Source organism: Salvelinus fontinalis, chromosome 40, assembly GCF_029448725.1.
Source record: "Salvelinus fontinalis isolate EN_2023a chromosome 40, ASM2944872v1, whole genome shotgun sequence".
NCBI lineage: Eukaryota > Metazoa > Chordata > Actinopteri > Salmoniformes > Salmonidae > Salvelinus > Salvelinus fontinalis.
Window position 1 is genome coordinate 1,075,283 of NC_074704.1, and position 143,757 is coordinate 1,219,039.

Here is a 143,757-nt window from a genome sequence, read left to right on the forward strand (position 1 = left end):
TATTCCTCTCAGTCACTGACCACATCAATTCATTAATGATGTATTAATGGGCCTCCCGGGTGGCGCAGTGGTCTAGGGCACTGCACCGCAGTGCTAACTGTGCCACCAGAGTCTCTGGGTTCGCGCCCAGGCTCTGTCGCAGCCGGCCGCGACCGGGAGGTCCGTGGAGCGACGCACAATTGGCATAGCGTCGTCCGGGGTAGGGAGGGTTTGGCCGGTAGGGATATCCTTGTCTCATCGCGCTCCAGCGACTCCTGTGACGGGCCGGGCGCAGTGCGCGCCAGCCAAGGGGGGCCAGGTACACGGTGTTTTCTCCGACACATTGGTGCGGCTGGCTTCTGGGTTGGAGGCGCGCTGTGTTAAGAAGCAGTACGGCTGGTTGGGTTGTGCTTCGGAGGACGCATGGCTTTCGACCTTCGTCTCTCCCGAGGCCGTACGGGAGTTGTAGCGATGAGACAAGGTAGTAATTACTAGCGATTGGATACCACGAAAATTGGGGAGAAAATGGGATAAAAAAAAAAAATGATGTCTGGTACCATATTCCTCTCAGTCACTGACCACATCAATTCATTTATATGTGTCTAATCAGTGGAAAGTGGTAATCGCTAAGCAAGCAGCGTGACGTTCTTTACTCGGATACATTCACTCTGACATAGCCTGCTTCATATTCAGTTATGGTTTTGAAATAAAAAAAACATAATGTATTTTTTGGTCCTTTTTATACAACTTGATTTCATGTGGCATAAACAAAAGCGCAACATTTTGTTTTACAATTTATGAGACAAGTGTTGGAGCATTATTTGTGTTTTCTCATGAACTTAAAAGTATATTTGATGTGATATATTCATTTCTACACTGGAACAGTGGCAAGGCATTTTCACTGTATGTATTAACTCATGGTATTTCAGGTGCCCTAACTGGTTAAAACTAACTGGTTAAAACTGACTGGTTAAAACTAACTGGTTTAAAAAATATATAATTTCACACTAGGAGCATTGCTAACGTTTCTCTATGGTGTGGATTCTTTCATGTTCTTTCAATTGCCTTAATGAGGTAAAACTCTTTACGCACAGGGAGCATTGGTAGGGCTTCTCTCCTGTGTGTATTCTCTCATGCATTTTCAGGTTCCCTAACTTGGTAAAACTCTTTCCGCACTGAGAACAGTGATGAGGCTTCTCACCTGTGTGTATTCTCTTATGCATTTTTAGACTCCCTAACTCTGTAAATCTCTTTCCACACAGGGAGCAGTGGAAAGGCTTATCTCCTGTGTGTGTCCGCTCATGTTTTTTCAGGTTGCTTAACTCTGTAAAACTCTTTCCACAAAGGGAGCAGCGGAAAGGCTTCTCCCCGGTGTGTATTCTCGTATGTATTTTCAGGCTCCCTAACTCGGTAAAAGTCTTTCCACATTGAGAGCAGTGATGAGGCTTCTCACCTGTGTGTGTCCGCTCATGCCTTTTCATGTTGCCTAACTCCGTAAAACTCTTTCCGCACAGTGAGCAGTGGAAAGGCTTCTCTCCTGTGTGTGTTCTCTCATGTGATTTCAGGTACCCTAACTTGGTAAAACACATTCCACACTGAGAGCATTCGTAAGGCTTCTCTCCTGTGTGTATTCTCTCATGTATTTTTAGGTTCCCTAACTGAGTAAAACTCTTCCCACACTGGGAGCAGTGATGAGGCTTTGCTCCAGTGTGCGTTCTCTCATGTCTTTTCAGGTTCCCTAACTTGGTAAAACTCTTCCCGCAGTGGGAGCAGTCGTGTCGTTTTGCTGGTTTGGACGTCTCTGGTTCCTCTGAGTCTGATTTTTCTCCTGCTAAAGACAAACAGAGGTTTTATTTAAACAGAGAGACCTGAATAAACACTAATTGAAAACACTATTGAACTTCACTGTTGTTATGCAAATCATTTGTGGCATAAGCAAACATTTCTGGTCAAACAGTCTTATAAAACATCTGAATTAGTCTGAAAGGGGATTAGAAATAGGCCTGCATCAAAACACTTATAAAATATCTACCAGAATTAGTCTGAAAAGGGGATTGGAAACAGTCTGAAAAGGGGATTGGAAACAGCCTGAAAAGGGGATTGGAAACAGTCTGAAAAGGGATCGGAAACAGCCTGAAAAGGGGATTGGAAACAGTCTGAAAAGGGGATTGGAAACAGTCTGAAAGGGGGATTGGAAACAGCCTGAAAGGGGGATTGGAAACAGACTGAAAAGGGGATTGGAAACAGTCTGAAAAGGGGATTGGAAACAGCCTGAAAAGGGGATTGGAAACAGCCTGAAAAGGGATTGGAAACAGCCTGAAAAGGGGATTTGAAACAGCCTGAAAGGGGGATTGGAAACAGCCTGAAAGGGGGATTGGAAACAGTCTGAAAAGGGGATTGGAAACAGCCTGAAAAGGGGATTGGAAACAGCCTGAAAAGGGGATTTGAAACAGCCTGAAAAGGGATTGGAAACATTCTGAAAAAGGGATTGAAAACATTCTGAAAAAGGGATTGAAAACATTCTGAAAAAGGGATCGAAAACATTCTGAAAAAGGGATCGAAAACAGTCTGAAAAGGGGATCGGAAACAGTCTGAAAAGGGGATCGGAAACAGTCTGAAAAGGGGATCGGAAACAGACTGAAAAGGGGATCGGAAACAGTCTGAAAAAGGGATCGAAAACAGTCTGAAAAGGGGATCGAAAACAGTCTGAAAAGGGGATCGAAAACAGTCTGAAAAGGGGATCGAAAACAGTCTGAAAAGGGGATCGAAAACAGTCTGAAAAGGGGATCGGAAACAGTCTGAAAAGGGGATCGGAAACAGTCTGAAAAGGGGATCGGAAACAGTCTGAAAAGGGGATCGGAAACAGCCTGAAAGGGATCGGAAACAGCCTGAAAGGGATCGGAAACAGCCTGAAAGGGATCGGAAACAGCCTGAAAGGGATCGGAAACAGCCTGAAAGGGATCGGAAACAGCCTGAAAAGGGATTGGAAACAGTCTGAAAAGGGGATTGGAAACAGCCTGAAAAGGGGATTGGAAACAGCCTGAAAAGGGGATTTGAAACAGCCTGAAAAGGGATTGGAAACATTCTGAAAAGGGGATCGGAAACAGTCTGAAAAAGGGATCGAAAACAGTCTGAAAAGGGGATCGAAAACAGTCTGAAAAGGGGATCGAAAACAGTCTGAAAAGGGGATCGGAAACAGACTGAAAAGGGGATCGGAACCAGTCTGAAAAGGGGATCGGAAACAGTCTGAAAAGGGATCGGAAACAGTCTGAAAAGGGATCGGAAACAGTCTGAAAAGGGGATCGGAAACAGCCTGAAAAGGGGATCGGAAACAGCCTGAAAAGGGGATCGGAAACAGCCTGAAAAGGGGATCGGAAACAGCCTGAAAAGGGGATCGGAAACAGCCTGAAAAGGGGATTGGAAACAGCCTGAAAAGGGGATTGGAAACAGCCTGAAAAGGGGATTGGAAACAGCCTGAAAATGGATTGGAAACAGCCTGAAAAGGGATTGGAAACAGCCTGAAAAGGGGATCGAAAACAGTCTGAAAAGGGGATCGGAACCAGTCTGAAAAGGGGATCGGAACCAGTCTGAAAAGGATATTGGAAACAGCCTGAAAAGGGATTGGAAACAGCCTGAAAAGGGATTGGAAACAGCCTGAAAAGGGATTGGAAACAGCCTGAAAAGGGATTGGAAACAGCCTGAAAATGGATTGGAAACAGCCTGAAAAGGGATTGGAAACAGCCTGAAAAGGGATTGGAAACAGCCTGAAAAGGGATTGGAAACAGCCTGAAAAGGGATTGGAAACAGCCTGAAAAGGGATTGGAAACAGCCTGAAAGGGGATCGGAAACAGCCTGAAAAGGGATCGGAAACAGCCTGAAAAGGGATCGGAAACAGCCTGAAAAGGGATCGGAAACAGCCTGAAAAGGGATCGGAAACAGCCTGAAAAGGGATCGGAAACAGCCTGAAAAGGGATTGGAAACAGACTGCATCAAAACAATCATGTTGAAGTAAATTCCCCTGACAACTATTATACACTAAAAACAAACATATTATATCATAAACATATCACTAACAAACATATCATTAACATATCAAAACATTAACATATCATTAACATATCATTAACATATTTTGAGGAGGGAGGATAATATAAGTTGACATAAGTAACAAGTAAAAGTAGACCAAACAATAACATATAGTGTTTCAACTGATATTCAAATTGTGTTTATGAATTATTAAGTGATTAAAAGTTATCATTCTGTTACCCAAATAAAAGCCTTTTATTTCCATTTACTGTAACCAGCCCTCTCACCCACTGAGCACCGACAGACACCAGGCATTCATGGACGTTGAAATACAGTATAGCAGGCAGAGCACACTAGAGTACCTGTTTAATTTACTGTATTTGACTACTACTCTACTCTACTGAACTCTACTGAGCTCTACTCTACTGAACTCTATGGAGCTCTACGGAGCTCTACTCTACTGAACTCTACTGAGCTCTACTCTACTGAGCTCTACTGAGCTCTACTCTACTGAGCTCTACTGAGCTCTACTCTACTGAACTCTACGGAGCTCTACTCTAATGAACTCTATGGAGCTCTACTCTACTGAACTCTATGGAGCTCTACTCTACTGAACTCTACTGAACTCTACTCTACTGAACTCTACTGAGCTCTACTCTACTGAACTCTATGGAGCTCTACTCTACTGAACTCTACGGAGCTCTACGGAGCTCTACTCTACTGAACTCTACTGAGCTCTACTGAGCTCTACTCTACTGAACTCTACGGAGCTCTACTCTACTGAACTCTATGGAGCTCTACTCTACTGAGCTCTACTCTACTGAACTCTATGGAGCTCTACTCTACGGAACTCTACGGAGCTCTACGGAGCTCTACTCTACTGAGCTCTACTCTACTGAACTTTACTGAGCTCTACTCTACTGAACTCTACTGAGCTCTACTCTACTGAACTCTACTGAGCTCTACTCTACTGAACTCTACGGAGCTCTACGGAGCTCTACTCTACTGAACTCTACTGAGCTCTACTGAGCTCTACTCTACTGAACTCTACTGAGCTCTACTCTACTGAGCTCTACTCAACTCTAAGGAGCTCTACTCAACTCTACGGAGCTCTACTCAACTCAACTCTACTGAGCTCTACTCTACTGAACTCTACTGAACTCTACTGAACTCAACTCTACTGAGCTCTACTCTACTCAACTCTACTGAACTCTACTGAGCTCTACTGAGCTCTACTCTACTGAACTCTATGGAGCTCTACGGAGCTCTACTCTACTGAACTCTACTGAGCTCTACTCTACTGAGCTCTACTGAGCTCTACTCTACTGAGCTCTACTGAGCTCTACTCTACTGAACTCTACGGAGCTCTACTCTAATGAACTCTATGGAGCTCTACTCTACTGAACTCTATGGAGCTCTACTCTACTGAACTCTACTGAACTCTACTCTACTGAACTCTACTGAGCTCTACTCTACTGAACTCTATGGAGCTCTACTCTACTGAACTCTACGGAGCTCTACGGAGCTCTACTCTACTGAACTCTACTGAGCTCTACTGAGCTCTACTCTACTGAACTCTACGGAGCTCTACTCTACTGAACTCTATGGAGCTCTACTCTACTGAGCTCTACTCTACTGAACTCTATGGAGCTCTACTCTACGGAACTCTACGGAGCTCTACGGAGCTCTACTCTACTGAGCTCTACTCTACTGAACTTTACTGAGCTCTACTCTACTGAACTCTACTGAGCTCTACTCTACTGAACTCTACTGAGCTCTACTCTACTGAACTCTACGGAGCTCTACGGAGCTCTACTCTACTGAACTCTACTGAGCTCTACTGAGCTCTACTCTACTGAACTCTACTGAGCTCTACTCTACTGAGCTCTACTCAACTCTAAGGAGCTCTACTCAACTCTACGGAGCTCTACTCAACTCAACTCTACTGAGCTCTACTCTACTGAACTCTACTGAACTCTACTGAACTCAACTCTACTGAGCTCTACTCTACTCAACTCTACTGAACTCTACTGAGCTCTACTGAGCTCTACTCTACTGAACTCTACTCTACTGTACTCTACTGAACTCTACTGAACGCTATTGTACTGAACTCTACTGAACTGAGCTCTACTCTACTGAACTCTACTCTACTGAGCTCTACTCTACTGAGCTCTACTGAGCTCTACTCTACTGAGCTCTACTCTACTGAACTACTGAGCTCTACTCTACTGAGCTCTACTCTACTGAACTCTACTCTACTGAACTCTACTGAACTCTACTCTACTATACTCTACTATACTCTACTGTACTCTACTGTACTCTACTCTACTGTACTCTACTGTACTCTACTGTACTCTACTGTACTGTACTCTACTGAACTCTACTGAACTCTACTCTACTATACTCTACTATACTCTACTGTACTCTACTCTACTGTACTCTACTCTACTCTACTGTACTCTACTGTACTCTACTCTACTCTACTGTACTCTACTGTACTCTACTCTACTGTACTATACTCTACTGTACTCTACTGTACTCTACTCTACTCTACTGTACTCTACTGTACTCTACTGTACTCTACTGTACTCTACTCTACTGAACGCTATTGTACTGTACTCTACTGAACTGAGCTCTACTCTACTGAACTCTACTGAACTCTACTCTACTGAACTCTACTCTACTGAAGAGTAGAAGATTTGGTTGTTTAGCTATCTGTAAGAGGCTCCAAGAGAATCTGGAAACGCAGCCACAACATATTCAAGTGTAGGATTTCAGTTGAATAACTCTTCAAAATGACACATTAGTTCAACAACTGCAGTGTTTGTTCCCCTGTTTTAAAGACAGTTCTCACTGTAGCTGCTTTTAGCAATGCTGGTGTAGTTACACTAGCGCTGCTCGCAATTGCGTTGCACAAAAAAACTGAACAGTCAGAAGCCAGAGGTGATATAAAATTACATTTTAACTTACTGAGTTGGTGAGCTGGACTATTGGTCTTTCAAACGGGAAGAATTTGAGACAAAATAGCTAAAGGACCGTATTATTAAAACAGACTTTCCAAACGTTCCAGACACACTTTCTCTCTGCTTTCAAAATAAAAGTTATTACTTTTTTTTGTGCACATATGGCACAAGTGCAGGACTTTTATTTTGATAAAAGCCGATATACTCACTGGTGATCGTCAGATCTTGTTCAGTCTCCTCCTCCTCTCTTTCCTCATCCTCTTTCACTCTAGAAGGCTCTTCCTCTTTTTTCAAGACAATATCCTCCTTCTCTTCTTCCTTTTTGATCCCGTTAGCTTCTTCCTCCTCTTCTTCTTTCACTCCAAACGGTTCTTTCAATGTGATATCCTCCTCTTCCTCCTTTTTAATTCTGAAAGCTTCTACCTCCTCCTCCTCTTCCTCAATAACAGTCTCTATCCACTCTTCCTCTTTCATTCCAAACGTTTCTTTCTCCTCTTTCACTGTAACATCCTCCTCCTCTTCCTCTTTTACCATTTTGAAAGCCCCTTCCTCTCCTTTCACTGTAATATCCCCCTCTTCCTCTTTTACGATAATGTTCAGCCTCAGAGCTTCTTTCTCCGTCCAACAGACCACCTCTTCTTTAGCAGAGGAGTAGCTTACTGAGCTCATGGTCGGGGATGTTAGCTAGCTAGTTAGCATTAGCGACTATCTTATTGCTAGTTTGACTATCAATTTCAACAAATTGTCAATTACGTTTAAGTTAACTAATGTTACTAGCTACGTAAACAGAATTGTGTTTAAAACACAGAGTAATATATCCAAAATGGGCTTAAGAGTTTCAGTGTTTCCGCTTTTCTGTTGGCTAGCAAGATACCGAAGTGGTTAATTAAATAAGCAGCTTTGTTGTTGAAGTGAGCCGTCCCGTCCACTAGATTATGCGTCACGCAAGAAGCATTCACCTGAAACTCACAACGCCGTCTGCTGATTGGAGTGGGTAGCGCAGTTTAGAAAAATATTCACTACATTGTTTATTCTGGCCAACAATGTCATAAAAAAACATTTTCTCCTTTGCCAAGATAATCCACCGGACAGGTGAAATACAGTGAAAACAGAGAACTCAAGCACAGAGAGACAGATATTTGATTATGCTTTGTGTCTTATTTTGTCTCTATAAAGTGTGTTGTGACTAAATGCACTTTAAATAAATTGTGATTTGATCTAGATTCAAGCACAGAGAGACAGATATTTGATTATGCTTTGTGTCTTATTTTGTCTCTATAAAGTGTGTTGTGACTAAATGCACTTTAAATAAATTGTGATTTGATCTAGATGGGGAAAAGAACAAACATATATTTTTTAAACAATTACTATTCTAGCATTAATTCATAATGTACATCCTCATATTCAGGTCTCAGTCCGCACAGAGGAAAGTATTGGCTCGAAGAAATCAGACATAACATTGTGATAATTTTGAAAATATTTTTTATGACATTGTTGGTCAGAATAACTAATTATCTTTTTTACAATCAGCACCTGTGTTTCCTCTGACATGTTGGAGTAATACTGATGGTAACAATCATGACGTAGTTTATTGTTTATTCTGAATGTTTTTCATGTCAACAAAATGTTCTCGGAACACGGAACCTCAACACATTTTCACACATCTTTATCTTGCCAACTAGTACACAAATGAACTAAATTAAATAAAACAACTAAATTCAAGAGGCTAAGGGTAAAATAAAATTCACATTATTATTATTCTTTTCTATTTCGTGATATCCAATTGCGATCTTGTCTCATCGCCATGATTTATAAAGCCTTTATTAAGTGGTGCTTATGCCGACATTTACAAAGCACTGGTTTAAGTTATATTTCACATAGTGGGTTATATCACATTTGACATGGGTAGTTATGTCACACAGTTATGCCACATTTATGAACCCTTTATAAAGCATGACATAAGGTTCTAGATGATTTGTGACACATTCACGTAGTGTTTATGAAGGCTTTATGAACCCTTTATAAGCTGTAGGTCATTTAAAGCGGGACCCATTTATCTTTGTTTCATAATACAGTTTCTTCTTCTTTAGTTTAGTTTTAGTCACATGACGTCTCAATTTACAGGCTGTTTGCCGATTGGCTGTGCAGCCAGACTTAATTGGCATTCCTTTTGCATCATCCCTCTCAACCATACCATTTTTCAATTCATCAATTCACAAGGTTTGGACAGTTTTTACAGCCGTTTTCTTAATGGGTTTCTGCTTATTAATAACTGGGATATGAAACCTCATAAATGTGTCAAGGGCAGCGTCTGGCTGCTCGTCATTACACACCACAGACCAGCAAATATTCTTTACATAAACAACATAGGAATCACTACAAAACCTCTTGTATTACCTCTTATACACTATGTTTGGCCCAGCCTCTAGTTTTCCTACACATGGCTACTATATTGTGATCACTACATCCGATGGATGTGGATACTGCTTTAAAGCAGATTTCTGCAGCATTAGTAAAGATGTGATCAATACATGTGGATGATTTCATTCCTGTGCAGTTTGTAACAACGCTGGTAGGTTGACTGATAACCTGAACCAGGATGTAGGCACTAGTTACAGTTGGAAGTGTTTTTTTGAGTGAACAGCTTGATGAAAACCAGTTAAATATTTGGTCACTCAGAAAATATACCTCTGTTGACATCACATACATTACCAAGCATTTCATACATGTTACCCAGATACTGACTGTTAGTACTTGGTGGTCTATAGCAACTTCCCACCAGAATGGGATTTAGGTGAGGCAGGTGAACCTGTAGCCATAAGACCTCCCGGGTGGCGCAGTGGTCTAGGTCTCTGGGTTCGCGCCCAGGCTCTGTCGACGCATAATAATCTGGGGCGACGCATAATTGGCATAGCGTCGTCCGGGTTTGGCCGGTAGGGATATCCTTGTCTCAGCATGTAAAATGTAATATGTAAAAATGTAAAAAAATGTAATAAAATGTATGCACTCTACTGTAAGACGCTCTGGATAAGAGCGTCTGCTAAATGACTCAAATGTAAATAAGACTTCAACAGCCTTTGACCTCCGATCCTCTCCGAGTTTAACAGGAATTTGACTGAGTATAAACAGAGACACCACCCCCATTGGCATTTCTGTCTCTTCTATAGAGGTCGTAACCATGTATTGCTACCATTGGTTCATCAAAAGGTATTCTCCAAGTTAGTTTCAGAGATAGCATATGAATGTTATCTGTGACTAGCGACTTACTGATATCATGAACCTTGTTGCTAAGGTTACACGTGGACTATTTTGTAGCACTTTTCTCAGATTCGAATTGTTACAAGCATTTCGCTACACCCGCAATAACATCAGCTAAACACGTGTATGTGACCAATACCATCAGCTAAACACGTGTATGTGACCAATAACATTTGATTTGGGAAGTAGACATGCTCATATTATTAATGTTAGTGCAGGGTGATATGCACACAGTGGAGACTTCTTACGAGGGCAAACCGTCTCAGTGTTAACAGGATAATTCTGGTTCATAGGCACATGATTACCGCATATAATAGCTGTTGAATTGACAGAGGCACTCGGGAGTTGGAGGAACATAAATTGCATAAGGGAATAGAGACTGATTTATTATAAACAATATGATTTAATGTGGCATAACCAAAAACACAAATTCTCAGTCAAAAACATAAGTCAGAACACAGCCTCTCTATTCTCTCATGTGACTTCTGGTCCTCTGACTGGGAAAATATCTTTCCACAATGAGAGCAGTGGTATGTCTGTCCTCCAGAGTGTCTTCTCTTATGCATTTTCAGGCTCCCTAACAGAGTAAAACTATTTCCACAGTGGGATCAGTGGGAGGGCTTTTCTCATTTGTGTTTCCTCTTATGTCTTTTCAGGCTCCGTAACTGAGTAAAACTCTTTCCACAGTGGGAGCAGTGGAAAGACTTTTCCTCTGTGTGTGTCATCTCATGTGATTTTAGGTACTGTGATCGCATAAATCTCTTTCCACACTTGGAGCATTGGTAGGGCTTTTCTCCTGTGTGTATTCCTTCATGCCTATTCAGGTTTCCTATCTGGGTAAAACTCTGATCACACTGGGAACATTGGAAAGGCTTCTCTCCTGTGTGTATTGTCTTGTGTGTTTTCAGGCTCCCTAACTGAGTAAATCTCTTTCCACACTGAGAGCAGTGGTAGGTCTTCCTCCCTTCTTTATGTATTCCTTCATGCCTTTTCAGGCTCCCTATCTGGGTAAAACTCTTATCACACTGGGAACATTGGAAAGGCTTCTCTCCTGTGTGTGCCATCTCATGACGTTTTAGATTCCCTAACGTAGAAAAACGGTTTCCACATTGAGAGCAGTGGTGTGGTCTTGCTGGTTTGGGCGTCTCTGGGTCTGGTTCCCCTGAAGGACTCTTCTCGTTGTCAGAGTGAGATTCTGGTCTCTCTCCTGCTAAAGACAGAGTATTTGTTTAAACAGAAAGACCTGAATGAAACCTCCATTAAATAAAACTGTCTTCCTATTAGATTTAAATCTGGACTACATCCCTCAATAACCTCAGGCCAGTTTTTGCAACATTTCATAACATTCAGTCATGTTATAGGCTGCATTTTGATCCCTTGCTGTTGTTTTGCTGGTGGCCCACTTTACAGTGCCTTATAGAAAATCTACACCCCTTTGAATTTCTTTATTCACAAATTGTCTTGCGCTACAAAGTGGGATTGAAATAGATGTCATTGCAATTTTAGTTTTGTCATTGATCTACACAGATACTCCATAATGTCCAAGTGAAAAGAACATTCTAGAAATAGTTGTTGCATAAGTATTCAGTCCCTTTGTTTATAAGTACAATGTGGCTTAACAAATCACATAATAATGTTACATGGACTCTGTGTGAAATAATAGGGGTTGACATGATTGTTGAATGACTAACCCTTTCCTCTGTCCCCCATATAACATCTGTACGGTCCCTCAGTCAACTGTTACATTTCAAGCACAAAATTCAACTACAAAGACCAGGGAGCTTTTCAAAAGCCTCAAAGAAGCACAGTGATTGGTAGATGGGTAACAATAACCAATCAGACGTTGAATATATATATTTAAGCACAGTGATTGGTAGATGGTTAACAATAACCAATCAGACGTTGGATATATACTTAAGCACAGTGATTGGTAGATGGGTAACAATAACCAATCAGACGTTGAATATATACTTAAGCACAGTGATTGGTAGATGGGTAACAATAACCAATCAGACGTTGAATACGGTCAAGTTAATAAGGAAGCTGTGGATGATGAATTAAACCCCCCCAGACACATCAAAGATGCAGTCGGCCTTCTGAACTGAGCTGCAGGACAGGATGGAAACTGCTTAGGGACCCTGAGGCCACTGGTCAGGTGAGCATGTGGTCTCAATTAAATAGAGTAGACTATATGCACGGGTGGAGAAGCACGGGGCAGATATTTTTAAAAGGAAATTAGCATCTATAGGGATGTCACCATGAGGCCACTGGTGATTTTTAAAACAGCTCTGGAGTTCACTGCCTGTGATGGGAGAAGACTGAGGATGGATCAACAACAATGTAGTGATTTAAATGACAGAGTGAAAAGAAGAATACAAATATACAGAATGCAAATATTCCAGAATATCCGTCATGTATGCAACAAGGCACTGAACTAATACTGGGGGGAAAAAACAGCAAAGGAATACACTTTTTGGCCTAAAGCCTTATGTTTGGGTAAAATCCAACACAACCCATCACTGAGTAACTGCCTCATTATTTTCAAGTGTGGTGGTGGCTGCATAATGCTATGTGTATGTCTGACTCCTGGCAAAGACTAGGGAGTTTTTCTGGATTTTTCAGGATGAAAATAAATGGGGATGGAGCTAAGCAGAGACAGGGAGAGGAATTCACCTTTCAGCAGGACAATAAAGCCCAAATCTTCACTGGAGTTGCTAAACCAAGAAGACAGTGAATGTTCCATGCTTACAGTTTTGACTTAAATCTGCTAGAAAATCTCAACAGTATAACAGGGCCACATCCTCTTGAACCTTTTTAACATGTTGTTGATTGAAGATTAAATAAATAAAAACATTCTAATATCACAATTGGATATTATTCTCCACCCCCCTGAGTTAATACTTGGTAGATAGATCTTTGGCCATTACAGCTGTGAATCATTTGGAATAAGATTCTACCAACTTCTCACAACTCTTAGGGCAACAATCACTGAGTGTACAAAACATTAAGAACACCTTCCTAATATTGAGTTGCACCAACTTTCCCCCTCAGAACAGCTTCAAATAGTGGGGGCATGGGACTCTACAAGGTGTCAAAAAGCGTTCCACTGGGATGCTGGCCCATGTTGACTCCAATGCTTCCCACAGTTGTGTCAAGTTGGCTGGATGTCCTTTGGGTGGTGGACCATTCTTGATAAACACTGGAAACTGGCACTTGGCATTTTTTCCTATTTTGTTGCCTTACAACCTGGAATTGAGATGGATTTTGTGGGGGTTTGTATCATTTGATTTACACAACATGCCCACCACCATGAAGATGCAACACTTTTTTTGTCGAACATAACGAACAAACAACCGTTCATGATTCCACTCATTGGCTAAGAGGCAGATGCGATTAGAACTCAGATCAAGAATATAAACGTTCTGAGCTCTGATCAACTCCGGGAACGCAATAAGTGGGTAAACGCCAGTTAACAAAATAAAAAAGGTAAGTAAAACACAATTTCTCAAATATAAAGTTGTTGAAACAGTGTTTAAGGTCCGCTACATCCCTGGTTTTAATGTCTGAATTCCATGGTTCCATCTGCGGATTTTTATAAAAAACACACATTATTTGAACAAGTGTTGAGTTTTTGCCCCCTGTTTTTACACCAGTACTCACTGATGTTAATCAGATCTTCTGTCTCCTCTTCCTCCACCCCCAATACGTCTTCCTCCTCTTTTATTGAGATAGCCTCCTCTTCCTCTTTCATTGCAAAATGTTCTTTCTCTTCTTTCACTGTAACATCCTCCTCTTCTTTTAATGTGATAGCATCCTCTTCCTCCTGTTTTATTCTGAAATCTTCCTCCTCTTCTTTCATTGTAATATTCTCCTCTTCTTTTACGATGATGTTCAGCCCCAGAGCTTCTTTCTCCGACCAGCAGACCTCCTCTTCTTTAGCAGGAGGGGAGTAGCTTAGTGAGCTCATGGTCGGGGATGTTAGCTAGTTAGCATTAGCGACAAGCCTAGTGCTAGGCTCAGTATCAAACTTAACACGTTTTTTGCAAAGTTAACAAGCAAATTACTTTCAAGTGAACCAGTAGATACGTAAACATAATTGTGTTTAAAACTCCGAGAATAATATACGAACAAATTGCCAAAGAAACGTCAATATTTCGGTTTTATGTTGGCTAGCGAGGTGGATGAATCAATAGCCTTGTCGCTGTTAAAGAAGAGTCCCGTCCACTAGATTATACGTCACACAAGAGGCATCAACTGAAAGACTTAAGTCGCCATCTGCTGACTGGAGTGAGTAACGAAGTTTAGACAAATATTCACGACGTTGTTTATTCTGTCGTAAGTCATTGCAAAAACAACCAGATCTCATGTTTTCTCTTACCAGCACTTTTCTCTATGCAATGACATATTTTTTTATTTGATTTGTAATATAATATTATCTGATGTTGTTGTTGTTGTCTGTAACAGTTGTGTAAACTGTCATGTATTTATTTGTTTTATGTGTATCCCAGGATGAGTTGCTGCTGCAATAGCTAATGGGGATCCTAATAAAGTAAACACACTTATACCTGAGGCATACAGAAGAAAGCAGGGTCAATGAGTTAGCCAGCTTACTTGACTAAATATTCTGAGGGGGAAAAAAATTCAAATACAAGCTTGAAATTGACCCAACAACCAAAACACGTTTAGTAATGAACCAGAAAATCAGTAGATATTTTTGGGTTCTTTATCAAAGTTAGCCGTCTTATTGATACCCCTTTGAAAAAGCCACATTATGTAAGATAACATATGCAAATGTAAACAACAGAGCAAATGCAAATAGCACTTGATTAACACACACACACACACACACACACACACACACACACACACACACACACACACACACACACACACACACACACACACACACACACACACAGAGAGAGAAAATGCACACCGCCAGAGTTTGATACATTCATCTCCATGTGTATTTAGACAGGGAAGCTAAATGACAGAATGGCACCTTTTATTTAAAGAATGTTTTCATCTGTTCTACCGTTTAAAACAAAACGAGGGCATTCTATGGATCTAGTCCATGTGAAGTCATGAGGACAAATTAATTTATGAGGTATTAATGTCTGGTACCATATTCCTCTCAGTTACATTTACATTTAAGTCATTTAGCAGACGCTCTTATCCAGAGTGACTTACAAATTGGTGCATTCACCTTATGATATCCAGTGGAACAACCACTTTACAATAGTGCATCTAAATCTTTTAAGGGGGGGGGGTGGGGGTTAGAAGGATTACTTTATCCTATCCTAGGTAATCCTTAAAGAGGTGGGGTTTCAGGTGTCTCCGGAAGGTGGTGATTGACTCCGCTGACCTGGCGTCGTGAGGGAGTTTGTTCCACCATTGGGGTGCCAGAGCAGCGAACAGTCTCAGTCACTGAAGACATCAAGGTTTCGAGTCAAAAAAAACGTGTTGGTTGTATTTGCAGTTTGTTTTGGTTGTGTTTTGGATTACATTTTTCCACGAAAAAATGCCTTAAATGGTGAATGACATATTGGAGTCACTTTTATTGTAATTTCATTGTGAGAATAGAAGATGTTTCTGAACACTTTTATACCGGACAAAAATAAACGAAACATGCAACAATTTCAAAGATTTTACTGAGTTACAGTTCATATAAGGAAATCAGTCAATGCAAATAAATTCATTGGGACCTAATCTATGAATTTCACATGACTGGGCAGGGGTGCAGCCATGGGTGGGCCTGGGAGGGCATAGGCCCAACCACTTGGGAGCCAGGCCCAGCCAATCAGAATGAGTTTTTCCCCACAAAAGGGATTCATTACGGACAGAAATACTCCTCAGTTTCATCAGTTGAAGATACCGGATGTGGAGGTCCTGGGCTGCCGTGGTTACACGTGGTCTGCGGTTATGAGGCCGATTGGACGTACTGCCATTTTATTTAAAATGAGAAATGGTAGAGAAATTAACATTCAATTATTTGGCAACAGCTCCAGTGGACATTCCTGCAGTCAGCATGCCAATTGCACACTCCCTCAACTTGAGACACCTGTGGCATTGTGTTGTGTGGCAAAACTGCACATTTTAGAGTGGCCTTTTATTGTCCTCAGCACAAGCTGCTGATCATCCTTGAGATGTTTCTACAAATTGGTTGGAGTCCACCTGTGGTAAATTCAATTGATTGGACATGATTTGGAAAAGCACACACCTGTCTATAAGGTCCCACAGTTGACAGTGCATGTCAGAGCAAAAACCAAGCCATGAGGTCGAGGGAATTGTCCGTAGAGCCCAGAGACAGGATTATGTCGAGGTACATATCTGGGGAAGGTACAAAAACCTTTCTACAGCATTGAATGTCCCCAAGAACACTGTGGCTTCCATCCCTCTTAAATGGAAGAAGTTTGGAACCACCAAATCTTCCTAGAGCTGGCTGCACGGCCAAACTGAGCAATCGGGGGAGAAGGGCCTTGGTCAGGGAGGTGGCCAAAAACCTGATGGTCCCTCTGACAGAGCTCCAGAGTTCATTTGTGGAGATGGGAGAACCTTCCAGAAGGACAACCATCTCTGCAGCACTCCAATAATCAGGCCTTTATGGTAGAGTGGCCAGACGGAAGCCATTCCTCAGTAAAAGGCACATGACAGCCTGCTTGGAGTTTGCCAAAAGGCTCCTAAAGGACTCTCAGACCATGAGAAACCAGATTCTCTCGTCTGATGAAACCAAGATTGAACTCTGTGGCCTGAATGCCAAGTGTCACGTCTGGAGAAAACCAGGCACCGCTCATCACCTGGCCAATACGATCCCTACAGTGAAGCGTGGTGGTGGCAGCATCATGCTGTGGGGATGTTTTTCAGCGGTAGGGACTGGGGGACTAGTCAGGATCGAGGGAAAGATGAACGGAGCAAAGTACAGAGAGATCCTTGATGAAAACCTGCTCCAGAGCTCTCAGACTAAGGTTCACCATCCAACAGGACAACGACCCTAAGCACAGCCAAGGGAACGCAGGAGTGGCTTCGGGAGAAGTCTGAATGTCCTTGAGTGGCCCAGCCAGAGCCTGGGCTTGAACTCAAGATCAAACATCTCTGGAGAGTCCTGAAAATAGCTGTGCAGCGATGCTCCCCATCCAACCTGACAGAGCTTGAGAGTATCTGCAGAGAAGAATGTGAGAAACTCCCCAAATACAGGTGTGCCAAGCTTGTAGCGTCATTACCAAGAAGACTCAATGCTGTAATCGCTGCCAAAGGTGCTTCAAAAAAGTGCTGAGTAAAGGGTCTGAATACTTATGTAAATGTCATATTTCAGTTTTTCTGTGTACACATTTTCAACAAAAAAATTCTAAAAACCTGTTTTTGCTTTGTCATTATGGGTTAGTTATTGTGTGTAGATTGATGAGGGGGAAAACACTATTTAATCCATTTTAGAGTAAGGCTGTGGGCCTCCTGAGTATCGCAGCGGTCTATGGCACTGCATCACAGTGCTTGAGGCGTCACTACAGACCCGGGTTCGTTCCCAGGCTGTGTCACAACTGGCCGTGACAGGGAGTAACATAGGGCGGCACACAATTGTCTCATCGTCGTCCTGGTTAGGGGAGGGTTTGGTTGGGGGTGCTTTACTTGGCTCATCACTCTAGCGACTCAGCCTCGAGTCTTCTTAATAACTTAAGACTAGCATCCTGTCCAGGAAGTACTTGTACATCAAGCTGCCTCACTACAGAAACAGGAGATAGGCTCCTGTTACTATAAGCTGTTCTGGATCAGACAAGCCAAGGCTCCTGTTACTATACTGTGTACTGTATAGACTAGAGTCCTGTTACTATACTGTGGTACTGTATAGACTAGAGTCCTGTCCAGGGGAAGTACTTGTACATCAAGCTGCCTCACACTACAGAAACAGGAGATTGGCTCATAGGAGCAGAAGCCTTTCTGGATCAGACAAGCCAGGGCATTACTGAGGATAATAGCGGACGATATTGCCACTCCTATTTGCCATATCTTCAGTCTAAGCCTACTAGAAAGTGTGTTCCCTCAGGCTTGGAGGGAAGCAAACGTTATTACCGTACCTAAGAATAGTAAAGCCCCCTTAACTGGCTGGAATAGCCGACCAATCAGCCTGTTACCAAAACCTTAGTAAAGTTTTGGAAAAAATAGTGTTTGACCAGATACAATGCTATTTTACAGTAAACAAATAGACAACAGACTTTCAGCACATTTATAGGGAAGGATATGCAACAAGCACAGCACTTACACAAATGACTGATGATTGGCTGAGATAAATTGATGATGAAAAGATTGGGGGGGGGGGGGGGGGGGCTGTTTTGTTAGACTTCAGTACAGATTTTGACATTATCGATCATAGTCTGTTGCTGGAAAAACATATGTGTTATGGCTTTGAGTAAAGTCAGTGTGTCTAGGTATGAGGATGACTCAACACTGTACACGTCAGCTACTACAGCGACTGAAATGACAGCAACACTTAACAAAGAGCTGCAGTTAGTTTCAGAATGGGTGGCAAGGAATAGTTAGTTAGTCCTAAATATTTCAAAAACTAAAAGCATTTTATTTGGGACAAATCATTCACTAATCCCTAAACCTCAACTAAACCTTGTAATGAATATTGTGGAAATTGAGCAGGTTGAGGTGACTAAACTGCTTGGAGTAACACTAGATTAACCCTGGACTGTAAACGGTCATGGTCAAAACATGTTGATAAAACAGTAGCTAAGATGGGGAGAAGTCTGTCCATAATAAAGTGTTTCTCTGCCTTCTTAACAACACTGTCAACAAGGCAGGTCCTACAGGCCCCAGCTTCTACCTTCTTAACAACACTGTCAACAAGGCAGGTCCTACAGGCCCTAGTTTCTACCTTCTTAACAGCACTATCGACAAGGCAGGTCCTACAGGCCCTAGTTTCTACCTTCTTAACAACACTATCAACAAGGCAGGTCCTACAGGCCCTAGTTTCTACCTTCTTAACAGCACTATCAACAAGGCAGGTCCTACAGGCCCTAGTTTCTACCTTCTTAACAACACTATCAAGGCAGGTCCTACAGGCCCTAGTTTCTACCTTCTTAACGCCATCAACAAGGCAGGTCCTACAGGCCCTAGTTTCTACCTTCTTAACACCATCAATAAGGCAGGTCCTACAGGCCCTAGTTTCTACCTTCTTAACACCATCAACAAGGCAGGTCCTACAGGCCCTAGGTTTGATGCACCTGGACGACTGTTCAGTCGTGTGGTCAGGTGCCACAAAGAAAGACTTAGGAAATTACAGTTGGCTCAGAACAGGGCAACACGGCTGGCACTTGGCTGTACAAAGAGAACTCACATTAATAATATGCATGTCAATCTCTCCTGGCTCAAAGTGGAGGAGAGATTGACTTCATCACTACTTGTATTTATGAAAGGTATTGACTTGTTGAATGCACCGAGCTGTCTGTCTAAACTACTGGCACACAGCTCAGACACCAATGCACAAGACATGCCACCAGAAGTCTCTTCACAGTCCACAAGTCCAGAACAGACTATGGGAGGCACACAGTACTACATAGAGCCATGACTACATGGAACTCTATTCCACATCAAGTAACTGATGCAATCTGTAAAATTAGATTAAAAAAACGCTTTATGGAACAGCAGGGACTGTGAAGCAACTCAAACACAGACACATACATACACAAAATAACATACACACTATACACACATGTACACATGGATTTTGTGTTATAGATATGTGGTAGTGGAGTAGGGGCCTGAGGGCACACACTTAATATGTTGTGAAATCTGTTATGAATGTAATGTAATGTTTTAAAAATCTATAACTGCCTTCATTTTGCTGGACCCCAGGAAGATTTGCGGTGATCCATAATAAATACAAAGGCTTGTGCAAGGCTACTATGACGGAGTAGTCCGTCACTGGCCGCGGGCAGCGTTTAGAACACTAACACACACATTCATCGCGCCCCCTACTCCGTATCCAGCTACGTTAATAATGTGGGTCGACGCACAAGTTAACGTCCCGATCTTAGTGCATACATTTCACACTTACCTCCCGTCAGTAACCGGTTATGGTAAAAAGAGTATACAGATAAGCATTCATGTTTAATGTAAGCAATGTTTATTATACTTATTAATGTTATGGATGAGCACGTTATTCGTTCTGTTCCTCTCTCTCCATCGCTGTAGCTTCCGGGTATGCTGGGATAAGGACCCGAGCTAAGGCAATCGGGCTGACTTTGTAGTGCCTGTCCCGAATCGCTCGTTTATGTAAATGGACCAAAATATTGATGTCAGTAGGGATGTGATTTTGTAAATGTTATATTGGGATATTGTTTCATAAAAAAAAGGTGTTGCAATGTATCTACTTTAGTATGTTTGGTTGAATGGAAAATGTAAGTTTGAATAGGTAAATGCTTAATTAATTTGTGTTAAATGTTCTGATGGGAGGGGCTACCGAAGGAGCCTCTCTTTCAGTTCATGGAGAGGCAGTTTGGATTGACCTGTGGATGTGGCAGCATTGTTTTTAGGCTGTGGATGGGGCAGCATTGTTTTAAGCTGTGGATGGGGCAGCACTGTTTTAAGCTGTGGATGGGGCAGCATTGTTTTTAAGCTGTGGATGGGGCAGCACTGTTTTGTCCCCATCAGGTACTTTTAATGGCAGTACTGTTGTTTTTCTTCCGGAATCACTATGTAAATAAACACCCAGAAGCACAGAAGAACTTTTGCGGCTCCGCCATCTTTTTAATTTTGACAGAGGTTTTCCAGTTTAGCCTTCTGGCCTACTCTACGTGACAGAGGTTAGGTTTTCCAGTTTAGCCTTCTGGCCTACTCTACGTGACAGAGGTTAGGTTTTCCAGTTTAGCCTTCTGGCCTACTCTACGTGACAGAGGTTAGGTTTTCCAGTTTAGCCTTCTGGCCTACTCTACGTGACAGAGGTTAGGTTTTCCAGTTTAGCCTTCTGGCCTACTCTACGTGACAGAGGTTAGGTTTTCCAGTTTAGCCTTCTGGCCTACTCTACGTGACAGAGGTTAGGTTTTCCAGTTTAGCCTTCTGGCCTACTCTACGTGACAGAGGTTAGGTTTTCCAGTTTAGCCTTCTGGCCTACTCTACGTGACAGAGGTTAGGTTTTCCAGTTTAGCCTTCTGGCCTACTCTACGTGACAGCTACTTACTTACTTATATAATTATGTACATTTTGCAGTATGAAAAGCATATGATGAACAATCAAAACCAAATAGACATTTAAAAATATTTCATCCGATATTAGACATGATCATGTCTCGAAATTAAAAAACAACAAAAGCAAAATGAGTTTGATTTCATATATACAATTGCATTTCATGAGGATTAAACAAAAACACAAATTATCAGTCAAAAACTCAAGTCAGAACACAGCCTCTCTATTCTCTCATGTGATTTCAGGTCCTCTAACTGGGAAAATGCCTTTCCACAATGAGAGCAGTGGTATGTCTTCTCCTCCTGTGTATGTATTCTTTCATGCTTATTCAGCTGCCTTAACCAGTTAAATCTCTTTCCACACTGGGAGCAGTGGTAGGGCTTATCCTCTCGTGTGTGTGTCCTGTCATGCCTATTCAAGGCTTCTAACTGGGTAAAACTCATTCCACACAATGAACATTGGTAGAGCTTTTCCTTTTTTTGTGTGTGTATTCGTTCATGTGTTTTCAGGGTCCCTAACCACCTAAAACTCTTTCCACACTGGGAACAGGGGTAAGACTTCTCTCGTGTGTGTGCTTTCTCATGCAGTTTCAGAATCCCTAACAACCTAAAACTCTTTCCACAGTGGGAACAGTGGTAAGGCCTCTCTCCTGTGTGTGTCCTCTCGTGCATTTTCAGGCCCACTAACCATGTAAATTTCTTTCCACATTTTGAGCAGTGGTAAGGCTTCTCTCCAGAGTGTATTCGCTTATGACTTTTCAAGCTCCCTAACTGACTAAAACTCTTTCCACACTGGGAACAGTGGTACGGCTTTTCTCCTGTGTGTGTTCTCTTATGACCTTTCAGGCTCCCTAACTGACTAAAACTCTTTCCACACTGGGAACAGTGGTAAGGCTTTTCTCCTGTGTGTGTTCTCTCATGTAATTTCAGGTGTTGTGATCGGTTGAAACTTTTTCCACACTGGGAGCAGTGGTGTCGTCTCGCTGGTTTGGACGTCTCTGGGTCTGGTTCCCCTGAATGACTCTCCCCGCTGTCAGAGTGAGAGTCTGGTCGCTCTCCTGCTAAAGACAAAGTATTTAGTTAAATACTAAACAGAGGCCTGAATGAAACCTTCCTATGTGGTTTAATGGGCGGTAGGTAGCCTAGAGGCTAAGATCGAGTTAAAATACAATTCAATCAATTTCAGAATAAGGCAGTAACATTAAACAACATTTTGAAAAAGTGAAGGGGTCTGAATACTTTATGAATGCACTGTATATCTGGCCTTGTGTATTGGGTTATTGTCCTGCTGAAAGGCGAATGTCTCCCAATTTTCCTCCAGGATTTTGCCTGTACTTAACGCTATTCGTTTTTTTTTTTAATCCCTAGTCCTTGCAGGTGACAAGCATACCCATAACATGATGCAGCCACCACCATGCTTGAACATATGAAGAGTGGTACTCAGTGATGTGTTGGATTTGCCCCAAACATAAAGTTAACTTCTTTCTTTACTTTAGTTCCTTATTGCAAACAGGATGCATGTTTTGGACTATTTTGATTATGTACAGGCTTCCTTTTCACTCTGTCATTTAGGTTAGTATTGTGGAGTGACTACAATGTTTCTGTTCCCACCCTCGGTTACATGGCTGGGCGAAATCACAACCTTTCTGATTGTGCCTTGTCCGTTCTCATATTGACAAATCTATACGCATATAAACAGAACCAAGCAAGACATTATTTCACTCCAAAAGACCATTTTTTTCATATGGGATAGCAAACTGCTTCATTCACTCCTGAAGTCTTATTCCTATCCAACCCCTGTCTGTCTGTGGGGAGCTTCTGTAAAGCTTACAGGGAGAGGAGCTTCTGTAAAGCTTACAGGGAGAGGAGCTTCTGTAAAGCTTACAGGGAGAGGAGCTTCTGTAAAGCTTACAGGGAGAGGAGCTTCTGTAAAGCTTACAGGGAGAGGAGCTTCTGTAAAGCTTACAGGGAGAGGAGCTTCTGTAAAGCTTACAGGGAGAGGAGCTTCTGTAAAGCTTACAGGGAGGGGAGCTTCTGTAAAGCTTACAGGGAGAGGAGCTTCTGTAAAGCTTACAGGGAGGTGAGCTTCTGTAAAGCTTACAGGGAGAGGAGCTTCTGTAAAGCTTACAGGGAGAGGAGCTTCTGTAAAGCTTACAGGGAGGGGAGCTTCTGTAAAGCTTACAGGGAGAGGAGCTTCTGTCTATGTCCCTATCAAACAGCGACTGGACAAACATTATTAGGTTTTACATGTATTCATTTGTATTTCATCATAATTGGTTTTGTTTGTCCATTATCCTTCTTTTCTAGTCCAGTAGAATTTATTTGATATTTAGATTATGGGCCATTAGAATACAGGGAGCCCTGTGGATGGGCCATTAGAATAGAGGGAGCCCTGTGGATGGGCCATTAGAATACAGGGAGCCCCGTGGATGGGCCATTAGAATACAGGGAGCCCTTTGGATGGGCCATTAGAATACAGGGAGCCCTGTGGATGGGCCATTAGAATACAGGGAGCCCTGTGGATGGGCCATTAGAATACAGGGAGCCCTGTGGATGGGCCATTAGAATAGAGGGAGCCCTGTGGATGGGCCATTAGAATACAGGGAGCCCTGTGGTTTGGCCATAAGAATAGAGGGAGCCCTGTGGATGGGCCATAAGAATAGAGGGAGCCCTGTGGATGGGCCATAAGAATAGAGGGAGCCCTGTGGATGGGCCATAAGAATAGAGGGAGCCCTGTGGATGGGCCATAAGAATAGAGGGAGCCCTGTGGACAGGGAGCCCTGTGGATGGGCCATTAGAATACAGGGAGCCCTTATTTGTACATATTCTATGCTGATGTTGACTACATCTATTTACTTTAAAATGGGATTGTACTACATAGTAATACCTACTATTACATGTGTACTATATAGTAATACCTACGTGTACTATATAGTAATACCTACTATTACATGTGTGCTATATAGTAATACCTACTATTACATGTGTACTATATAGTAATACCTACTATTACATGTGTGCTATATAGTAATACCTACTATTACACGTGTACTATATAGTAATACTTACTATTACACGTGTACTATATAGTAATACCTACTATTACACGTGTACTATATAGTAATACCTACTATTACACATGTGTTATATAGTAATACCTACTATTACACGTGTGCTATATAGTACTACCTACTATTACACATGTACTATATAGTAATACCTACTATTACGCGTGTACTATATAGTAATACCTACTATTACAAGTGTACTATATAGTAATACCTACTATTACACGTGTACTATATAGTAATACCTACTATTACACATGTACTATATAGTACTACCCACTATTACACATGTACTATATAGTACTACCCACTATTACATGTGTACTATATAGTAATACCTACTATTACACGTGTACTATATAGTATTACCTACTATTACGCGTGTGCTATATAGTAATACCTACTATTACACGTGTACTATATAGTAATACCTACTATTACACGTGTACTATATAGTAATACCTACTATTACACGCGTACTATATAGTAATACCTACTATTACACGTGTACTATATAGTACTACCCACTATTACATGTGTACTATATAGTAATACCTACTATTACACGTGTACTATATAGTATTACATACTATTACGCGTGTGCTATATAGTAATACCTACTATTACACGTGTACTATATAGTATTACATACTATTACGCGTGTGCTATATAGTAATACCTACTATTACACGTGTACTATATAGTAATAGCTACTATTACACGTGTTCTATATAGTATTACCTACTATTACACGTGTGCTATATAGTACTACCTACTATTACACGTTAGTGTAATTAGTGGATTCAGCTATTTCAGGCACACCCGTTGCTGGCAGGTGTATAAAATCGAGCACACGGTCATGCAATCTCCATAGACAAACAATGGCAGTAGAATGGCCTTACTGAAGAGCTCAGTGACTTTCAACATCATAGGATACCACCTTTACAACAAGTCAGTTCTTCAAATTTCTGCTTCAGTCAACTGTAAGTGCTGTTATTGTGAAGTGAAAACGTCTAGGAGCAACAACGGCTCAGCCGCGAAGTGGTAGGCCACACAAGCTCACAGAACGAGACCGCCGAGTGCTGAAGCGCGTAGCGTGTAAAAATCATCTGTCCTCAGTTTCAACACTCACTACTGAGTTACAAACTGCCTCTGGAAGCAACATCAGCACAAGAACTGTTAGTTGGAAGCTTCATGAAATGGGTTTCCTTGGCCGAGCAGCTGCACACAAGCCTAAAATCAACATGCGCAATGCCAAGTGTCGGCTGGAGTGGTGTAAAGCTCGCCACCATTGGATTCTGGAGCAGTGGAAATTAGTTCTCTGGAGGGATGAATCATGCTTCACCATCTGTCAGTCCAACGGACAAATCTGAGTTTGGCAGATGCCAGGAGCACGCTACCTGCCCCAAAGCATAGTGCCAACTGTAAGGTTTGATGAAGAAGGCATAATGGTCTGTTTTTCATGGTTCGGGCTCCTTGAAGGGAAATCGTATTTAAAAAAAAAAATGACTCTCTTTTCTCCTGTATTTTGTGATTACCAATTGGTTGTTACAGTCTTGTCCCATCGCTGCAACTCCCGTACGGACTCAGGAGAGGCGAAGGTCGAGAGCCGTGCGTCCCCCGAAACATAACCCTGCCAAGCCGCACTGCTTCTTGACACACTGCTCGCTTAACCCGGAAGCCAGCAGCACCCAATGTGTCTGAGGAAACACGGTACAACTGGCGACGGCATCAGCGTGCATTGCGCCATGCCCGCCACAAGGAGTCGCTAGAGCGCGATGGGACAAGGACATCCCGGCCGGCCAAACCATCCCCTAACCCAGACGACGCTGGGCCAATTGTGCGCCGCCTCATGGGTAACCTCGTCGTGGCCTGCTGCGACACAGTTTGGGATCGAACCCGGGTCTGTAGTGACTGCAATACAGTGCCTTAGACGCTACAGCCTACAACAACATTCTAGACGATTCTGTGCTTCCAACTTCGTGGCAACAGTTTTATGAAGGCTCTTTCCTTGTTTCAGAATGACAAAGCCCCCGGTGAACAAAGCGATGTCCAGCCTGAAAGAGACAGCAGCATGGACGTATTATACATATATTATACAAGTATTGTATAGTATTATATTATATATTATAGTAGTATAGTATACGATTATAGTACATATTATATTATAGTACTATAGGTCCAGGCTGAAAGAGACAGCAGCATGGACGTATTATATATATATATTATAGTATTATAGTATACTATAGCATTATATGTTATAGTACTATAGTATAGTATTACAGTATAGTATTATATTATAGTACTATAGGTCCAGGCTGAAAGATACAGCAGCATGGAAGTATTATACATATATTATAGTATTATAGTATACTATAGTATTATATGTTATAGTACTATAGTATAGTATTACAGTATAGTATTATATTATATATTATAGTACTATAGGTCCAGGCTGAAAGAGACAGCAGCATGGACGTATTATACATATATTATAGTATTATAGTATACTATAGCATTATATGTTATAGTACTATAGTATAGTATTACAGTATAGTATTATATTATAGTACTATAGGTCCAGGCTGAAAGATACAGCAGCATGGAAGTATTATACATATATTATAGTATTATAGTATACTATTAAGGTATAGTATTATATTATAGTACTATTGGTCCAGGCTGAAAGAGACAGCAGCATGGAAGTATTATACATATATTATAGTATAGTATTATATTATAGTACTTTAGGTCCAGGCTGAAAGAGACAGCAGCATGGACGTATTATACATATATTATAGTATTATAGTATACTATAGCATTATATGTTATAGTACTATATTATAGTATTACAGTATAGTATTATATTATAGTACTATAGGTCCAGGCTGAAAGATACAGCAGCATGGAAGTATTATACATATATTATAGTATTATAGTATACTATAGTATTATATGTTATAGTACTATAGTATAGTATTATAGTATAGTATTATATTATAGTACTATAGATCCAGGCTGAAAGAGACAGCAGCATGGAAGTATTATACATATATTATAGTATTATAGTATACTATAGTATTATATGTTATAGTATTATAGTATAGTATTACAGTATAGTATTATATTATAGTACTATTGGTCCAGGCTGAAAGAGACAGCAGCATGGAAGTATTATACATATATTATAGTATAGTATTATATTATAGTACTATTGGTCCAGGCTGAAAGAGACAGCAGCATGGAAGTATTATACATATTTTACAGTATTATAGTATAGTATTATAGTATAGTATTATATTATAGTACTATTGGTCCAGGCTGAAAGCAGCATGGAAGTATTATACATATTTTACAGTATTATAGTATAGTATTATAGTATAGTATTATAGTATAGTATTATATTGTAGTACTATTGGTCCAGGCTGAAAGCAGCATGGAAGTATTATATATATATTATAGTATTATATTATATATTATAGTACTTTAGGTCCAGGCTGAAAGCAGCATGAAGTATTATACATCCTCCCTTGTGGACATGTAACAATTCAAAACACTTCAAGTTTTCAAGTTGATAGAGAGAAGAGAAGTTATTACAGTTTAACTGAAGACAATTATTTTTATTTTTAACAAAGATAGCATTTTATTTCATCTTTTGAGATATTGTTTATTTGTTGTTTATCTTTACTCAAACGTACGAGAGACAGACATGATTTGAGTTAATGGTTAATGGACTTTGAGTTTGGCGTCGATCAGATGTTTGGTTCATGAGAAGACATGGCGGAGGTCATAGGTTCATGAGGCAAATACGTTCACTATGATGAGAAACACTTGTACCAATGGACTAGGTTGTACGTCAAACTCAGGGTGGCGGGCTGAACCTTGAAGTCTTCTTACAGTGCCACCTAGGGGCCAATCTGTGACGTTTTTGGTGTCTGAGTAGTGTTGACATACAGTACTTCAATATTGTTGAAGTATAATTTTTTTCAAACATTTGGGCATTGAGATATTTGCAACAAGTGCAAAAGAAAAATAAAGAAAAAATATTTAGTTTGTTTTATTTCACCTTTATTTTAGTGTGGAGTCCCATTGAGTTACAGATCTATTACAAGGGAGCCCTGCTTCACTGCTACATATCACCACCAACAGTAAAGCTTCACATCTAATCTATTACAAGGGAGCCCTGCTTCACTGCTACTTATCACCACTAACAGTAGAGCTTCACATCTAATCTATTACAAGGGAGCCCTGCTTCACTGCTACATCTCACCACTAACAGTAGAGCTTCACATCTAATCTATTACAAGGGAGCCCTGCTTCACTGCTACATCTCACCACTAACAGTAGAGCTTCACATCTAATCTATTACAAGGGAGCCCTGCTTCACTGCTACATCTCACCACTAACAGTAGAACTTCACATCTAATCTATTACAAGGGAGCCCTGCTTCACTGCTACATATCACCACTAACAGTAGAGCTTCACATCTAATCTATTACAAGGGAGCCCTGCTTCACTGCTACATATCACCACTAACAGTAAAGCTTCACATCTAATCTATTACAAGGGAGCCCTGCTTCACTGCTACATATCACCACTAACAGTAAAGCTTCACATCTAATCTATTACAAGGGAGCCCTGCTTCACTGCTACATATCACCACTAACAGTAGAGCTTCACATCTAATCTTGTTTCATGGAATGTCATGTTTATGGTTACAAGCTGAACAGAGCTCTATAATAGATAATGTCATGGTTACAGGCTGAACAGGGCTCTATAATAATAGATAATGTCATGGTTACAGGCTGAGCAGAGATCTATGATAATAGATAATGTCAAGTCTTCAGGCTGAGCAGAGCTCTATAATAATAGATAATGCCATGGTTACAGGCTGAACAGGGCTCTATAATAGATAATGTCATGGTTACAGGCTGAACAGGGCTTTATAATAATAGATAATGTCATGGTTACAGGCTGAACAGGGCTCTATAATAATAGATAATGTCATGGTTACAGGCTGAGCAGAGATCTATGATAATAGATAATGTCAAGTCTTCAGGCTGAGCAGAGCTCTATAATAATAGATAATGCCATGGTTACAGGCTGAGCAGAGCTCTATAATAGATAATGTCATGGTTACAGGCTGAGCAGAGCTCTATAATAATAGATCATGTCATGGTTACAGGCTGAGCAGAGCTCTATAATAATAGATAATGTCATGTTTATAGGCTGAACAGAGCTCTATAATAATAGATAATGTCATGTTTACAGGCTGAGCAGAGCTCTATAATAATAGATAATGTCATGTTTTAGGCTGAGCAGAGCTCTATAATAATAGATAATGTCATGTTTATAGGCTGAACAGAGCTCTATAATAATAGATAATGTCATGTTTACAGGCTGAGCAGAGCTCTATAATAATAGATAATGTCATGTTTATAGGCTGAGCAGAGCTCTATAATAATAGATAATGTCATGTTTATAGGCTGAACAGAGCTCTATAATAATAGATAATGTCATGTTTATAGGCTGAGCAGAGCTCTATAATAATAGATCATGTCATGGTTACAGGCTGAACAGAGCTCTATAATAATAGATAATGTCATGTTTATAGGCTGAGCAGAGCTCTATAATAATAGATCATGTCATGGTTACAGGTCTCTTTGCTGATGCTGCGTTTGACTTTGAATGTGAGTTTTGGTGCCCATCTCGGTAGGGGGGCCGGCCCATCTTGGTAGGGGGGCGGGCCCATCTTGGTAGGGGGCCGGCTATTGCCCAATGAAGGCTCATTATAGATTCAGTAACCCAATACATCACCAAACTGTACTGGTCTCTATCAGAGATTCAGTAACCCAATACATCATCAGACTGTACTAGTCTCTATCAGAGATTCAGTAACCCAATACATCATCAAACTGTACTGGTCTCTATCAGATTCAGTAACCCAATACATCATCAGACTGTACTAGTCTCTATCAGAGATTCAGTAACCCAATACATCACCAAACTGTACTGGTCTCTATCAGAGATTCAGTAACCCAATACATCATCAGACTGTACTGGTCTCTATCAGAGATTCAGTAACCCAATACATCACCAAACTGTACTGGTCTCTATCAGAGATTCAGTAACCCAATACATCACCAAACTGTACTGGTCTCTATCAGAGATTCAGTAACCCAATACATCATCAAACTGTACTGGTCTCTATCAGAGATTCAGTAACCCAATACATCACCAAACTGTACTGGTCTCTATCAGAGATTCAGTAACCCAATACATCACCAAACTGTACTGGTCCAGTGTTGCACATTATTTTTATTTATATAAAATGTTTAACAAATCACCTAATTTCAATAGCTCATTCACAATGTGACGGAAAAACCTAAAACCAATTTAGGATTGTTCACAGGGTAGGTTTTCCCATAGGATTGTTCACCCTATGGTTTTCCAATAAAGCACTTACACGTTTTTAAATAAATATTTGAAACCTTTAAATTTCAATAGCCGGTTTTCAAACATGTGACCTAGCAATATTCAAGGACTAAAGAGTTTGTGCCCCAGTTTTAAGACCGTACTTACTGGTTTTACTCAGATCTCGCGTCTCCTCTTCCTCTCCTTCCTCCTCTTTCAACGTGAAGGTAATCTGTCCCTCCTCTTCCTCTCCTTCCTCTTCTTTCAACGTGAAAGTAATCTGCCCCTCTTCCTCTCCTGCCTCCTCCTCCTCTTCTTTCAACGTGAAAGTAATCTGCCCCTCTTCCTCTCCTGCCTCCTCCTCCTCTTCTTTCAACGTGAAAGTAATCTGCCCCTCCTCTTCCTCCTCTTTCAACGTGAAAGTAATCTGCCCCTCTTCCTCCTCCTCTTTCAACGTGACAGTAATCTCCCCCTCCTCCTTCACTCCGAAAACTCCTCCCCCTTCTTGTTTAACAGTAAAATCCTCCTCCCATTCTGTCACGATAACTTCTTTCTCTTCTTCTTTTACTGTAACAGCCTCATCCTCTACTTCTTGTTTAACTGTAACAGCCTCTTCTTCTTTCTCCGTCCAGCAGACCTCTTCTTCAGCAGGAGTGGAGTAGCTTAGTGAACTCATGGTCGGGGATGTTAGCTAGCTAGCTACTTAGCATTAGCGATTAGCCTAGTGCAAAGCTAACTTAGCAAGCCAGCTACCTGACAAACAACGTAAATAGTACATTAAATGGACCAACAAGTAGACACAACAGAAATATGTTTAAAACGCAGTGACTAATGTACATCAAAACAGCCTAAAACATTGAATATTTTCGGCTACGGAGGAGGCCGACTAACTGTTGTTACAGTTGACGAAGTGTTCCGTCCACTACATTAGACGTCACACTAGCAGTATTGCCTGAAATATGCACATCGCCATCTGCTGATTGCAGTGGGTAACGCAGTTGATACTTTTTGGGGGGGTGGGGCACACGTTTGTTTAATCTAAGTGTAATATTATATGTAAACGTACAAAGTGAAGCGTGTAGAAAGAGGAAGAAGGGAAACGCTACTAAGGTACACTATAGTATATTTTGGTAGATAGAAGGTGCTCTTTGGTAAAAGGTGTAAATTGGTCATCAAAAAGAAAGGAGGACCAAGGCACTCTTCATATAATTAATTTAAATGCCTTTATAAGTATGGCATGTTCAATAGAAACAAAGTTGTTTAAAAGTGAAGCGTGTGTTGATGGATTAGTGCAGATGTTTAATGAGAAAATGTATTAAATACTGTACTACACAACAGTAGTAGGTCTGACTACCAACAATGACGAGACATCTACAGCAGGGGATGGCAACCCCAGTCCTCGGGGCCTGATTGATGTCACACTTTTTCTCCATCCCTAGCAAACACAGGTGATTAATCAAATGTCACTCTGAACTGAAGATCATGATTAGCTGTATATTGGAGCCAGGTGTGTTAGCTGGGGATGGGGCAAAACTCTGACACCAATCAGGCGCCCGAGGACTGGAAATGCCCCCCCCCCCCCCCCCCCGGCCTACAGGGAGGAGGTGAGGGTCCTGGCGGAGTGGTGCCAGGAAAATAATTTCTCCCTCAACATCAACAAAATGAAAGAGCTGATCATGGACTTCAGGAGACAGCACAGAGAGGGAGCACGCCCCCTACCCACATCGACGGGACCGCAGTGAAGAAGGTGAAAAGCTTCAAGTTCCTTGGCGTACACATCACTGACAATCTGAAATGGTCCAGACAGTGTGGTGAAGAAAGCGCAACCCTCCAGGACACCTAACGTACCCGATGTCACAGGAAGGCCATCAAGGACATCAACGACCCGGGCCATGGCCTGTTCACCCCGCTATCATCCAGAAGGCGAGGTCAGTACAGGTGCATCAAAGCCTGTTCACCCCGCTATCATCCAGAAGGAGAGGTCAGTACAGGTGCATCAAAGCCTGTTCCTCCCGCTATCATCCAGAAGGCGAGGTCAGTACAGGTGCATCAAAGCCTGTTCAGCCTAAACAGCTTCTATCTCAAGGCCATCAGACTGTTAAATAGCCATCACTAGCTGACTACCACCCAGTTACTCAACCCTGCACCTTAGAGGCTGCTGCCCTATAGACATAGACATGGAATCACTGGTCACTTAAAAAAAAATGGGAAACTAGTCACTTCAATAATGTTTACATACTGTTGTACCCACTTCATATGTATATACTGTATTCTACTGTATTTTAGTCAATGCCACTCCGACATTTCTCATCCTAATATTTATATATTTCTTAATTCCACTCGTTCACTTTTAGATGTGTGTGTATTGTTGTGAATCGTTAGATACTACTGCGCTGTTGGAGCTAGGAACACAATCATATCGCTACACCCGCAATATCATCTGCTAAATATGTGTTTGTGACCAATACAATTACATTTTATTTTACAGCACATCCACATGAGAATTTAAGCCCTGGTTCATGCAGCGCTCTATCGCCGTACCAAACAACAAAAAAATGTAACTTTCTCTTTGGAAGATTGGCGACAGAGTGGCCTGACGATTCAAGCTGAATTATTCCACTGTTCTGTCGTTCGCTACATACTTCAGTCTGAGACTGACGTCATTGAAGTCGATTGTGGTGACGTCAAAATGAGGGGTGTTGCAGAAAAAAAAGTAATCAGCGATTGGCTCATCTCCAACCAGTCAGAGTAGCAACTTCAATGACGATTTTTCAAACCTCACATCTGACCCAACCCATCGGTGTCTGGGACCAATCAGAACAGTGTTTTGACAAAGTGTTTTTGTTCTAGAAGTCGTCATGGAGGTACTCTGATCCAGACTCATTGCGGAGAACAAACTCATGTCTGTGGCGTAGCGTTTGTCCGGAGCAAGGAGATTGGTTATCCGTCTGAAACAGTGGAGTGTGCGCCTTGTTGTACTGTTGACGATTGTTCGGCAGCTTCTGCTGCTCTTTCGGCGTGGTGCGGGTGAACTACGACTCTGTTTCATGAAGCGTGCCAGAGCAGATCTTCCATTATCGGGAGAAATGATCATGCATATTAATATATGTTCATTGCATCCAAATAAAAGTTTATTTTCTACCACACCCACAATAATGGCCACGGATTCGCAGGTGGAGGACTTCTGTGAGAGGTCGTCATTAAACCTAATTTCGACCCTAGACCAACGGAGGGAGTCTGATGCAGTGTTGAGAGCGGTTGTATAAATCCAATCGTTACGTCAAGCAAAGCTCTTAACCGTTCCAAGCTGCTCTTAATTTTCCCCTTGGATGGAATTTGGGGACGTGACTGTGGAACGGTCTTATTCCGTTAATACTTTAGTATGTTAGTAAGTTCGTACCATAGTCACGTGCGATATCTCAGACAGCACTGGTCTGATTTTGACTCAACGTGGGTGAATGATGCGTCTGGCCATAGAGATCTGGCATTTACAAAATGACACTGATTAGCCAGATGGTGGCGCTGAAAATGTAAACTTTTGAAAGGTCACGCCTTTTCCACCCGTTTGACCTAAAGTCAGTACATAGGTTCCTTTCCTCACAAGGAACCAATTTGCCTCAGGGACCCATGGTCGTCAATAGTTACCACAGCCACAAAGTCAGAAGGACCGCCTACTCGACCAATCAGATGGGTGTGTATGCTGAGCGGCTTCATAAGTGCCATGGGATCTTTAGTGACCACAGAGTCAGAAGGCCCGCCTCCTCGACCAATCAGATGACCGGCTTCATAAGTGCCATTGGATCTTTAGAGACCACAGAGTTGGGACACCCGTTTAAAGTCCCATCTTCTTCCATTTTGTTGAGGAACATTCCATTGTTAGTTAATAATTCAACATTATTATAACTAAATTAATGTTGTTAAAATGTATTTTATACATTTCAATGACCTGTCTTCGCAATTAATGCCTTGTTAATTTCAGCCTCATATTTCCTTTGGCTTTTGTTTGTCTGTCTTTCCTCTTGGTGACATTCATACGTCTTTGTGCCAACAACTTGAAATGGAACCCCATTTAAATTGGAGCCTGTTCCTCTCCCACCTGTAGTTTTCCTGTTAAAGGCATCTGGTGAAGGTCAACAACTTGATATATTACTATCAGAATGAATGTTAGTGACATTGCCAATTCTTGTTCCCGAATGTCATCAATATACACACAATACCCCATAATGACAAGGAAAAAACTGGTTGTTTGAAATGTTATCAAATTTATAAAATAAAAATACATATGACGTTTACATACATATTCAGAAGCACCTTGGGCAGCAGTTACAGTCTCGAGTCTTCTTGGGTATGACGCTACAAGCTTGGCACACCTGTATTTGTGAAGTTTCAGTCATTCCTCTCTGCAGATCCTCTCAAGCTCTGTCAGGTTGGATGGGGAGCATCACTGCACCGCTATCTTCAGGTCTCTCCAGAGATGTTCGATCGAGTTCCAAGTCCGGGCTCTGGCTGGGCCACTCAATGACATGCAGAGACTTGTCCCGAAGCCACTCCTGCGTTGTCTTGGCTGGGTCATTGTCCTGTTGGAAGGTGAACTCTTGCCCCAGTCTGAGGTCCTGGGTGCTCTGGAGCAGGTTTTCATCAAGAATCTCTCTGTACTTTTCTCCGTTCCTCTTTCCCTCGATCCTGACAAGTCTCCCAGACCCTGCCGCTGAAAAACATCCCCACAGCATGATGCTGCCACCACCATGCTTCACTGTAGGGATGGTGCCAGGTTTCCTCCAGATGTGACACTTGGCATTCAGGCCAAAGAGTTTTAAATCTTGTTTTCATCAGACCAGAGAATCTTGTTTTTCATGGTCTGAGAGTCATTTAGGTGCCTTTTGGCAAACTCCAAGTGGGCTGTCATGTGCCTTTTACTAAGGAGTGGCTTCTGTCTGTTCACTCTATTCTAAAAGCTAGATTGGTGGAATGCTGCAGAGATGGTTGTCCTTCTGGAAGGTTCTCCCATCTCCACAGAGGAACTCTGGAGCTCTGCCAGGAGTTCTTGGTCACCTCCCTGACCAAGGTCCTTCTCCCTTGTTTGCTCAGTTCGGCCGGGTGGTCAGGTCTAGGAAGAGTCTTGGTGGTTCCAAATGTCTTCAATTTTTAAGAATGATGGATGCAACTGTGTTCAATGCTGCAGACATTTTTTGGTATCCTTCCCCAGATCTGTGCCTCAACACGATCCTGTCTCGGAGCGCTACGGACAATTCCTACGACCTCATTGCTTGGTTTTTGCTCTGACACACTGTCAACTGTTCAACCTTATATAGACAGGTGTGTGCCTTTCCAAATCATGTCCAATTAATTGAAACAGGATGCACCTGAGATCAATTTCGAGTCTTATAGCAAAGGGTCTGAATACTTATGTAAATAAGGTATGTCTTTTTTATTTTTAATACATTTGCAAACATTTCTAAAAACCTGTTTTCACTTTGTCATCATGGGGTATTGTGATGTCATTATGGGGTATTGTGATGTCATGATGGGGTACTGTTTGTATATTGAGGATTTTATTTAATCCATTTTAGAACGTAACAAAATGTGGAAAAAGTCAAGGGGTCTGTATACTTTCCAAATGTCATTTAAACAAATGTTTTCCCGCAAATCGGAATACACTCCCTCATCTGATTGGTCAAGTAGGCGGGCCTTCTGACTTTGTGACTGTGGTAACTTTTGAATTTTGTGAAAAACACTTAAAACGTTACTCTTCTGGCACCGAATGATCGATCTGCACCAAACTTGATATGTGGAATCTATGGCTAAAGGTCTCTAAACACCCATGTGGACTGTCACATAAAGGCATATAAATCAGTCAAGGATATTCGTATTGCAACAACATTTGCAGACACTGTCAAGACTCAATATATTAAAGAACATTCCTATCAACCACATGGTGGTGCTATAATGGGCACATGTTTATATCTCTTGATCTGTTTGACTCCAAGTGCTGAAATTTGGCACACATGCTCAGGGATATGAGTCTAGCTAACCCCAAAAATATCTCAGACACAACTGGCCTAACTTTGACGAAACTTGGGTGAATGATGCGTCTTTCCATAGTTCCGGCATTTGCTAAATTACACTGATTGGCCAAAGGGAGCGCTGCATCATTAGTGGGGGTCAATATGTTTACTGTTATTTTTCTATTCAGTTCAAATCGCCATAAATTCAGCGTCCGTCAGTAAGGCAATTTCATATTAATTCAAGTAGACTAACAGATAATATTAAAATGAACAGACTAGGTCTTTACTTCTCCTGCATGGTGTAACAATACATAGATGTATATAATGAACAGACTAGGTCTTTACTTCTCCTGCATGGTGTAACAATACATTGATGTATATATAATGAACGTCCACTAGTTGCCAACACAGTTAAAAGATATGAATATTTTAGTCCAGAAAAGTCTGTTGAAATGAATCAAATCCCTGTTTTCTCCGACATGGTGGAATAATGGCTTTTAAGACAACTGGGAAAGTCGGAGCTTTGGGCACACACGTACACATGGATTTAGTGTTGTAGATATGTGGTAGTAGAGGCCTGAGGACACATGTACACATGAATTTAGTGTCGTAGATATGTGGTAGTAGAGGCCTGAGGACACACACGGACATGGATTTAGTGTTCTAGACATGTGGTAGTAGAGGCCTGAGGACATGGATTTAGTGTTCTAGACATGTGGTAGTAGAGGCCTGAGGACCTGGATTTAGTGTTCTAGACATGTGGTAGTAGAGGCCTGAGGACCTGGATTTAGTGTTCTAGACATGTGGTAGTAGAGGCCTGAGGACACACACGGACATGGATTTAGTGTTGTAGATATGTGGTAGTAGAGGCCTGAGGACACACACGTACACATGGATTTAGTGTTCTAGATATGTGGTAGTAGAGGCCTGAGGACACACAGGTACACATGGATTTAGATATGTGGTAGTAGATATGGATTTAGATATGTGGTAGTCTAGGCCTGAGGGCACACACTTAATATGTGGTAGTAGAGGCCTGAGGACACACAGGTACACATGGATTTAGATATGTGGTAGTAGATATGGATTTAGATATGTGGTAGTCTAGGCCTGAGGGCACACACTTAATATGTGGTAGTAGAGGCCTGAGGACACACACTTAATATGTTGTGAATGTTTTGTAATGTTTTAAAAATGTAGAACTACCTTAATTTTGCTGGACCCCAGGAAGAGTAGCGTGGATCCATAATAAACACAAATACAAAGGCTTGTATAATTATGTACATTCTGCAATATGAAAAGCATATGATGAACAACATCAGAGGGTTTATACTTGTATCAAATCAATCAATCAAAGCTCATAATCAAAACCCAATAGACATTTTTAAATATTTAATCTGATATTAGACATGCTCATGTCTCGAAATGAAATAACAAAAGTAAAACCGTATTCTGGTTTCATACAATTTGATTTCATGAGGATGAAACAAAAACACAAATGATCAGTCAAAAACTCAAGTCAGAACACAGCCTCTCTATTTTCTCGTGTGATTTCAGGTCCTCTAACTGGGAAAATGTCTTTCCACAATGAGAGCAGTGGTATGTCTTCTCCTCCTGTGTATGTATTCTTTCATGCTTATTCAGCTGCCTTAACCAGTTAAATCTCTTTCCACACTGGGAGCAGTGGTACGTCTTATCCCCTCCTGTGTGTGTCCTGTCATGCATAATCAGGGCTTCTAACTGGGTAAACCGCTTTCCACACAAGGAACATTGGTATAGCTTTTTTTGTGTGTGTATTCGCTCATGCGATCTCAGAGTCCCTAACCACCTAATACTTTTTCCACAATAGGAACAGGAGTAAGGCTTCTCTCCAGAGTGTATTTGCTTATGACTTTTCAGGTAATCTAACCGAGTAAAACACTTTCCACACTGGGAACAGTGGTAAGGCTTTTCTCCTGTGTGTGTTCTCTTGTGTGATTTCAGGTGTTGTGATAGGTTAAAACTTTTTCCACACTCGGAACAGTGGTGTCGTCTCGCTGGTTTGGACGTCTCTGGGTCTGGTTCCCCTGAATGACTCTCCCCGCTGTCAGAGTGAGAGTCTGGTCGCTCTCCTGCTAAAGACAAACAAATAATTTAGTTAAATACTAAACAGAGCCCTGAATGAAACCGCCATGTGATAAAACTATCTTCCTAAGTTGTTTAATGGGCTGTGTCTGTGCGCCGGGTTCAGACTCACTAACAGAATATCCCAGGGAACTGAACAGTAATGACCATATCATGATCTGTTGAATAATTTATACTATGTCCCTATCAAACAGCGACTGGACAAACATTATTAGGTTTTACATGTATTTATTTGTATTTCATCATAATTGGTTTTGTTTGGTCCATTATCCTCCTTTTCTAGTCCAGTAGAATTTATTTGATATTTAGATTATGGGCCATTAGAATAGAGGGAGCCCTGTGGATGGGCCATTAGAATAAAGGGAGCCCTGTGGATGGGCCATTAGAATAGAGGGAGCCCTGTGGATGGGCCATTAGAATAGAGGGAGCCCTGTGGATGGGCCATTAGAATAGAGGGAGCCCTGTGGATGGGCCATTAGAATAGAGGGAGCCCTGTGGATGGGCCATTAGAATAGAGGGAGCCCTGTGGATGGGCCATTAGAATAGAGGGAGCCCTGTGGATGGCCCATTAGAATAGAGGGAGCCCTGTGGATGGCCCATTAGAATACAGGGAGCCCTGTGGATGGGCCATTAGAATAGAGGGAGCCCTGTGGATGGGCCATTAGAATAGAGGGAGCCCTGTGGATGGGCCATTAGAATAGAGGGAGCCCTGTGGATGGGCCATTAGAATAGAGGGAGCCCTGTGGATGGGCCATTAGAATAGAGGGAGCCCTGTGGATGGGCCATTAGAATAGAGGGAGCCGTGTGGATGGGCCATTAGAATACAGGGAGCCCTGTGGATGGGCCATTAGAATAGAGGGAGCCCTGTGAATGGGCCATTAGAATACAGGGAGCCCTGTGGATGGGCCATTAGAATACAGGGAGCCCTGTGGATGGGCCATTAGAATACAGGGAGCCCTGTGGATGGGCCATTAGAATACAGGGAGCCCTGTGGATGGGCCATTAGAATACAGGGAGCCCTGTGGATGGGTTTATATCAGCTGCGACCTGGGGAGGGCTCTTGGGAAATGTAGTTGATTTTTACATATTCTATGCTGATATTGACTACATCTATTTACTTTAAAATGGGATTGAACTACATAGTAATCTACTATTACACATGTGTTACATAGTAATGCCTACTATTACGCGTGTACTATATAGTAATACCTACTATTACGCGTGTACTATATAGTAATACCTACTATTACGCGTGTACTATATAGTAATGCCTACTATTACGCGTGTGCTATATAGTAATAGCTACTATTACACGTGTACTATATAGTAATACCTACTATTACGCGTGTACTATATAGTAATGCCTACTATTACGCGTGTGCTATATAGTAATAGCTACTATTACACGTGTACTATATAGTAATGCCTACTATTACGCGGCACTACCTACTATTACACGTGTACTATATAGTAATACCTACTATTACACATGTACTATATAGTATTACCTACTATTACACGTGTATGCTGATATTACTATATAGTACTACTTACTACATGTGTACTTATTCCCTCCTGATTCCGAGAATCTTCTGAGCCCAGGTTTTCTGGAAAACCAGGGAATTTATGGAAAGTTACCAGATTTATGCAATCCTACTTCCTATGAGTTTTAAGCCAGACTAGATCCCTCATTAACCTGAGTTTAAGAACATTTGAGGTCAGGTTTTCAAAACATTTCCAATATTTAAAAAACACTTGTGTTCATCATAATAATAAATATACACCCTGGCACACAGCCATGCAATCTCCATAGACAAACATTGGCAGTAGAATGGCCTTACTGAAGCACTCTGTGATTTTCAACGTGGCACCGTCATAGGATGTCACCTTTCCAACAAGTCAGTTCGTCAAATTTCTGTGTTATAACAGGTGGGATATCTAACAACACTATAGGTAGGTGTTATAACAGGTAGGATATCTAACAACACTATAGGTAGGTGTTATAACAGGTGGGCTATCTAACACTATAGGTAGGTGTTATAACAGGTAGGATATCTAACACTATAGGTAGGTGTTATAACAGGTGGGATATCTAACAACACTATAGGTAGGTGTTATAACAGGTGGGATATCTAACAACACTATAGGTAGGTGTTATAACAGGTAGGATATCTAACAACACTATAGGTAGGTGTTATAACAGGTGGGATATCTAACACTATAGGTAGGTGTTATAACAGGTAGGATATCTAACAACACTATAGGTAGGTGTTATAACAGGTAGGATATCTAACAACACTATAGGTAGGTGTTATAACAGGTGGGATATCTAACAACACTATAGGTAGGTGTTATAACAGGTAGGATACCTAACAACACTATAGGTAGGTGTTATAACAGGTGGGATATCTAACAACACTATAGGTAGGTGTTATAACAGGTAGGATATCTAACAACACTATAGGTAGGTGTTATAACAGGTAGGATATCTAACAACACTATAGGTAGGTGTTATAACAGGTAGGATATCTAACAACACTATAGGTAGGTGTTATAACAGGTGGGATATCTAACAACACTATAGGTAGGTGTTATAACAGGTGGGCTATCTAACAACACTATAGGTGGGTGTTATAACAGGTAGGATATCTAACACTATAGGTAGGTGTTATAACAGGTAGGATATCTAACACTATAGGTAGGTGTTATAACAGGTGGGATATCTAACAACACTATAGGTAGGTGTTATAACAGGTAGGATATCTAACAACACTATAGGTAGGTGTTATAACAGGTAGGATATCTAACAACACTATAGGTAGGTGTTATAACAGGTGGGATATCTAACAACACTATAGGTAGGTGTTATAACAGGTGGGATATCTAACAACACTATTGGTAGGTGTTATAACAGGTGGGATATCTAACAACACTATAGGTAGGTGTTATAACAGGTAGGATATCTAACAACACTATAGGTAGGTGTTATAACAGGTGGGATATCTAACACTATAGGTAGGTGTTATAACAGGTGGGATACCTAACAACACTATAGGTGGGTGTTATAACAGGTAGGATATCTAACACTATAGGTAGGTGTTATAACAGGTAGGATATCTAACAACACTATAGGTAGGTGTTATAACAGGTGGAATGTCAAAATGGGGGGATATCCTTCTTTAAGTGGCAGTGTTGCTCTTTGCTGAAACACAAACTCCAGATTGTGGCTTTATGTTAATTCAATGGGGTTTATACACCCATATTTATTGACAACCCCTACTGCTTTCACCTATACAATAGGTGGTCCTAGTAAATAATGAAAGTTACCAGCACAACACACCCACTGACGATACATTAGAATTAGCTTTTTATCATTACCGAAATGAAGGTTCTCATTACCGAAACGGGCGTAAAAATTATGAGGTAATGAGAAATGTGTGTTTTTGGTAATGAGAGGCCCTTAGCTTCATCTGGAAGTAATAGGAGACAGACATTATGAGTCAGCAAACTACTGACCACATCACTAAAGCCCATTCATGCCTCCATGTTGGTAAGGAAATGGTTCTCTCAGTGTTTACCACATCACTAAAGCCCATTCATGTCTCCATGTTGGTAAGGTAATGGTTCTCTAAGTGTTTACGACATCACTAAAGCCCATTCATGTCTCCATGTTGGTAAGGAAATGGTTCTCTAAGTGTTTACCACATCACTAAAGCCCATTCATGTCTCCATGTTGGTAAGGTAATGGGTCTCGAGGTGTTTACCACATCACTAAAGCCCATTCATGTCTCCATGTTGGTAAGGTAATGGTTCTCTCAGTGTTTACCACATCACTGAAGCCCATTCATGTCTCCATGTTGGTAAGGTAATGGTTCTCTAAGTGTTTACAACATCACTAAAGCCCATTCATGCCTTCATGTTGATAAGGTAATGGTTCTCTTAAGTTTTTCTCAATTTTATTTTTTTCGTCATTTCGGTAATGTCAAGGTCAAGTATCGTAAAGGGGGTGTTTGAGAATAAGATCCTCATTCTGAATGAATATGTGAAAAATGTTAACGAACTTGGGCTCATCTAAGGGCTACTCCACTAGATGATGCATCATGGGTGGAATAAAACTTTATTATAAACAAATATTGGAGTTTTTACAGCAACTTAAACAAGTGTCACGGTAATGAGAAATATGTCCACAGACACTTTTCATGAGAATCACCTCTTTCACCACATGATTCTGAAACCTAATTCCAATGGTCCATTATTCCTGTCATGAGAATCACCTCTTTCACCACATGATTCTGAAAACTATTCCAACGGTCCATTATTCCTGCCATGGAAAGGCATGTTTAACACTCTTTAGATTAAAATGTAGATTTTTAACAAATCACTGCAATAGTTCATTCACAATGTGACCGAGAAACCTAAAACCAACTTAGGATCGTTCACAGGGTAGGTTTTCCCATAGGTTTGTTCAGTCTATGGTTTACCTAAAAAGCACTTACGTTTTTTATATACACTGCTCAAAAAAATAAAGGGAACACTAAAATAACACATCCTAGATCTGAATGAATGAAATATTCTTATTAAATACTTTTTTCGTTACATAGTTGAATGTGCTGACAACAAAATCACACAAAAATGATCAATGGAAATCAAATTTATCAACCCATGGAGGTCTGGATTTGGAGTCACACTCAAAATTAAAGTGGAAAACCACACTACAGGCTGATCCAACTTTGTTGTAATGTCCTTAAAACAAGTCAAAATGAGGCTCATTAGTGTGTATGGACTCCACGTGCCTGTATGACCTCCCTACAACGCCTGGGCATGCTCCTGATGAGGTGGCAGATGTTCTCCTAAGGGATCTCCTCCCAGACCTGGACTAAAGCATCCGCCAACTCCTGGACAGCCTGTGGTGCAATGTGGCGTTGGTGGATGGAGCGAGACATGATGTCCCAGATGTGCTCAATTGGATTCAGGTCTGGGGAACGGGCGGGCCAGTCCATAGCATCAATGCCTTCCTCTTGCAGGAACTCCTGACACACTCCAGCCACATGAGGTCTAGCATTGTCTTGCATTAGGAGGAACCCAGGGCCAACCGCACCAGCATATGGTCTCACAAGGGGTCTGAGGATCTCATCTCGGTACCTAATGGTAGTCAGGCTACCTCTGGCGAGCACATGGAGGGCTGTGCGGCCCCCCAAAGAAATGCCACCCCACACCATGACTGACCCACCGCCAAACCGGTCATGCTGGAGGATGTTGCAGGCAGCAGAACGTTCTCCACGGCGTCTCCAGACTCTGTCACGTGCTCAGTGTGAACCTGCTTTCATTTGTGAAGAGCACAGGGCGCCAGTGGCGAATTTGCCAATCTTGGTGTTCTCTGGCAAATGCCAAACGTCCTGCACGGTGTTGGGCTGTAAGCACAACCCCCACCTGTGGACGTCGAGCCCTCATACCACCCTCATGGAGTCTGTTTCTGACCGTTTGAGCAGACACATGCACATTTGTGGCCTGCTGGAGGTCATTTTGCAGGGCTCTGGCAGTGCTCCACCTGCTCCTCCTTGCACAAAGGCAGAGGTAGCGGTCCTGCTGCTGGGTTGTTGCCCTCCTACGGCCTCCTCCACGTCTCCTGATGTACTGACCTGTCTCCTGGTAGCACCGCCATGCTCTGGACACTACGCTGACAGACATAGCAAACCTTCTTGCCACAGCTCGCATTGATGTGCCATCCTGGATGAGCTGCACTACCTGAGCCACTTGTGTGGGTTGTAGACTCCGTCTCATGCTACCACTAGAGTGAAAGCACCGCCAGCATTAAAAAGTGACCAAAACATCAGCCAGGAAGCATAGGAACTGAGAAGTGGTCTGTGGTCACCACCTGCAGAACCACTCCTTTAATGGGGGTGTCTTGCTAATTGCCTATAATTTCCACCTGTTGTCTATTCCATTTCCACAACAGCATGTAAAATTTATTGTCAATCAGTGTTGCTTTCTAAGTGGACAGTTTGATTTCACAGAAGTGTGATTGAATTGGAGTTACATTGTTTTGTTTAAGTGTTCCCTTTATTTTTTTGAGCAGTGTATATATATTATATATATTGTAACGACCCTGGATTTATAAGCACGGAAATCGACTCTGCCGCACGAGCATCCTTTTGCGGCACATTCGATAGAGCGCTGGACTTCGGGCTAGAAGGTCGAGGGTTCGAGACCTGCTCCCTGCTGTTTCATTACAATATATTAGTAACTTTTACATTTCAATACCTCGTCTTCAAGCATGTGACCTAGCAATCTTCAAGGACTTAAGAGTTTGTGCCCCCGTTTAAGACACTACTTACTGGTGTTACTCAGATCTCCTGTCTCCTCTTCCGCCTCATCCTCCTCTTTCAACGTGCCAGTAATCTGCCCCTCCATCTTCACTCCGAAAACTCCTTCCTCCTCCTCTTTCACTCTGAAAGCGTCTTTCTCTGTCACGGTAACTTCTTTCTCTTCTTCTTTCACAGCAACAGCTTCATCCTCTACTTCTTGTTTAACTGTAACAGCATCGTCTTCTTCCTCCGTCCAGCAGACCTCTTCTTCAGCAGGAGTGGAGTAGTTTAGTGAACTCATGGTCGGGGATGTTAACTAGCTAGCTACTTAGCATTAGCGATTAGCCTAGTGCAAAGCTAACTTAGCAAGCCAGCTACCTGACAAACAACGTAAATATTAACGTTACATTAAATGGGCCAACAACTAGACACGACAGAAGTATGTTTAAAACACAGTGACTGATGTTTTCGGCAATGTTGGCTACGGATGTGGCTGACTAACTGTTTTACTGTTGTTTTACTGACTAACTGTTTTACTGTTGTCTGCTAAAAATGACTTAAATGTAAAAATGATGTGGTGTCCCGTCCACTACATTAGACGTCACACTAGCAGTATCGCTTGAAATATGCACATCGCCTTCTGCTGATTGGAGTGGGTAACGCAGTTGTATTTATTTTATTTGGGGGGGGGGGGGGGGGGGGGGGGGGCAAACATTTGTTTCTTAGAAGTGTAATATTTTATGTAAACGTACAAAGAGACGCATGTATTGCTGGATTAGTGCGGATTTTGTAAAGAGAGAATATAAATACTATTAAGACACAACAGTAGTAGGCCTGATTACCAGCAATTACGAGACATCTACAAAGCTCATCCTAATATTTAGATATTTCTTAGTTCCATTATTTTACTTTTAGATGTGTGTGTATTGTTGTGAATCGTTAGATACTACTGCGCTGTTGGATCTAGGAACACAAGCATATCGCTACACCCGCAATATCATCTGCTAAATATGTGTATGTGACCAATACAATTGGATTTGATTTTACAGCGCATCTACATGAGAATTTAAGCCCTGGTTCATGCATCGCTCTATCGCCGCATCAAACAAAAAAATACGTCAATTTCTCTTTGGAAGATTGGCGACAGAGTGGCCTGACGACTCAGACTGAATTATTCCACTGTTCTGTCGTTCGCTACATACTTCAGTCTGAGACTGACGTCATTGAAGTCTATTGTGGTGACGTCGAAATGAGAGGTGTTGTACAAAACAAAGTAATCAACGATTGGCTCATCTGCAACCAATCAGAGTAGCAACGCCAGACGAACCGTCACTCACAAACTAGCGGACCAATGGAGACTCATTGTTTACGCCCCTCTAAAAACCCCGCCACTGGCATTGCAAGAAAAGATACGAGCAGCGTAACCCGAAGTTAGTACATGCAGGCAAGAGGGTAGGCAACATCTATTCAATAGGATTGGTTGCTGGGAAAGTTTAACTGAAAACGATTTTTGCATTCGATTTCAAATATTGATTTTTTTCATTTGTCATTGAGTTTTGCTCTCGCCTTAATTATTTATTTACAAGTTTTGGGGTTTTGCTTTTGATGTCTTTTTACATTATTTATTTTTTCTTCATTTTGAAATATGTTTACATTCACAACTTTATTTTTCATTTTTACGATTTGAATTCAATACATATGGCGTGAGTTTGACCCCATAGGAGTCTGCTGCAGTGTTGAGAGCGTTACATGAAACCAATCAGTACATCAAGCAGAGCTCTCAACCGTTCCAAGCTGCTCTTAATTGTTCCCTTTGATGACATTTGGGGACGTGACTGTGGAACGGTCTTATTCCGTTTGTACTTTAGTATGTTAGTAAGTTCGTACCTTAGTCACGTGCGATATCTCAGACAGCACTGGCCTGATTTTGACTCAACTTGGGTGAATGATGCGTCTTGAAATTGAGATCTGGCATTTACAAAATTACACTGATTGGCCAGATGATGGCGCTGTAACAAGATTGAAAATGTACACTTTGAAAGGTCATGCTCCCCCTACCACAGCAACTAAGTCAGAAGGCCCGCCTCCTCAACCAATCAGATGACCAGCTTCATAAGTGTCATGGGATCTTTAGTGACCACAGAGTTGAGACACCTGTTTAAAGTCCCATTTCTTCCATTTTGTTGAGGAACATTCCATTGTTAGTCAGTAATTCAACACAATTCAAATTAAATTCATGTTGTAAATATGTATGGTATAAATTACAGTGATCTGTCTTCGCAAATTACAGTATTCTTGTTAATTTCAGCCTCATATTTCTCTTTGGCTTTTGTTTGTCTGTCTTTCCTCTTGGTGACATTCATACGTCTTTGTCTCAACAACTTGAAATGCAACCCCGTTTAAATAGGAGCCTGTTCCTCTCCCAGCTGTAGTTTTCCTGTTAAAGGCATCTGGTGAAGGTCAACAACATGATATATTACTATTAGAATGAAAGGCTTGTATGGAAACTAACAACGTTTCTCTGTCCAATAGAATATCTCCTCTGTGGTTGGAATGGAATCCCTTGTGCCAGCTAGCGAGCTCATTTTAGATGAGGGTATTAACATCTCTGGAGACCTGAAAATAGCTGTGTAAATAGATGTTCGATCGAGTTCAAGTCCGGGCTCTGGCTGGGCCACTCAATGGCATTCAGAGACTTGTCCCGAAGCCACTCCTGCGTTGTCTTGGCTGTGTGCTTAGGGTCATTGTCCTGTTGGAAGGTGAACCTTCGCCCCAGTCTGAGGTCCCGAGTGCTCTGGAGCAGGTTTTCATCAAGAATCTCTGTACTTTTCTCCGTTCATCTTTCCCCCTGATCCTGGTACTATATAGTAATACCTACTATTATACGTGTACTATACAGTAATGCATACTATTACACGTGTACTATACAGTAATACCTACTATTACACGTGTACTATACAGTAATACCTACTATTACACGTGTACTATATAGTAATGCCTACTATTACACGTGTACTATATAGTAATACCTACTATTACGTGTACTATACAGTAATACCTACTATTACACGTGTACTATACAGTAATACCTACTATTACACGTGTACTATATAGTAATGCCTACTATTACACGTGTACTGTATAGTAATACCTACTATTACACGTGTACTATATAGTAATGCCTACTATTACACGTGTACTATATAGTAATACCTACTATTACACGTGTACCATATAGTAATACCTACTATTACACGTGTACTATACATTAATACCTACTATTACACGTGTACTATACAGTAATACCTACTATTACACGTGTACTATACAGTAATACCTACTATTACACGTGTACTATACAGTAATACCTACTATTACACGTGTACTATATAGTAATACCTACTATTACGTGTACTATATAGTAATACCTACTATTACACGTGTACTATACAGTAATACCTACTATTACACGTGTACTATACAGTAATACCTATAATACAATGTCTGTTTAGTCCAAGTCAAAAAAACAAAACAGAAATGGAGTTCACTCTATTCTTACTAACTCGTCAACATCAAAACAGTTTCTCTGATGAGAAGGAGAGAAACTGATCAATAATCAAATCTGAGTTAAATTCATTACTCAGACAGAGAGCAGAATTTCTAATTCATAGTGTTGGAATGGGCTAAACTTTGAACATTGAGATATTAAATGAATGATAGGAAATGAAAGAGACTGGGTTTTATGTTAGAAGTTAATGGTTCTCAGAAGAAAGAAGATGGCTTTGGAGTGTGTTTGATGGAGGAGAGGAGAGTGATGTGTTGATATAGGGAAGACAGATTGGCATCTGTGGATTAGGTGAAGAAATGGGCTTTGGAATGTGTTTGATGGAGGAGAGGAGAGCGACGTGTTGATACAGGGAAGACAGATGGACATCTGTGGATTAGATGAAGGAGGGGTTGAGGTCAGGAGATGAGGACAGATTCTCATCAGGGAGTAATAAGGGTTTGGTATCCTGTTACTCTCTTTCTGTTGAACCATAAGATGTAAGGATTGGAGAGAAGGAGGAGTGTCTTAAGTAGGATGTATTTAACTGTGATGATCAGAGGGGTGTATTATGACATCATATAGAACTACTCAGACATTCCAAATATCACTTGATTATCAGAGGGGTGTATTATGACATCAGATAGAACTAGTCAGACATTCCAAATATCACTTGATTATCAGAGGGGTGTATTATGACATCAGATAGAACTACTAGGATGTACACTGCTCAAAAAAATAAAGGGAACACTTAAACAACACAATGTAACTCCAAGTCAATCACACTTCTGTGAAATCAAACTGTCCACTTAGGAAGCCACACTGATTGACAATAAATTCCACATGCTGTTGTGCAAATGGAATAGACAAAAGGTGGAAATTATAGGCAATTAGCAAGACACCCCCCAAAGAGGAGTGATTCTGCAGGTGGTGATCACAGACCACTTCTCAGTTCCTGCTTCCTGGCTGATGTTTTTATCACTTTTGAATGCTGGCGGTGCTCTCACTCTAGTGGTAGCATGAGACGGAGTCTACAACCCACACAAGTGGCTCAGATAGTGCAGTTCATCCAGGATGGCACATCAATGCGAGCTGTGGCAAAAAAGTTTGCTGTGTCTGTCAGCGTAGTGTCCAGAGTATGGAGGCGCTACCAGGAGACAGGCCAGTACATCAGGAGACGTGGAGGAGGCCGTAGGAGGGCAACAACCCAGCAGCAGGACCGCTACCTCCACCTTTGTGCAAGGAGGTGCACTGCCAGCGCCCTGCAAAATGACCTCAAGCAGGCCACAAATGTGCATGGTCTTGCAGTCAGCCACCATCTTCTGGTAGACACACCGCTCACTTTGAACAAGCAGGAGATGCTGCTCTTGCTTCTACAGCTTGTCTGACTTAACAGCTTCTGGCAGATTGGCAGATTCGAAGACCTGATAGTTGTTGTTCCTGTGGCACTGGCAGCACAGGTCTGTCCTGGACTTAGTGCTGGAGATGTGGAGCAGAAATGTTCTCCACAGATTCCTGAAGGAAGACAACCTGACTGCACATAGCTCTGGGAAAATACACACCTATTGTGAGATCAATAAAAGTCAATCATGCTGGAAGTAGATTAAAATATCCCAAAACGTGTTGTTTATGCTTTTACTAGATTTCAACTAGATTCAGATACTAGATACTAGCTTTCAACTAGATTCAGCCGATAGGACAGGGACCATCAACTATATTCAGCCCATAGGACAGGGACCATCAACTAGATTCAGCCCATAGGACAGGGACCATCAACTATATTCAGCCCATAGGACAGGGACCATCAACTATAAGACAGGGACCATCAACTAGATTCAGCCCATAGGACAGGGACCATCAACTATATTCAGCCCATAGGACAGGGACCATCAACTATATTCAGCCCATAGGACAGGGACCATCAACTATAAGACAGGGACCATCAACTAGATTCAGCCCATAGGACAGGGACCATCAACTATAGGACAGGGGCCATCAACTAGATTCAGCCCATAGGACAGGGACCATCAACTATAGGACAGGGACCATCAACTAGATTCAACCCATAGGACAGGGACCATCAACTAGATTCAGCCCATAGGACAGGGACCATCAACTATAGGACAGGGACCATCAACTATATTCAGCCCATAGGACAGGGACCATCAACTAGATTCAGCCCATAGGACAGGGACCATCAACTATAGGACAGGGACCATCAACTATATTCAGCCCATAGGACAGGGACCATCAACTAGATTCAGCCCATAGGACAGGGACCATCAACTATAGGACAGGGACCATCAACTAGATTCAGCCCATAGGACAGGGACCATCAACTATAGGACAGGGACCATCAACTAGATTCAGCCCATAGGACAGGGACCATCAACTAGATTCAGCCCATAGGACAGGGACCATCAACTATAGGACAGGGACCATCAACTAGATTCAGCCCACAGGACAGGGACCATCAACTATAGGACAGGGACCATCAACTATAGGACAAGGACCATCAACTATAGGACAGGGACCATCAACTATAGGACAGGGTCCATCAACTAGATTCAGCCCACAGGACAGGGACCATCAACTAGATTCAGCCCATAGGACAAGAACCATCAACCATAGGACAGGGACCATCAACTAGATTCAGCCCATAGGACAGGGACCATCAACTAGATTCAGCCCATAGGACAGGGACCATCAACTATAGGACAGGGACCATCAACTAGATTCAGCCCATAGGACAAGGACCATCAACTATAGGACAGGGACCATCAACTATATTCAGCCCATAGGACAGGGACCATCAACTAGATTCAGCCCATAGGACAGGGACCATCAACTATAGGACAGGGACCATCAACTAGATTCAGCCCATAGGACAGGGACCATCAACTAGATTCAGCCCATAGGACAGGGACCATCAACTATAGGACAGGGACCATCAACTATAGGACAGGGACCATCAACTAGATTCAGCCCATAGGACAGGGACCATCAACTAGATTCAGCCCATAGGACAGGGACCATCAACTAGATTCAGCCCATAGGACAGGGACCATCAACTATAGGACAGGGACCATCAACTATAGGACAGGGACCATCAACTAGATTCAGCCCATAGGACAGGGACCATCAACTAGATTCAGCCCATAGGACAGGGACCATCAACTAGATTCAGCCCCATAACGATTTGTTCTTTTCTTGAGCGGAGTGTCAGGGGGCCGGAACAGAAATACAAATAATTTCTAGACTGTAAATTGACCGCCTTGCTTAAATGTTTATACGGTCACGTGTCTCTCTATTATGCATGGGAATACTTGGGAACAGATTTCTTGAATTAAAATCACTTGGAGCTGGTGTTTTTATGGTCTTTATGGTCTTTTATGCCCCCAGTTGGGGAACCCTGCCACAGGAAGTCTCACCCAGTTGATGACCTGGATGGAATCATGTGATACTTCCTTAAAACCTCTACAGAGTACCTAACCCGGATCCGGGAGCACCCCCCACCCCCCCCACACTGATTAGCATCGCTAGCATAGCGTCACAATTAAATAGTAGCATCTAAATATCATTAAATCACAAGTCCAAGACACCCAATGAAAGACACAGATCTTGTGAATAAAACCACCATTTCAGATTTTTTAAATGTTTTACAGGGAAGACACAATATGTAAATCTATTAGCTAAACACGTTAGCAAAAGACACCATTTTCTTACTCCAACAGTTTCTTACTCCATCAGGTGCTATCACCAATTCGGCTAAACTAAGATATTGATAGCCACTAACCAACAAACAAATTCATAAGATGACAGTCTGATAACATATTTATGGTATAGCATAGTTTTTTTTTTTTTTAATGTGCATTTTTCAGGTATAAATCACAGTTCTACATTGCAGCTGCAATCTGATATAGTGCTGATGCAGCTAGAACAATTACAGAGACCAACGTTATATAACTAATTACTTGTCTTAAAACATTTCAGAAAAAATACACAGCGTACAGATATTGAAAGCCCAACATCTGGTGAATCCAAACAATATTTCAGATTTATTAAATGTTTTATAGCGAAAACAAAATGTAGCGCTAAATTAGCATAACCAGGCCAGCCAGAACCAGCTGGGCGCGCCCGACCAGTTCACATGCACGACAGATATATGAAATAACATCGTAAATTGGGTCTTACTATTGCTGATCTTTCATCAGAATGTTGATCAAGGTGTCCTTAGTCCTGATGAGTCGTTCAATCCATTCACAATGGCAACTTTCCCTCTTCATTTAGCCTGGGTACTGGTCGACTGGCACGGTCCCTGTCCAAAGTTAAAAAACTCACAGAACGGAACACGGCAAAACTCCCGAAAAAATTCAAATAATCTGATTAAACTATATTGAAAAAACATACATTACGATGATATGGTCACATGTATCAAACAAACTTCGAGACGGAGATAGTTTTCATCCGTAACGTCAGCATAACAAAAGACAATTGCACCTCTAAAACGCGCGTTTCAGAAAACCGGAAGTTGTCGGTCACGCTAAAGAAATAGGTCTTATTTCACGTCAGTACAAGATAAACAAAAAATTTCTCCTCTGACGTCTTCCTGACACCCAGAGGAAGTCGAATGAAGTGTGTTTCGGGTCATAGGTGGCGTGACCATATATAGGCAGAGCGTTGAAGCGAGCATACACATCTTGCAATCTTCTTCTGGCTCAGGGAAAGTGCTGTCAAATGACCTGTGTTTCACTCAGAGACAAAATTGAAACGGATTTAGAAACCATAGCTTGTTTTCTATCCAATGGTATATGGTTATATGCATATAGTAACAGCAATAATTGAATAAGAGGCAGTTTAATCTGTAGAGGCAATTATGCTAATGCGAAAACAGCACCCCCTGTATTCTCGAGAAGTTCCTTAACCAATAGCAAAGTCCCACCCAGTTGACTGCTTTATAATGGTGGAAACCCCATGACAAAATGTGTTCCATCCATCTAGAGTCCTACATCTCACTCTGTTTCTCATCTCTCCTCCCCCCATTTAGACCAAATAGTCCTCTGTGTTTAGTTCACATAATATCATTTAAAAGTATGCATGAAGGTGTGTCTGTAATAGAATACAACAAATGTAGACATTAATAAATAGATTTCTATAGCTTCCTAAATAGTTTTTAGAATGGTGGTGGAGTACCAAAATGGAGGCGCAGTGTCTTCAAAACAGCACCCCATTCCTCTCATCTAGTATATATATATATATATATATATATATATATATATATATATATATATATATATATATATATATATATATATATATATATATATATATATATATATAAATCTTTGGTACCAACCCCCCGCCCCCTAACACACATTTCTCAACTAACCCGAGCCACCCCCCCACCCCCACCCCGTCGTTCCACACTCTGTGTTCTACTACCCAGGTCTGGTGCTGGAGGTCATTCCGCGCTCTGTGTTCTACTACCCAGGTCTGGTGTTGGAGGTCGTTCCACACTCTGTGTTCTACTACCCAGATCTGGTGTTGGACATTCCACTCTCTGTGTTCTACTACCCAGGTCTGGTGTTGGACATTCCACTCTCTGTGTTCTACTACCCAGGTCTGGTGTTGGACATTCCACTCTCTGTGTTCTACTACCCAGGTCTGGTGTTGGACATTCCACTCTCTGTGTTCTACTACCCAGGTCTGGTGTTGGACATTCCACTCTCTGTGTTCTACTACCCAGGTCTGGTGTTGGACATTCCACTCTCTGTGTTCTACTACCCAGGTCTGGTGTTGGACATTCCACTCTCTGTGGATCTACTGTGTGCATTTTCTGATGTTTAATCAGATCTCTTAAATCAGAGTATCTCTTCTCACATTGATCACAGCTATAAGGCTTCTCTCCAGTGTGAGTTCTCTGGTGGGATTTAAGGTTGGTTGACTGAGTAAAACTCTTCTCACACTGATCACAGCTATAGGGCTTCTGTCCCGTGTGAGTTCTCTGGTGTGATATCAGATTATTTGACTGAGCAAAACTCTTCCCACATTGATAACAGCTATAAGGCTGCTCTCCTGTGTGAGTTCTCTGGTGTGATATCAGGTTATTTGACTGAGCAAAACTCTTCCCACAATGATAACAGCTATAAGGTTGCTCTCCTGTGTGTGTTCTCTGGTGTAGTAGTAGTCCCCTTGATGTGGTTAAGCTTATTCCACAGTCAGAGCAGTGGTAATGCTTCTCTCCAGTGTGTATTCTCTGGTGTGCAGTCAGGTTAGCTGAGGTAGCAAAACTCTTCCCACATTGATCACAACCATAAGTTCTCTCTCCTGTGTGAATTCTCAGGTGTGATTTCAATGAATGTGATCTGGAGAAAGTCATGCCACACTGTGAGCAGCGATACGGTTTCTCTCCTGTATGGATTCTCTGGTGTATTTTAAGTTCCGACGAAGACGTGCATCTCTTCCCACATTGATCGCAGTTGAAAAGCTTCTCACCTGTGTGAATTCTCAGGTGTAATTTTAGTGAATCTGATCTTGAATAAGTCTTCCCACATTCAGAGCAGCAGACCGGTTTCTTCCCTGTAAGTGTCCGTCGGTGTTTATTGAGGCGTTCTGATGTGGAGAGACGCTTCTCTGACTCGTCAGCATCAGGATGTTGTTGAGGCTCCCCAGAGGATCCACCATAGTCATATCTCTCTCCTGTGTGAACGACAAAGTCAGACGGTCAATGGAGTGAATGATTAAATTATTTTTTACAAACTTTGACAATTGTCTTCTAAGTATTTTTTTGGTTCGTTTTTGGTCCACCAGTCACCGTGGCAGGCAGATTGAAAAAAAACTACCATCCCAAAATATTTTTTCGCTATGATCACAAAATAATAAATAAAAATGAATAAGCATGCTTTGTCATTGTTGTAAAACAAGAAATGTAAGTATGAAGTAATGTGGTATGTTGCTCAATGTAATTTCATTTTTGTGATACGAGTCTTTTAACCAATGTGTGTTAAAATAATTAATTTGAACACAATAGTAATGATGAACAGTTGTGCAAGTGAACATCAACAAAGTGCCTCCATAACACATCACTACACACCACACTGTCCAGACAGATAGAATTCTGATATCAATAATCAACAAAGTGCCTCCATAACACATCACTACACACCACACTGTCCAGACAGATAAAACGCTGATTGATACAGTTTACTTACTATAGTTCTACGCTACACATTTATTACAAGGAGTACATGTGATCTTAAGTTTATAGTTAGGAGCACACAAATATTTTTTGTAGTACAACTAAAGTATGAGTCTTTTAATGATACGTTTTTTGTTGGGGTGATCCATTTTCAGTGAAGCACAATTTACCCTTAAATAGGTGTCATTAGGATAGACCAACATGTTCGGCTGTCCCTTTAAGGCGTGGTCCGATACCGTGGTAACAGGGTACTGGGTATCTTTAAGTGATAGATGAGGATGGTGATCTATGATCTCTCTTCAGTAGCAACAGACAGTGGGAGCAAACTAACTGACATTGAATGGTAATCTCTGTTGTCTCTTCAGTGGGAGCAGACAGTGGGAGCAAACTAACTGACATTGAAAAACAACCTAGTGAGTAAACAAAACGATGAATGTCCCCCCGTATTGTAAGATGTTATAAGTGTTTGTTACTACATTGGCATCGTTGGTCTGAGGTTTTAAGCTGGGTATCTGTAGAAGCACTTTGTGACACCTGCTGATGTAAAAAAAAGAAGGGCTTTTTAAAAGACATTTGATTGATTGATGTCTTTAGAAAATGTTACTTCGTGTATTAAAGTAGTCAAAGCTTTGCTTGTGACTCTTTAAACTTGTTGCATGCACTGGCACTTTGTTTTGGTTATGTTTCGGTTTTACGTTTTTTTGCTTATAGGGACTGAATGGTAAATAATGTTGTGTCATTTTGGAGTCACTTTTTATTGGAAGTAAACATTGAAACAGTACTGAACAGAAATCTAATCACAACATGTTTCATGAGCTATAGTAAGATCCCGGGAAATTTTTCATACCCACAAAAAAAAGAGGCTTTTCTCTCAAATTTTGTTCACAAATGTTATTATATCCCTGTTAGTGAGCATTCCTCCTTTGTCAAGATAATCCATCCACCTGACAGGTGTGTCATATCAAGAAGCTGATTTAATAGCATGATCATTACACAGTTGCACCTTGTGCTGGGGTACAATAAAAGGCCACTCTAAAATGTGCAGTTTTTGTCAAACAACCCAATGCCACAGATGTCTCAAGTTTTGAGGGAGCGTGCAATTGGCATGCTGACGGCAGGAATGTCCACCAGAGCCGTTACCAGAGAATTTAATGTTAAGTTCTCTATGATAAGCCACCTTCAATGTTGTTTTAGAGAATTTGGCCTCACAACCTCAAACCACATCTTTGGCGTCAGGTGGGCGAGTGGTCTGCTGATGTCAGCATTGTGAACAGAGTTCCCCATGGTGGCGGTGGGGTTATGGTATGGGGCAGGTGGGCGAGTGGTCTGCTGATGTCAACGTTGTGAACAGAGTTCCCCATGGTGGCGGTGGGATTCTGGTATGGGGTAGGTGGGGTTATGGTATGGGGCAGGTGGGGTTATGGTATGGGGCAGGTGGGGTTCTGGTATGGGGCAGGTGGGCGAGTGGTTTGTTGATGTCAACGTTGTGAACAGAGTTCCCATGGTGGCGGTGGGGTTCTGGTATGGGGCAGGTGGGGTTATGGTATGGGGCGGGGGGGGTTATGGTATGGGGCAGGTGGGGTTCTGGTAAGGGGCAGGTGGGGTTCTGGTATGGGGCAGGTGGGGTTCTGGTATGGGGCAGGTGGGGTTCTGGTATGGGGCAGGTGGGGTTCTGGTATGGGGCAGGTGGGGTTATGGTATGGGACAGGTGGGGTTCTGGTATGGGGCAGGTGGGGTTCTGGTATGGGGCAGGTGGGGTTCTGGTATGGGGCAGGTGGGGTTATGGTATGGGGCAGGTGGGGTTATGGTATGGGGCAGGTGGGGTTATGGTATGGGGCAGGTGGGGTTCTGGTATGGGGCAGGTGGGGTTATGGTATGGGGCAGGTGGGGTTCTGGTATGGGGCAGGTGGGCGAGTGGTATGGGGCAGGTGGGCGAGTGGTATGGGGCAGGTGGGGTTCTGGTATGGGGCAGGTGGGGTTCTGGTATGGGGCAGGTGGGGTTCTGGTATGGGGCAGGTGGGGTTATGGTATGGGGCAGGTGGGGTTCTGGTATGGGGCAGGTGGGGTTATGGTATGGGGCAGGTGGGGTTATGGTATGGGGCAGGTGGGGTTCTGGTATGGGGCAGGTGGGGTTCTGGTATGGGGCAGGTGGGGTTCTGGTATGGGGCAGGTGGGGTTCTGGTATGGGGCAGGTGGGCGAGTGGTATGGGGCAGGTGGGGTTCTGGTATGGGGCAGGTGGGGTTCTGGTATGGGGCAGGTGGGGTTCTGGTATGGGGCAGGTGGGGTTCTGGTATGGGGCAGGTGGGGTTCTGGTATGGGGCAGGTGGGGTTCTGGTATGGGGCAGGTGGGGTTTTGGTATGGGGCAGGTGGGGTTCTGGTATGGGGCAGGTGGGGTTCTGGTATGGGGCAGGTGGGGTTCTGGTATGGGGCAGGTGGGGTTCTGGTATGGGGCAGGTGGGGTTCTGGTATGGGGCAGGTGGGCGAGTGGTATGGGGCAGGTGGGGTTCTGGTATGGGGCAGGTGGGCGAGTGGTATGGGGCAGGTGGGGTTCTGGTATGGGGCAGGTGGGGTTCTGGTATGGGGCAGGTGGGGTTCTGGTATGGGGCAGGTGGGGTTCTGGTATGGGGCAGGTGGGGTTCTGGTATGGGGCAGGTGGGGTTCTGGTATGGGGCAGGTGGGGTTCTGGTATGGGGCAGGTGGGGTTCTGGTATGGGGCAGGTGGGCGAGTGGTATGGGGCAGGCAGACGCTGCGGACAACTGACACAATTGCATTTTATCGATGGCAATTTAAATGCACAAAAATACCGTAACGAGATCATGAGGCCCATTGTTAGGCTTTTTTTTTGTTGGTATCTGTGACCAACAGATGCATATCTGTATTCCCAAGTCATGTGAAATCCATAGATTTGGACCTAATTCATTTATTTCAATTGACTGAAACTGTTGCATTTTGCGTTTATATTTTTGTTCAGTATAAATATTGTTCACTTCGAGCTAGGTACATTTTGAGTACAGTAGCTAGCTACTAACTGTTACGTTCCCCAGCAAGAAAACCAAGTAACGCTGCTCAAACAGAAGGGGAAACTAACAAAGAGTCACAGACAACTACCAAAACGAAAAATCAAAACCCGAAGCTACGTTTTTTAGTTATTTGGAATTATTAAATACTTTTTGATTAGGGTTACGGGGCATATTATGCACATCTGCAAGCATTGCAGCAAAGGCTGGACAGATATTATTTATCTCTTCTGTTTTAATATGTTAAAAATGCTATATACATGCTATATACAATGCTATATGGTTTTCTGTTATAACAAACATAATAGGCTATGACTGGCAAATTAGTTGTTTTATTAATATCAGTCTGCTATGACTGGCAAATGAGTTGTTTTATTAATATCAGTCTGCTATGACTGACAAATGAGTTGTTTTATTAATATGGTCTGTCTGCTATGACTGGCAAATGAGTTGTTTTATTAATATGGTCTGTCTGCTATGACTGGCAAATGAATTGTTTTATTAATATCAGTCTGCTATGACTGGCAAATTAGTTGTTTTATTAATATCAGTCTGCTATGACTGGCAAATTAGTTGTTTTATTAATATCAGTCTGCTATGACTGGCAAATTAGTTGTTTTATTAATATCAGTCTGCTATGACTGGCTAATTAGTTGTTTTATTAATATCAGTCTGCTATGACTGGCTAATTAGTTGTTTTATTAATATCAGTCTGCTATGACTGGCAAATTAGTTGTTTTATTAATATCAGTCTGCTATGACTGGCAAATTAGTTGTTTTATCAATATGGCTCGTTTGCAGATTGAGTCTGACACCGTTGCCTTAAAGCCACACTCTGTAAGATACAAATCTTCAGAGTGGGCCAACAATGCAAATGTCAACAATGGAGCAAATTCATCACATCCAAATATCACTTGATTATCTGTAGTGCTGGAGGAAAGACACCCAGATAAACACACACACAGTCAGAGTTTAAAAAAGGACCATTTAAACACATGGAAACTGATCTACTCTATATTCAAATTGACATACTCCATATTCAATTCATGTTTTCTAGTAAAAACATACAAATATATGTTTGAGTATACTTTGTACCATTTAATTTCATATGGTATAAACAGGTAAACACATTCTCAGTCAACAATATAAGACAATGGGAGCACTTTGTATGTTCTCTGATGAATTTTAAGTCAATGTGATGCGAAATATCAATTTACACACTAGGAGAAGAAATTAAGTCAATGTGATGTAAAATATAACAATTTACAAACTAGGGGAATGCTTCTTCCCTCCTGCGTGGATTCTCACATGACTTTTAAGTGACCGTGATGAGGAATATGTCTTTCCACAGTCTGAGCATTGGTAAGGCTTTTCTCCCGTGTGGATTCTCTCATGCACTTTCAGGTGTGCTAACTGGGTAAAACTTTTTCCACACTGAGAGCAGCGATGAGGCTTATCTCCTGTGTGTGTCCTCTCATGTCTTTTCAGGTTCCCTAACTCTGTAAAACCCTTTCCACACTGGGAGCAGTGGAAAGGTTTTTCCCCTGAGTGTATTCTTTTATGTTTTTTCAGGTTCCCTAACCGTGTGAAGCTCCTCTCACACTGGGAGCAGTGGAAAGTCTTATCACCTGTATGTATCCTCTCATGTCTTTTCAAGCTTGCTAACAAGGAAAAACAATTTTCACACTGGGAGCATTGGAAAAGCGGATCTCTTGTGTGGATCCTCTCATGTCTTTTCAGGCTTGCTAACAAGGAAAAACTCTTTCCACACAGAGAGCCTTGGTAAGGCTTCTCCCCTGTGTGCTTTCTCTCATGTGCTTTCAGGTGCCCTAACTCTGCAAAACTCTTTCCACACTGAGAACATTGAAAAGGCTTCTCTCCTGTGTGCAATCTCCTATGCACTTTCAGGGACCCTAACTGGGTAAAACTCTTTCCACAGTGGGAGCAGTGGTGTCGTCTTGCTGATTTGTACATCTCTGGCTCTGGTTCCTCTGAGTCTGGTCTCTCTCCTGCCAAAGACAGAGTATTTATTTAAGTAGAGAGACCTGAATGAAACCTCCACGTGACAAAACTGACTTCCTTTGAAATTTAATCCAAATCAGAGCCAGTTTCCAATCATTTAATAATTTAAACAATTATTTGTTTTTAAAAACAACTGTAGAGCTCCTTGTGGTTCAGTTGGTAGAACATGGTGCTTGCAATGCCAAAGGTACTGAGTTCGATTCCCATTGGAGCCACCCATATGTTATAATGTATGCACGCACGACTAAGTTGCTTTAGATAAAAGTGTCATAGCAGATGTTACATAGCTCCAACTCTAATCGGGCTCTCATGGAATGTCATGTTTTTTAGGCTGAACAGAGCTCAATAATGATATATAATGCCATGTTTATAGGCTGAACAGAGCTCTATAATAATATATAATGTCATGTTTTTAGGCTGAGCAGAGCTCTATAATAATAGATATTGAGGACTGCAGTATTTAAATCAATGTCATAGGCTGCATTTGATCCATTGGTAATAATGTTTTGTTGGTGGCCCCACTCTTTGATGGTAAACATCTTACACTGTGGCTTTAAAGGGATACTGTGAGATTCTGGTACCTCGTGTAGCACATTGACTCACCTGTGTGGAAATCAGTCAATTGAAATGAATTCATTAGGCCCTAATCTATGGATTTCACATGACTGGGCAGGGGCGCAGCCATGGGTGGGCCTGGGAGGGCATAGGCCCACCCACTGGGGAGCCAGGAAACATAGGAACCAAGCTGGAGTTATCAGTGTAGTCCTGTTATCGCCGGGGGAAACAACCTCTAGTGAGGCTCGACCGGACCAGGTTATATGTTGTTAAGCTAGCCACAATAAGGCACAATAGTGGAATTTGCGGTTTGCCTTAGCAAGCTAACTATATAGCTACTGAAACAGATTGTCGTTTTACTATGTTTTTGGGGAAGAACATCGTTTGCATCCATGAGCTAGCTAGCTTTTTTATGACCAGCACTATGTGCGCGAGACAACTTTCCCAGTGTAACCGATGTGAAATGGCTAGCTAGTTAGCGGTGGTGCGCGCTAATAGCGTTTCAATCGGTGATGTCACTAGCTCTGAGACCTTGAAGTAGTTGTCTTGCTCTGCAAGGGCCGTGGCTTTCGTGGAGCGATGGGTAACGATGCTTCGAGGGTGGCTGTTGTCGATGTGTGCAGAGGGTCCCTGGTTCAAGCCCAGGTAGGGGCGAGGAGAGGGAAGGAAGCTAAACTGTTACACCAGCATCATAGCGTACGTATCGATGAATCGTTGTGACATATGAAATACGAGTGATAGTGTAATCAATGTGTAATAACTACGTAAAAAATTTATGAACGCGTTAAATTATTACGTGACGTGCAGTCATATTCAGGTCATGATTGGTCTACAAGCTTATTTGACACATCAAATAGTGCTATTTGACATGCAAAAACCCAAACAGCGTTGCATAGTATGAGAAATCCTTGTTGAGAATGAAACGACTGAACAAATGAACAACGAAACAGAACATCAAGTAAGTGAAAGAAATAGGTTTTGATTATGTTTTACTGGTAACGGGGACATACGTAAATGCCAACAAAATAACATTTTGGTCAGTGTGGTGTGTGTGTGAGTGTGTGTGTGTGTGTGTGTGTGTGTGTGTGTGTGTGTGTGTGTGTGTGTGTGTGTGTGTGTGTGTAACCTTTATATAACTAGGCAAGTCAGTTAAGAACAACCTCTTTCAGCTAGGGGGCAGAATTTTTATGTTTGGAAAAATAACGTTCCCAAGGTAAACAGACTATTTCTCAGGCCCAGATATTAGAATATGCATATAATTGACAGATTAGGATAGAAAACACTCTAAAGTTTCCAAAACGGTCAAAATATTGTCTGTGAGTATAACAGAACTGATTTTGCAGGTGAAAACCTGAGGAACTCCAACCCAGAAGTGCCTTTTATTTTGAAAAATTCCTGTTCCATTCCTGTTCCATTCCTGCCCCTCCTCCATTTAAAGGGGTATCAACCAGATTCCTTTTCCAATGGCTTCCTCAGGCTGTGACCAGGCTTTAGACATAGTTTCAAGCTTTTATTTTGAAAATTGAGCGAGATTTATCAAAACGCTTCAGGTGTCCTTTGATTAGTTCCTGCGCGGGAGAGATGTAGCTCGACATTTTCTTTCTCTGTAGTATTGAATAGTTTACCGTCCGGTTGAAATATTATCGATTATGTATGTTAAAAACAACCTGAGGATTGATTATAAAAAGCCTTTGACATGTTTCTACGAACATTACGGATACTTTTTGGAATTTTCGTCTGCCTTTCAGGACCGGAACAAGCCTGTGGTTTTCTGAATCTTCGGATGTTTGCACTCACGAGACTCCCAGTTACACAATAAATTACTTTTTTAAATGTTATTTTTGTTCGATAAAGATTAGTTTTATAACCAAAAACCACCATCTGGTTTGCGCGTGGTTTGCAGGCGCAAACGATTAATTTTAAAGCGATTAATTTTATTGCTTTTCTGACTTTCGTGACCAAGCTAATTTAAGGCTAGCTGTTCTTACTGTTTTGTCTAGTGATTGATAAACTCAAACGCTTCGATTGCTTTCGCTGTAAAGCATATTTTCAAAATCTGAAACGATAGGTGGATTAACAACAAGCTAAGCTGCGTTTTGGTATATTTCACTTGTGATTTCATGATTATAAATATTTTTTGTATTTTTTATTTATTTGGCGCTCTGCAATTCAGTGGTTGTTTACGAAAATGATCCCGCTAAAGGGATCCGTGCGGCAAGAAGTTAAGAACAAATTCTTATTCACAATGACCGCCTACCTACAAACTCGGACGACACTGGGCAAATTGTGCATCACCCTATGGGACTCCCAATCACGGCCGGATGTGATACAGCCTGGATTCGAACCAGGGACTGTAGTGATGCCTATTGCACTGAGATGCAGTGTCTTAGACCATCCGCACTGAGCTAAAGGCTAGAGCTGCCGCTTTCAATGAGCGTGACACTAATCCGGAAGCTTATGAGAAATCCTGCTATGCCCTCACACAAATCAGCAAACAGGCAAAGCGTCAATACAAGACTAAGATTGTATCCTACTACACCAGCTCTGATGCTCGTCGGATGTAGCAGGGCTTGCAAACTATTACAGACTACAAAGGGAAACCCAGACGCGAGCTGCCCAGTGACGTGAGCCTACCAGATGAGCTAAATGCCTTTTATGCTCGCTTTGAGGCAAGCAACACTGCATGAGAGCACCAACTGTTCCTGGATGACTGTGTGATCATGCTCTCCGTAGCCGATGTGAGCAAGACCTATAAATAGGTCAACATTCACAAGGCTGCTGGGCCAGACGGATTACCAGGAAGTGTACTCAGCGCATGCGTGGAGAAACTGGCAAGTGTCTTCACCGCTCCCTGACAGAGTCTGTAATAGCTACATGTTTCAAGCAGACCACCATGGTCCCTGTGCCCAAGAAAGCGAAGGTAACCTGCCTAAATGACAACCACTCCGTAGTACTCACGTCGGTAACCATGAAGTGCTTTGAAAGGCTGTTCATGACTCACATCAACAGCATCCTCCCGGTTACCCTAGACCCACTCCAATTCGCATACCGGCCCAACAAATCCAGATTACGCAATCTCAATTGCATTCCACACTGCCCTTTTCCCTCCTGGACAAAAGGAACACCTATGTGAGAATGCTGTTCATTGACAACAGCTCAGCGTTCAACACCATAGTGCCCACAAAGCTCATCACTAAGCAAAGGACCATGGGACTAAACACCTCCCTGTGCAACTGGATCCTGGACTTCCTAATAGGCCCGCCCCCACGTGGTAAGGGTAGGCAACAACACATCTGCCAAGCTGATCCTCAACACGGGGGCCTCTCAGGGGTGTGTGCTTAGTCCCCTCCTGTACTCCCTGTTCACCCACGACTGCATGGCCAGGCATGACTCCAACACCATCATTAAGTTTGCTGACGATACAACAGTGGTAGGCCTGATCACCGACAACGATGAGACGGCCTATGGGGAGGAGGTCAGACATCTGGCTGTGTGGTCCCAGGACAACAACCTCTCCCTCAATGTGAGCAAGACAAAGGAGCTGATGTACTACAGGAAAAGGAGGCCAGGACAGGCCCCCATTAACATCGACGAGGCTGTAGTGGAGCGGGTTGAGAGCTTCAAGTTCCTTAGTGTCCACATCACCAACAAACTATCATGGTACAAACACACCAAGACAGTGGTGAAGAGGGCACGACAACACCTATTCCCCCTCAGGAGACTGAAAAGATTTGGCATGGGTCCCCCAGGTCGTCAAAAAGTTTTACAGCTGCACCATCGAGAGCATCCTGACTGGTTGCATCACCGGCCTGGTATGGCAACTGCTCGGTATCCGACCGTAAGGCGCTACACAAGGTAGTGTGTAGGGCCCAGTACATCACTGGCGCCAAGCTTCCTGCCATCCAGGACCTATATACTAGGCGGTATCAGAGGAAGGCCCAAAACATTCTCAAAGACTCCAGTGACCCAAGTCATAGACTGTTCTCTCTGCTACCGTATGGCAAGCGGTTCTGAAATGCCAGGTCAATGTCCGAGGGGCTCCTTGGCAGCTTCTACCCCCAGGCCATAAGACTGCTGAACAATTCATCAAACGTAAAACCAGACTATTTACATTGACACCCCCCCACTTTGTTTTTACACTGCTGGTGCTCACTGTTTGTCTATGCATGGTCACTTTACCCCTACCCACATGTACAAATTGCCTGGACTAGTCTCTGCCCCCGCACATTGACTCGATGCCGGTAGCCCCTGTATATAGCCTCGTTATTGTTCTTTTTTTTTTACCCCGTTTACTCCCAAATCTAGTGGTATCCATTTGGTAGCTACAGTGTTGTCTCATCGCTGCAACTCCCGTACGGACTCGGGAGAGGCGAAGGTCGAGAGCCGTGCGTCCTCCAAAACACAACCCAAACAAGCCGCACTGCTTCTTGACACAACGCCCACTTAACCCGGAAGCACCAATGTGTCGGAGGAAACACTGTGCACCTGGCTACCGTGTCAGCGTGCACTGCGCCCGGACTGCCACGGGAGTCGCTAGTGCGCCATAGGACAAGGACGTCCCTGCCAGCTAAACCCTCCCCTAACCCGGACGACACTGGGGCAATTGTGCGCCGCCCCATGGGTCTCCCGGTCGCGGCCGGCTGCAACAAAGCCTGGACTCGAACCCAGAATCTCTATCGTTATTTTATTGTGTTCCTTTTAATTTAATTTTTTTACTTTAGTTTATTTAGTAAATATTTCCTTAACTCTTTTTCTTTCACTGCATTGTTGGTTAAGGGCTTGTAAGGAAGCATTTCACGGTGAGGTCTACACGTGTTGGATTCGGTGACAAATAATATTTGATTTGATTCCGTCTGCGTTGTTCGCTGCTAAAGCATAGAAAATAAACAGCGAGTAGCAGCAGTGTAAAAACAAGGGGGATTCAACATTTGGTGTAAGTTTGTGTTAGGCAATATACAATTCATTTAAAAGTAAAAAATGCATGTACGAATCGCAGATTGCCCCTTTAACAATTCCTACAGTACTGAACAATATATTCATGTGTAGAACTTCAGTAGAATGCTCCTTTAAAACCACACACAGGCATTAGTTTAACAAGGGTAGTTTATGCCCCTGTTTTTAAGCCAATACTCACTGGTGTTAATCAGATCTGTCTCCTCCTCCTCTCCTGCCTCCTTCTCTTTTATTGAGAGAGCCTCCTCTTCTCTAAAAGGTTCTTCCTCTTCTTTTACTGTCACATCCTCCTCTTCTTCTTTCAATGAGATAGCCTCCTCTTCCTCCTTTTCAATTCTTAAAGGTTCTACCTCCTCTTCCTCCTTTTTGATTCTGAAATATTCTACCTCCTCCTCTTCCACTGTGACAGCCTCTATCCCCTCTTCCTCTCCTAAAGTGTCTTTCTCTTCTTTAACTGTAACATGCTCCTCTTTCAATGTGAGAACCTCCTCTTCCACTGTGACAGCCTCTATCCCCTCTTCCTCTCCTAAAGTGTCTTTCTCTTCTTTAACTGTAACATGCTCCTCTTTCAATGTGAGACCCTCCTCTTCCCGTTTCACTCCACACGGTTCTTTCTCTTTTTTCAACGTTATAGCGTTCTCTTCCTCCTGTTTAATTCTAAAAACGTCTTCCTCTCCTTTCATTGTAATATGCTCATGTTCTTCTTTCACGACAAAGTTCAACCCCAGAGGCTCTTTCTCCGTGGAACAGACCTCTTCTTCTTTAGCAGGGGCGGAGTAGCTAAGTGAGCTCATGGTCAGGGGATGTCAAGCTAGCGACTAGCCTAGTGCTAGGTTCAGAAATAACCTGAACACATGTGCAAATGTAACAAGTAAATTATGTTAATTTTAACTAGTAGATACTCAAACAGAATTGTGTTTAAAACACTGAGATGAATATACACAAAAATAGCAAAAGATTCAATATTAGGTTTTATGTTGACTAGCGAGATGGTTGAATCGGTAACCGTGTTGTTATTGAAGAAGTGTCCTTTCCCGTCCACTAGATTATACGTCACGCAAGAGGCGTCAACTGAACGACTTAAGTCGCCATCTGCTGCCTGGAGTGAGTAACGAAGTTTAGACAAATATTCACGACGTTGTTTATTCTGTCGTAAATCATTGCAAAACAACCAGATCTCATGTTTTCTCTTACTTCTTACCAGTACTTTTCTCGATGCAATGATATCATTTTTTATTTGATTTGTAATATTATCTGATGTTGTTGTTGACTAACATTTTTATAAACTTATGTATTTTTATGTTTTGTGCATTTAAAAAACACATTTACCAACAATGCATGTACCAATGCATGTACCAATCACAGATTGCCCTTTTAAAAATTCCTACAGTACTGAACAACACATTAGTTCAACAAGTGCAGAGTTTGTGCCCCTGTTTTTATGACGCAAGTCACTGGTGTTAATCTTCCTCTCCTCCTCTTTCACTCCCAAAATGTCTTCCCCCTTCTCTTTTATTGAGATGTCCTCCTCTTCCTACGTTGTAATTATCTGATCAATACATGGAGTTTTTGCCACCAAGGATTGTGACACGTCTTCAACGGTCACATACGACAGGAATGATGGAATGGCAATTTTCACAAAGTAATTGACAGACTCTAGTATGTTACATTCCAAGAGCAATTGGATTCTCAACGTGCACCACTTGGGGACCCGAGGACCGAGTTTGGGAAACGCTGGGCTGAAAATCAAATACCAACAGGGAGCCACTATGACGTGCTCACACGTTGGCAGTACCCGCGTTCAACCACTAGATGACCTCCGTGCTCCACGGTAAAGTTTTCCCCTCTGCATGAGTCTCTCAGCAGCACTGCAATACGGGACTTACAAAGCCAGTTGGCATGCAATGTTTTTCTTCGCTACATAGTGACACTTCTCCATGCCAACACTATTATTGGGACTCTTTTCCCTATATCACTGCTATCACTCATTACTGCTAGTGTATTTTCCCCTCCTTTGTAAAACCTTTGTTCTACTATAGGCCTACTAATATACATCTAATCACATTCTAGTGGTCACATCCTTCTCTTTAGCAGATAATATTGAAGCTAGAATTCCGCCAAGTAAAAAGTGCAATAACCGCAGCTATTATTTCTACATGACCTTTATTTAACTAGTCTAGTTAAGAACCAACTCTTATTTACATTCACAGCCAGTTGTGATACAGCCTGGAATCGAACCACGGTCTGTAGTGACTCGAGAGCAGGGAACACGACGTGTTCGTCAACAACATACATGGTGGGAAATGTAGAGGGACGTGTAGAAATGGAACAATTGTGCCTTTTTGACGGAAATGTGGGAGGTGGCTCTTAAGAGCCTTTGGGGGATTTGGAGATCAGGTCATAGTTTAAGCGCGCTCTCCGCGAATACGGCGGGCAAGCTGGATGTCCTTGGGCATGATGGTCACTCTCTTGGCGTGGATGGCGCACAGGTTGGTGTCCTCGAACAGGCCGACCAGGTAGGCCTCGCTCACCTCCTGCAGGACTATCACGGCAGAACTCTGGAAGCGCAGGTCAGTCTTAAAGTCCTGGGCAATTTCTCTCATCAGGCGCTGGAGCCACGGTGCCGGGCCTGTAACGGTGAGGCTTCTTCACGCCGCCGGTGACCGGGGCGCTCTTGCGCGTAGCCTTGGTGGCGAGCTGCTTCCTGGGTGATTTGCCACTGGTGGATTTGCGAGCGGTTTACTTGGTTCTGGCCATGGCGCTTCCTTCTTTCACAGTCGAAGTATAGCCTCCAAATGCCTATGTGAAGTTTATAAAGCCAGCAGCGGCGTCTGCTGATTGGACACCATTTCTGCACCACCCAGATTGGCCCGTTGCGGAGGCCATTGGACGGGAGGCCCGGCCTCTCCGTGCCGCCCCAAAATGCAAACCCCAACTTTGCAATAAAGGGCTCTGGAGTCTGATGCCCAAATCCCAACGGCAAAAAACAGGTTCACAAAAGGTTCACATCATAAAATACTTTAAATTGTTAAATCATTTAACAGTGCGTTTGACAATGGGTCAAATACTTTAACCATCAAATAAATATTTATAAATACATGAATGAAAAGTTATGTTTAAAATTGTGAGCTAGTCATTCGTGCTCGCCAAAATGTAAGTCTATGAAGCTTGGTTGAATAACGGAACTTAAAAGATGAAGTGTTACCTAATATTCGCCTGATATTAAAATGGGGTCGCTAGAGAATTTCCAAAATCCGGAGAAAAATAAATAAAAATAATAATATATATATATATCTTATTATTTTTTTTATCTCAAAATCATTGTAATGTGGTTAACCCTAATCTAAATCAAATTGATTCAAATCTAAAAGATCCAACTAGAGAGCCCTTAGATCAAAGGGAAAAGGCCTGACCGGTGCACTTGAATCATTCCCACCGTGAATGACTAGAAACTACCCACTACTGAATCATTCTCACTGTGAATGACTAGAAACCGCACACTATTGAATCATTCTCACTGTGAATGACTAGGCCTACTACACTATGAAACCACATACTATTGAATCATTCTCACTGTGAATGACTAGGCCTACTAAAATGTGAAAGCACACATTCTCACTGTGAATGACTAGGCCTACTACAATGTGAAACCACACATTCTCACTGTGAATGACTAGAAACCACACACTACTGAATCATTCTCACTGTGAATGACTAGAAATCACACACTACTGAATCATTCTCAATGTGAATGACTGGAAACTACACACTATTGAATCATTCTCACTGTGAATGACTAGAAACCACACACTACTGAATCATTCTCACTGTGAATGACTGGAAACTACACACTATTGAATCATTCTCACTGTGAATGACTAGAAACTACACACTACTGAATCATTCTCACTGTGAATGACTAGGCCCACTACCCTATGAAACCACACACTATTGAATCATTCTCACTGTGAATGACTAGGCCCTACTAGACTATTGAATCATTCTCACCGTGAATGACTAGGCCCTACTAGACTATTGAATCATTCTCACCGTGAATGACTAGGCCTACTACAATGTGAAACCACACATTCTCACCGTGAATGACTAGGCCTACTACAATGTGAAACCACACATTCTCACTGTGAATGACTAGGCCTATTACAATGTGAAACCACACATTCTCACTGTGAATGACTAGGCCTACTACAATGTGAAACCACACATTCTCACTGTGAATGACTAGAACCCACACACTACTGAATCATTCTCACTGTGAATGACTAGAAATCACACACTACTGAATCATTCTCACAGTGAATGACTAGGCCCACTAGACTATGAAACCACACACTATTGCAAACTTTGATATTACCGGCCGCAATTAATATGGTGCTAACAATGTGTGGGGAGACAGAGGCACAGAAACTCACATCAATACTTTTATCAGAGAACACTGGTAAACAAATAATTGAGGTTATCGTGAGCAATCAAGAGGAAACTGACTGAACGAGTCAGAAACTCCCCAGGTTACGCTCTCCAAATGGACGTTAGCTGTCAAGAGGAAACTGACTGAACGAGTCAGAAACTCCCCAGGTTACGCTCTCCAAATGGACGTTAGCTGTCAAGAGGAAACTGACTGAACGAGTCAGAAACTCCCCAGGTTACGCTCTCCAAATGGACGTTAGCTGTCAAGAGGAAACTGACTGAACGAGTCAGAAACTCCCCAGGTTACGCTCTCCAAATGGACGTTAGCTGTCAAGAGGAAACTGACTGAACGAGTCAGAAACTCCCCAGGTTACGCTCTCCAAATGGACGTTAGCTGTCAAGAGGAAACTGACTGAACGAGTCAGAAACTCCCCAGGTTACGCTCTCCAAATGGACGTTAGCTGTCAAGAGGAAACTGACTGAACGAGTCAGAAACTCCCCAGGTTACGCTCTCCAAATGGACGTCAGCTGTCAAGAGGAAACTGACTGAACGAGTCAGAAACTCCCCAGGTTACGCTCTCCAAATGGACGTCAGCTGTCAAGAGGAAACTGACTGAACGAGTCAGAAACTCCCCAGGTTACGCTCTCCAAATGGACGTCAGCTGTCAAGAGGAAACTGACTGAACGAGTCAGAAACTCCCCAGGTTACGCTCTCCAAATGGACGTTAGCTGTCAAGAGGAAACTGACTGAACGAGTCAGAAACTCCCCAGGTTACGCTCTCCAAATGGACGTTAGCTGTCAAGAGGAAACTGACTGAACGAGTCAGAAACTCCCCAGTTTACGGTCTCCAAATGGACGTTAGCTGTCAAGAGGAAACTGACTGAACGAGTCAGAAACTCCCCAGGTTACGCTCTCCAAATGGACGTTAGCTGTCAAGAGGAAACTGACTGAACGAGTCAGAAACTCCCCAGGTTACGCTCTCCAAATGGACGTTAGCTGTCAAGAGGAAACTGACTGAACGAGTCAGAAACTCCCCAGGTTACGCTCTCCAAATGGACGTTAGCTGTCAAGAGGAAACTGACTGAACGAGTCAGAAACTCCCCAGGTTACGCTCTCCAAATGGACGTTAGCTGTCAAGAGGAAACTGACTGAACGAGTCAGAAACTCCCCAGGTTACGCTCTCCAAATGGACGTTAGATGTCAAGAGGAAACTGACTGAACGAGTCAGAAACTCCCCAGGTTACGCTCTCCAAATGGACGTTAGCTGTCAAGAGGAAACTGACTGAACGAGTCAGAAACTCCCCAGGTTACGCTCTCCAAATGGACGTTAGCTGTCAAGAGGAAACTGACTGAACGAGTCAGAAACTCCCCAGGTTACGCTCTCCAAATGGACGTTAGCTGTCAAGAGGAAACTGACTGAACGAGTCAGAAACTCCCCAGGTTACGCTCTCCAAATGGACGTTAGCTGTCAAGAGGAAACTGACTGAACGAGTCAGAAACTCCCCAGGTTACGCTCTCCAAATGGACGTTAGCTGTCAAGAGGAAACTGACTGAACGAGTCAGAAACTCCCCAGGTTACGCTCTCCAAATGGACGTTAGCTGTCAAGAGGAAACTGACTGAACGAGTCAGAAACTCCCCAGGTTACGCTCTCCAAATGGACGTTAGATGTCAAGAGGAAACTGACTGAACGAGTCAGAAACTCCCCAGGTTACGCTCTCCAAATGGACGTTAGCTGTCAAGAGGAAACTGACTGAACGAGTCAGAAACTCCCCAGGTTACGCTCTCCAAATGGACGTTAGCTGTCAAGAGGAAACTGACTGAACGAGTCAGAAACTCCCCAGGTTACGCTCTCCAAATGGACGTTAGATGTCAAGAGGAAACTGACTGAACGAGTCAGAAACTCCCCAGGTTACGCTCTCCAAATGGACGTTAGATGTCAAGAGGAAACTGACTGAACGAGTCAGAAACTCCCCAGGTTACGCTCTCCAAATGGACGTTAGATGTCAAGAGGAAACTGACTGAACGAGTCAGAAACTCCCCAGGTTACGCTCTCCAAATGGACGTTAGCTGTCAAGAGGAAACTGACTGAACGAGTCAGAAACTCCCCAGGTTACGCTCTCCAAATGGACGTTAGCTGTCAAGAGGAAACTGACTGAACGAGTCAGAAACTCCCCAGGTTACGCTCTCCAAATGGACGTTAGCTGTCAAGAGGAAACTGACTGAACGAGTCAGAAACTCCCCAGGTTACGCTCTCCAAATGGACGTTAGCTGTCAAGAGGAAACTGACTGAACGAGTCAGAAACTCCCCAGGTTACGCTCTCCAAATGGACGTTAGCTGTCAAGAGGAAACTGACTGAACGAGTCAGAAACTCCCCAGGTTACGCTCTCCAAATGGACGTTAGCTGTCAAGAGGAAACTGACTGAACGAGTCAGAAACTCCCCAGGTTACGCTCTCCAAATGGACGTTAGCTGTCAAGAGGAAACTGACTGAACGAGTCAGAAACTCCCCAGGTTACGCTCTCCAAATGGACGTTAGCTGTCAAGAGGAAACTGACTGAACGAGTCAGAAACTCCCCAGGTTACGCTCTCCAAATGGACGTTAGCTGTCAAGAGGAAACTGACTGAACGAGTCAGAAACTCCCCAGGTTACGCTCTCCAAATGGACGTTAGCTGTCAAGAGGAAACTGACTGAACGAGTCAGAAACTCCCCAGGTTACGCTCTCCAAATGGACGTTAGCTGTCAAGAGGAAACTGACTGAACGAGTCAGAAACTCCCCAGGTTACGCTCTCCAAATGGACGTTAGCTGTCAAGAGGAAACTGACTGAACGAGTCAGAAACTCCCCAGGTTACGCTCTCCAAATGGACGTTAGCTGTCAAGAGGAAACTGACTGAACGAGTCAGAAACTCCCCAGGTTACGCTCTCCAAATGGACGTTAGCTGTCAAGAGGAAACTGACTGAACGAGTCAGAAACTCCCCAGGTTACGCTCTCCAAATGGACGTTAGCTGTCAAGAGGAAACTGACTGAACGAGTCAGAAACTCCCCAGGTTACGCTCTCCAAATGGACGTTAGCTGTCAAGAGGAAACTGACTGAACGAGTCAGAAACTCCCCAGGTTACGCTCTCCAAATGGACGTTAGCTGTCAAGAGGAAACTGACTGAACGAGTCAGAAACTCCCCAGGTTACGCTCTCCAAATGGACGTTAGCTGTCAAGAGGAAACTGACTGAACGAGTCAGAAACTCCCCAGGTTACGCTCTCCAAATGGACGTCAGCTGTCAAGAGGAAACTGACTGAACGAGTCAGAAACTCCCCAGGTTACGCTCTCCAAATGGACGTCAGCTGTCAAGAGGAAACTGACTGAACGAGTCAGAAACTCCCCAGGTTACGCTCTCCAAATGGACGTCAGCTGTCAAGAGGAAACTGACTGAACGAGTCAGAAACTCCCCAGGTTACGCTCTCCAAATGGACGTTAGCTGTCAAGAGGAAACTGACTGAACGAGTCAGAAACTCCCCAGGTTACGCTCTCCAAATGGACGTTAGCTGTCAAGAGGAAACTGACTGAACGAGTCAGAAACTCCCCAGTTTACGGTCTCCAAATGGACGTTAGCTGTCAAGAGGAAACTGACTGAACGAGTCAGAAACTCCCCAGGTTACGCTCTCCAAATGGACGTTAGCTGTCAAGAGGAAACTGACTGAACGAGTCAGAAACTCCCCAGGTTACGCTCTCCAAATGGACGTTAGCTGTCAAGAGGAAACTGACTGAACGAGTCAGAAACTCCCCAGGTTACGCTCTCCAAATGGACGTTAGCTGTCAAGAGGAAACTGACTGAACGAGTCAGAAACTCCCCAGGTTACGCTCTCCAAATGGACGTTAGCTGTCAAGAGGAAACTGACTGAACGAGTCAGAAACTCCCCAGGTTACGCTCTCCAAATGGACGTTAGATGTCAAGAGGAAACTGACTGAACGAGTCAGAAACTCCCCAGGTTACGCTCTCCAAATGGACGTTAGCTGTCAAGAGGAAACTGACTGAACGAGTCAGAAACTCCCCAGGTTACGCTCTCCAAATGGACGTTAGCTGTCAAGAGGAAACTGACTGAACGAGTCAGAAACTCCCCAGGTTACGCTCTCCAAATGGACGTTAGCTGTCAAGAGGAAACTGACTGAACGAGTCAGAAACTCCCCAGGTTACGCTCTCCAAATGGACGTTAGCTGTCAAGAGGAAACTGACTGAACGAGTCAGAAACTCCCCAGGTTACGCTCTCCAAATGGACGTTAGCTGTCAAGAGGAAACTGACTGAACGAGTCAGAAACTCCCCAGGTTACGCTCTCCAAATGGACGTTAGCTGTCAAGAGGAAACTGACTGAACGAGTCAGAAACTCCCCAGGTTACGCTCTCCAAATGGACGTTAGATGTCAAGAGGAAACTGACTGAACGAGTCAGAAACTCCCCAGGTTACGCTCTCCAAATGGACGTTAGCTGTCAAGAGGAAACTGACTGAACGAGTCAGAAACTCCCCAGGTTACGCTCTCCAAATGGACGTTAGCTGTCAAGAGGAAACTGACTGAACGAGTCAGAAACTCCCCAGGTTACGCTCTCCAAATGGACGTTAGATGTCAAGAGGAAACTGACTGAACGAGTCAGAAACTCCCCAGGTTACGCTCTCCAAATGGACGTTAGATGTCAAGAGGAAACTGACTGAACGAGTCAGAAACTCCCCAGGTTACGCTCTCCAAATGGACGTTAGATGTCAAGAGGAAACTGACTGAACGAGTCAGAAACTCCCCAGGTTACGCTCTCCAAATGGACGTTAGCTGTCAAGAGGAAACTGACTGAACGAGTCAGAAACTCCCCAGGTTACGCTCTCCAAATGGACGTTAGCTGTCAAGAGGAAACTGACTGAACGAGTCAGAAACTCCCCAGGTTACGCTCTCCAAATGGACGTTAGCTGTCAAGAGGAAACTGACTGAACGAGTCAGAAACTCCCCAGGTTACGCTCTCCAAATGGACGTTAGCTGTCAAGAGGAAACTGACTGAACGAGTCAGAAACTCCCCAGGTTACGCTCTCCAAATGGACGTTAGCTGTCAAGAGGAAACTGACTGAACGAGTCAGAAACTCCCCAGGTTACGCTCTCCAAATGGACGTTAGCTGTCAAGAGGAAACTGACTGAACGAGTCAGAAACTCCCCAGGTTACGCTCTCCAAATGGACGTTAGCTGTCAAGAGGAAACTGACTGAACGAGTCAGAAACTCCCCAGGTTACGCTCTCCAAATGGACGTTAGCTGTCAAGAGGAAACTGACTGAACGAGTCAGAAACTCCCCAGGTTACGCTCTCCAAATGGACGTTAGCTGTCAAGAGGAAACTGACTGAACGAGTCAGAAACTCCCCAGGTTACGCTCTCCAAATGGACGTTAGCTGTCAAGAGGAAACTGACTGAACGAGTCAGAAACTCCCCAGGTTACGCTCTCCAAATGGACGTTAGCTGTCAAGAGGAAACTGACTGAACGAGTCAGAAACTCCCCAGGTTACGCTCTCCAAATGGACGTTAGCTGTCAAGAGGAAACTGACTGAACGAGTCAGAAACTCCCCAGGTTACGCTCTCCAAATGGACGTTAGCTGTCAAGAGGAAACTGACTGAACGAGTCAGAAACTCCCCAGGTTACGCTCTCCAAATGGACGTTAGCTGTCAAGAGGAAACTGACTGAACGAGTCAGAAACTCCCCAGGTTACGCTCTCCAAATGGACGTTAGCTGTCAAGAGGAAACTGACTGAACGAGTCAGAAACTCCCCAGGTTACGCTCTCCAAATGGACGTTAGCTGTCAAGAGGAAACTGACTGAACGAGTCAGAAACTCCCCAGGTTACGCTCTCCAAATGGACGTTAGCTGTCAAGAGGAAACTGACTGAACGAGTCAGAAACTCCCCAGGTTACGCTCTCCAAATGGACGTTAGCTGTCAAGAGGAAACTGACTGAACGAGTCAGAAACTCCCCAGGTTACGCTCTCCAAATGGACGTCAGCTGTCAAAGCCGAGATGCCAATGCGTTGACTTTTCTGTTCCCTGTACATGTCGGGGGTTCTATTCTATTCGTTCCTAACTCCATCAGTGATATATAACATGCTTTGTGTTCCTAGCTCCATCAGTGATATATAACATGCTTTGTGTTCCTAACTCCAACAGTGATATCTAACATGTTTTGTGTTCCTAGCTCCAACAGTGATATCTATCATGTTTTGTATTCCTAGCTCCATCAGTGATATCTATTATGTTTGTATTCCTAGCTCCAACAGTGATATCTATCATGTTTGTGTTCCTAGCTCCAACAGTGATATCTAACATGTTTTGTGTTCCTAGCTCCATCAGTGATATCTAACATGCTTTGTGTTCCTAGCTCCAACAGTGATATATATCATGTTTGTGTTCCTAGCTCCAACAGTGATATCTAACATGTTTTGTGTTCCTAGCTCCATCAGTGATATCTAACATGTTTTGTGTTCCTAGCTCCAACAGTGATATCTAACATGTTTTGTGTTCCTAGCTCCAACAGTGATATCTAACATGTTTGTATTCCTATCTCCATCAGTGATATCTAACATGTTTGTATTCCTAGCTCCAACAGTGATATCTAACATGATTTGTATTCCTAGCTCCAACAGTGATATCTATCATGTTTGTGTTCCTAGCTCCAACAGTGATATCTAACATGTTTTGTGTTCCTAGCTCCAACAGTGATATCTAACATGTTTGTATTCCTATCTCCATCAGTGATATCTATCATTATTGTGTTCCTAGCTCCAACAGTGATATCTATCATGTTTGTGTTCCTAGCTCCATCAGTGATATCTTTACATTTACATTTAAGTCATTTAGCAGACGCTCTTATCCAGAGCGACTTACAAGTAAATACATTCATACTTTTTTTTATACTGGCCCCCCGTGGGAATCGAACCCACAACCCTGGCGTTGCAAGCGCCATGCTCTACCAACTGAGCTACACGGGACCACATATCTAACATGCTTTGTGTTCCTAGCTCCAACAGTGATATCTAACATGTTTGTATTCCAAGCTCCAACAGTGATATCTAACATGCTTGTGTTCCTAGCTCCAACAGTGATATCTAACATGCTTTGTGTTCCTAACTCCATCAGTGATATCTAACATGCTTGTGTTCCTAGCTCCAACAGTGATATCTAACATGCTTTGTGTTCCTAGCTCCAACAGTGATATATAACATGCTTTGTATTCCTAGCTCCAACAGTGATATCTAACATGATTTGTGTTCCTAGCTCCAACAGTGATATCTAACATGCTTGTGTTCCTAGCTCCATCAGTGATATCTAACATGCTTGTGTTCCTAGCTCCAACAGTGATATCTAACATGCTTTGTGTTCCTAGCTTCAACAGTGATATCTAACATGCTTTGTGTTCCTAGCTCCATCAGTGATATTAAACATGCTTTGTGTTCCTAGCTCCATCAGTGATATTAAACATGCTTTGTGTTCCTAAGAAGTCAGATCCACTCCATATACTATTAGGACCTGGCCTGGAGCAGCCAGGTTGACGTCATGACCAGGGTCCCTTTAACCAAAGCAGACCTACTGGGCAGCTACATCGGCTACGTATCAAATCCCATTTTATTGGTCAAATACAATTTTTTTAGCAGATGTTATTGGTCCATACACATTTTAAGCAGATGTTATTGGTCCATAAACATTTTGTAGCAGATGTTATTGTGGGTGTAGTGAAATGCTAGTGTTCCTAGCTCCAAACAGTAGTATCTAATAATTCACAACAATATACACACATCTAACAGTAAAAAACAATGGAATTAAGAAATATATAAATATTAGTACGAGTAATGTCAGAGTGGCATTGTCTAAAATACAGTGGAATAAAATACAGAATATATACATATGAGATGAGTAAAGCAGTATGTAAACATTATTCAAGAGACCAGTTGTAAGACAAGTTCTGGAGTATGCTGTCACTGCCTGTCACCCTGGCATATCATGGTCACATCCTGACCTCACTCAAACCCTGACCGTTCAGTTGGAGAGTATCCAGAAGAGAGCCCTGCAGCAGAATCATTCTAGGCCGGTCGTAACTGTACACCAGCTACCAGGAAGCCCTCATGTCAGAACAGGAGCAGATCTGCCTGACATTTGTTAAATCCCCAAAGAACTCCCAGTTTACAGACTGGCTCCCTCCAACCAGAGAACAAACTGAACACCCTCTCTCTCTCCGTGACACCAAACAGGCTGCTATCAGAACTCCTAGTTTACAGACTGGCTCCCTCCAACCAGAGAACAAACTGAACCCTCTCTCTCCGTGACACCAAACAGGCCGCTATCAGAACTCCTAGTTTACAGACTGACTCCCTCCAACCAGAGAACAAACTGAACCCTCTCTCTCCGTGACACCAAACAGGCCGCTATCAGAACTCCTAGTTTACAGACTGACTCCCTCCAACCAGAGAACAAACTGAACACTCTCTCTCTCCGTGACAACAAACAGGCCGCTATCAGAACTCCTAGTTTACAGACTGACTCCCTCCAACCAGAGAACAAACTGAACACCCTCTCTCTCTCCGTGACACCAAACAGGCTGCTATCAGAACTCCTAGTTTACAGACTGGCTCCCTCCAACCAGAGAACAAACTGAACACCCTCTCTCTCTCCGTGACACCAAACAGGCTGCTATCAGAACTCCTAGTTTACAGACTGACTCCCTCCAACCAGAGAACAAACTGAACCCTCTCTCTCCGTGACACCAAACAGGCTGCTATCAGAACTCCTAGTTTACAGACTGACTCCCTCCAACCAGAGAACAAACTGAACCCTCTCTCTCCGTGACAACAAACAGGCCGCTATCAGACTCTCCCGTTCCATACTTCACTAAAAACCGGATCGATTAAAATGGCGTGTACAATTCAGTCTATGACTGAGAAAGAAAGGAAAAACTACTACTACTTCCACTACTACTACTACTACTACTACAGCTACTACCACTGCTACTACTACTACTACTACTACTACCGCTACTACTACCGCTACTACTACTACTACTACCACTACTGCTACTACTACTACCACTACTGCTACTACTACTACCACTACTACTGCTACTACCACTACACCTGCTACTACCACTGCTACTACTACTACTACTACAGCTACTACCACTACTACTACAGCTACTGCTACTACATCTACTACCACTACTATTGCCACTACTACTACTACTACTACCACTACTATTGCCACTACTACCGCTACTACTTCCACTACTACTACTACTACTACTACTACTACAGCTACTGCTACTACATCTACTACCACTACTACTGCTACTACCACTACTACTGCTACTACCGCTACTACTTCCACCACTACTACTACTTCCACCACTACTACTACTACTACTACAGCATCTACTACCACTACAACTGCTACTACCACTACTACTGCTACCACAGTTACTGCTACCACAGTTACTGCTACTACTACAGCTACTGCTACAGTTACTACTACTACTACTACTACTACTACAGGTACTGCTACTGCTACTACCACAGTTACTGCTACTACTGCTACTACTACTACAGCTACTACTACTACTACTACAGCTACTGCTACTGCTACTACCACAGTTACTGCTACTACAGCTACTCCTACTACAATTCAGTCTCTGACTGTGAGAAAGAAAGGAAAAACTACTACTACACAACATAAGTGGTTTTATCCACATTTCAGCCTCATGGCGTCAATTAATCAATATTCAGACTATAGGCCTATAAAACAAAGTCTGTAATGGTAATTTAAAAAACTGCACTTTGTCATATATTACCGTAAAATGTAGTCTGAAGATGGGGGAAACGTGGTGGAAGAACCTTGATCATTTTAAATTCAAGAAAGCCATTTTGTGTGACTACTACTGTATACACCACCTGGGAAAAACACATACATTTCAAATGTAACTGAATATTACCATACGTTGTTCCAAGTTTGAGATCAGGTCCTCATTTAACAACGCTTAACTATGTATAAAAAAGGCCATTGAAGCATACCTAAAGTAATGTATATGATATTTTCTAGATCAGTAAAAATACTATGCAAAATGCCATTCTAAATGTGCCACTGTAGGTATGACCCTCTTGACGTCTCAACCGCCTGGTTGAGCTCTGTAACTTGATTGGAAAAATATTATTGGAAGTTCTTATTTCAGTTGGTAGTAATAGGAATGTAAGGTTAAATCATTGTTTTAATATGTTTTTTAAAAGAAGAAACAGAGGGTAACATTTTTTTGTTGTTGTTGAGTTTACTTTCTACAATTTGATTTAATGTGGCATAAACAAAAACACATTTTCAGTCAAAAATATGAGACAAGGGCGGGAGCACTGTGTGTGTTCTCTCATGAAGACTAAGTGCATGTGACGTGAAATATGTCTTTCCACACTGGGAGCAGTGGTAAGGCATCTTTCCTGTGTGTGTTACCTCGTGGTCTGTCAGGTGCCTAAACTGGGTAAATATCATTCCGCACTGGGAGCAGCGAAAAAGTTTCCCCCCTGTATGGCATTTCTCATGCACTTTCAGGTTCCCTAAATTCTTAAAAGTCTTTTCACAATGAGAACAGTGGAAAAGCCTCTTTACTTCTGTGTGAGTTCTCTCATGTGATTCCAGGTTCCCTAACTGGATAAATCTCTTTCCGCACTGAGAGCAGTGATAAGGCTTCTCCCCTGTGTGTATTTTCGTATGTGCTTTCAAGCTCCCTGAATGGGTGAATCTCTTTCCACACAGGGAGCAGTGGTACGGCTTCTCTCCTGTATGTGTCCTCCCGTGCGTTTTCAGGTTCCCTAAATGGTTAAAACTTTTTCCACACTGGGAGCAGTGGTGTAGTCCAGCTGGTTTGGACGTCGCTGGGTCTGGATCCCCTGAAGGACTCTTACCGCTGTCAACGTGAGAGTCTGGTCTCTCTCCTGCCAAAGACAGTGTTTAGTTAGACAGACATGTACGAAGTCCACATGATGAAACTTCCGATTAAGTCTTTGTATGAGGTTTAATATAGATCCCTCAGAGCAGAGTGGCTGTAGAGAACTGTAGGCTAATAAAAATCCTATTGAACTTTACAAGACTTTCATATTTCAGATAGACATCCTTATTAATCAAAATGACATCCAAATCTGATCTACTTTTTAGGGGTTGTATGGGAATTTATCCAAATCTGATCTAGCTCTATAACATCCTTATTGATCTCCACATCCACATCTGATATAGGGTTAGCAGGGCATCGATGGAATGTGGATGTCAGACTAAATTAAGTTGGTTTCAATTATTGACTTTGGAAGTAAATCCAAATTCACTATTATGACATCAAAATTGGTAAATAAACAGAAAGTTTAAATAGAATATTGATTTATTATTTTTTATATTCTTTTGCTTTTAACTCAGCTAGGTGAACCGGACGAGTGTGCTCGCACATGCCCTTAGGGGTAGGCCCCCTTTTTTCTCCACTTCCTGCCTGAATAACGTGCCCAAAGTAAACTGACTATAGCTCAGGTCCTGAAGCCAGGATATGCATATAATTGGTACCATTGGAAAGAAAACACTTTGAAGTTTGTAGAAATGTTTTTTTGGGGGGGGGGGGGGAGACCATCCTCTTACACGGAACTCAAACCGGCTGCACGCGTGCGCTATCGTGCATAAATGTATTTTGTCCCCCTACACCAAACGCGATCACGACACGCAGGTTAAAATATCAAAACAAACTCTGAACCAATGACATTAAATTTGGGGACAGGTCGAAAAGCATTAAACATGTATGACGATTTAGCTAGTTAGCTTGCAAGCTAATTTGTCCTATTTAGCTATCTTGCTGTTGCTAGCTAATTTGACCTGGGATATAAACATTGAGTTGTTATTTTACCTGAAATGCACAAGGTCCTCTACTCTGACAATTAATCCACACAAACGGCCAACCGAATCGTTTCTAGTCATCTCTCCTCCTTCCAGGCTTTTTCATCTTTGAACTTATATGGGGATTGGCATCTACTCTTTCATAGTATTACCACGACAACTGGCAAAACATTTCATCTTTCAATCACCCACGTGGGTAAAACCAATGAGGAGTTGGCACGTGGGTACCTGCTTCTATAAACCAATGAGGAGATGGGAGAGGCAGGACTTGCAGCGTGATCAGCATCAGAAATAGGAACGACTTCTATTTTAGCCCTTGGCAATGCAAACGCTCGTTGGCGCGCGTGAGCAGTGTGGGTGCAACAATAGAATAACATGGATTTCTACATTTATTTTGCAACGCTCGCGCACGCGACGTGTCCGGTCTGGTCAGCATGTTAGAAATGCAAGAGAAAGGTCATATTGTAAAATAGCTCCCTGATGCAATTCCTATGGCTTCCACAGGATGTCAGCAGTACATCCGGTACAAAAACAAACTCACTTCCTTGACAACAGCTCTGCACTGCTCCACGGAGCGCAACAAGTATGAATTCCCTGACTTCTGCAGAGGCCGCATCACCGTAAATGCTGCATGGTCAATGCAGACGTCGGATTAACTATGCAGCGCCCAGACGCACAATTCACCTCTCTCCCGCCAATTTGACAGTATTTCTGATTGGCTTAACGCACCCCCACTATTGACCTGTGGAGCTTCTCAATGTAATGTTTTCTTCGCCTAAAACCGCAAGCAAACAAAGTCTGTTTTAACATCCATTGAGAATGACAATAGTTCCTCAATGTATATGAAAAATCTTTCCAGCTCTCTCTCCCTTTCGATGAACCACTCAGCGTGAAAGGGAAAAATGTCTCTGATCCAGTGGAAACGTCCTAAAATAGGCCTACCTGATTACTTCTTATCAGTGTTTGACTTGGACTGAAATAGGTTCCGGTATTCATTTTATATCAATGAATGTTGCTCTTGCTGCGGGCGATTCCCTGATCCACCTCTACGCAGACGACACCATTCTGTATACTTCTGGCCCTTCCTTGGACACTGTGCTATCTAACCTCCAAACGAGCTTCAATGCCATACAACACTCCTTCCGTGGCCTCCAACTGCTCTTAAACGCTAGTAAAACCAAATGCATGCTTTTCAACCGTTCGCTGCCTGCACCCGCACGCCCGACTAGCATCACCACCCTGGACGGTTCCGACCTAGAATATGTGGACATCTATAAGTACCTAGGTGTCTGGCTAGACTGCAAACTCTCCTTCCAGACTCATATTAAGCATCTCCAATCCAAAATCAAATCTAGGGTCGGCTTTCTATTTCGCAACAAAGCCTCCTTCACTCACGCCGCCAAACTTACCCTAGTACAACTGACTATCCTACCGATCCTCGACTTCGGCGATGTCATCTACAAAATAGCTTCCAATACTCTACTCAGCAAACTGGATGCAGTTTATCACAGTGCCATCCGTTTTGTTACTAAAGCACCTTATACGACCCACCACTGCGACCTGTATGCCCTAGTCGGCTGGCCCTCGCTACATGTTCGTCGTCAGACCCACTGGTTCCAGGTCATCTACAAGGCTATGCTAGGTAAAGTGCCGCCTTATCTCAGTTCACTGGTCACGATGGCTACACCCACCCGTAGCACGCGCTCCAGCAGGTGTATCTCACTGATCATCCCTAAAGCCAAAACCTCATTTAGCCGCCTTTCCTTCCAGTTCTCTGCTGCCTGCGACTGGCTCGAATTGCAAAAATCTCTGAAGTTGGAGACCTTTATCTCCCTCAACAACTTTAAACATCTGCTATCTGAGCAGCTAACCGATCGCTGCAGCTGTACATAGTCCATCGGTATATAGCCCACCCAATTTACCTACCTCACCCCCCATACTGCTTTTATTTATTAACTTTTCTGCTCTTTTGCACACCAGTATCTCTACTTGCACATGATCATCTGATGATTTATCACTCCAGTGTTAATCTGCTAAATTGTAATTATTCAATTTATTGCCTACCTCCTCATGCCTTTTGCACACATTGTATATAGATTCTCTTTTTTTCTACCATGTTATTGACTTGTTTATTGTTTACTCCATGTGTAACTCTGTGTTGTTGTCTGTTCATACTGCTATGCTTTATCTTGGCCAGGTCGCAGTTGCAAATGAGAACTTGTTCTCAACTAGCCTACCTGGTTAAATAAAGGTGAAATAAAAAATAAAAATAAAAAATAAAAATTTGGGTGCTGGTACTGTTTATATTTAGGTGCAGGAGCTCCACTATACTTCTGATATTTTATTTTGAGGAACATTTGAGGTGTCGCTCCTCAGCTCCTGCCCAAGTCAAGCACTGCTTCTTATCCCTTGCGCAAATAGCCTACAGCTGTGTCGGTCCTGAGCTCACTGGTGCGGGGAAACTGAGGATCCAGAATATTTTACAAGTTTAAGTTAGCTAGCACAAGCTTCGGGCCAGACCCATGTTAATAGCTGATACAATGTTTCAAGTTGGTTGCAGACAGGCCATAGTCAATGTGATTTATAGGATTTTTTTATTTATTTTTAAAATCAGGATATTTTCTACCTGCAGGCTGCAATGTTTTTATTTGTTGGCTTTATGTAGGTTATTTTTACACAGCTGGAAACAGAAGATACTTTTTAGGTTTTTATAATTTTCATTTTAGAGTGAATTTTGATTAACCACATGATAATGATTTTGAGATATGAAGACGTTTATTATAAATGAAATTAAAATGTTACATGTGAATGTGCATATGAAAACCATAACTGGCACGCAGATCAGTAGAAATAGTCAGATAAATTGGCATTTCACATGAGGAAGGCAGAATGATGTCTATATATGGAAAAATACACGTAAAAAAAAAATGTGCGACCAAGATTTGTATTAGTCAGGGACAGCCCTACCGGGAACAGATACCAGTGGGCAGATCTATTTATTTGTTACAACTAAACTACAGCACTTACTTTGATGAGTCAAATCTGATCCTTTCTTCTCTTCTCCTCCGCTCACAGTTCCACTCAGCCCCGTTGTTTTCCTGCAGTCCACCAGCAGCACAGACAACCTCTTCATACCCAGCAGTAAGGTGCTACCAGGAGAGGCACGACACGGGGACTCCAGGAGGGAGGAAGGGCTAGCGTTGTCCTGGTAACCATAAAGAGGGGACATAGACACATATCATTATGGATGCTGATGTCACTGTTGTCATAAAGTGCTTTACAGAAACCCAGCCTAGACCCCGATAGAGCAAGCTGTACCATCTGGTGTTCTGATCTGGAGAGAATCTTCACTGCCTCGTCACCATCAGGATGTTGTTGAGGCTCCCCAGAGGATCCAGGGTAGTCACATCTCTCTCCTGCGTGAACGAGAACATCAAACAGATGGTAAACGTATTACTTTTTATTGCAATCATAGATGGTAGGGAAATTCGATTTGATTGGTCCTCAACTCACAGCTCAGACACAACACTTGAGTCAGGATAAAGTGGGGTTAGCCTGCCCCCTGATTGGTCCTCAACTAGCCTCCCCCGGAGCAGGTTAGAGATGAAGGATTTGTTGCCATATAAACTTCCATGGTTAAGAGGTAAGAGACCTTCCACAGTTATCTTGAGTTGAATTCAGTGAGTTGAATTCAGAATTGACCAAAGTGAGCTCACTAACTCCTCTATCCCACTACATAGTATACACCTCAGAGTTAAACAGGCTGTTGGGTTCTGATGGGAAATGAAAGTTGAGCAGGTGTTCATAATGTTTTGTACACTCAGTATATATTGGGTTCAGATGGGGTATGACCGTTGAACTAAGGTCGTTGGGCATTTAGAAGTTATATTCTTCCAGAATCAATGGCTACAACTCTCTCTTATGTGCCGTCAGTTTCTTGGACTTCTCCTCTGCTTTTAAACGTGAAGTTGTGGACTGGTTCCAGGTGACATTTGTGGTGTACAAAGCGCTGGGTGAATTTCATAAGTTCCCGTACCTTATTATGTCAGAAAGCCCCATTTCTCTGCTCTCTGTTTCCACTCTCTCAGCGGAGCAGACTTCAACTGGCAGGTTTCACACCCCACGTTTACATAGGGAGTAACATGTCACATTTTCTGGCCTATCCAGAAAAATGATAAATGTTCTCTTCCTCTGAGAGAGTAAGCCCAGCTTGGGAGACAGCATCCAGTGTGGAAAGATGTTTACCCGCTGACTAAACAAAATTAATTTAGATGTAAATGGACAATAAAGTATCAATAATTTAAAAGTTAAAAAATGCATGTACCAATCAGTCACAATCCCCTTTAACATTTCCTCCAGTACTGAACAACATATTCGAGTGTAGAACTACAGTAGAATGCCCCTTTAAAACCACATTAGTTCAACAACTGCAGAGTTGTTTTTAGACAATACTCACTGGTGTTAATCAGATCTTCTGTCTCCTCCTCTTTCACTCCCAGAACGTCTTCTACCTTTTCTTTTCTTGAGACAGCCTCGTCTTCCTCCCAAAACGGTTCGTCTTTCACTCTAACAGCCGCCTCTTCCTCCTTTTTCATTCTGAAAGCTTCTACCTCCTCCTCTTCTACTGTGACAGCCTGTATCCCCTCTTCCTCTTTCACTCCTAACGTTTCATTCTCTTCTTTCACTATAACATCCTCCTCTTCTTTCAATGTGATAGCCTCCTCTTCCTCCTTTTTCATTCGGAAAGCTTCTTCCTCTCCTTTCACTGTAATATCATCCTCTTTTACGACAATGTTCAGCCCCAGAGCTTCTTTCTGCGTCCAGCAGACCTCATCTTCTTTAGCAGGGGAGAAGTAGCTTAGTGAGCTCATGGTCGGGGATATTAGTTAGCTAGCTAGCATTAGCTGGTTAGCATTAGCGACTAGCCTAGTGCCGGGCTCAGTATCAATCTTAACAAGTTAACACATTTAACATGCAAATGACGTTGAAATTAAGCAGTTGATACGTTAACAAAAATTGTGTTTAAAACACTGAGACTAATATACACAAGAATGGTCTAAAGAGCTTCCATATTTCGGCTTTATGTTGCCTAGCAAGCTATCGAGGTGGATGAATAAGTAGCCATGTTGCTCTTCTTAGCATCCCGTCCACTAGAATATACGTCACGTAAGAATTACTCACTTCGCCATCTGCTGGCTGAATTGGGTGACGCAAAGAGGATTCTGTCAAACAATGTTATAACAAATCATTTCAAATTAAGGTTTTACCACACTTCTTATATATACACTATTACCCTCTGTGGAGTTGATAAAAGCCGGAAACTTCCGGTTTGGATCAATGTCAATATCTTGAATCATATTGAAAGAAAACATGCTCATCGGTAGCGTGGCCGAGCGGTCTAAGGCGCTGGATTAAGGCTCCAGTCTCTTCGGAGGCGCGGGTTCGAATCCCGCCGCTGCCAGTTCTTTTTTGAGCGGCGCAGTGGTTGCATCTCACCCTGGTTCGATTCCAAGCTGTATCACAAACGGCCGTGTTCGGAATTTCCATAGGGCGGCTCACAATTGTCCCATGTTTGCGGTCATTGTAAATAAGAATTGTTCTTAATTAACTTGCCTAGTTAAATACGGGGCTATCATCAGAACTGGCCCTCATTACATCACAGCTGTTGATTCTCCAACCCTTTATCCATCAGAACTGTTCCATTACAGCTGTTGCTTCACCAAACCTTTTCTCCATTTCGTCCGCACTACTCGCCTCCATTTCCAAACTTTGGATCCTCGTCGTAGATTTATGTCTCGAAGCTGAATGTTGATCCAACATCTGCAGCTAATTCAAACCAGCCCACTGGGTACAGACGTCATTTCAACTTCGAGTTTTGATTTACATTTGGTTAAATTGTCAACTAAAGTGAATTCAACATGAAATCAACAAAACATTTAACCGTGTAATTGGATTTAAGTTGGGTGAAAATGCCTTATGTTAATGATTTTTGCAAATCCAATCAGTTTTCCACGTTGATCTAACGTCATCACATTTATTTGTATTCATGTTTTTGTTGTTGAAATGACAACAACCCATTTGTCAGCAGGGGGAGGCTTAAATACGCGTGACTGTTGCAAATGAACATCCTCGGATAGTCGAAACCAAAGTCTTCATCAATGCGTGGGCGAGTCAGTGCCACATTTTCATTTTTTGCCGACATCAAGACGTTATCCTGAAAAAATCTAGGCTATGTGGCAAATAACGTAAAAAATGTCGGCTTCCCTGACAAAAAAAAAGATTGCCGTTTTGAAACTGCAGTAAAAGTGCAGTAATTGCAGTCGACTGTGGTATTTTGGACGCAGTAATTGCAGTCGACTGTGGTATTTTGGACGCAGTAATTGCAGTCGACTGTGGTATTTTGGACGCAGTAATTGCAGTCGACTGTGGTATTTTGGACGCAGTAATTGCAGTCGACTGTGGTATTTTGGACGCAGTAATTGCAGTCGACTGTGGTATTTTGGACGCAGTAATTGCAGTCGACTGTGGTATTTTGGACGCAGTAATTGCAGTCGACTGTGGTATTTTGGACGCAGTAATTGCAGTCGACTGTGGTATTTTGGACGCAGTAATTGCAGTCGACTGTGGTATTTTGGACGCAGTAATTGCAGAATAGCCGCAGTGTACTACAAGGTTTATTTGATTGTAATAAATAAATGAGTTCTTTGGTTTCCATGACAATTAACTGTTTTCCTTCACTCCTATTGATAAAGACAATTTTATTAAAAGGCCTCTGTGCTGCATGTGTGAAGTGGCATCCTGTCATTAACCCAGAACATGTTTTGTTTGTATTTGCACAACAATGATTTGAATGTTAGTATTTTTAAAATAAACAAATCTGATAAATTAAAAAAAAGGTGTCTGTCATCTGCCTAGTCACTTTTACCCCTACCTACATGTACATATTACCCCAACTACCTCGTACCCCTGCACATTGACTCTGTACAGGCACTTCTTGTATGTAACCTCCTTATTGTTATTTTGTGTTACTATTTCCTTTTTTTCCCTTTTAATTCATCATTGTTGGGAAAGGGCTCATTAGGAAGCATTTCAGGGTCAAGTCTACACCTGTTGGGAAAGGGCTCATGAGGAAGCATTTCAGGGTCAAGTCTACACCTGTTGGGAAAGGGCTCATTAGGAAGCATTTCAGCGTAAAGTCTACACCTGTTGGGAAAGGGCTCATTAGGAAGCATTTCAGGGTCAAGTCTACACCTGTTGGGAAAGGGCTCATGAGGAAGCATTTCAGGGTCAAGTCTACACCTGTTGGGAAAGGGCTCATTAGGAAGCATTTCAGCGTAAAGTCTACACCTGTTGGGAAAGGGCTCATTAGGAAGCATTTCAGGGTCAAGTCTACACCTGTTGGGAAAGGGCTCATTAGGAAGCATTTCAGGGTAATGTCTACACCTGTTGGGAAAGGGCTCATTAGGAAGCATTTCAGCGTAAAGTCTACACCTGTTGGGAAAGGGCTCATTAGGAAGCATTTCAGCGTAAAGTCTACACCTGTTGGGAAAGGGCTCATGGGGAAGCATTTCAGGGTAAAGTCTACACCTGTTGGGAAAGGGCTCATTAGGAAGCATTTCAGCGTAAAGTCTACACCTGTTGGGAAAGGGCTCATTAGGAAGCATTTCAGGGTCAAGTCTACACCTGTTGCATTTGGTGAATGTGCGAAATACAATTTGATTTGATTTCAAATACAGTACACATGGGGAAAATATTAATGTGAGCCAGTTTGGCTACAGCAGGAAAATAATCCTGCTAAAACAGGAAATGTGAATTATTATGCTGATTTATAACACTTTTTTTTTGTAGGGATTGATGCATTTTACGTTAGGGCAAATTAAGTCTGAAATTTTAAGTGGAAATTACAAACTTTGGAAGCCTTTTTAAACTGTGAATAAACTACAAGTTTGAATGTACGGTGCTGCACAGGAAGAGTGATAGAACTAAGATCCTACATCTGTACGCAATCTGTGCGAGAGGAAAAACTCTACACACTAGGAGCATTGAAAAAACTTTACAATTCATAGATGGAAATCAGTCAATTTAAATAAATGTATTAGGCCCTATTCTATGGATTTCACATGACTGGGAAGGGGCGCAACCATGGGTGGGCCTGGGAGGGCATAGGCCCACCCACTGGTGAGCCAGACCCAGCCAATCAGAATTATTTTTTCCTCACAAAAGGGCTTTATTACAGACAGAAATACTCCTCAGCACCGCACCCGCCCCCAGATAATACCGCAGGAGTAGCCAGATGTGGAGGTCCTGGCCATAAGCAAACAAGAAAATGCTCATCCAGAAGTGGTGCTCCTAGTGGCCAGTGACTTTAATGCAGGCAAATTAAAAAATTTAAATTTAAATAGCTTTGCACACTCTTGGCATTCTCATATCAAATTTTATTGGTCACATACACATGGTTAGCAGATGTTATTGCGAGTGTAGTGAAATGCTTGTAGTGTAGCGAAATGCTTTTGACGCAAGCCTTCTCTCAACCAGCTTCACGAGGTAGTCACCTGGAATGCATTTCAAATAACAGGTGTGCCTTGTTAAAAGATACTTTGTGGAATTTATTTTCTTCTTAATGGATTTGAGCCAATCAGCTAACACACCTGACTCCAATAATCAACAAATCATGATCTTCAGTTAAAAATGCACTTAGCTTAAATCAGGTGTGTTTGCTGGGGATGGGGGAAAAAGTGTGACACCACTCAGGCCTTCGAGGACTGGAGTTGCCCCGGCCTGTAATCTAGCAGAACAACCAAGCCCTACAGTAGGATACATCAGACCTTTAATCTAGAACAACCAAGCCCTACAGTAGGATACAACAGACCTGTAATCTAGTAGAACAACCAAGCCCTACAGTAGGATACAACAGACCTGTAATCTAGTAGAACAACCAAGCCCTACAGTAGGATACAACAGACCTTTGATCTAGTAGAACAACCAAGCCCTACAGTAGGATACAACAGACCTTTTATCTAGTAGAACTACCAAGCCCTACAGTAGGATACAACAGACCTTTGATCTAGAACTACCAAGCCCTACAGTAGGATACAACAGACCTTTAATCTAGTAGAACAACCAAGCCCTACAGTAGGATACAACAGACCTTTGATCTAGAACAACCAAGCCCTATAGTAGGATACAACAGACCTTTTATCTAGTAGAACAACCAAGCCCTATAGTAGGATACAACAGACCTTTGATCTAGAACAACCAAGCCCTACAGTAGGATACAACAGACCTTTTATCTAGTAGAACAACCAAGCCTTACAGTAGGATACAACAGACCTTTGATCTAGAACAACCAAGCCCTATAGTAGGATACAACAGACCTTTGATCTAGAACAACCAAGCCCTATAGTAGGATACAACAGACCTTTTATCTAGTAGAACAACCAAGCCCTACAGTAGGATACAACAGACCTTTGATCTAGAACAACCAGCCCTACAGTAGGATACAACAGACCTTTGATCTAGAACTACCAAGCCCTAGAGTAGGATACAACAGACCTTTGATCTAGAACTACCAAGCCCTACAGTAGGATACAACAGACCTTTGATCTAGAACTACCAAGCCCTACAGTAGGATACAACAGACCTTTGATCTAGAACTACCAAGCCCTACAGTAGGATACAACAGACCTTTGATCTAGAACTACCAAGCCCTAGAGTAGGATACAACAGACCTTTGATCTAGAACTACCAAGCCCTAGAGTAGGATACAACAGACCTTTGATCTAGAACTACCAAGCCCTAGAGTAGGATACAACAGACCTTTGATCTAGAACTACCAAGCCCTATAGTAGGATACAACAGACCTTTGATCTAGAACTACCAAGCCCTATAGTAGGATACAACAGACCTTTAATCTAGTAGAACAACGATTGAATTTAAGCTTTCTGCCCTTTCTGCCTATGTCCTGGGAAAGGTTCTTGTTACTTTCCATCTCATGCTAATCACATTAGCCTACGCTAGCTCAACCGTCTAGAGGGGGGGGGGGGGGGGGGGGGGGGGGGAGACACTGATCCCGTATAGGTTTAAAGTTCTTTAAAAATCCACTATGGGATAAATTAATGGTGGATAAACGATTGTAACATAAGCGTCCCGTCCACTAGATTATTACGTCACAATGGCAGTATTGCCTGAAAGACACACATCGCCATCTGCTGAATGAAGTTGGCAACAAAGTATTTATTTTCAAACATAACATTTATTTTTCAAGTTTTCTATTAAAGAATACAATTATTTGTAAAAGTACAAAGAGAATCATGTGTTTTTATTAGTATTTATTATGGATCCCCATTAACTGCTGCCAAAGCAGCAGCTACTCTTCCTGGGGGTTTATTATGGATCTCCATTAGTTCCTGCCAAAGCAGCAGCTACTCTTCCTGGGGGTTTATTATGGATCCCCATTAGTTCCTGCCAAAGCAGCAGCTACTCTTCCTGGGGGTTTATTATGGATCCTCATTAGTTCCTGCCAAAGCAGCAGCTACTCTTTCTGGGGTCGAGCAAAATGAAGGCAGTTTATACAATTTTAAAAACCTTACAATATATTCACAGATTTCACAACACACTATGTGCCCTCAGGCCCCTACTCCACCACTACATATCTACAGTACTAAATCCATGTGTATATAAGGTGTGTATGTTATTGTGTGTGTGTGTGTGTGTGTGTGTGTGTGTGTGTGTGTGTGTGTGTGTGTGTGTGTGTGTGTGTGTGTGTGTGTGTGTGTGTGTGTGTGTGTATGCATTTGTCTGCGCCAATGTTTGTGTTGCTTCACAGTTCCCTGCTGTTCCATAAGGTGTTTTTTAAAATGTTTTTTTTTTTTTTTTTAATTTTACTGCTGCATCAGTTACTTGATGTGGAATAGAGTTCCATGTAGTCATGGCTCTATGTAGTACTGTGCACCTCCCATAGTCTGTTCTGGACTTGGGGACTGTGAAGAGACCTCTGGTGGCATGTCTTGTGGGGTGGGCATGGATGTCTGCGCTGTGTGCTAGTAGTTTAGACAGACAACTCGGTGCATTCAACATGTCAATACCTCTCACTAATACAAGTAGTGATGAAGTCAATCTCTCCTCCACTTTGAGCCAGGAGAGATTGACATGCATATTATTAATATTAGCTCTCTGTGTACATCCAAGGGCCAGCCATGCTGCCCTGTTCTGAGCCAATTGCAATTTTACTATGCCCTTTTTTGTGGCATCTGACCACACGACTGAACAGTAGTCAAGGTGCGACAAGGCCTGTAGGACCTGCCTTGTTGATAGTGTTGTTAAGGCAGAGCATCACTATATTATAGACAGACTTCTCCCCATCTTAGCTACTGTTGTATCAATATGTTTTGAACATGACAGTTTACAATCTAGTGTTACTCCAAGCACTTTAGTCATCTCAACTTGCTCAATTTCCACATTATTTATTACAATATTTAGTTGAGGTTTAGGGTTTAGTGAGTGTTTTGTTCCAAATACAATGCTTTTAGTTTTAGAAATATTTAGGGAAAACTTTTTCCTTGCCACCCATTCTGAAACTAACTGCAGCTCTTTGTTGAGTGTTGCAGTCATTTCAGTCGCTGTAGTAGCTGATGTGTATAGTGTTGAGTCATCCTCATACCTAGACACACTGGCTTTACTCAAAGTCAGTGGCATGTTGTTAGTAAAGATTGAAAAAAGCAAGGGGCCTAAAAAGCTGCCCTGGGGAATTCCTGCTTCTAACTGGATTATATTTGAGAGGCTTCCATTAAAGAACACCCTCCATGTTATGTTTGACAAGTAACTCTTTATCCACATTATAGCAGAGAGTGTAAAGCCATAACACATATGTTTTTCCAGCAGCAGACTATGATCGATAATGTCAAAAGCAGCATTGAAATCTAACAAGACAGTCCCCTGTTGATCAGAACAGATTTGTAATGAGTGAGTATTTAAAACGAAGTTAACAAACATATCACAATATGCAGCTGGGTCTATACTGCTCCTACACGGTGTAACAATACATCATGTAGATGTATATAATGAACAGACTGGGTCTATACTGCTCCTACAAGGTGTAACAATACATCATGTAGATGTACAGTACTAGTCAAATGTTTGGAGCAGCCTACTCATTTAAAAGGTTTAATTTATTTTTACTATTTTCTACATTGTAGAATAATACTGAAGACATCAAAACTATGAAATAACACATCATGTAGTAACCAAAAAAAGTGTAAAACAAATCATATTATATTTTATATTTGAGATTCTTCAAAGTAGCCACCCTTTACTGTTCAGCAGCCTACATCCTTATCTCCTGTGTGTATTCTCTCATGTCTTCTCATGTGACCTAACTGGTTAAAACTCTTTCCACACTGGGAGCAATGATGAGGCTTCTCTCCTGTGTGCGTCCTCTCATGTCTTCTCAGGTCCCCTAACCAAGCAAAACTCTTTTCACATTGGGAGCAGTGGTAGGGCTTCTCCACTGTGTGTATTCTCTCATGCTGTTTCAGTTGTCCTTTCAGGTTAAAACTCTTTCCACACTGGGAGCAGTGATGAGGCTTATCTCCTGTGTGTGTCCTCTCATGTATATTCAAGCTCGCTAACAAGGAAAAACTCTTTCCACACTGGGAGCATTGGAAAGGTCTATCTCGCTTCTCTCCTGTGTGTATTCTCTCATGCTCTTTCAGGTATTCTTTCCGGTTAAAACTCTTTCCACACTGGGAGCAGGGATGAGGCTTCTCTCCTGTGTGTATTCTCTCATGTATTTTTAAGTTCCCTAACTGAATAAATATCTTTCCACACTGAGAGCAGTGATGAGGAGTATCTCTTGTGTGTGTCCTCTCATGTCTTTTCAGGCTCGCTAACAAGGAAAAACTCTTTCCACACAGGGAGCATTGGAAAGGTTTCTCTCCTGTGTGTATTCTCTCATGTCGTTTCAGGTCCCCTAACTGGTTAAAACCCTTTCCACAGTGGGAGCAGTGGTGTCGTCTTGCTGGGTTGGACGTCTCTGGTTCCTCCGAGTCTGGTCTTTCTCCTGACAAAAACAGAGTGTTTATTTAAATTGAGACCTGAATGAAACCTCCACAACTCTCTTGCTAGGAGGTTGAATCTAAATCAGATCCCTCAACCTGAGGCCAGTTTTAAAAAATCTAATTTAAAAGACTCTTGGTTAAATTTGAAAAAACAAGAGATGTAGAGTCTTTTAGTGGCAGACGTGACAAAATGTTTACCATCCAATTTTACTTAAAGTTAACTGTAACATTTAATTATCAATTATATTAACTCATATTTTAAGATGACATAAAATTGAAATCGTATGGTTAGCAATGGTCATCACACTGGATTAATGATATACTGAAAACATATACGTTAGGCTACTGCAGCCTCACTCTACCCGTGATGTCAAAGCAATCTATGATAAGGTACGAAAATGAACTAAACGATTTGGTATCACTTTGATTATGAAAGATTAAATAAGTGTGCGTACAAACTGTTTGCTTGGAATAATTCGTAGCTGTCGTTTCTATCTGAGCATTAGAGAACATCCGACTCAGTTTCCCCTCACAGAAAACACGCGCTACCGTAAAGTGTTGTCACTTCGCGTAAGAAAATTCAGGTGGAAACAGAAGCGTGGCTTGGCAGCGTTTAACGAATGACCGCTCACTTGACCGCAGTCTTTAACACGACGCATTAGTTCAATAGTTCAACAACTACAGAGTGGCACTGTTTTTAAAATAGCACTTACTGGTGTTAATCAGATCTCCAGTCTTCCCTTCCTCCTCCAACGTGACAGTAATCTCTCCCTCCTCCTTCATTCCAAAAACGGCATCCTCCTCTTTCACTCTAAAAGCTTCTTCCTCTTCTTTCACTGTAACTTCTTCCTCTTTCGCTGTAACAGCCTCACCCTCTACTTCCTTTTTAACTGTGACAGCCTCCTCTCCCTCCTCTTCTTTCACAATAACTTCTTTCTCTGTCCAGCAGACCTCTTCTTTAGCAAGGGGGAAGTAGCAGAAGCTCATGGTCGAGGATGTTAGCAAGTAAGCTAGTTACCATTAGGCTAGTGTTACTTAGCTAGATAGCTAATAACGGAAATAGTAAATTATATAGAGTAACTACGCAGACAATGTGTTTAAAACCCTGAAGTTAATATGAACAAAAATGGCCTAAAGAGCTTCAATGTTGTGGATTTGTGTTGGCAAGAACGCTACCGAGGTGGATGAATTGTTGCTGTTGAAAAAACATCCCGTCCACAACATTATACATCACGCAATAATCATCACCTGAAAGACTCACATCGCCTCCTGCTGACTGGAGTGGGTAACACAGTTGAACAAAAACAACATTCTGGCAAAACAATGTAAACAAATAATTGGTAAATAACCAGTTCTCTTACAGATAATAATTTCCTCTACGCAGATGTAGAAGCTGAATAAAGATTTGTACATTATTAACAAACCCTGTTACGGATCAACCCGGTTACGGAGCAGTTCAAACAGTAACAAAGCAGAAACCCCACCCCTGTTTTGGTAAAAAGCTGAGACTGGAGAAATACAACCACTCTCGATTTCATAGAGCAATGGATGCAAGAACTGACCATCCATGACATTACAATTCTAGTTCATCCATGTTTTCAGGTCGACAGTGTTTACATTATTTATAAACATTGGAGGTAAACAGGTTGGGTTCTGATGGGGTACGACATTTGAACTAAGCTCATAAGGCATTTATAAGTTTATATTCTGAAAGAGTCTTTGGGTATATATCATTGATTTAAAACGTTTGAAATGTGATGTAGCAATCTCAGATTTCCTCTTTAAAGTCGCTCAGAAAAAAAACAAGCTCTGACTGGGAAAAAAATATCTTCCAACGGTCACCCAACTCTTATTTCCAATTCTGAAACGGCCCCCTCTTCCTACAGCTCTGACTTGACCCCCCCCCTCTTCCTACAGCTCTGACTTGACCCCCCCCCCCCTCTTCCTACAGCTCTGACTTGACCCCCCCCACCCACCCATCTTCCTACAGCTCTGACTTGACCCCCCCCCCCCTTCCTACAGCTCTGACTTGACCCCCCCCCTCTCTTCCTACAACTCTGACTTGACCCCCCCCTCTCTTCCTACAGCTCTGACTTGACCCCCCCCCCCCTCTCTTCCTACAGCTCTGACTTGACCCCCCCCCCCCTCTCTTCCTACAGCTCTGACTTGACCCCTCCCCCACCCATCTTCCTACAGCTCTGACTTGACCCCCCCCACCCATCTTCCTACAGCTCTGACTTGACCCCCCCCCACCCATCTTCCTACAGCTCTGACTTGACCCCCCCCCCACCCATCTTCCTACAGCTCTGACTTGACCCCCCCCCCCCCCCATCTTCCTACAGCTCTGACTTGACCCCCCCCCCCACCCATCTTCCTACAGCTCTGACTTTCCCACCTGAAAAGCACTGATATCATGACTTGACTCCACCTCTTCCTACAGCTCTGACTTTCCCACCTGAAAATCACTGATATCATGACTTGACCCCCCCTCTTCCTACAGCTCTGACTTTCCCACCTGAAAATCACTGATATCATAACTTGACTCTGAAATGACCACTGAAACGGTATGTGTCTATCCGTACACCGAACAGGTTAACAGATGAACACATGTTTGATGTTCAGCGGGGGGGGGGTTGCATTGAATCAGGCTATTCATTTCAGTGCAGTTGCGTTCTTCCGTATAACCTATAGCCTAAACGGGACCCTGACAACAAAAGATTGGCGTTTTAAAAGTGCAGTAAAAATACACTAACTGCAGTCGACTGCAGTATTTTTTGGATGCAGTAAGCTAATTGCAAAAAAAATATGAAGTTATACTGCAGAATAAAAGTATTTGTTATTTTGGACAAAGTATTTGCAGTTGTACTGCACTCTGAATGCATTTTCTTCCCCGTAAGGGAACCGGGAAACTTCCCTGCCTATGTTGATCATAGATGAAGTCAAAGCCTGAACACTTTGCCTATATTTACTCTGGATGTGACTAATTATAGCCCGACTTCTAGGATCCTTTGACTTTCTCCCCGCGACGTACGTTTCCACTTAGACTAAACGGAGTCATATATATACCTTCAGGATGTTGACCTATTCATATGAATACCTTCAGAATGTTGACCTATTCATTTGAATACCTTCAGGATGTTGACCTATTCATATATATACCTACAGGATGTTGACCTATTCATATATATACCTACAGGATGTTGACCTAGTCATATATATACCTACAGGATGTTGACCTAGTCATATATATACCTTCAGAATGTTGACCTATTCATTTGAATACCTTCAGAATGTTGACCTATTCATATATATACCTACAGGATGTTGACCTATTCATATATATACCTACAGGATGTTGACCTAGTCATATATATACCTACAGGATGTTGACCTAGTCATATATATACCTTCAGGATGTTGACCTAGTCATATATATACCTACAGGATGTTGACCTAGTCATATATATACCTTCAGAATGTTGACCTATTCATATTAATACCTTCAGGATGTTGACCTATTCATATATATACCTTCAGAATGTTGACCTATTCATATATATACCTTCAGGATGTTGACCTATTCATATATATACCTTCAGAATGTTGACCTATTCCTATATATACCTTCAGAATGTTGACCTATTCATATATATACCTTCAGGATGTTGACCTATTCATATATATACCTTCAGAATGTTGACCTATTCATATATATACCTTCAGGATGTTGACCTATTCATATATATACCTTCAGAATGTTGACCTATTCATATATATACCTTCAGAATGTTGACCTAGTCATATTAATACCTTCAGGATGTTGACCTATTCATATATATACCTTCAGGATGTTGACCTATTCATATATATACCTTCAGAATGTTGACCTATTCCTATATATACCTTCAGAATGTTGACCTAGTCATATTAATACCTTCAGGATGTTGACCTAGTCATATATATACCTACAGGATGTTGACCTATTCATATATATACCTTCAGAATGTTGACCTATTCCTATATATACCTTCAGGATGTTGACCTATTCATTTGTAAAGATCAGATATTGAGTATAATAAAACAAATGTCTAGACAAGGAGGAGGGAATGGGTGTGAGGCGAAAACACACTATAGGCATGTCTCTGTCTCCAGACAAACGGCATTTATTTAGTCACGGCGTGAGTTTAGGCTACGTTTGGTTTGTTCCTGTCGATCAATTCCCCGTTGTATCCCCAACAGTAAATGTTCAATGTTAATGCCCATCTTTTATCAGCTACCATGTTACATCTACAGTCATTTCTGTTAATGCAATTCATACTGCTGCACTTCATAAACAAGTTTTGGTTTTATTTCATACCATTTACGAGTTTTGTCAATTTCTGAATTGTTGTGTACAAAACAAAAATCTACCTGTTTAATAATAATGGTTTAATAATAATCATGTGTAATAAAAATAATTTGTAATAATAATAATTTTTAATAATAATCATTTTTAATAATAATAATTTTTAATAATAATAATGTTTAATAACAATCATGTTTAATAATAATGGTTGATAATAATATTTTAATAATATGGCTTGCTCCAGATTTGAGCTAACATCCCATTGGAACACCTGTGTGGAATCAACACTCAGGTTTCTATAGAAACGTTCATTGTGGATTTGCGTCCGAATATCTTCTTTGTATTTGACACATTCTAAAGCAACCACACAACCACACTTAATGGAGGAGTTGGTAACCATAGGACACATAGAGACATCATGATGGACTGACCTACAACAGGTCTTAATGGAGGAGTTATTAACCATAGGACACATAGAGACATCTTGTTGGACTGACCTACAACAGGTCTTAATGGAGGAGTTATTAACCATAGGACACATAGAGACATCATGTTGGACTGACCTACAACAGGTCTTAATGGAGGAGTTATTAACCATAGGACACATAGAGACATCATGTTGGACTGACCTACAACAGGTCTTAATGGAGGAGTTGTTAACCATAGAATAGAATGTGCTTTTTGGGTTTAATCAGTAACAGTTATTTCTTTTTTTAGGGGGTAGATCAGCTTTAATATCAAATCTAATTTTATTAGTCAAATGCACCAAATACAACAGGTGTAGACTTTACAGTGAAATGCTTACTTACGAGCCCCTAACCAACAATTCAGTAATTTTTATTTATTTAAAACATTAATAAAAATTAATAAAAAGTAACAAGTAATTAAAGAGCAGCAGTAAAATAACAATAGTGAGACCATATACAGGGGGGTATCGGTACAGAGTCAATGTGCTGTGGCACCGGTTAGTTGAGGCAGTATGTACATGTAGGTAGAGTTATTAAAGTGAGTATGCATGGACGATAATAACAAGGAGTATCAGCAGTGTAAAAGAGGCGAGGGGGGGGGGGGGGGCAATGCAAATACTCTGGGTAGCCATTTGATTAGATGTTCAGGAGACTTATGGCTTGGACCTAGACTTGGCGCTCCGGTAAGGCTTGCCATGTGGTAGCAGAGACAACAGTCTACGACTAGGGTGGATGGAGTCTTTGACAATTCTTTGGGCCTTCCTCTGACACTGCCTGGTTTAGAGGTCCTGGATGGCAAGAAGCTTGGCCCCGGTGATGTACTGGGCCATACGCACTACCCTCTGTAGTGCCTTGCGGTCGGAGGCCGAGCAGTTGCTGTACCAGGCAGTGATTCAACCAGTTAGGATGCTCTCGATGATGCAGCTGTAGAACCTTTTGAGGATCTGAGGACTCATGTCAAATCTTTTCAGTCTCCTGAGGGGGAATAGGCTTTCTCGTGCCCTCTTCACGACTGTCTGTCATATGTCCTACTGTTCAGAAGCAAACATCTGTCCTATGTCCTACTGTTCAGCAGCCTACATCCTTATCTCCTGTGTGTATTCTCTTATGTCTTCTCATGTGACCCAACCAGGAAAAACTCTTTTCACATTGGGAGCAGTGGTAAGGCTTCTCCCCTGTGTGTATTATCTCGTGCTGTTTCAATTGTCCTCTCAGCTTAAAACTCTTTCCACACTGGGAGCAGTGATGAGGCTTCTCCCCTGTGTGTATTCTATCATGTATTTTCAGGCTCGCTAACAAGGAAAAATTATTTCCGCACTTAGAGCATTGGAAAGATTTATCTCGCTTCTCCCCTGTGTGTAATCTCTCATGCTCTTTCAGGTATTCTTTCCGGTTAAAACTCTTTCCACACTGGGAGCAGTGATGAGGTTTTTCCCCTGTGTGTATCATCTCATGTCTTTTCAGGCACCCTGATGAGAAAAATCTCTTTCCACACTGGGAGCAGTGATGAGGCTTTTCCCCTGTGTGTATCCTTTCATGTCTTTTCATGCTCGCTAACAAGGAAAAACACTTTCCACACTGGAAGCATTGGAAAGGCTTCTCCCCTGTGTGTATTCTCTCATGTCGTTTCAGACACCTTAACTGGATAAAATTCATTCCACAATGGGAGCAGTGGTGTCGTCTTGCTGGTTTGGACGTCTCTGGTTCCTCCGAGTCTGGTCTTTCTCCTGCCAATGACAGAGTGTTTATTTAAAGAGAGACCTGAATGAAACCTCCACATGATACAACTGTCTTGCTAGGAGGTTGAATCCTAATCACATCCTTCAAAAACCATAGGCCTGTTTACAAAAAAATTTATAATTTAAAAGAATCTTGGTGAAATTTGAAAATCAAAAGATGTAGAGTTCCAACTACAATCTTGCTCTCATGGAATGTTATGTTGAGGCTGAGCAGAGCTCTATAATAATAGATAATGTCATGTTTTTAGGCTGAGCAGAGCTCTATAATAATAGATAATGTCATGGTTACAGGCTGATCAGAGCTCTATAATAAAAGATAATGTCATGTTTATAGGCTGAGCAGAGCTCTATAATAATAGATCACGTGGACTACAGTATTTAAATCAATGTCGTAGGCTGCATTTGATCCATTGTTATTAATGTTTTGTTGGTGGCTCACTCTGATGGTAAACACCATACAGATACGGTGACATTCTGGTACCTACTGTTAGCGCATAGACTAGAAGTCTATAAGTAACACTAGCATAGACTACCTGTAGACTTCCAGTCATTTCACCAATGCTAGTTAGCGTTGGCTCGCGAAACATCTGACTTAATTCATGCTACACACAGAGACATAAAAATGGTTTCCACGAGTTAATCGGACTCTGTACAAATTGCCAGAATCTCACAGTATCCCTTTAACAATTCATACATTAAAACAACATATTCAATGTAAAACTTGAGTAGAATGTCGGTAAAGGGTGATTTTAACTAAATGTAATCCATAGAAGAAGTGTCCTTTAGGGGAAGGATTGTTGACATGTATTCAGGTCCAAAATGATCCGTGGGGCAGTGCTTGAGCCATCACTACAGAGCCAGGTTCCATCCCGCGCTGTGTCCGGGGAGAAAAAGTGGGTGAAAATAAAAGAAACCAACAAAGTGTCGTAACTGCCAATATAAAGGAAACCCCAATATAAAGTGTCTTGAGCGTTGGGTCCCCACAACAGCTTCAGTGTGTCTTGAGCGTTGGGCCCCACAACAGCTTCAGTGTGTCTTGGGTCCCCACAACAGCTTCAGTGTGTCTTGAGCGTTGGGTCCCCACAACAGCTTCAGTGTGTCTTGAGCGTTGGGCCCCCCACAACAGCTTCAGTGTGTCTTGAGCGTTGGGCCCCACAACAGCTTCAGTGTGTCTTGAGCGTTGGGTCCCCACAACAGCTTCAGTGTGTCTTGAGCGTTGGGTCCCCACAACAGCTTCAGTGTGTCTTGAGCGTTGGGCCCCACAACAGCTTCAGTGTGTCTTGGGTCCCCACAACAGCTTCAGTGTGTCTTGAGCGTTGGGTCCCCACAACAGCTTCAGTGTGTCTTGAGCGTTGGGCCCCCCACAACAGCTTCAGTGTGTCTTGAGCGTTGGGTCCCCACAACAGCTTCAGTGTGTCTTGAGCGTTGGGCCCCACAACAGCTTCAGTGTGTCTTGGGTCCCCACAACAGCTTCAGTGTGTCTTGAGCGTTGGGTCCCCACAACAGCTTCAGTGTGTCTTGAGCGTTGGGTCCCCACAACAGCTTCAGTGTGTCTTGAGCGTTGGGCCCCACAACAGCTTCAGTGTGTCTTGAGCGTTGGGCCCCCACAACAGCTTCAGTGTGTCTTGAGCGTTGGGCCCCCACAACAGCTTCAGTGTGTCTTGGGCCCCCACAACAGCTTCAGTGTGTCTTGAGCGTTGGGCCCCCACAACAGCTTCAGTGTGTCTTGGGTCCCCACAACAGCTTCAGTGTGTCTTGAGCGTTGGGCCCCACAACAGCTTCAGTGTGTCTTGAGTGTTGGGCCCCACAACAGCTTCAGTATGTCTTGGGCCCCCACAACAGCTTCAGTGTGTCTTGAGCGTTGGGCCCCACAACAGCTTCAGTGTGTCTTGAGCGTTGGGCCCCACAACAGCTTCAGTGTGTCTTGAGCGTTGGGCCCACAACAGCTTCAGTGTGTCTTGAGCGTTGGGTCCCCACAACAGCTTCAGTGTGTCTTGAGCGTTGGGTCCCCACAACAGCTTCAGTGTGTCTTGGGTCCCCACAACAGCTTCAGTGTGTCTTGGGTCCCCACAACAGCTTCAGTGTGTCTTGAGCGTTGGGTCCCACAACAGCTTCAGTGTGTCTTGTCCTTTAGGACATTAAGACATTAAACACTTCATTAGAATTGTTTGGAAAATACTCTTCATGACTTGAATTTGTCTTAATGCTTTCATGATCTTTAAATTAGTAGGATTAGGCTTTTGGTTCCAAGGAGGCAAGGAGGGATTTTTCTGATGGGCCTTGTATGCATTATTTCTGTCTTTATTTTTTATTTATTTTACCTTTATTTAACTAGGCAAGTCAGTTAAGAACAAATTCTTATTTTCAATGATGGCCTAGGAACAGTGGGTTAACTGCCTGTTCAGGGGCAGAACGACAGATTTGTACCTTGTCAGCTCGGGGATTTGAACTTGCAACCTTTCGGATACTAGTCCAACGCTCTAACCACTAGGCTACCTGCCGCCCCAATAATATAATGCTTTGCTCAACTGTAAGGTTTGTTCCAATTTCTCATGTGATTTTTATGCATTGCTATTGTTCCTTCTCTCTCTCATTATTACTTGAGGGTTCCCATGTTTTAGGTTATTCAGAAACAACTTTTAACTTTCTGATAAAGCCTAGAACTCAACAAAGTACCGAGTAAAGGGTCTGAATACTTTGCGAATGTACAGTAAACTAGTGTTTTTCCAATGTTGTAGCTGTCATATGGGCATGTTAAACATTACAATGTTAATGACAATGGATTCGGGATGTACTGGTGGTAGACGTGACAAATTGTTTATCATACAATTCTACTTCAAAGTGAACTGTAATATAGAATTATCAATTATGTTAACCCATATTTTACGATGGCAGATTATGGTCATCACACTGGATTAATGATATACTGAAAACAATACCAAGCTCATTTAGATCGTCCTGTGTGTCATGACATCATAAACACATCTTGCTTTGATAATTGATCATTTCCTAGACAGCGCCAACGTTCGGCTACTGCAGCCTCACTCTACCCGTGATGTCAAAGTCATTTATGATAAGGTACGAAAATTGTTTGCTTGGAATAATTTGTAGCTGTCGTTTCTATCGGAGCATTAGAGAACATCCGACTCAGTTTCCCCTCACAGAAAACACGCGCTACCGTAAAGTGTTGTCACTTCGCGTAAGAAAATTCACGCGGAATTTCTGCGAATGACGGCTCACTTGACCAGTCTTTAACATGACACATTAGTTCAACAACTACAGAGTTTGTGGCACTGTTTTTAACATAGTACTTACTGGTGTTAATCATATCTCCAGTCTCCTCCAACGGGACAGTAATCTCCCCCTCATCCTTCATTCCAAAAACTGCATCCTCCTCTTTCACTCTTAAAGCTTCTTCCTCTTCTTTCACTGTAACTTCTTCCTCTTTCACCGTAACAGCCTCACCCTCTACTTCCTTTTTAACCGTGACAGCCTCCTCTTCCTTCTCCTCTTTCACAATAACTTCTTTCTTCGTCCAACAGACCTCTTCTGTAGCACGGGGGAAGTAGCGGGAGCTCATGGTCGAGGATGTTAGCAAGTAAGCTAGTTAGCATTGGCCGAGTGTTACTTAGCTAAACACGTAAATAGTCAATTAAATAGAGTAACTAGTAAATACGCATTAAGTGTGTTTAAAAACCGAGGTTAATATTAACAAAAATGGCCTAAAGAGCTTCAAAGTTGTGGTTTCATTTTGGCTAGAACGCTACCGAGGTGGCTGAAATGTTGTTGTAGAAAAAACGTCCCGTCCACTACATTATACGTCACGCAAGAAGCATCACCTGAAAGACTCACATGGCCTCCTGCTGACTGGAGTGAGTAACGCAGTTGAACCAAAAAATATTCTGGCAAATGTAACCAGTTCTCTTACTTCTTACAGATAATAATTTCCTCTACGCAGATGTAGAGACTGAATAGGGATTATTATTTATTAATAATAAATTTATTAATAATAAATTATTAATAAACCCTGTTAGGAATCAACCCTGTTACGGTAAACCCTCCTGTTAAATAAACCCTCCTGTTACATAAACCCTCCTGTTAAATAAACCCTCCTGTTAAATAAACCCTCCTGTTAAATAAACCCTCCTGTTAAATAGACCCTCCTGTTACATAAACCCCCCTGTTACATAAACTCCCCTGTTACATAAACCCTCCTGTTACATAAACCCTCCTGTTAAATAAACCCTCCTGTTAAATAGACCCTCCTGTTACATAGACCCTCCTGTTAAATAAACCCTCCTGTTAAATAAACCCTCCTGTTAAATAGACCCTCCTGTTAAATAGACCCTCCTGTTACAATAAACCCTCCTGTTACAATAAACCCTCCTGTTACAATAAACCCTCCTGTTACAATAAACCCTCCTGTTACAAATAAACCCTCCTGTTACAAATAAACCCTCCTGTTACAAATAAACCTCCCTGTTACAAATAAACCCTCCTGTTACAAATAAACCCCCCTGTTACAAATAAACCCTCCTGTTACAAATAAACCCCCCTGTTAGGGTAAACCCTGTTATGGTCAACCCTGTTATGGTCAACCCTGTTATGGTCAACCCTGGGGCTGAGTCACTGGCTTACTGGTGCTCTTTCATGCCGTCCCTAGGAGGGGTGCGTCACTTGAGTGGGTTGAGTTACTGACGTGATCTTCCTGTCTGGGTTGGCGCCCCCCCTTGGTTTGTGCTGTGATGGAGATCTTTGTGGGCTATACTCGGCCTTGTCTCAGGATGGTAAGTTGGTGGTTGAAGTTATCGCTCTAGTGGTGTGGGGGCTGTGCTTTGGCAAAGTGGGTGGGGTTATATTCTTCCTGTTTGGCCCTGTCCGGGGGTATCATCGGATGGGGCCACAGTGTCTCCTGAGCCCTCCTGTCTCAGCCTCCAGTATTTATGCTGCAGTAGTTTATGTGTCGGGGGGCTAGGGTCAGTTGGTTATATCTGGAGTACTTCTCCTGTCTTATCCGGTGTCCCGTGTGAATTTAAGTATGCTCCTCTAATTCTCTCCTTCTCTCTTTCTTTCGCTCTCTCGGAGGACCTGAGCCCTAGGACCATGCGTCAGGACTACCGGGCATGATGACTCCTTGCTGTCTCCAGTCCACCTGGCCTTGCTGCTGTTCCAGTTTCAACTGTTCTGCCTGCGGCTATGGAACCCTGACCTGTCCACCGGACGTGCTACCTGTCCCAGACCTGCTGTTTTCAACTCTCTAAAGACCGCAGGAGCAGTAGAGATACTCTTAAATGATCGGCTATGAAAAGCCAACTGACATTTACTCCTGATTATTATTTGACCATGCTGGTCATTTATGAACATGTGAACATCTTGGCCATGTTCTGTTATAATCTACACCCAGAACAGCCAGAAGAGGACTGGCCACCCCTCATAGCCTGGTTCCTCTCTAGGTTTCTTCCTAGGTTTTGGCCTTTCTAGGGAGTTTTTCCTAGCCGCCGTGCTTCTACACCTGCATTGCTTGCTGTTTGGGGTTTTAAGCTGGGTTTCTGTACAGCACTTCGAGATATTAGCTGATGTACGAAGGGCTATATAAAATAAACTTGATTGATTGTTATGATAACCCTGTTATGGTAAACCCTGTTACGGTAAACCCTGTTACAGTAAACCCTGTTACAGTAACCCCCCCACCCCAAGTTCCCAGTTTACCACAAGTTTACCTGCTTAACAGACACAATCACTGGCACCATGCACTCCTCAGGCTATATGCTATCAATTTCTGTGGAGGGCTTGATGTGTTATGGTTAAAAGCATAGGCCTATGAAAAACATTGCATTTAAAATATAAAATAAAATATCTTCATCCCATTACACCGTTATCCCATTGGAAATATGGTTGTTTGTAAACGCTCCGGGAAGTGAGAATATTAATGGTAGGCTGTGCCTGTAGCAAAAGACCACTGAAACGGTATGTGTCTATCCATACACCAAACAGGTTGACAGAGAAACACATGTTTAATGTTCAGCGGGGTGGGGGGGGGGAGTTGCATTGAATCAGGCTCTTCATTTCAGTGCAGTTGCGTTCTTCCGTATAACCTATAGCCTAAACGGAACCCTGACAACAAAAGATTGCAGTTTTGAAACTGCAGCTAAAGTGCACTAACTGCAGTCGACTGTGGTATTTTTGGAACGCAGTAGTTACACTTAATGATATTTACTATCTTCTGCTTTTTATGAATAAACACGAATCGGTAAAAAATAATAATTGGTTTAAATATTCGGGTCCTTTGAATGTTCCTTTGTTTTCCATAAATGACTTACTGCTTTATACCTGAACACGTTTTTAACGGTGACATCAGAAATGACGTACTGCTTTATACCTGAACACGTTTTTAACGGTGACATCAGAAATGACGTACTGCTTTATACCTGAACACGTTTTTAACGGTGACATCAGAAATGACGTACTGCTTTATACCTGAACACGTTTTTAACGGTGACATCAGAAATGACGTACTGCTTTATACCTGAACACGTTTTTAACGGTGAAATCAGAAATGGCAAGAGAGAGAGAAAATAAGAAACTCCCACACTGCTCCTGAAAGTGTCACCGCTCTTAATTAAACGTATCGGCCTCAAGGCCTTGGTCAGAGCTTTTGTGAGTTTTTATAAATTAGCACCTATATTTAGACATAGCCCCACCCACATCCGTTCCACGCATCAAATGGGGTCAAGGGAAAAGGAAGCATCATTAAACTTCTTGCAACTATAGGGGGTGCTGTTTCGCATTAGCATAATTTGCTCTACAGATTAAACTGCCTAGTACTCAATTATTGCTCGTACAATATGTATATTATTATTATTATTGGATAGAAAACACTCTCTAGTTTCTATAGCCGTTGGAATTTTGTCTCTGAGTGAAACAGAACTCAATCTACAGCACTTTTCATGATAGGGAGTCAGACATCTTGGCCCCTGATCTGGAGTCAGTTTAAAGGTCCGTGTAAATGCTATGGAGAAACAGACACTTCTTACGTCTTCCCCTGGATGTCAGTACGTGATGACGCTTTGAATGGAGTCGATTGCGCAATCAGTGCCTCTATAAATCACCAAATACCGGAAGTAACTTCCTTTGGCTGCCTGCGCCTGGCGCGCGAAGGACATCGGACTCGCCTCCTTCCAAGCTTTAGTTTAGCCAGTAATATTTCTCCGGTCATGTTTTTACTCATTATAGGTGTTAACAGCATCATAAGGTAGTAAATTTGAACCGTTTTATAGCAATTTATATCCGTTTAGTGCGATTTTGAGGCATTGCTTTGTTGTGCACTTTGAAGCGCCGGGCACGTTTCGGGGTCCCGGTCGAACGTTAGTGGGCATTTCGACAGACAAGAGGACATCTTTCGACCAAAAGAAGATTAGACCCAAGAAAGGATACATTGCCCAAGATTCTGATGGAAGATCACCTCATAGTAAGAAATATTTAAGATGATAAATCGTTGTTCTGTAGAAAAATGTTAAACGCACGTTCCGCCATTTTGTTAGGTGTAGCTTCGCTTGGCGCAACCTGTATTGAAAAGTAAGGATAATTTAAAAAATGTAATTCCGCGATTGTATTAAGAATTAAATTGTCTATCAATCGCTGTCCACCCTATATTTTTTAGTCAAGTTTATGAGTATTTATGTATAAGACTAGATCACTGTCTAATATGGCGCACGACATTTTCTGACCAGCTGGGATACTTTTGTCATTGTCTAACCATGATTTTGGTGGCTAAATATGCACATTTTCGAACAAACTCTATATGTATGTTGTAATATGATGTTACAGGAGTGTCATCTGAAGAATTCTGAGAAGGTTAGTGAAAAAATTAATATATTTTGGCAATATTTACGTTATCGCTCTCTTTGGCTAGAATCAATGCTCTGGTAATGTTTGCACATGTGGTATGCTAATATAACGATTTATTGTGTTTTCGCTGTAAAACACTTAGAAAATCTGAAATATTGTCTGTATTCACAGGATCTGTGTCTTTCAATTAGTGTATGCTGTGTATTTTTACGAAATGTTTTATGATTAGTAATTAGGTAATACACGTTGCTCTGTGTATTTATTCTAGTCGAGTTGTGATGGTGGGTGCAATTGTAAACTATGATTTATACCTGAAATATGCACATTCTTCTAACAAAACCTATCCTGTACCATAAATATGTTATCAGACTGTCATCTGATGAGTTTTTTTCTTGGTTAGTGGCTATCAATATCTTTATTTGGCCGAATTGGTGATAGCTACTGGTGGAGAGAGAAAATGGTGGACAAAGAAAAATGGTGTCTTTTGCTAACGTGGTTAGCTAATAGATTTACATATTTTGTCTTCCCTGTAAAACATTTTAAAAATATGAAATGGTGGCTTTATTCACAGGATCTGTATCTTTCATTAGGTGTCTTGGACTTGTGATTTAATGATATTTAGATGCTACTATTTAATTGTGACGCTATGCTAGCGATGCTACTCAGTTGGGGGGGGGGGTGGGGGGTGCTCCCGGACCCGGGGTAGATACTCGTGAAAGGTTAAAGAAGTGCTACCAAATATAACAAGGTGCATTTCATAAGTATTCTACTAAAATGTGTACATAAAACTTATTAAACATGTCTGTAAAACCACAACGAGGACATCGACCTATTAAGGATGTTTTCATAAATCATTGGGTACAGTGCAGAAAAGAAACGTCAGAGTGGGCTGAAGTGGCGGCATTAGTTCATGTTCACATTTACAACATAACAAGCATGGGCATTTCATCCTTAAGACCTAATTCTGTTTGAGAGACCGAGGTTTTACTAAGGTTTTGCCAACATAACACAGCCCACAACATAACACAGCCCACAACATAACACAGCCCACAACATAACACAGCCCACAACATAACACAACTCTTCCACATGGAACACATAGTCATGCCATTTATTTGGAACCATTTTTCCTGTATGTGGGTGGCATATTGTTGCACTGTGTGCAGCCTCTGCATTTATAGCTGCCTATGACTTTTGGACACACCTACTAGTCAAAAGTTTGGACACACCTACCAGTCAAAAGTTTGGACACACCTACTAGTCAAAAGTTTGGACACACCTACTAGTCAAAAGTTTGGACACACCTACTAGTCAAAAGTTTGGACACACCTACTAGTCAAAAGTTTGGACACACCTACTAGTCAAAAGTTTGGACACACCTACTAGTCAAAAGTTTGGACACACCTACTAGTCAAAAGTTTGGACACACCTACTAGTCAAAAGTTTGGACACACCTATTAGTCAAAAGTTTGGACACACCTATTAGTCAAAAGTTTGGACACACCGACTGATTGAAACGTTTTTCTTTATTTTTTACTATTTTATACATTGTAGAATAATAGTGAAGACATCAAAACTATTAAATAACACATATGGAATCATGTAGTAACCAAAAAAGTGTTAAACAAATCAAAATATATTTTAGATTCTTCAAAGTAGCCACCCTTTTGCCTTGATGACTCAACCAGCTTCATGAGGTAGTCACCTGGAATGCATTTCAATTAACAGGTGTGCCTTGATAAAAGTTAATTTGTGGAATTTCTTTCCTTCTTAATGCGTTTGAGCCAATCAGCTGTGTTGTGACAAGGTAGGGGTGGTATACAGAAGATAGCCCTATTTGCTAAAAGACCAAGTCCATAATATGGCAAGAACATCTCAAATAAGCAAAGGGAAACGACAGTCCATCATTACTTTAAGACATGAAGGTCAGTGAATCCGGAACATTTCAACAACTTAAAGGAAAAGAGAAATCAGAATAATTCTCAGTCAAAGACAACAGTGAGAACAAAGCCTCTGTATTCTCTCATGTGATTCCAGGTCCTCTAACACCACACAGCCCATTCAGAAGAGCTTGATGATGAGTTGGTTATCTGAATCAGCTGTGGTAGGGCACAAACCAAAACCTGCACCCAGAAAACACATCCACAAACACAATCCACTATAATACATGCAGGGGGGAAAACACTGGAAGTCAATACACAAGACACATTCAGAGTCTCTGGGGACTACTGCCCCACCATGTATTGGGCCTTTATCTGTCCTATGTCCCACTGTTCAGCCTATATCTGTCCTATGTCCTACTGTTCAGCCTATAGCTGTCCGATGTTCAACAGCTTTTATCTGTCCTATGTTTTACTGTTCAGCAGCCTACATCCTTATCTCCTGTGTGTATTCTCTCATGTCTTCTCATGTGTCCTAACCAGGCAAAACTCTTTTTACATTGGGAGCAGTGGTAGGGCTTCTCCCCTGTGTGTATTCTCTCATGCTCTTTCAGGTGTTCGTTCCGGTTAAAACTCTTTCCACACTGGGAGCAGTGATGAGGTTTTCCCCCTGTGTGTGTTCTCTCGTGTCTTTTCAGGCACCCTGATGCGAAAAAACTCTTTCCACACTGGAAGCATTGGAAAGATTTATCGCCTGTGTGTATTCTCTCATGCACTTTCAGGTCCACTAACTGGTTAAAACCCTTTACACAGTGGGGGCAGTGGTACAGCTTCTCTTTCTTCTCCACTGTGTGTATTCTTTCATGCTCTTTGAGGGATTCTTTCCGGTTAAAACTCTTTCCACACTGGGAGCAGTGATGAGGCTTCTCTCCTGTGTGTATTATCTCATGCACTTTCAGGTGTCCTAACTGGGTAAAACTCTTTCCACACTGGGAGCAGTGATGAGGCTTCTCTCCTGTGTGTGTCTTCTCATGTCGTTTCAGGCTCGCTAACAAGGAAAAACTTTTTCCACACTGGGAGCATTGAAAAGGCTTCTCCCCTGTGTGTATTCTCTCATGTCGTTTCAGGTCCCTTATCTGGTTAAAACCCTTTCCACAGTGGGAGCAGTTGCGTCGTCTTGCTGGGTTGGACGTCTCTGGTTCCTCCGAGTCTGATCTTTCTCCTGCCAATGACAGAGTGTTTATTTAAATAGAGACCTGAATGAAACCTCCACAACTCTCTTGCTAGGAGGTTGAATCTAAATCAGATCCCTCAATAACCTGACGCCAGTTTACAAAAAATGTGTCTCATTTAAAAGAATCTTGGTGAAATAATTTAAAACAAAAGATGTAGAGTTCCAACTAGAATCTTGCTCTCATGCAATGTCATGATGTCATAATAATAGATAATGTCATGTTTATAGGCTGAGCAGAGCTCTATAATAATAGATAATGTCATGTTTACAGGCTGAGCAGAGCTCTATAATAATAGATAATGTCAAGTCTTCAGGCTGAGCAGAGCTCTATAATAATAGATAATGTCATGTTTACAGGCTGAACAGAGCTCTATAATAATAGATAATGTCATGTTTATAGGCTGAGCAGAGCTCTATAATAATAGATAATGTCATGTTTATAGGCTGAGCAGAGCTCTATAATAATAGATAATGTCATGTCTTCAGGCTGAGCAGAGCTCTATAATACTAGATAATGCCATGTCTTTAGGCTGATCAGAGCTCTATAATAATAGATCATGCCATGTTTACAGACTGAGCAGAGCTCTATAATAATATATATTGAGGACTACAGTATTTCAATCAATGTCATAGGCTGAATTTGATCTATTGTTATTAATGTTTTGTTGGTGGCCTACTCTTTGGTGGTAAACATCTTACAGACACTGTGACATTCTGGTACCTAGTGTTAACACGAGTTAATCGGACTCTGTACAAATTGCCAGAATCTCACAGTATCGCTTTAACAATTCCTACATTAAAAACAACATATTCAATGCAAAACTTGAGTAGAATGTCGGTAAAGGGTGATTTTAACTAAATGTAATCCATAGAAGTGTCCTTTAGGGGAAGGATTGTTGACATGTATTCAGGTCCATAATGATCCGTGCGGCCTCCCGAGTGGCACAGCGGTCTAAGGCACTGCAGTGCTTGAGGCATCACTACAGAGCCAGGTTCGATCCCGGGCTTAGTCCGGGGAGAAAAAGGAGGTAAAAAATGTTTTATTTACAACAACAAAAAGTATAAATGATCCATTGGAAAAGAAATTAATAATAATAAATACAAATACTGAGCTACAGGTAACTGCCCAAATAAAGGAACCCCCAACATAAAGTGTCGTAAATGTCCAAGTAAAGGAAAACCCAACATAAAGTGTCGTAAATGTCCAAGTAAAGGAAAACCCAACATAAAGTGTCTTGGACGTTGGGCCCCCACAACAGCTTCAGTGCGCCTTGGCACATTTTCTGGAACTCTATTGGAGGGATGCGACCCAATTCCTTCATGAGAAATTCAATCATTTGATATTTTTGTTGATGGTGAAGGAAAACGCCACTCCAGAATCTCCCAGAAGTGTTCAATAGGGTTGAGATCCAGTGACTGAGACACAAACACACACACCCTTTAAAACCCCTGTGCTCCTTTGAGAGCCCTCTTTCAAATGTCTCAGATCTCTCTTCTTCTAGCCATGGTAGCTAAGATAATGATCAACTGGGCACGTTTATACCTGACACTAAGCATGATGGGATGTTAATTGCTTAATTACCTCAGGAACAAGACCTGTGTGGAAGCACCTGCTTTCAATATACTTTGTATCCCTCGTTGACTTAAGTGTTCGTCAGTTACAAGTATATTGGAATATCTTGGCAAAGGAGAAATGCACAGTAACAGTGATGTAAACAAATTTTGCACACAATTAGAGAGAAATAAGCTTTTTGTGCATACGGAAAATGTCTGGGTCTTTGTATTCCAGCTCATGAAACATGGGAACAACACTTTTCACATGTTGCGTTTATATTTTTTGTTCAGTCTACTTTGTATCCCTCATTGGCTCAAGTGTCTCCTTTATTTGTCAGTTACCTGTATATTGTATCCTCAAAACACTTACATACAATGTATCAGAGACAGAGATGTTAACAACACTGGTGGTGGTGGTGGGTTTAGCATCACAGTTTCACAGCAGGATCTCTACTAGTTTTAAGGGACCATTTTATACAGAGAAATTGGCATAGTAGGAAATGTAACCAATCACAGCCTTTCTTTCACCTGCAAATCACCAGCAGAGGGCAAATTTTTTGAATCCATTTTTACATTCATTATGTTGGTAAGGCTTAGCAAATGGATCATATCTCTAAAAGTAGAAAAGATTAAACTCTGAATCTTTGATATGTGAATAGAGTATATTATGCTCAACAATATATTGAACAATTTGGCAAAATAAAATTTTTGTATTTCAATATTTATATGTTTCAATATGAATAAATACATGTAAGAAATGTAAAGCAGGTGTCTAATGATGAAACATTATGGAGTCTTAAAGGAGGACTGTAGCATCTAATGATGAAACATTATGGAGTCATAAAGGAGGACTGTAGCATCTAATGATGAAACATTATGGAGTCATAAAGGAGGATTGTAGCATCTAATGATGAAACATTATGGAGTCTTAAAGGAGGACTGTAGCATCTAATGATGAAACATTATGGAGTCATAAAGGAGGACTGTAGCATCTAATGATGAAACATGATGGAGTCATAAAGGAGGATTGTAGCATCTAATGATGAAACATTATGGAGTCTTAAAGGAGGACTGTAGCATCTAATGATGAAACATGATGGAGTCATAAAGGAGGACTGTAGCATCTAATGATGAAACATTATGGAGTCTTAAAGGAGGCCTGTAGCATCTAATGATGAAACATTATGGGGTCTTAAAGGAGGACTGTAGTATATAATGATGAAACATTATGGAGTCTTAAAGGAGGACTGTAGCACCTAATGATGAAACATTATGGAGTCGTCAAAGAGTGTCTTTTTCAAAAATATGAGTTTCTGAGCACCGGAACCCCGTGTTACCTGAACGGACACCGGGACCCCGTGTTACCTGAACGGGCACCGGGACGCCGTGTTACCTGAACGGGCACCGGGACGCCGTGTTACCTGAACGGGCACCGGGATCTGGGTTACCTGAACGGGCACCGGGACCCCAGGTTACCTGAACGGGCACCGGGACCCCGTGTTACCTGAACGGGCACCGGGTTACCTGAACGGGCACCGGAACCCCGTGTTACCTGAACGGGCACCGGGACCCTGTGTTACCTGAACGGGCACCGGGACCCGGGTTACCTGAACGGGCACCGGGTTACCTGAACGGGCACCGGGACCCCGGGTTACCTGAATGGGCACCGGGACCCCGTGTTACCTGAACGGGCACCGGGACCCGGGTTACCTGAACGGGCACCGGGTTACCTGAACGGGCACCGGGACCCCGGGTTACCTGAACGGGCACCGGGTTACCTGAACGGGCACCGGGTTACCTGAACGGGCACCGGGTTACCTGAACGGGCACCGGGACCCCGGGTTACCTAAACGGGCACCGGGTTACCTGAACGGGCACCGGGACCCCGGGTTACCTGAACGGGCACCGGGTTACCTGAACGGGCACCGGGACCCCGGGTTACCTGAACGGGCACCGGGACCCCAGGTTACCTGAACGGGACCCCGGGTTACCTGAACGGGCACCGGGACCCCGTGTTACCTGAACGAGCACCGGGACCCCGGGTTACCTGAACGAGCACCGGGACCCCGGGTTACCTGAACGGGCACCGGGACACCTGAACGGGCACCGGGACCCGGGTTACCTGAAATGGGACCCCGGGTTACCTGAACGGGCACCGGGACCCCGTGTTACCTGAACGAGCAGCGTGACCCCGTGTTACCTGAACGGGCACCGGTACCCCGGGTTACCTGAACGAGAGCATCAGAAAGGTCCTTGAGTATCGTTTCCTGTCCAGCCCCGTTAACGTGATGCGGTGCTTCATAGAACCGTAAGCAGCAGTCATCGTTATCAGTACTGACCTCATCCAGTGTCCAGAAAAGTGGATTGGCAGTACAGGGTGATTCCACACCATCATGGTTCGAAAATGTGTGTGGTATCTCCGATTTTTCTGCCAATTCTCACATACTGAAATGGGGTGGAAATATGTTTTACATTTGTAACACAAACCCTTTCTGACAACATCATGATGAAAGTGGGTCATTTTAGGCCAAAACATGCCTCCTGTATGACCCTGTGATTCATGAACGATACAGACAACATCTAGTCATTATGCTCCTTATAATGTGCTCTAACATGTGGAGTATGAATAGATATTGAAATGCACATTTTCACATAAATGTATTCAATCTTAAACTTTAATATTAATTAGGGATGCATGATATAAATCGGTAAGCATATCAGAATCGGACAATATTAACTAAAAATGCCAACATCGGCATAGGCCCGATGTCTAGTTTAATGCCGATGTGCAAAATCGATGTCAAAGCTAACGTGCCATACCTATATAACGTATGTAGATGACGTAATGACGCCATGAACAATACAGCGCTACACAGAAAGCAGACAAATACTAAACGCACTTCCAACACCTAAACAAGTCCAGCAGTCATTTGAAAGAGTAAGAACATTTCAGAGAGACAACTCAAAGGAAGAGAGGCCACGGACAGACTGAGCTGAAACTTCACTGCTTGACATGTATGATGAAATCCTGGTTGAGAATGAAACGACTGAACAATGAAACAGCACAGCAAGAAAGTGAAATAAATAGGTTTTGATTGTTTTACTGGTAATGGGGCCATACGTAAATGCCAACAAAATAAATTGTTGTCAGCGTGTGTAACTATTTAACTGTAGTACAATGCTCAAAAGGCCGCTAAAATTTTAAATATCGGTATTGTTTTTTTGGCAAAGAAAAGATTTGATAACGGGACAAAAATGTAATATCGGTCCATAATATTAATATCGCAAAATTAGCCTTTTGATTTCACTTATTTTTACACATATGGGTTGAAACAAGACATTTCCAGGGTGGGCTCCCCGGTACTTTAAAAGGGTCTCACCCATTTTATAAATATACTTAAAACAAATATAAACGCACCATGTAAAGTGTTGGTCCCACCTTTCATGAGCTGAAATAAAAGATCCCTGAATTGTTCGATATGCACAAAAAAAGCTAATTTCTCTCAAATGCAACATTTATTGGAGATGATGCTGACCGAGATGTTAGAGTGCATCCGACTCAGACTCCCGATCAGAAAACAGGTACCGCATTGGAAATGAATGTACTTTTGGTGTCCCAAAATGCAATAACAACTTTCGGTGTGATCTCGTTGTAAGAAAATGCAGGCGGAAACAGAAGAGTGGGTGGCTTGACAGCGTTTTTGCGAATGTCGGCAGTCTTTAACACGACACATTAGTTCAATAGTTCAACAAGTACAGAGTTTGTGGCACTGTTTTAAAAATAGTACTTACTGGTGTTAATCAGATCTCCAGTCTTCCCTTCCTCCTCCAACGTGACAGTCATCTCTCCCTCCTCCTTCAGTCCAAAAACGGCATCCTCCTCTTTCACTCTTACAGCTTCTTCCTCTTCTTTCACTGTAACTTCTTCCTCTTTCACAGTAACTTCTTCCTCTTTCACTGTAACAGCCTCATCATCTACTTCTTGTTTAACTGTGACAGCCTCTTCTTCCTTCTCCTCTTTCACAAGAACTTCTGTCTCTGTCCAGCAGACCGCCTCTTCTTTAGCAGGAGGGGAGTAGCTTGAACTCATGGTCGAGGATGTTAGCAAGCTAGTTAGCATTAGCCTAGTGTTACTTAGCCAGATAGCTAATAGCGTAAATATGAAATTAAATTGCCTATTTACTAGTTAACGTTACTCTGACAGTGTGTTTAAAACACTGAGGTTAATATACATTGCCTAAAGAGCTTTAATGTTGTGGTTTTATGTTGGCTGGCACGCTACCGAGGTGGATGAATTGTTGTTGTTGAAAAAGCGTCCCGTCCACTACATTATACGTCATGCAAGAAGCATCACCTGAAATTACTCACATCGCCTCCTGCTGACTGGAGTGAGTAACACAGTTGAACAAAAACAACATTCTGGAAAACAATGTAAACAAATAATTGTTAAATAACCAGTTCTCTTACTTCTTACAGATAATAATTTCCTCTACGCAGATGTAGAAGCTGAATAGATATTTTTACATTATTAACAAACCCTGTTACGGATCAACCCTGTTATAGTAAACCCCTGTTATGGTAAACCCTGTTATGGTAAACCCTGTTGTGATAAACCCTGTTATAATAAACCCTGTTATAGTAAACCCTGTTATAGTAAACCCTGTTATAGTAAACCCTGTTGTGATAAACCCTGTTATAGTAAACCCTGTTATAGTAAACCCTGTTATAGTAAACCCTGTTATAGTAAACCCTGTTATAGTAAACCCTGTTGTGATAAACCCTGTTATAATAAACCCTGTTATAGTAAACCCTGTTATAGTAAACCCTGTTATAGTAAACCCTGTTGTGATAAACCCTGTTATAGTAAACCCTGTTATAGTAAACCCTATTATAGTAAACCCTATTATAGTAAACCCTGTTATTAATAAACCCTGTTATTAATAAACCCTGTTGTGATAAACCCTGTTATAGTAAACCCTGTTATAGTAAACCCTCCTGTTATAGTAAACCCTCCTGTTATAGTAAACCCTATTATAGTAAACCCTGTTATTAATAAACCCTGTTATTAATAAACCCTGTTGTGATAAACCCTGTTATAGTAAACCCTGTTATAGTAAACCCTCCTGTTATAGTAAACCCTCCTGTTATAGTAAACCCTATTATAGTAAACCCTGTTATTAATAAACCCTGTTATTAATAACCCTGTTATTAATAACCCTGGTATTAATAAACCATGTTATAGTAAACCCTGTTATTAATAAACCCTGTTATTAATAAACCTTGTTATTAATAAACCCTGTTATTAATAAACCCTGTTATTAGTAAACCCTGTTATTAATAAACCCTGTTATTAATAAACCCTGTTATTAATAAACCCTGTTATTAATAAACCCTGTTATTAATAAACCCTGTTATTAATAAACCCTGTTATTAATAAACCCTGTTATTAATAAACCCTGTTATAATAAACCCTGTTATAATAAACCCTGTTATAATAAACCCTGTTATAGTAAACCCTGTTATAGTAAACCCTGTTATAATAAACCCTGTTATAGTAAACCCTGTTATTAATAAACCCTGTTATTAATAAACCCTGTTATAGTAAACCCTGTTATAGTAAACCCTGTTTAGTAAACCCTGTTATAGTAAACCCTGTTATAGTAAACCCTGTTATGATCAAATGTTATAATAAACTCTGTTAGTCCGGGTAGCCAATGTGCGGGTTGGGGGAGCAGGGTTGGGGGGGGACACAATGCAAATAGTCGCCATTTGATTACCTGTTCAGGAGTCTTATTGCTTGGGAGTAAAAGCTGTTGAGAGGCCTTTTGGTACTAGACTTGGCACTCCGGTACCGCTGCCATGCGGTAGTAGAGAGAACAGTCTACGACTGGGGTGGCTAGGGTCTTTGACCATTTTCAGGGCCTTCATCTGAAACCGCCTGGTGTAGAGGTCCTGGATGGCAGGCAGCTTAGCCCCAGTGAAGTACTGGGCCGTACGCACTACCCTCTGTAGTGCCTTGTAGTCGGAGGCCGAGCAGTTGCAGTACCAGGCAGTGATGCAACCAGTCAGGATGCCCTCGATGTTGCAGCTGTAGAACCTTTGAGGATCTGAGCACCCATGCCAAATCTTTTTAATTTCCTGAGTGGGAATCGGCTTTGTCGTGCCTTCTTTACGACTGTTTTGGTGTGTTTGGACCATTCTAGTTTGTTGGTGATGTGGACACCAAGGAACTTGTTCTTGGGCACAGGGACTATGGTGGTCTGCTTGAACCATGTTGGTATTACAGAATCAATCAGGGACATGAACATGTCAGTGAAGACACCTGCCAGTTGGTCAGCACATGCCTTGAGCACACGTCCTGGTAATCAGTCTGGCCCCGCGGCCTTGTGAATGTTGACCTGTTTAAGGTATTACTCACGTCGGCTACGGAGAGCCGGCTACGTGCATGCCTCAGTGTTGCTTGCCTCGAAGCAGGCATAGAAGTGATTTAGCTTGTCTGGTACGCTCGTGTAACTGGGAAGCTCACGGCTTTGCTTCACTTTGTAGTCTGTAATAGTTTGCAAGCCCTGCCACATAAGACGAGCGTCGGAGCTGGTGTAGTACAATTTAATCTTAGCCCTGTATTGGCAACTCCAACCCAGGAGGAGCCAATGCCCAAGTCTCATCACCCAGTGCTACAGGCGTCACCGCCGAGAGGGGGAGGACTACTGAGGCACTGGTCACCACATTCCAATAGGGTCTGTCTAACTCCATCAAGGATGAACCGGCCTCTCGGGAACTGGGAGAGGACCTCGAGTCCCTGATAACGATGGAAATCTGGATCGACAACAGTCTTCAAGAATGTGTGAGACAGCGTTTTTTTTTTACACCACCCCAGTATCCCGGTTTCCTGAGCACCCCAAGCCTGCCGACCCCAGCATTGAGGATGCAGCTGCACAAGTCTGAGCACCCCAAGCCTGCCGACCCCAGCATTGAGGATGCAGCTGGGACGCACAAGTCTGAGCACCCCAAGCCTGCCGACCCCAGCATTGAGGATGCAGCTGCACAAGTCTGAGCACCCCAAGCCTGCCGACCCCAGCATTGAGGATGCAGCTGGGACGCACAAGTCTGAGCACCCCAAGCCTGCCGACCCCAGCATTGAGGATGCAGCTGGGACGCACAAGTCTGAGCACCCCAAGCCTGCCGACCCCAGCATTGAGGATGCAGCTGGGACGCACAAGTCTGAGCACCACAGGAACATGATAGGCGCATGCGCAAAGGCTGCTGCCTCTATTTCGGAGGTATCGGCCATCTTCGTGCTACATGCCCAGAGCTGACGGGAAATGTGCCAGGGATCGCCAGGACAAGGAGAGACCCTGACATGCTGTTTCACCCCGGATACCCAGTCACCGTCTAGGACATCCGTCAGTTCCAGATTCATGCCTTCGTGGCCACGGATAATGTGTTCATTGATCAAGACATCAAACTATCAAAATAAAGAAAGTCGCACATTCCATATTTATAAACTCCCAGCAATTTAATGGGTATTTACCAACGTTTTCAGCATCACTGTGCCTTCTGTCATGAATACTTGAAACCAGGTTATGTAGACAAACAGTGCAAGTAGTGACAATAGTAAGGGGTGTGTCATAATGATTTAAGTTAATTAAAATGAATTGGTGAAACTGTAAAATAAAAAATGTTTATGGCATATTAAATATATTACGCTATTTCTTTCATATAGAAACATAATTGAATATTGTACATCATATTCGCATCAAGATACATTATTGTTGAACATAATTGTTTCGTATTTCATTTCATATTTGTTTACATGTAATTTTTTGGTTCAACCATAATGCACAATGAGCATCATCAACAGGGAGAACATATTAGGTGTACGCTAATAAGCTGTAAAGATTACAGCAATTTATAAGACTTATAAGAAAAATAAAATAAAGATGTGTTCATTAGAAGGGCCTGAGATCAAAGTCAATATTCAGACCACTAAGGGGTCAATGTTTTCAGATAGGATATCCAGTAACCCTCCCTTTGTAGTAGTAGGATCTCCATGTTACCTCCTCTCCTTGGTAGAGCAACATGCTCAATGCCTGTGTATTTGAGGGAGGAGATTGGATGGTTAGCTTCAACAAAGTGAGCTGCTACTGGATAGTCAATGTTCTGACACCTGATTGAGCTGCGGTGTTCAGCTATGCGTTGTTTTAATAGTCTTTTCGTTGGTCCTACTTAAGGCTTTTCCACATGAACAGGTGATGAGATATATTACTTCCTTGGTCTTGCATGAGATGACAGGGATCTTTTTAGACCTGTATGTGGTCTACAGTTGATCAAGACTTCGCCATAGAATTACAAATCCCCTGCGTGAAATGTCCCTCTGCAGATTCAAGCCCTCGATGGGACGCCTCATTGGTTCATCGGCCAGGTGGAATATCAGACCCGTTCTACTGCAGGTTGGGATGAACCACTGAGTTTTCTTTTGATCACTGCTCCCCCCTGAGAACCTCCTTATCCTAGGGTACCCCTGGCTAGCGCCACATAACCCACTACTCTCCTGGTCCAACGGGACACCTACTAGACTGGGGTAACAACTGCCAGACGAAACTGTCTAAGACCCCCAACCAAGAGCCTCGCCTCGTCCTCCTGCGTCCATTGAAGAACAAGACTTCTCCGGCTTTGTCTCCCAAATACTTCGACCTCCGGGAGGCCTTTAGTAAGAGGCAAGCCACCCCTCTCCCTCCTCATCGTCCATACGACTGCACCACAGAACTCCTGCGCCACAGAACTCCTGCACCATAGAACTCCTGCGCCACAGAACTCTTACCCGGCTCCACCCCACCCTGGGGCCGTCTTTACTCCCTCCGGGCCATGAAGCAGCAGTCATGGACAATTACATCCGGGAGCCGCTGGAGGCAGGTTTAATTCGCTCCTCAACGTCCCCAGCTGGTGCAGGTCTTCCTTGTGGGAAAGGATGGAGGTCTGCGCCCCTGCATCGATTACCGAGGGCTGAACAGGATTACGATTAAGAATCGTTACCACCTACACCTGAAGTCCGGGGCTGGCCCAACTGGATCACCGCAACACAACTTTGTTGGGGTGGCAGCGCCTCTCACGGCCTCAACCCGCAAGTCCCAGATCCGTTTTGGCTGGACCCCCGAGGCTGACAGGGCATTCATGGAGATCAAGGGGACGTTTCACCTCCTGATCCTACTCGTTCGTCCCTTCGTGGTAGAGGTGGACGGCTTGGACACCGGTCCTTTCACAGCGGAACGAGGGAGGGACAAGAGACTGCACCCATGTGCCTTTCTTTCCAAGCGGTTCTCACCAACGTAACGCAACTACGATGTAGGCAACCCGGGAGCTCTTGGAGGTGAAGTGGGCCCTTGAGGGGTGGAGACACTGGTTGGAGGGGGCACCTCATCCTTTCGTGATCTGAACGGACCATAAGAACTTGGTCTCCATTCAAGAAGCCAAGAGGTTGAACGCTCGCCAGGCTAGGTGGGCTCTGTTTTGTTAACTGGTTCAACTTCACTCTAGCCTATCACCCGGGATCCAAAAATCAGAAAGCAGACGCCCTTTCCCGTTAACATGATGTCTCTAACGAGGAGAAGGACTCAGAGGGGACATTCCTCTAAATTAACAGGGCAATCAGAGTTTAATTGGACACTGGAGTTCCTGAGGCGGAAACTCTGGTGGCCCAACATGATTGAGGATGTGAGATCCTTCGTTGTCTCCCGTCTCAAGCTGGTCCTTACCATTGTCCAATTAACCCCTGGATGCCCTATTAATTTAGAGGAGTGTCCCCTCGGAGTCCATCTCCTCGTTAGAGACATCATGATAAACACAAAGAACTAAAATTGTGTTATTGTTAACAATAATAACAACATGGGAGGGGGGTCTAGTTCAAAATGTAACTCCAAAATTAACCCCAAAATCTTTTAAAGGGTTCTCCGAAAAACATAGAGGTTCCCCCACAGTTTCAATTTGAAGAACCCCTAAAGGATACTTCAGGAACCTTTTCTTTTTAGAGTGTACGTATCGGCCTTAAGGCCTTCGTCAGAGCTTTTGTGAGTGTTTTTTATTTGCACCCTTATGTAGACATAGCTCCACCCACATCCATTCAATGCATCGAATGGGGTTGGAGTCCAGAGAAAATAAACATGTTAACAAATATAACAAGGTGTATTTCATAAGTATTCTACTAAAGTGTGTACATAAAAACGTATTAAACACGTCTGTAAAACCACAACGAGGACATCGACCTATTAAGGATGTTTTCATAAATCATTGGGTACAGTGCAGGAAAGAAACGTCAGAGTGGGCTGAAGTGGCGGCATTAGTTCATGTTCACATTTACAACATAACAAGCATGGGCATTTCATCATTAATATGACCTTTAGGAAATAATGTCTGGAGGGTGAAAATACCAAAACATTTGTGTTGAGTAGTAAAAATAAAGAAAAACCCTTGAATGAGTAGGTGTGCCCAAACTGGGACTGTATATACACATAGAGTTGAAGTCGGAAGTTTACACCTTCGCCAAATACGTTTAAACTCAGTTTTTCACAATTCCTGACATTTAATCCAGGTAAAAATTCCCTGTTTTAGGTCAGTTAGGATCACCACATAATTTTAAGAATGTTAAATGTCAGAATAATGGTAGAGAGAATTATTTATTTCAGCTTTTATTTATTTCTTTCATCACATTCATCACATTCCCAGTGGGTCAAAAGTTTACATACACTCAATTAGTATTTGGTAGTGTTGCCTTTAAAATTGTTTAACTTGGGTCAAACGTTTTGGGGAGCCTTCCACAAGCTTCCCACAATAAGTTGGGTGAATTTTGGCCCATTCCTCCTGACAGAGCTGGTGTAACTTTCATTTTTACCTTTATTTAACTAGGCAAGTCAGTTAAGAACAAATTGTTATTCTCAATGACGGCCTAGGAACAGTAACTGAGTCAGGTTTGTAGGCCTCCTTGCTCGCACACGCTTTTTCAAATCTGCCCACACATTTTCTATAGGATTGAGGTCAGGGCTTTGTGATGGCCACTCCAATACCTTGACTTTGTTGTCCTTAAGCCATTTTGACACAACTTTGGAAGTATGCTTGGGGCTATTGTCCATTTGGAAGACCCATTTGCGACCAAGCTTTAACTTCCTGACTGATGTCTTGAGATGTTGCTTCAGTATATCCACATAATTTTCCTCCCTCATGATGCCATCTATTTTGTGAAGTACACCAGTCCCTCCTGCAGCAAAGCACCCCCACAACATGATGCTGCCACCCCCATGCTTCACGCTTGGGATAGTGTTCTTCGGCTTGCAAGCCTCCCCCTTTTCCCTCCAAACATAACGATGGTCAATATGGCCAAACAGTTCTATTTGTTTGTCATCAGACCAGAAGACATTTCTCCAAAAAGTACGATCTTTGCCCCATGTGGAGTTGCAAACCGTATTCTGGCTTTTTTATGGCGGTTTTGGAGCAGTGGCTTCTTCCTTGCTAAGCGGCCTTTCAGGTTATGTCAATATAGGACTCGATTTACTGTGGATATAGATACTTTTGTACCTGTTTCCTCCAGCATCTTCACAAGGTCCTTCGCTGTTGTTCTGGGATTGATTTGTACTTTTCGCACCAAAGTATGTTCATCTCAAGGAGACAGAACGCGTCTCCTTCCTGAGGGGTATGATGGCTGCGTGATCCCATGGTGTTTATACTTGCGTACTATTGTTTGTACAGATGAACGTGGTACCTTCAGGTGTTTGGAAATTGCTCCCAAGGATGAACCAGACTTGTGGAGGTCTACCATTTTTTCTGAGGTCTTGGCTGATTTCTTTTGATTTTCCAATGATGTCAAGCAAAGAGACACTGAGTTTAAAGGTATGCCTTGAAATACATCCACAGGTACACCTCCAATTGATCAGAAGCTTCTAAAGCCATGACATCATTTTCTGGAATTTTCCAAGCTGTTTAAAGGCACAGTCAACTTAGTGTATGTAAACTTCTGACCCACTGGAATTGTGATACAGTGAATTACAAGTGAAATAATCTGTCTATAAACAATTGTTGAAAAAGTTACTTGTGTCATGCACAAAGTAGATGTCCTAACCGACTCGCCAAGACTATAGTTTGTTAACAAGAAATGTGTGGAGTGGTTGAAAAACTAGTTTTAATGACTCCAACCTAAGTGTATGTAAACTTCCGACTTCAACTGTACATACACACATAAATACTCATACATACATATATATACATATATAGTACCAGTCAAAGTTTGGACACACCTACTCATTCAAGGGTTTTTCTTTATTTTTACTATTTTATACAATGTAGAATAATAGTGAAGACATCAAAACTATGTGTCACGTTCCTGACCTATTTCTGTTAGTTTGTTGTATGTGTTAGTTGGTCAGGATGTGAGTTTGGGTGGGCATTCTATGTTTTCTGTTTCTATGTTGGTTTAAGGGTTGCCTGGTATGGCTCTTAATTAGAGGCAGGTGTTTGGCGTTCCTCTAATTGAGAGTCATATTTAGGTAGGTTGTTTCACAGTGTTCGTTGTGGGTGGTTGTCTCCTGTGTCAGTGTTTGTCGCACCATACGGGACTGTTCGGTTTGTTTTTGTACATCGTCATTTTGTGTAGTCATTTTTTCCTGTTCGTGAGTTCTGCGTTTTATGTAAGTTCGCATGTCCAGGTTTGTCTACTCCGTTTTGTTGTTTTGTTAGTTTATAGTCAAGTTCGTGTTTTTTCGTCTTTCTGTAAATAAATTATGTCATCACAACCCGCTGCGCCTTGGTTCCATCACTACTCCTCCTTTTCGGTTGAAGAGGAGGAGGACTACCGTTACAGAACCACCCACCAAACCCGGATCAAGCAGCGGGTAAACGGACAGCACACGAAACAGGATTTCTGGTCTTGGGAGGAAATCATAGAAGGAAAGGGACCATGGGCTAAAGTTGGAGTAAATCACCGCCCATGGGAACAGCTGGAGGCAGCTCGGAGAGCGGAGGAAACCGGAGAGAGGAACCGGCGTTATGAGGGGACGCGTCTAGCACGGAAGCCCGAAAAGCCCGTGAGTACTACCCAAAAATTTATTGGGGGGGGGGGGGGGGGGGGGGGGGGGCTAAGAGGTAGTGGGCAAGGGCAGGTAGGAGACCTGCGCCCACTTCCCAGGCTAACCGTGGAGAGCGGGAGTACGGGCAGACACCGTGTTACGCAGTAGAGCGCATGGTGTCTCCTGTACGTGTGCATAGCCCAGTGCGGGTTATTCCACCTCCCCGCACTGGTAGGGCTAGATTGAGCATTGAGCCAAGTGCCATGAAGCCGGCTCTACATATCTGGCCACCAGTACGTCTCCTTGGGCCGGCTTACATGGCACCAGCCTTACGCATGGTGTCCCCGGTTCGCCTACATAGCCCGGTGCGGGTTATTCCACCTCCCCGCACTGGTCGGGCGACGGGGAGCATTCAGCCAGGTAAGGTTGGGCAGGCTCGGTGTTCAAGGGAGCCAATACGCCTGCACGGTCCGGTATTTCCGGCGCTACCTCCCCGCCCCAGCCCAGGACCACCAGTGCCTACACCACGCACCAGGTTTCCAGTGCGTTTCCAGAGCCCTGTTCCTCCTCCACGCACTCTCACTATGGTGCGTGTCTCCAGTCCGGTGCCTCCAGTTCCGGCACCACGCACTAAGCCACCTGTCCGTCTCCAGAGCCCTGTACACACTGTTCCTTCTCCCCGTACTCGTCCTGATGTGCGTGCACTCAGCCCGGTGCCACCAGTGCCGGTACCACGCACCAGGCATATAGTACGCTTTGAGAGTGCAGTGTGCCCTGTCCCTGCTCCCCGCATTAGGCTTGAAGTGTGTGTCTCCAGTCCGGTGCCTCCAGTTCCGGCACCACGCACCAGGCCTACAGTGCGTCTCAGCCGGCCAGAGTCTGCCGTCTGCCCAACGGCGCCTGAACTGTCCGTCTGCCAAGCGCCGCATGAACTGCCCGTCTGCCATGAGCCTACAGAGCCTTCCGCCAGACAGGAGCAGCCAAAGCCTTCCGCCAGACAGGATCGGTCTGAGCCATCCGTCTCCGCAGCGCCATCTGAGCCATCCGTCTCCTCAGCGCCATCTGAGCCATCCGTCTCCCCAGCGCCATCTGAGCCATCCATCTCCCCAGCGCCGTCTGAGCCATCCGTCTGTCCCGAGCCATTAGAGCCGCCCGTCTGTCCCGAGCCGTCAGAGCCGTTAGTCAGTCAGGAGCCGCTAGAGCCATTCGTCAGTCAGGATCTGCCAGAGTCGCCAACCAGACAGGATCTGCCAGGGCCACCAACCAGACAGGATCTGCCAGAGCCGCCAACCAGACAGGAACTGCCAGAGCCGTCAGTGAGCCATGAGCGTCCAGAGCCGTCAGCCAGCCATGAGCGTCCAGAGCCGTCAGCCAGCCATGAGCGTCCAGAGCCGTCAGCCAGTCATGAGCTGTCCCTCAGCCCAGAGCGGCTATTTATCCAGAACTGCCCCTCAGTCAAGAGCTGTCTCTCTGTCCGGAGCTGCCTTTCAGTCCGGAGTTGCCCCTCTATCATGAGCTACCTCTCTATCCTGAGCTACCTCTCTATCCTGAGCTATCCCTCTGTCCTGAGCTATCCCTCTGTCCTGAGCTATCCCTCTGTCCTGAGCTATCCCTCTATCCCGGTGCTGCCCCTTGTCTCGATGTTACCCAAAGGATTAAGTGGGTGTAATATGAGGGTGGTCATTTGTAGGGGGAGATGTAAGCTGGGATTGACTATGGTGGGGTGGGGACCTCGCCCTGAGCCTGAGCAACCAGCGTGGTCAGATGCCCACCCAGACCCTCCCCTAGACTTTGTGCTGGTGCGCCCGGAGTTCGCACCTTAAGGGGGGGGTTATGTCACGTTCCTGACCAATTTCTGTTAGTTTGTTGTATGTGTTAGTTGGTCAGGACGTGAGTTTGGGTGGGCATTCTATGTTTTCTGTTTCTATGTTGGTTTAAGGGTTGCCTGGTATGGCTCTTAATTAGAGGCAGGTGTTTGGCGTTCCTCTAATTGAGAGTCATATTTAGGTAGGTTGTTTCACAGTGTTCGTTGTGGGTGGTTGTCTCCTGTGTCAGTGTTTGTCGCACCATACGGGACTGTTCGGTTTGTTTTTGTACATCGTCATTTTGTGTAGTCATTTTTTCCTGTTCGTGAGTTCTGCGTTTTATGTAAGTTCGCATGTCCAGGTTTGTCTACTCCGTTTTGTTGTTTTGTTAGTTTATAGTCAAGTTCATGTTTTTTCGTCTTTCTGTAAATAAATTATGTCATCACAACCCGCTGCGCCTTGGTTCCATCACTACTCCTCCTTTTCGGTTGAAGAGGAGGAGGACTACCGTTACACTATGAAATAACACATATGGAATCATGTAGTAACCAAAAAAAGTGTTAAACACATCAAAATATATTTTACTCTTCAAAGTAGCCAGCCTTTTCCTTGATGACAGATTCGCATACTCTTGGCATTCTCTCAACCAGCTTCATGAGGCAGTCACCTGAAATGCATTTCAATAAACAGGTGTGCCTTGTTAAAAGTTAATTTGTGGAATTTCTTTCATTCTTAATGCGTTTGAGCCAATCAGCTGTGTTGTGACAAGGTAGGGGTGATATACAGAAGATAGCCCTATTTGCTAAAAGACCAAGTCCATATTATGGCAAGAACATCTCAAATAAGCAAAGGGAAACAACAGTCCATCATTACTTTAAGACATGAAGGTCAGTGAATCCGGAAACATTTCAGCAACTTAAAGGAAAAGAGAAATCAGAACCATTCTCAGTCAAAGACAACAGCGAGAACAAAGCCTCTGTATTCTCTCATGTGATTCCAGGTCCTCTAACACCACACAGCCCATTCAAATAAGAAAAGCTTGATGATGAGTTGGTTATCTGAATCAGCTGTGGTAGGGCACAAACCAAAACCTGCACCCAGAAAACACATCCACAAACACAATCCACTATAATACATGCAGGGGGGAAAATACTGGAAAGTCAATACACATTCAGAGTCTCTGGGGACTACTGACCCACCATGTATTGGGCCTTCATCTGTCCTATGTTCCACTGTTCAGTTTATATCTGTCCTATGTCCTACTGTTCAGCAGCCTACATTCTTATCTCCTGTGTGTATTATCTCATGTCTTTTCATGTGTCTTAACTGGGTAAAACTCTTTCCACACTGGGAGCAGTGATGAGGCTTCTCTCCAGTATGTATCCTCTCGTGTCTTCTCAGGTCCCCTAACCAGGCAAAACTCTTTTCACATTGGGAGCAGTGGTAGGGCTTCTCCCCTGTGTGTATTCTCTCATGCTGTTTCAGTTGTCCTTTCAGCTTAAAACTCGTTCCACACTGGGAGCAGTGATGAGGCTTCTCGCCTGTGTGAGTCCTCTCATGTCTTTTCAGGCTCGCTAACAAGCAAAAACTCTTTCCACACTGGGAGCAATGGAAATGCTTCTCTCGCTTCTCCCCTGTGTGTATTCTCTCATGCACTTTCAGGTATTCTTTAAGGTTAAAACTCTTTCCACACTGGGCGCAGTGATGAGTCTTATTTCCTGTGTGTGTCCTCTCATGTCTTTTCAGGCTTGCTAACAAGGAAAACCTCTTTCCACACTGGGAGCATTGGAAAGGTTTATCGCCTGTGTGTGTCCTCTCATGTCTTTTCAGGCACCCTGATGAGGAAAATCTCTTTACACAAAGGGAGCAGGTGTAAGGCTTCTCCCTTGTGTGCAGTATCTTATGCTCTTTCAGCCTTCCTAACTGGGTAAATCTCTTTCCACACTGGGAGCAGTAGTAAGGCTTCTCTCCTGTGTGTATTCTCTCATGTATTTTCAGGCTTCCTAACTCGGTAAAACTGTTTTCACACTGGGAGCAGTGGTAAGGCTTCTCCCTTCTGTGATTTATCTTGTGTATTTTCAAGCTCCCTAACACGGTAAAACTCTTCCCGCAAAGGGAGCAGCGATAAGGCTTCTCCGCTGTGTGCAAAGTCATGTGGCCTTTCAGGTCCCATAACTGGTTAAAACGCTTTCCACAGTGGGAGCAGTGGTACGGCTTTTCTCCTGTATGTATTCTCTCATGCCGCTTTAAGTTTCCTAACTGGTTAAAACCTTTTTCACACTTGGAGCAGTGGTACGGCTTTTCTCCTGTATGTATTCTCTCATGTGTTTTCAGGTCCCCTAACTGGTTAAAACTCTTTCCACAGTGGGAGCAGTGGTGTCGTCTTGCTGGTTCGGAAGTCTCTGGTTCCTCTGAGTCTGGTCTTTCTCCTGCAAAAGACATAGTGTTTATTTAAATAGAGACCTGAATGAAACCTCCACAACTCTCTTGCGAGGAGGTTGAATTCTAATCAGATCCCTGAATATTATTACTTGACCCTACTGGTCATCTATGATCATTTGAACATCTTGGCCATGTAGTGTTATAATCGCCACCCGGCACAGCTAGAAGAGGATTATCCACCCCCCCAAAGCCTGGTTCCTCTCTAGGTTTCTTCCTAGATTCCTGCCTTTTTAGAGAGTTTTTCCTAGCCACCATGTTTCTACATCTGCATTGCTTGCTGTCATGGGTTTAAGGCTGGATTTCTGTATAGCACTTTGTGACATCGGCTGATGTAAAAAGGGCTTTATAAATAAATGTGATTGAATAACCCGAGGCCAGATTACAAAAAAAATTTGAATTTAAAAGAATCTTTGTGTAATTTGAATAAGTATGAGTCATTTTTTTACTTTTCCAAAAGCTTAAGGTTGACTGAAAATGACTTGCATTGCTGCAGGAAGGATGAGAGGAATCGTGACATTGACAAACTATATTTAGTGGAGCCAAATCTTTTAGCCCATTCCAACTCTAGTGGAGCTGTGGCACGAAAGAGCTGTGTAGTAGCCTAGGCCTATGTGGTTATCTGTGGAAGTAATGAGCTGTGTAGTAGGCTAGGCCTATCTGGTAATCTGTGGTAGTAATGAGCTGTGTAGTAGGCTAGGCCTACCTGGTAATCTGTGGTAGTAATGAGCTGTGTAGTAGCCCTATGTGGTTACCTGTGGTAGTAATGAGCTGTGTAGTAGCCCTATGTGGTTACCTGTGGTAGTAATGAGCTGTGTAGTAGCTCTATGTGGTTATCTGTGGTAGTAATGAGCTGTGTAGTAGCCCTATCTGGTTATCTGTGGTAGTAATGAGCTGTGTAGTAGCCCTATGTGGTTATCTGTGGTAGTAATGAGCTGTGTAGTAACCCTATGTGGTTATCTGTGTTAGTAATGAGCTGTGTAGTAGCCCTATCTGGTTATCTGTGGTTGTAATGAGCTGTGTAGTAGCCCTATGTGGTTATCTGTGGTAGTAATGAGCTGTGTAATAGCCTAGGCCTATCTGGTTACCTGTGGTAGTAATGAGCTGTGTAGTAGCCTAGGCCTATCTGGTTAACTGTGGTAGTAATGAGCTGTGTAGTAGCCTAGGCCTATCTGGTTACCTGTGGTAGTAATGAGCTGTGTAGTAGCCTAGGCCTATCTGGTTAACTGTGGTAGTAATGAGCGGTGTAGTAGCCCTATGTGGTTATCTGTGGTAGTAATGAGCGGTGTAGTAGCCCTATGTGGTTATATGTGTTAGCAATGAGCTGTGTAGTAGCCTAGACCTATCTGGTTATCTGTGGTAGTAATGAGCTGTGTAGTAGCCCTATCTGGTTATCTGTGGTAGTAATGAGCTGTGTAGTAGGCTAGGCCTATCTGGTTATCTGTGGTAGTAATGAGCTGTGTAGTAGCCCTATGTGGTTATCTGTGGTAGTAATGAGCTGTGTAGTAGCCCTATGTGGTTATCTGCGGTAGTAATGAGCTGTGTAGTAGCCCTATCTGGTTATCTGTGGTAGTAATGAGCTGTGTAGTAGCCCTATCTGGCTATCTGTGGTAGTAATGAGCTGTGTAGTAGCCCTATCTGGTTATCTGTGGTAGTAATGAGCTGTGTAGTAGACTAGGCCTATGTGGTTATATGTGGTAGTAATGAGCTGTGTAGTAGGCCTATCTGGTTATCTGTGGTAGTAATGAGCTGTGTAGTAGACTAGGCCTATCTGGTTATCTGTGGTAGTAATGAGCTGTGTTGTAGCCCTAAGTGGTTATCTGTGGTAGTAATGAGCTGTGTAGTAGCCCTATCTGGTAATCTGTGGTAGTAATGAGCTGTGTTGTAGCCCTATGTGGTTATCTGTGGTAGTAATGAGCTGTGTAGTAGCCCTATGTGGTTACCTGTGGTAGTATTGAGCTGTGTAGTAGCCCTATCTGGTTATCTGTGGTAGTAATGAGCTGTGTAGTAGCCCTATGTGGTTATCTGTGGTAGTAATGAGCTGTGTAGTAGCCTAGGCATATCTGGTTATCTGTGGTATTAATGAGCTGTGTAGTAGCCCTATGTGGTTATCTGTGGTAGTAATGAGCTGTGTAGTAGCCCTATCTGGTTATCTGTGGTAGTAATGAGCTGTGTAGTAGCCCTATGTGGTTATCTGTGGTAGTAATGAGCTGTGTAGTAGCCTAGGCATATCTGGTTATCTGTGGTATTAATGAGCTGTGTAGTAGCCCTATGTGGTTATCTGTGGTAGTAATGAGCTGTGTAGTAGCCCTATGTGGTTATCTGTGGTAGTAATGAGCTGTGGAGTAGCCCTATGTGGTTACCTGTGGTAGTAATGAGCTGTGTAGTAGCCTAGGCATATCTGGTTATCTGTGGTATTAATGAGCTGTGTAGTAGCCTATGTGGTTATCTGTGGTAGTAATGAGCTGTGTAGTAGCCCTATCTGGTTATCTGTGGTAGTAATGAGCTGTGTAGTAGCCCTATGTGGTTATCTGTGGTAGTAATGAGCAGTGTAGTAGCCCTATGTGGTAATCTGTGGTAGTAATGAGCTGTGTAGTAGCCTTATGTGGTTACCTGTGGTAGTAATGAGCTGTGTAGTAGCCCTATGTGGTTATCTGTGGTAGTAATGAGCTGTGTTGTAGCCCTATGTGGTTATCTGTGGTAGTAATGAGCTGTGTAGTAGCCCTATGTGGTTATCTGTGGTATTAATGAGCTGTGGAGTAGCCCTATGTGGTTACCTGTGGTAGTAATGAGCTGTGTAGTAGCCTAGGCATATCTGGTTATCTGTGGTATTAATGAGCTGTGTAGTAGCCCTATGTGGTTATCTGTGGTAGTAATGAGCTGTGTAGTAGCCCTATGTGGTAATCTGTGGTAGTAATGAGCTGTGTAGTAGCCTTATGTGGTTACCTGTGGTAGTAATGAGCTGTGTAGTAGCCCTATGTGGTTATCTGTGGTAGTAATGAGCTGTTTTGTAGCCCTATGTGGTTATCTGTGGTAGTAATGAGCTGTGTTGTAGCCCTATGTGGTTATCTGTGGTAGTAATGAGCTGTGTTGTAGCCCTATGTGGTTATCTGTGGTAGTAATGAGCTGTGTTGTAGCCCTATGTGGTTATCTGTGGTAGTAATGAGCTGTGTAGTAGCCCTGTGTGGTTATCTGTGGTAGTAATGAGCTGTGTAGTAGCCCTATGTGGTTACCTGTGGTAGTAATGAGCTGTGTAGTAGCCCTATGTGGTTATCTGTGGTAGTAATGAGCTGTGTAGTAGGCCTATCTGGTAATCTGTGGTAGTAATGAGCTGTGTTGTAGCCCTATGTGGTTATCTGTGGTAGTAAGGAGCTGTGTAGTAGCCCTATGTGGTTATCTGTGGTAGTAATGAGCTGTGTAGTAGCCCTATCTGGTTATCTAATAGGCCAACGACGCATCATATATTTCCTCAGCTTTCCTCCGCTGTAGCCTCAGTTTGCTTTTCACTCCTCATTGCATTTTTCCATCTCGGTATTGTTTTCTCACTCTCACTTCTTGTGGTCTAACATACTCGTCATTCCAAATATATATGTGATTGACAATAGCATAGAATCAGACTTTCCAAAATGATTCCCATTTAAAAGCTGCAACATTAGAACTTTCAACACTTCATTAGAATAGTCATAACTTTAATTCGTCTTAATGCTGTTATGATATTTAAATGAGTATTGTTTTTTTTTTTGGTCGTTTGGTTCCAATTGGGGGGGGGGGGGCTTGCATGCATAATTTCTGTCTTTATAATGCTTTGTTATAAAGGTTTGTTCAAATTTCTCATGTGATTTTTATACATTGCTATTGTTCCTTCTCTCTCTCATTATTATTTTAGGCATCCCATGTTTTAGGTTATTCAGAAACAACTAATAACTTTCTGATAAAAGCCTAGAACTCAGTTAAATTCATTCATTGTTTGATCATGAAATAGCGCATCACGAGAAATCTAACCAGCATTAAACTGAGTGTCTTAATAGGCCAAGTCGTATCACCGCCCTCTGGTGGTGAAGGTAGGAAACAACATATCCAACATAAACTCAACACTGGATCAAATGGAGAGAAAATAGAACATGTGGGCAATAAGACACCTGAGTGTCCGCTATAAAAATAGACTTTGGCTATTGGCCCAGATCATCCAATGTTCAAGAGAGAAAATAATAATTTCTGACCGGATATTTTGCACTGTTCTGGTGAGACTCTTCGCTCTGTCTACAGTGCATTCAGAAGTATTCAGACCCCTTGACTTTTTCCACATTTTGTTACATTACAGCCTTGTTCTAAAATGGATTAAATGGATTTTATTCCTCATTAATCTAAAGACAATACCCCACAATGACAAAGCGAAAACAGGTTTGTATACATTTTTGCAAATGTATACTTTTTTTAAAATCAGGAACTGAAATATCACATTTACATAAATATTCAGACCCTTTACTCAGTACTTGATGAAGCAGACTCACTCTACCTGTGATATAAAAGTACTTTTTGTTAAGGTCGGCAGGTAGCCCAGTGGGGCGGGCGGCAGGTAGCCCAGTGGGGCGGCAGGTAGCTTGATTATACATACTGCTGCTATTAACCAGATACACTACCTAACCCTAACCTTATAGACAGGTCAGCAGGTAGCCTAGTGGTTAGAGCATTGGACTAGTAACCGCAAGGTTGCAAGATCAAATCCCCGAGCTGACAAGGTAAAAGCCTGTTGTTCTGCCCCTGAACAAGGCAGTTTACCCACTGTTCCTAGGCCGTCATTGAAAATAAGAATTTGTTATTAACTGACTTGCCTAATTAAATAAAAGGTTAAAAAAAAAAAAGGTACGAAAATGAGCTAAACGATTTCGTATCATTTTGATTATGGAAGATTGAATACCTGTGAGAGTGAAACTGTTTACTTGGAATAATTTGTAGCTGTCGGTTCTATCTGAGCATTAGAGAACACCCGACTCAGTTTACCTCCCAGAAAACACCCGATACCGTAAAGTGTTGTCTATCCACTTAAGAACATTCAGGCAGAAACAGAAGCGTGGGTGGCTTGACCGCGTTTTGCGAATGACGGCACACTTGACCGCAGTCTTTAACACGACACATTAGTTCAATAGTTAAACAACTAGAGTTTGTTCCACTGTTTTTAAAATAGTACTTACTGGTGTTAATCAGATCTCCAGTCTTCCCTTCCTCCTCCAACGTGACAGTAATCTCTCCCTCCTCCTTCATTCCAAAAACTGCATCCTCCTCTTTCACTCTTAAAGCTTCTTCCTCTTCTTTCACTGTAACTTCTTCCTCTTTCACGTCTTTCTCCTCTTCTTTCACTGTAACAGCCTCACCCTCTACCTCTTGTTTCACTGTGACAGCCTCCTCTTCCTTCTCCTCTTTAACGAGAACTTCTGTCTCTGTCCAGCAGACCTCTTCTTTAGCACGGGGGAAGTAGCGGGAGCTCATGGTCGAGGATGTTAGCAAGCTAGATAGCATTAGCCGAGTGTTACTTAGCCAGATAGCTAATAACGTAAATAGTCAATTTAATAGAGTAACTAGTAAATACGCATTAAGTGTGTTTAAAAACCGAGGTTAATATTAATAAAAATGGCATAAAGAGCTTCAACGTTATGGTTTTATGTTAGCTAGAACGCTACCGAGGTGGCTGAAGTGTTGTTGTAGAAAAAACATCCCGTCCACTACATTATACGTCACGCAAGAAGCATCACCTGAAATTACTCACATTGCCATCTGCTGACCGGAGTGGGTTTCACAATTTCTAAAAAAATATTTTACTACATTGCTTATTCTGGCAAACAATGTCATAAAGAAAAAACAATTTCAAAATGTGCACTGTTATGTCTGACTTCTTAGAGCTAATACTTTCCTCTCTGCAGACGTATACCTGAATGTGAATATGTACATTATGTTTAAATACTAGAATAGTAATTGTTAAGACAATTCTCTGTTCTTTTCCCATCTAGATCAGATCACATCACAATGTATTTTTAAAAAGTCACAACACTTTACAGGCGTCGGACAGATCAAATCAAATCACAATGCATTTAATATTTAAATAAACTGTTTATTTACCTTTAGCAAAGTCACAAAACGCTTTACGGAGAAACAATAAGACAGAAAGCAATAGAAATAAACCCAATCAAAATACAGTGAAGACAGAGAAATCAAAAACACAGCGACAGCAGACAGACAGTACATGGACATACTGAACTATACTGTACTTTACTGAACTATACTCTACTGAACTATACTCTACTCTACTCTACTGGACTACACTGTACTGTACTCTAATGTACTGTACTATAGTTTACTTTACTGTACTGAACTATACTCTACTGAACTATACTCTACTCTACTGAACTACACTGTACTGTACTCTAATGTACTGTACTATAGTTTACTGTACTGAACTATACTTTACTGAACTATACTTTACTGCACTGAACTACACTTTACTGTACTCTACTGTACTGTACTATAGTTTACTTTACTGTACTGAACTATACTTTACTGAACTATACTTTACTGCACTGAACTACACTTTACTGTACTCTACTGTACTGTACTATAGTTTACTTTACTGTACTGAACTATACTTTACTGTACTGAACTATACTGTACTGAACTACACTTTACTGTACTGAACTATACTTTACTGCACTGAACTACACTTTACTGTACTGAACTATACTGTACTGAACTACACTTTACTGTACTGAACTATATTGTACTGAACTACACTTTGCTGTCTGAACTATACTTTACTGCACTGAACTATACTTTACTGTACTCTACTGTACTGTACTATAGTTTACTATACTGTACTGAACTATACTTTACTTTACTGAACTATACTTTACTGTACTGAACTATACTTTACTGAACTATACTTTACTGTACTGAACTATACTTTACTGTACTGAACTATACTTTACTGTACTGAACTATACTTTACTGCACTGAACTACACTTTACTGTACTGAACTATACTTTACTGTACTGAACTACACTTTACTGTACTCTACTGAACTATAGTTTACTATACTGTACTGAACTATATTGTACTGAACTATACTTTGTTGTACTGAACTTTACTATACTTAACCACACTTTACTATACTGAACTATACTGAACTATACTGAACTATACTGTACTGAACTATACTGTACTGAACTATACTGAACTATACTTTACTGAACTATACTTTATTGTACTGAACTATACTTTATTGTGCTGAACTTTACTATACTGAACTATACTTTACCGAACTATACTTTACTGAACTATACTGAACTATACTGAACTATACTTTATTGTACTGAACTATACTTTATTGTACTGAACTTTACTTTATTGTGCTGAACTTTACTATACTGAACTATACTTTACCGAACTATACTTTACTGAACTATACTGAACTATACTGAACTATACTTTATTGTACTGAACTATACTTTATTGTACTGAACTATACTTTATTGTGCTGAACTTTACTATACTGAACTATACTTTACCGAACTATACTTTACTGAACTATACTGAACTATACTGAACTATACTTTATTGTACTGAACTTTACTATACTGAACTATACTGAACTATACTTTACTGAACTATACTTTTTTGTACTGAACTATACTTTATTGTACTGAACTTTACTATACTGAACTATACTGAACTATACTTTATTGTACTGAACTATACTTTATTGTGCTGAACTTTACTATACTGAACTATACTTTACTGAACTATACTTTACTGAACTATACTTTACTGAACTATACTGAACTATACTGAACTATACTTTACTGTACTGAACTATACTTTATTGTACTGAACTATACTTTACTGTACTGAACTATACTTTATTGTACTGAACTATACTTTACTGTACTGAACTATACTTTATTGTACTGCACTATACTTTACTGAACTGAACTATACTCTACTGTACTGAACTATACTTTATTGTACTGAACTATACTTTATTGTACTGAACTTTACTATACTGAACTATACTTTACTATACTGAACTATACTTTATTGTACTGCACTATACTTTACTGTACTGAACTATACTTTACTGTACTGAACTATACTTTACTGTACTGAACTATACTTTATTGTACTGAACTATACTTTATTGTACCGAACTATACTTTACTCTACTATACTGAGCTATACTTTACTGTACTGAACTCTAATTTAAAGTAGAAGCAGGTGGTTTGGTTGTTTAGCTATCTGTAACATCTAGTACTATACTGTACTGAACTCTAATTTAAAGTAGAAGCAGGTGGTTTGGTTGTTTAGCTATCTGTAACATCTAGTACTATACTGTACTGAACTCCACTTTAGAGTAGAAGCAGGTGGTCTGGTTGCTTAACTATCTGTAACATCTAGTACTATACTGTACTGAACTCTACTTTAGAGTAGAAGCAGGTGGTCTGGTTTTTTAACTATCTGTAACATCTAGCAACCCAAAGATAGCATGTATGAATCTCATCACGGACAACATTAGCATTTTAACTAATTAGCAACTTTGCAACTACTTAGCATGCTAGCTAACCCTTTCCTCTAACCCTTTAACCTTAACCCCTAAACCTAACCTTAACCCCTAAACCTAACCCCTAGCCTAGCTAATGTTAGCCACAACAAATAGAAATTCGTAACATATCATACGAAATGGATAGACATCCACAAATTAATACCATACGATTGGTAACATATCATACGAAATGGAGTGTCTCGGATTTACACGTAATTTCAATGAAAATTACATTGAACCAAAGTGGAATAGACGTTGAATTGACGTCTGTGCCCAGTGGGTTGCTAGTTATAGATATCTTTGATAGTCTAGTGTCAGGCTACCTCAGCAAGCCAGCTAGCTACTAGCAAAGTAAATATGACATTAAACGGGACAACCAGCCATATCCGAGAGAAGTGCGTTTAAAACACAGCGGCAAATATACACAGGAAGCGCTGTAGCCATTTCCTGCAGTCAATTACCAAAAGCGCCCTCTTTGGCCTCACGATTTCATTGTAATTATGAAATTGGCCTCATGATTTCATTGTAATTATGAAATTGGTCTCATCTTTGGCTTCACGATTTCATTGTAATTATGAAATTGGCCTCATCTTTGGCCTCATGATTTCATTGTAATTATGAAATTGGCCTCATCTTTGGCCTCACGATTTCATTGTAATTATGAAATTGGCCTCATCTTTGGCCTCATGATTTCATTGTAATTATGAAATTGGCCTCATCTTTGGCCTCACGATTTCATTGTAATTATGAAATTGGCCTCATCTTTGGCCTCATGATTTCATTACAATTTCATTGTAAATAAAGGCTCATTCAAACATCCCGACAAAAAAATCTGGTGTTTCTATGTCAAACAGTTTTGTTATATTTCTTCTGTGACGTATATAAAGTGTAACAAACAAACCCAAAACGTGTCTTCTTTTGTTGTTGTTGCCCATAAACCATGTATGTAAGATGTATACTTTTGTATACTTTTCTTTAAAAGTATATTTGTATGAGACGACCAAGAATCACTCTGTGTGACCCTGATTTAGCCCCCTTTGCAGTAAAAGGTTAAGAGCTTCAATGTTACGGCTTTGTTGGTTACCAAGGTAACTGACTAGCTGTTGTTGAAGAAGCGTCCCGTCCACTAGATTATACGTCACACTGGCCACACCATTTACTACCGACTGAAGTTGGTAATGCACTGAACTAGGAAACTCAAACATTTCTGACTTGCTGATTAGTTGAACGCAAGTTTCCTAGTTTCCCGACTAGCACGTAAACGTGGTAAAAATCTTATTTTTTTTCTTCAGACAAAACTTTTTTTTTTCATGTATTTTTATTTAAAAAACTATATGGATACGTACAAAAGAGAATCATGTGTTGATCAGAACAGATCGGAAATCAATCAAACAGATCATCAATCAATATGCAGTTGGATCTATACTGCTCCTGCTCCCTGATGTAACAATACAATGTATATAATGAACAGACTAGGTCTATACTGCTACTACATGATATAACAATACAATGAATATAATGAACAGACTAGGTCTATACTGCTCCTGCTCCCTGATGTAACAATACAATGTATATAATGAACAGACTAGGTCTATACTGCTCCTACATGGTGTAACAATACATCATGTAGATGTATATAATGAACAGACAAGGTCTATACTGCTCCTACATGTTTGCCACAGATTGCGTGCAAGGATTCGACATCATCACAGCCAGCTACATCATTCCATACATCAGAGGACTGACTAAACATCTCACCAATTGCTCTACCAGGTAGAATGGAAAGCTTGTCAAAAACCTGAAAGAAACAGTTGGCAAGCGCCTGACTGTTTCTGAGCAGAAGCCATAGCAGACGGGACACCAATGTAAAGTATGGGCTGTATATTGTGATTAAACAGTGAAATAAGACCTGTACATGTGAAGTTGTTTGTTATTTCTTTATTTTTAACTACTAAGTACATTCAAAACTATTTTAAATACATCCAAATAATTCTAAAATGTATTATACTGTCTTTCAAATTCTTAATATGATATGTAGTTGAGGAATGCCAATACATTCCAAATGGTATTTTCAAATACATTCCAATATTCAAATGGTTGTTTTTTCATATCTAGGTAATGTAAATACTGGTTTTGAAATGAATGAAGCCCTGCTCCTATGGCGTCTTCTACCGTGTGTGTCTCTCATTTTCTTTCAGGCCCCTTAACAGAAGAAAACCCTTTCTAAACTGGGAGCAAAGGTGAGGCTACTCTCATGTGTGTGTCCTCTCGTGTGTTTTTAGGTGCACTAACTGAACAAAACCCTTTCCACACTGGGAACAAAGGTGAGGCTTCTCTCCCGAGTGTGTCATTTTATGCGTTTTTAAGTTCCCTAAACTGGGTAAAACTTTTTCCGTATTTGAGAGCATTGGAAAGGCTCTTCTCTCTTGTGTGTGTCATCTCATGTGTTTTCAGGCTCACTACCCAGTTAAACCCCTTTCCACACAGAGCACTGGAATGGTTGTTCTCGTGTGTATTCTCTTATGCTCTTTTAGATGCCATGAGTGAATAAATCCCTTTCCACACTGAGAGCATTGGAAAGGCCTCTCTACTAAGTGTGTTCTCTCATGTGATTTCAGGTATCCTGATGATAAAAATATATTTTCACACTGGGAGCATTGATACGGCTTCTCTCCAGTGTGTGCTCTTTCATGCACTTTTAGATGCCTTGACTGTCCAAAACCCTTTCCACACTGAGAGCAGTGATGAGGCTTCTCCCCTGTATGTGTCCTTTCATGATAGTTCAGCTTCCCTCTCTGG

General features: G+C 42.4%; 11 protein-coding genes, 1 non-coding gene and 1 pseudogene across 16 annotated transcripts in view; 1 reads left to right on the top strand and 12 right to left on the bottom strand.

Annotated features, from left to right (window-relative positions):
• The window catches only part of LOC129839549 (zinc finger protein 501-like), an 8,410-nt gene extending 534 nt beyond the window's left edge, over positions 1 to 7,876 (bottom strand). The window contains exons 1-2 of the mRNA XM_055907070.1: positions 7,178 to 7,876; positions 1 to 1,810 (exon numbers count right to left, since the gene is read on the bottom strand). The exon at positions 1 to 1,810 is cut by the window's left edge and continues 534 nt beyond it. Of these exons, the coding sequence (XP_055763045.1) occupies positions 999 to 1,810; positions 7,178 to 7,637 (1,272 nt within the window). The 5' untranslated portion in view covers positions 7,638 to 7,876 and the 3' untranslated portion in view covers positions 1 to 998. The remainder of the gene's footprint in view (positions 1,811 to 7,177) is intronic.
• A 2,730-nt stretch (positions 7,877 to 10,606) lies between these two features.
• On the bottom strand, positions 10,607 to 14,701 carry LOC129839557 (oocyte zinc finger protein XlCOF19-like). 2 transcript variants are annotated; one of them, XM_055907080.1, is made up of 2 exons: positions 13,887 to 14,701; positions 10,607 to 11,433 (listed from the first exon to the last, which is right to left on the bottom strand). In XM_055907080.1, the coding sequence occupies exons 1-2, from the start codon at positions 14,191 to 14,193 to the stop codon at positions 10,853 to 10,855; spliced, it is 888 nt and encodes a 295-aa protein (XP_055763055.1). In that variant the 5' UTR covers positions 14,194 to 14,701; the 3' UTR covers positions 10,607 to 10,852. The 2 variants fall into 2 exon arrangements, with proteins under 2 accessions (XP_055763055.1, XP_055763054.1); XM_055907079.1 differs by having other exon boundaries at positions 10,607 to 11,436.
• Positions 14,702 to 21,020: 6,319 nt separating this feature from the next.
• LOC129839546 (zinc finger protein 391-like) lies at positions 21,021 to 31,800 on the bottom strand. Of its 2 annotated transcripts, none has more exons than XM_055907067.1 (2): positions 31,057 to 31,800; positions 21,021 to 22,464 (listed from the first exon to the last, which is right to left on the bottom strand). In XM_055907067.1, the coding sequence occupies exons 1-2, from the start codon at positions 31,562 to 31,564 to the stop codon at positions 21,602 to 21,604; spliced, it is 1,371 nt and encodes a 456-aa protein (XP_055763042.1). In that variant the 5' UTR covers positions 31,565 to 31,800; the 3' UTR covers positions 21,021 to 21,601. The 2 variants fall into 2 exon arrangements, with proteins under 2 accessions (XP_055763042.1, XP_055763041.1); XM_055907066.1 differs by having other exon boundaries at positions 21,021 to 22,467.
• Positions 31,801 to 38,161: 6,361 nt separating this feature from the next.
• On the bottom strand, positions 38,162 to 45,889 carry LOC129839559 (zinc finger and SCAN domain-containing protein 31-like). 2 transcript variants are annotated; one of them, XM_055907084.1, is made up of 2 exons: positions 45,353 to 45,889; positions 38,162 to 39,004 (listed from the first exon to the last, which is right to left on the bottom strand). In XM_055907084.1, the coding sequence occupies exons 1-2, from the start codon at positions 45,621 to 45,623 to the stop codon at positions 38,400 to 38,402; spliced, it is 876 nt and encodes a 291-aa protein (XP_055763059.1). In that variant the 5' UTR covers positions 45,624 to 45,889; the 3' UTR covers positions 38,162 to 38,399. The 2 variants fall into 2 exon arrangements, with proteins under 2 accessions (XP_055763059.1, XP_055763058.1); XM_055907083.1 differs by having other exon boundaries at positions 38,162 to 39,007.
• An 8,402-nt stretch (positions 45,890 to 54,291) lies between these two features.
• On the bottom strand, positions 54,292 to 67,752 carry LOC129839538 (zinc finger protein 3-like). Of its 2 annotated transcripts, none has more exons than XM_055907054.1 (2): positions 66,796 to 67,749; positions 54,292 to 55,565 (listed from the first exon to the last, which is right to left on the bottom strand). In XM_055907054.1, exons 1-2 carry the CDS (start codon positions 67,406 to 67,408, stop codon positions 54,328 to 54,330), a joined length of 1,851 nt encoding a protein of 616 aa, XP_055763029.1. In that variant the 5' UTR covers positions 67,409 to 67,749; the 3' UTR covers positions 54,292 to 54,327. The 2 variants fall into 2 exon arrangements, with proteins under 2 accessions (XP_055763029.1, XP_055763030.1); XM_055907055.1 differs by lacking the exon at positions 54,292 to 55,565 and adding an exon at positions 59,989 to 61,093 and having other exon boundaries at positions 66,796 to 67,752.
• A 1,267-nt stretch (positions 67,753 to 69,019) lies between these two features.
• LOC129839563 (histone H3-like) lies at positions 69,020 to 69,447 on the bottom strand (annotated as a pseudogene).
• Positions 69,448 to 78,659: 9,212 nt separating this feature from the next.
• On the bottom strand, positions 78,660 to 88,122 carry LOC129839547 (zinc finger and SCAN domain-containing protein 2-like). Its single transcript, XM_055907068.1, has 4 exons — positions 87,412 to 88,122; positions 86,274 to 86,371; positions 85,983 to 86,160; positions 78,660 to 82,018 (listed from the first exon to the last, which is right to left on the bottom strand). Exons 1-4 carry the CDS (start codon positions 87,824 to 87,826, stop codon positions 81,408 to 81,410), a joined length of 1,302 nt encoding a protein of 433 aa, XP_055763043.1. The 5' UTR covers positions 87,827 to 88,122; the 3' UTR covers positions 78,660 to 81,407.
• Positions 88,123 to 88,334: 212 nt separating this feature from the next.
• Positions 88,335 to 88,416, top strand: trnal-aag (transfer RNA leucine (anticodon AAG)). Its single transcript has one exon. It is a non-coding gene; the product is annotated as a tRNA-Leu (tRNA).
• A 4,771-nt stretch (positions 88,417 to 93,187) lies between these two features.
• LOC129839555 (zinc finger protein 239-like) lies at positions 93,188 to 97,228 on the bottom strand. The gene is made up of 2 exons (XM_055907077.1): positions 96,724 to 97,228; positions 93,188 to 96,012 (listed from the first exon to the last, which is right to left on the bottom strand). The coding sequence occupies exons 1-2, from the start codon at positions 96,995 to 96,997 to the stop codon at positions 95,270 to 95,272; spliced, it is 1,017 nt and encodes a 338-aa protein (XP_055763052.1). The 5' UTR covers positions 96,998 to 97,228; the 3' UTR covers positions 93,188 to 95,269.
• Positions 97,229 to 100,554: 3,326 nt separating this feature from the next.
• Positions 100,555 to 106,409, bottom strand: LOC129839556 (zinc finger protein 570-like). Its single transcript, XM_055907078.1, has 2 exons — positions 105,877 to 106,409; positions 100,555 to 102,549 (listed from the first exon to the last, which is right to left on the bottom strand). Exons 1-2 carry the CDS (start codon positions 106,139 to 106,141, stop codon positions 101,891 to 101,893), a joined length of 924 nt encoding a protein of 307 aa, XP_055763053.1. The 5' UTR covers positions 106,142 to 106,409; the 3' UTR covers positions 100,555 to 101,890.
• A 5,508-nt stretch (positions 106,410 to 111,917) lies between these two features.
• LOC129839554 (zinc finger protein 239-like) lies at positions 111,918 to 119,391 on the bottom strand. Its single transcript, XM_055907076.1, has 2 exons — positions 118,870 to 119,391; positions 111,918 to 113,511 (listed from the first exon to the last, which is right to left on the bottom strand). Exons 1-2 carry the CDS (start codon positions 119,195 to 119,197, stop codon positions 112,769 to 112,771), a joined length of 1,071 nt encoding a protein of 356 aa, XP_055763051.1. The 5' UTR covers positions 119,198 to 119,391; the 3' UTR covers positions 111,918 to 112,768.
• Positions 119,392 to 128,234: 8,843 nt separating this feature from the next.
• LOC129839541 (zinc finger protein 568-like) lies at positions 128,235 to 138,074 on the bottom strand. The gene is made up of 2 exons (XM_055907057.1): positions 137,563 to 138,074; positions 128,235 to 132,360 (listed from the first exon to the last, which is right to left on the bottom strand). The coding sequence occupies exons 1-2, from the start codon at positions 137,885 to 137,887 to the stop codon at positions 131,198 to 131,200; spliced, it is 1,488 nt and encodes a 495-aa protein (XP_055763032.1). The 5' UTR covers positions 137,888 to 138,074; the 3' UTR covers positions 128,235 to 131,197.
• Positions 138,075 to 142,297: 4,223 nt separating this feature from the next.
• Positions 142,298 to 143,757, bottom strand: part of LOC129839545 (zinc finger protein 436-like) — an 11,611-nt gene continuing 10,151 nt past the window's right edge. Inside the window, exon 4 of the mRNA XM_055907065.1 lies at positions 142,298 to 143,757. This exon is cut by the window's right edge and continues 451 nt beyond it. Coding sequence (XP_055763040.1) covers positions 143,418 to 143,757 — 340 coding nt within the window. The 3' untranslated portion in view covers positions 142,298 to 143,417.

Excerpts from the sequence above, each read along its gene's own strand:
- LOC129839557 (XM_055907079.1), bottom strand. The coding sequence starts at position 14,193 with ATGAGCTCACTAAGCTACTCCCCTCCTGCTAAAGAAGAGGAGGTCTGC. Across the intron at positions 11,437-13,886 it reads AGAAGATCTGATTAACATCA|CAGGAGAGAGACCAGAATCT; the intron begins GTGAGTACTGGT and ends CTCTGTCTTTAG.
- LOC129839546 (XM_055907066.1), bottom strand. The coding sequence starts at position 31,564 with ATGAGTTCACTAAGCTACTCCACTCCTGCTGAAGAAGAGGTCTGCTGG. Across the intron at positions 22,468-31,056 it reads GCGAGATCTGAGTAAAACCA|CAGGAGAGCGACCAGACTCT; the intron begins GTAAGTACGGTC and ends CTTTGTCTTTAG.
- LOC129839559 (XM_055907083.1), bottom strand. The coding sequence starts at position 45,623 with ATGAGTTCACTAAACTACTCCACTCCTGCTGAAGAAGAGGTCTGCTGG. Across the intron at positions 39,008-45,352 it reads AGGAGATCTGAGTAACACCA|CAGGAGAGCGACCAGACTCT; the intron begins GTAAGTAGTGTC and ends GTTTGTCTTTAG.
- LOC129839538 (XM_055907054.1), bottom strand. The coding sequence starts at position 67,408 with ATGAGCTCACTTAGCTACTCCGCCCCTGCTAAAGAAGAAGAGGTCTGT. Across the intron at positions 55,566-66,795 it reads GACAGATCTGATTAACACCA|GAGAGAGATATGACTATGGT; the intron begins GTGAGTATTGGC and ends TCGTTCACACAG.
- LOC129839547 (XM_055907068.1), bottom strand. The coding sequence starts at position 87,826 with ATGAGCTCACTAAGCTACTTCTCCCCTGCTAAAGAAGATGAGGTCTGC. Across the intron at positions 86,372-87,411 it reads AGAAGATCTGATTAACACCA|GAGAGAGATGTGACTACCCT; the intron begins GTGAGTATTGTC and ends TCGTTCACGCAG. Across the intron at positions 82,019-85,982 it reads ATCAGATTTGACTCATCAAA|GAGAGAGACCAGACTCTCAC; the intron begins GTAAGTGCTGTA and ends TGTCTTTGGCAG.
- LOC129839555 (XM_055907077.1), bottom strand. The coding sequence starts at position 96,997 with ATGAGCTTCTGCTACTTCCCCCTTGCTAAAGAAGAGGTCTGCTGGACA. Across the intron at positions 96,013-96,723 it reads TGGAGATCTGATTAACACCA|GAGAAAGACCAGACTCGGAG; the intron begins GTAAGTGCTATT and ends TGTTTTTGTCAG.
- LOC129839556 (XM_055907078.1), bottom strand. The coding sequence starts at position 106,141 with ATGAGCTCCCGCTACTTCCCCCGTGCTACAGAAGAGGTCTGTTGGACG. Across the intron at positions 102,550-105,876 it reads TGGAGATATGATTAACACCA|GAGAAAGACCAGACTCGGAG; the intron begins GTAAGTACTATG and ends TGTCATTGGCAG.
- LOC129839554 (XM_055907076.1), bottom strand. The coding sequence starts at position 119,197 with ATGCTAACTAGCTTGCTAACATCCTCGACCATGAGTTCAAGCTACTCC. Across the intron at positions 113,512-118,869 it reads TGGAGATCTGATTAACACCA|GAGAAAGATCAGACTCGGAG; the intron begins GTAAGTACTATT and ends TGTCATTGGCAG.
- LOC129839541 (XM_055907057.1), bottom strand. The coding sequence starts at position 137,887 with ATGCTATCTAGCTTGCTAACATCCTCGACCATGAGCTCCCGCTACTTC. Across the intron at positions 132,361-137,562 it reads TGGAGATCTGATTAACACCA|GAGAAAGACCAGACTCAGAG; the intron begins GTAAGTACTATT and ends TGTCTTTTGCAG.